The sequence below is a fragment of the Euprymna scolopes genome, chromosome 10 (assembly GCF_053919585.1).
Source record: "Euprymna scolopes isolate OS-2025 chromosome 10, ASM5391958v1, whole genome shotgun sequence".
NCBI classification, from domain to species: domain Eukaryota; kingdom Metazoa; phylum Mollusca; class Cephalopoda; order Sepiida; family Sepiolidae; genus Euprymna; species Euprymna scolopes.
The window spans coordinates 136,775,148-136,919,326 of NC_136491.1; the positions used below are offsets into that span (position 1 = coordinate 136,775,148).

The following is a 144,179-nucleotide window of genomic DNA, read 5'->3' on the forward strand; positions in this document are numbered from 1 at the left end:
GAATTTGTGTTAAATAGAAAAGTAATCAACCATCAACTCTTTTCCTGATCTACATTAATGATCTTCCAAATCACATCCTTACATCATTTGTAGACATTTATGCTGATGACACTACCATTTATGGTAGCACATCTAAGACAGTAAACGACCAAGTTCTCTCCAATTCTTTCTCCTCTGATCTTGAGCACGTGGTACAATGGAGAAAGGAGTGGCTGGTTACTTTTAATGCATCTAAAACCAAACTTCTCTCTTTACATCACCAACGTTCTGATCCCCATCTGGTATTAGTTGAAATGAATGGTTCTTGTCTTGAGGAGGCCTCAAGTTTTGACAAGCTTCTGGGCTTGACCGTTACTCCTGATCTTAAATGGAACTCGTACATCAAATCTGTTGCCAAGGCTGCTGGAAAAATTGGTGGGATCCTTCTATCGATCCAGTAGATATCTCACTGCTGATGCAATTCTCTATCTATATAAGAACCAGATATGTCCAAGGATGGAATACTGTTGCCACATCTGGGCAGGAGCTGCTAGAAAGAACTTGTCCGCCTTGAGAGTTCAAAATAGACTTCGTAGCCTCATAGGAGATGTCCTTTTCTCTTCCCTGCAACCTCTATCTCACAGAAGAGATGTTGCGAGTTTGTCTCTGCTGTATCGTTATTTTCATGGAAAGTGTTTGACTGAGCTTCAATCTATGGTCTCCCCTCGCCAAACTTTCACAAGAAACACTGGTTTAGCTGAAAACGCTATTAATAATTCCCCCCACTCTTTATCTGTGCCTAAACCTACACATAGATTCCATGAACAAAGCTTATTTCTTAGAACTGCATGCCTGTGGAATTGTCTTCCATTTTCCTGCTTTCCAGCTGACTACAATATCTTCAAGTCTAACGTAAACAAGTTCTTGATTAGCCGTTCCACTTGTTAACAAATTTACCGAATTTCCATTTACTAACGATTACTATATTGTCCAATTTCTACTGTACACTCTTTAACCTTTATCCTCGAGTGGCCTCTTGGCCTTGATAAGTGATGATGCCTTAGGTGTGTCAGAAATTTCGTGAAAAATATTGAAGAATTCCACCCCGTCTTTCCAAGCTTATAACTCCTCGAAAAATGTAATTCAAGCCCTAATTATTTTTCAATTAAAGGAGCAAGGACCAAGGTTTCATTAAAAAAATAAAAATAAAAATAAACAATGTTTTTAAAAAAATAAAAAAGGTTTTAAACTTCGTATTTTACAGGTAAATTTCTAAAAAACACTACTTTTTTTGTTTTAAATTTGAGTATATTATTTATTGATCTTTTATCTTCAATTTGTAATATATAAAACTTTGGTGAGTAAATTAATTATTTACTTTTTAATAGATACTTGAAAATGTGGGGGGGGGGCGTGAATTTAAAAAAAAAAAACGTTCGTCTAAAATATTATATTCGGTTTACTGGAAAGGGCATGAAATTTCACATTGAGCCTGAAAATATCGTAAAAATTGAACCAATAGAAAAATTTTGATAGACTTTTAAAGTTTAAAAATTGAAAAATACTGAGCTCGTAAAATTCAATTAATTTCATTAGTTAAAAAAAAAAAAATTCTATTACTTTTAAAACAATTTTAATAGTTTATTTTGGAAGTATAATCCATAAAGAAAATAAACAACCCACTTTTAAAAGAGAAATTACGAGTGTTTTTCGCAGTTTCGTGTTAGGGGTGTCAAAAATCTACGTTTTGGTTTAGACACAGATAACGAGTGGGGGAATTTTTTTTTTCTTCTTTCTTAGAACTGCACGCCTGTGGAATTGTCTTCCGTTTTCCTGCTTTCCAGCTGACTACAATATGGTTGTGTTCAAGTCTAACGTAAACAAGTTCTTGATGAGCCGTTCCACTTGTTAACAAATTTAGCAAATTTCCATTACTAACGATTACTCTATTGTCCAATTTCTACTGGAAACTCTTTAACCTTTATCCTCGAGTGGCCTCTTGGCCTTGATAAGTGGTGATGCCTATGTAAAAAAACAAAAAAGAAAAAAAACACCGAAATCTACAAATAAAATATTTTGTTATATACGAACGTGAGACGGGCTTTAAAGTAAAATAATACCGATTTTTTTTTTCTCGCAATGCAGTCACGCCGTGATTTAGTGACTTTGCTCACAATTCTTTTCATCGCATTTTTACATACGATTTCATTAATTTTATAACCTTTACCAACGATATACTGGTCTCTGGTTGCATCATGTGTTTAGGTTGTCATTAGCAACATGTGAGAAAAGATGGGAGATTTGGTCGTTACCGGAAATCGGTACTGCGCATGCGTTTACCTCCAAGTTCAAAGATGGCTGACGAAGATGATCCGGTGACGCACGAGGTTTGTTAAAATCGTGAATAATTTCTTTCATTTCTAATGTTTTACTCGAAAAAAAAAAAAAGAAGTTATATTTATACACATATATTTTGGTTTTTAAATTTCGGATTGTTCGTTTTTTTTTTTATCAGCAATGTTGTTAACATCTTGTTATTTTTTCCAAAACTGTTTGCTATTTCCGTACTATTCGTTTCTTTCTTTTAATGAAAAGAACATTTAATTTTACAATTGTTATTCAATCGGAATAAAAACACGATTTCTTTTTTCTTAGAATTTTTTTTTTTCCTTTTTGCAAAAAATTCAGATTATTGTCGATTAACTCGTTTAGAGCAGGATTACCGAAACATAAATTTCAAAATGTTTATTTTTCATCCATCGGGTTTCGCTGAGTTTACTTCGATATTATAAACCCTTTATAACCGGTGTATCTGAAATTCCGGGTTTGTATTACTGTACACATAGATTCGAAAAAGTTGTCAAAAAACAAATATAGAACAAATAAATGTTATCGAAGGCAAGATAAGTTACTTTTCTACCTAACTGGATATATTTTTTGTGTTTTTATTCAGTGTAACATGTTTATTCAGCTCGAAAAACATGCAGTGTTTACCGATGTATTGGAAAATTCAAAATGGCGGCCGACTCTCTCTCGGAAAGGGTAAGTTCAGGAAAAGGTATTATAAATAATAAACTAGACAAAATACTGTTAGAAATTCGCTCAATATATGTTACCGTGACGTAAGTTGACATATATTCGGTTGATTTTTAATAGTATTTGGTCTAGTTTATTATTTATAACATCTTTTCCCAAACTTACCGTGTTAAAGAGAGAGTCGGGCGCCATTTTGAATTTTCCAATAAACACTGCATGTTTTTCGTGCTGAATAAACATGTTACACTGAATAAAAACACAAAAAATATATCCAGTTAGGTAGAAAAGTAACTTATCTTGCCTTTGATAACATTTATTTGTTTTATATTTGTTTGGTAATCTCCAAAAATACCGTTAGGGCTTACAACATAGCCGCCAGAAGAGTCACGTGATCCGGTTGATCCAAAACATGAATCGCCGTATTACGAAACCGGAAAACGCAAATTTAAAGCAAACTTTGACAAACAAGCATAATAATTAAGTACAAAAACAGTTTTTCAATATCATAATAATAAATAATTTATTTAGAACGGTCATTTAATTTTTTGTTGAGAAACAATCACAGTTTGTTTGTTTTTTAAAACAGTGTTTATAAAAAATATTTTATTCAGAGTTTTTCATAAAAATGGTATTTAAAACAAGGTGTTCATTTTTTTTAAGATGTAATGTTATAAAAATATGATGTAAATAAAAACAGTTTATATTTAAACGAACGTGCGTAGACATTTTGTAAACATTGTTTTTAAAAAATAAAAAATAATACTTCTATTATGTTTTAAACGACTGTAATAGTTTATTTTGGAAGTATATTTCATAAAGAAAATTGACAACCCACTTTAAAAACAGAAATTACGAGTTTTATATATTTTATTCGCAGTTTTTTGTTGGGGGTGTCAAAAATTCCGCCTAAAATTCTGATACACCTAGTCGACCAGTCGACGACCACTTGTTTGTTCTGAATAAAATACTTTTTATAAACACTGTTTTAACTAAAAACAACCTAAGATTGTTTCTCAAAGTTTGCCTATTTTTATAACAACATTATATCAACAAAAAATTAAATACAAACAAATTGTGATTGTTTGTCAAAGTTTGCCTTCAAGGCTGCGTTTTCCATTTGCACGATTCATGTTTTGGATCAACCGGATCACGTGACTCTTCTGGCGGCCATGTTGTAAGCCCTAACGGTATTTTTGGAGATTACCATTTGTTTTTTGACAACTTTTTCGAATCTATGTGTACAGTAAAACAAACGCGATAAGTTACTCTTCTACCTACCTGATGTCATTGTAAGATTTATTGGCTGGGTTTCTACCAATATTTTGTTTAATTTTCGACTTTTGAACGATTATTGAAATTCCTCAGGTGACGAATGTGCTGGCCATTTTTTTTTTGTTTTCGTTCTAGCTTCTAACTAAATAAAGCACGGACCCTTTTTTTTTTTTTTTTTAAACAATCTTTTCGACTGATTATTGTCAAATACACACTAGTCTACAAGATTATCAAATTTTTATTTGTCAATATTTAAATATTTATAGGGGTGCTCAGTTTCTAATGCAACATTCTAGTAAATCGATCACCCATTTTAGAATGTTGGAAAAAAAAAGTCATATAACTAAGAGTAGCTAACCTGAAGTGAGGTTGCGAAAAAAATACAATCTTCTTCGCGACCTTCTTCTCAGGTCTTGTAACCACAGTAACATAAAAAAAAGGAATAAGTGACTCTTCACAAAGGAGGAAGGTTTTTATAACAATTACCTTACTCTATTAGAATAAATAACCACAAGGCTATTGTTCTTCTTGATTGTTGGAAGACCATCCTCACCTCCGGCAGCTACACTCAGGTAAGCTATGTATTATTCACAAGAACCACTCGACGTTTTTAAGCCAAATGTTGCGAATTTAACCATTTTTAAGCAATTTGGCCCCTTTTTTTTTTTTTAAATTTCGCTTTCTCCAATTGTTTTATATACATATTTATAACATTTGACTTGAAAACGACCAGTTGAGAAGGAGTTCTGTGGTATTGTGTTCCGCAGACGGACGGTTCTAGGAAATAAACCTTGCTCATAGAATTTTTTTAGTTTTAGACACTGATGAATAGTAAGGCAAATTATTGACAGCTGTTGTAGTTAGACGAGTATTCGTTGCGAATGTTTTGCGGGGTGGGGGGCATAAATTGAAGCTCAGTTAAGCACATCATGAAAATAACCATAGATCAGAGATAGACTCGCAATGTCCCTTCTGTGAGAAAGAGGAAGTATGGAGATAAAACGGTCCTGTCCACTAGATTTCGAAGATGATTTTGTATTCTGTCAAGCCAAGAAATTGTATTCTTACTGCACATTGTTTTGTTACTCTGATTTTTAATCAACCCATTGTTGAAGACTGCGAGTGAAATAGGCATGGAGATGATCAGACTTGAGAAATAAAAAAGATTATGCTGAATGGCTGGGAACTTAGTCCAATTGTTAATCGTTAACTAGGAAACACTAAATAGTGTCAAATTCTCCAACACCAAAGATAGTGGATAAATCGAAGTTGGGCCTGGTATAACGGTTGCAAAATTTTCCAAGATCGCGACCCCCCAGCTCTGTTAGGAGTCAAGAAACAAGACTATAAAACAAAATCTGTGCGTCTGAACTCTGGTATTGGTAACAAAATAATGTTCGCTTGAAGTATCCGTCATTCGAACACCCTGCACCAATGGAAGCAATCCCTTAAATAACCAGTAACAGTCATGCATATGCAAACATTTCCATCAGAAGCAGCAGCAGCAGATATAAGTTAGAATTAAAACGTCACTAGGTTTGTACAGTTCAAAACGAACCCGACCCTCCTCCAATCTCCAACCTTCTCAAGTCAAGTGAATTATTTAACTTATTTTTCTCACAATTGTGGTAATTACTGAAGCTTACACTTGATGGAGCAGGTTGTGAGAAAATTAGAAATCAGATTAGCATAGATAAAATGCAGTTTCGTTTTATGCCTGGCCAAAATACATTTCTATATACAAATATATTTATCTTGAGACAAAAGCAAGAGAAGTACCTTAGTAAGATGAAGAACCTGTATTTTGCTTCTGTGAATCTAGAGAAAACTGTTGACAGTGCCAAGAGATGTTGTTTGGTAGACTTTGCTTAAACTATCTATAAATGAGTCGGTATTGAAGGCTGAAAAGTGCTTAAAAAATTGAAAATTGTGTTTGAATTTAAAATAGCACATTTAGTGACTGCATAAAAGTTAAAAGTAGGAGCACATCAGGGTATTATACTGAATCTGTTGCTTTTGTGTTGTAGAAGCACTGTCTACTGAGTTCCAAATGTGTTGTTCAGAAAAGATGCTGATTTAGTACTTGTCTGTTAAACAATGGATGACCTATGTATTAAATTGAACACTTGTATTAAAGAAATGCCATGAAAATTAAAGGTTATAGAGTGAATGCTATCAAGACCTAAGTGATCATCAGTGATTGTAGTGTTGGAAAGCTCCCCAAAATAGGAAAACTCCCTTGCTCAGTTGATGTAAAGGGAGTCTGGTGTAATTGTTTTTTTGTGGTGCTTGTAAGCATTGAGTGCACAAGAAGCGCAGTGGAAGTACTGGTAGGTTGTGTTAGTAGAACAATGAATTTGTGTGCAAGAAGTGTAATGTCGAAAGATAAGAACTCAGATATGAGTAAAAAATGTTTGGATGATAAAACTATTGAGGTTGTCAAACGTTTTGTTGCCTTAATGATACTGTTGGAGCACAGAGTGGAGCAGGTGCTAGTATGATTGCAAGAATTACGAGTGGATGGAGTAAGTTCTGGGAATTTGTGATTATTAACCAGCAGAGTGTTACTGTTGTCGCACAGGAAAAAAGTCTATCAAGCATGTATATTTAGTGTGATGATTTATGGAAATGAAGCCTGGACAGTGAGGGTTGAAGACATATGTTGCATGGATAGAGAAACGATATGAGAATGACATTATGGATGTGTAATGTGAGTCTTAAAAACAAGCTTAGATCTGATGACCCCATGTTGTATAGCAAGGGGTTTCATATTGGGTATCATATATTGGATACATGTAATACAGAGGTAACGATGAGGGAGACAAGACATTTATAAAAGTGAGAGAGATGGGAATTCATTATTAAATGAATGTGCATTACTGTTCTTTTACACAGAGGGGGAGAATCATTACTTATGATGGAGGGACACATTACTTGGAAGGGGTTTTTATACAAAGTTCATATTAAGATGATGATAGACAAAACATATTTACCTTTCAGTTGTTGAATGACGACACGAAGTGAAACAGTTACAAATATCGATGGTGATTCTTTATTTCATTTGACCGGTCGAAATGATGATGACGTCAGGAATTCAAATTCGTATCTACATGGTTAAATGTTCTCCCTTCGCTTCTAAAGGGACCCTCCTCTGATCATGTGTGCCCCCCCACCACCACCACCTTTGGAACCCAAGTGGAAAACCCAGTATTTACAGAAATTTTGGCTTTGTCATCTTAAATACCAGGAGAATTGATGGTTCAACAAATTATGCATGCATTACTGTGAAGTATGCAAACCAATATATGCAAAAATCATTAGAAGTAAATAATTTAAGTACTTTCAACATCTATCAAAGTAGTTTTGGGTTTTGTTCTTTTCCTCATCCGTAATGAAATATGTCCTTCGACTTGATGACGTATTTCATGATTACCTTATTCAATGAAATCCATCCCTTATCATTTCTACCAGACCAGTGAAATTGAGCTGATGGCCCATTGGATGCAGGAATTTACAAATGAAGTCTTGTTCATCCTTATTTATAGCCTCAATGCTAGCCACCAAAACCCATCGAAAATGCAAATGATGAAGTCATTGCATTTGAGAGACTCTAGTGTCTCATTCTGTGATGCTGACATAGCCAGGAAGGAAGAGTCAAAGATTGTTGTGTCGATACTTAATTTCCTTTTATTGTGTATTGGGATGTTGGAACAAAATGACAACTTCTAGTGTCAGGTATGGTATCACCGAGCTGGTAGGCATCAAAATGACCTATCTTCACAGGGCTCTACGGACAAATTTACTTTTAGTTGACCTTTGACAACTAAATATTTTTTGTTTACTTACCAAATAGAAAATTTACAAGTCAAAACTGATGAAAAGTTATTTCACTCTTTTCTGAATAAAGCAATAATTCTAGGTCAAGTTTTGATTTATTTTCAAAGTCTCTGAGATACAGATGAAATTTATGGAAGGAAATTCAGAGATTTCAAGAACAATTACATTCAGTGGTACTCTCACCTGGAAAATATCACTTAGAATAATTCCATCCACTGACAAATGTTTATAAATCTCATCAGTTTCAATATTATGAAACTTGAAACAACAGCCTCAGAAAAACATTACATTTACTTCAACTATTACCTAACAAAGATGTCCCACTCTAACATTTGCTCAATTTGAATTATCAAATCAATAACTTGTTATTCTAAATCTTTTTGTTTTAAAACAGTATTGCTTTGTCCTCACTCTTTTATTGCAGGCAATATTATTTACAATTTTAACTTGTTCCAATCATGTGGCTCGGTGAAAGGAAATGCATGGATTTGGCAATTTCCTCATGTTTTCTATATTTTAATCGCCAGAAATTACCGATTTTACAAAAAGTATGAGCTATTAGTCAAGAATGGCAAAATTTAAGAATTTTTGTTATTTCCACATTATTTTGAACCTAAATACATGAACTATTGGTAGCGATCAAGATTTGAGTATAGTTCCTAAAAAAGCCGCTCTGCAGCATTTCAAGGTCAAAAAATGGACACGCTTGTCCGAAAACATTGATATAATGATATAATTAGGCACTCATATAACACTGATTTGTTGAAATATTGTCAAGTATACAATTTGCTAAGCAGAAAGTTTTTTTTTTGTTTTTTTCCAGATGATTTCGTAAAATGTTTCCGATATGAATTTTTCCTATTTTTTACCATTTGTGGCCAAAAATAGAGTAAAAAAGGCTATTTTAGGTGACAAAAGTTTTCAAGCCCTGATTTAAAACAGTGTTTTCAGATTTTGTGATGCTTTTCAGGCACAATTTGGTCTAAAAAGACAATGAACCCAAGTCAAAACTTAATTACAGGTATTTTATGCTCAGTACAGCGGTATGTGACAAGTGACAAAATGTCCCAGATTTTTGCAATTTTTTCTTATTTTTTTCATTATTACTTGTGAGGTAAAAACATTTTTGCCTTCATGAATTCTCATTCGATGAATAACTATCTCATCATGCAACAAGAAATTATCCAATTTAAAAGTAAATACTTGCCAAGAATTTTTGTCATTTGTGACCTTTTCTGGATTTTCTGAAAAATTATCAAAAATGTCAAAAACAACACTTTTTTTTTGGAAATCCTAAATTAAAAATCAGGCACATACAAAAGTTGCCTATCCATATAAGGAACATCTTCTACGAGTCAGATTTTCAATTTCGGCCTTCAAAAAAATGTTTAGTTTTACGTGGATATTTTTGCCAAAAATTGAGCGCTCCTGTATCTTGGGCTCCTACATATTTCTTTTAATTTTCAGATTTTGCATTGAAATGCACAAATTTAAATTTCCTATTGAATTTTAACTCAGAAAGGTGTATATGTGATATATCATGCCTGTTTAAAATCAACAAATTTTGTTCTGAAGTGTGACCAAGATTTTAAAATGTGTTGTGTGCATATGTGACTGTACCCGAAGACTATTCTTAGTTAAATGTTTTTGGATATTATTTGACAGGAAGTGCATAAGGAAGTCGTTGTAAGTCTCTTCAGCAATAACAAACTGATAAAGAACACCACAAGCAAAGAACAACTTACAAAATTCCAAAATTCTGGCCAGTATAGCTCCACCCTTTGAAAACTCAAACACAACTTGGAATAAAATCGTTATTACATAAATAACTAATATACTACACATGCTTAAATCTGTAATAACAAAATTCAATTGTAAAGTGAGTTCCAAAGAGTTCAAATCCTGTGTTTTTGTTCAACTAAAGGGAATCACACTAGTCTATCACAAATGTCACAATTTTCTTACTTAAATCGAGAAATTTTTTGAAAAATACCAAATTTTCAGGTTTAAATAAGCCAGATTAGTGGTAATGCCAAGTGATATTTTTGATTTTATGAAAGTTTTATCCGATTTTATTCAAAAAATCTAAATTTTATGAGTTTCATCGGATTTTATTTAAAAAAATCTAAATTTTATGAGTTTCATCCGATTTTATTCAAAAAATCTAAATTTTATGAGTTTCATCCGATTTTATTCAAAAAATCTAAATTTTATGAGTTTCATCCGATTTTATTCAAAAAATCTAAATTTTATGAGTTTCATCCGATTTTATTCAAAAAATCTAAATTTTATGAGTTTCATCCGATTTTATTTAAAAAAATCTAAATTTTATGAGTTTCATCCGATTTTATTTAAAAAAATCTAAATTTTATGAGTTTCATCCGATTTTATTTTAAAAAATCTAAATTTTATGAGTTTCATCCGATTTTATTTAAAAAAATCTAAAAGTTGCTACAGGAAAAGCACCAAAGTTATTCTTTTTGTTGTAGGGATGAACAACCACTTAAAAAGTGCCACTGCAGCACATGAATTGTTCAAAACAAGGTCTTTCCTTTAATTTGGTGCCTTTCTAACTACAATTTTTGGATTTCTTACCCTTGAAAACATACTTGGGTGAAATTTAGGTCCAAAAGGATTATTTTTGGCCTCAAAATTGCAAATTTTCTAAAACGTCAGTTCCAAAATAAGGTGTCATAACGCACAGATTTCTTATTTCTGAACCGAAATCAACCCTCTGAAAAAGTGGGCTCCTTTGTTCAAATATAGCTGAAAATGCAGATTTCTCTTAGTTTTTATCTAAATTTTATGAGGTGGTCATAAGAAAAAAAATCTGAGTGGGGGTTGTGGGTCAGGCTGGATGATATGGGCCGGAATGTGCCCAATTTCAGGTTTTAAGAAAATACTTTTATTTCTCATCCTCCCGCCATGCATGACTTCTCATTAGGGCTGTGACGTCACCCACGTCCTTAACATGATAGTCTTCTCTAACATACTCTCTCCTTTTTATAGTTTTTTTTTTCTTTTTTTACCTTGACATCATTTTGCACATGGCTCTGTATTTGCATATAGCTGCCAAACGCGCATCTGCGCACTGTTACAGTATGTAAACATACTATATGATGTCATCTGCCATCCAGGCCCTCTAATGTGGTTTTGTCTAGTATCTGAACGTGTTGGGGCAGTTAATCAGAACCGAACAACATTGTGCCCATTTTTTGTGCCACAAACAATTTGTCTGTTTTATTTGATTTCATTTAAATCAAAATTTTCCATTGTTGGTAGTAATAATAAAATAAATATTTATTGATTTGTAACTACCAGTAAAACTAAAATATATACATCCCTCCCCTACACAAACGTATGTTCACATTTGAGAAAATATCTGCACATTTAACATGTTTTTTTTTATGGCGATAGGGAAAAAATAACTTTATAGTTAAATATTTAGAAATTTCTAAAGAATCGGAATCAGTAATTTAATTGTATCAGATCAGAAATTTAGTAGAGAATCAGTAATTGTATCGGAATTGGAAAAAATATTGAAATCATCCCATCACTACTGAACATTTTAATTATTTCATATTGTAACTTCTTTCTCAGGACAAAGCTTTTCCCAATTGTGAGCTGAAAATAAGCAGCTTCCACTTCAGATAAATGTGGACAGATATTAGTTAATCTCATAATTAATCTGTATGATTAAAAATTTGCAAAAAATTAAACAAAATCATTGCACAATTAAAAATAGATGAAAATCTAAAGAAACATTAAATCATTAATTTGAGTTTAACAACCATTTTACATGCTGGCAGCTGTTGGATGGTTTTAAGAAATTGACTTTGGACTAATTAATCTTTAATTGACCTTTGACAAGTAAATATTTTCGTTTACTAACCATACCCACGTTATTTTTAGAATATGATATTTCCGTGACAAGTATTTACATTATAAAAAGTTTTCTGTATTTTATTTTCAAATAAGTGTAATTCTAAATATGCACTTGGACGTATAAACATTAAAATTTCTTCGGACGTTTTTTTAAGCAGAGTAAAAAGAGTATATTGTTCTATTTTATTATTTAAATAATTCAACTTTGTTCGTTTTATTAAAAAATAAAATAAAAAAAGGTTGAAAAAACATTTCAGTAATGAACTTTGGAAGATTGTTGATAAAAGAAATACCATCACCAAAAGATAAGCGTTTTATTATTTCTAGTCGACACTTGGAAAAATCACTCACAAATGCGACTGTTTCACTTGCAACATAAAGCCCTGCCTTGTAAAATTCTTAACAGCTGCCTGAAGACTTTGCATGTGGCAAATATACATCATCTTATAGTAATGCCAATTCACCCATAGGAATCCATTGCGTTATCTAGGTAAGTGAATTTATTGACTCCTTAAACCTGCAACAATTTCTCTTTGCATGAGTTTGATTTCAACAGGTGCTGCAAATGAAACTAGTTACCTGTGCTACACATAGAACTAGATATATATAAACTAAAATAATATATATATTACTATATATAAACTGCAAATGAAACTAGTTACCCGTGCTACACATAGCACCAGTACGTTAGTGCACCTTTTAATGCATGTGATGATTTTATCCACAAAGCCATCAATCTAGTCTTTCCTTAGGGTTAAGAAAACCAATGCAGAAGCTGAAAACATGACTCAGGACGGAGAAAAAGTCTTGTTCCAGGTTTTGTTTCTCTGTAAACTCAACTCTTCTATCTATTAACCTAAGAACCATTCTTTCAACGTGGCCATATCATTAAAATTTACTCTTTATTATATATTTTCCTATACTATCCAAATTTAATTTTCCTCTGAGGTCATCAGATCTAAGCTTGTTTTTAAGACTCACATTACACATCCATGTCATTCTCACATCGTTTCTCTATCCATGCAACACGTCCTCAACCCTCACTGTCCAGGCTTCATTTTCATAAATCATCACACTAAATATTAGTGATGGGACGATTCCAATACAATTACCAATTCTGTACTAAATTCCTGATTCCAATTCTTTATAAATCTCTAAATATTTAATTATAAAAGTGTTATTTTGTTTCGATTACTGCAAAAACATGCCTTAAATGTGCATATATTTTCTCAAACGTAAAAACACACTTGTGACTGGGTGATCTAGAGATTTTAGTCTTACTGGAAGTTAAAATCAATAAATATTTATTATTACTACAAGCAGTTGAAAATGTTTCTTAAACATAAAATCAAATAAAAAAAGATAAAGGAATCGGTATTGGCATCGGTAAATAGGTTCAAATTTTTCCAATTCCGATATTGATTCTAATACCCCCCCCCCCCAAGACTCTAATTTTTCTGATTCCCAATTAATCGTCCCAACACTACTAAATATACATGCTTGATAGACTTTTTTCCTGAGTGACAATGGTAACATTCTGCTAGTTAATAATGACAAATTCGCTGAACTTACTCCATCTTCTCTCGTAATTGTTGCAATCACACTTGCTCCACTCTGTGCCCCAACAGTATCATTAAGGCAACAAAACGTTTCCGATATGAGTTTTTCCTATTTTTTTATCATTTGTGACCAAAAATAGAGTAAAAAAGGCTATTTTAAGTGACAAAAGTTTTCAAACCCGGATTTAAAACAGTGTTTTCAGATTTATTATTTTGTATTTGTATTATAAAAAAAAGTTTTCGACATTTAAGAAAAAATCGATTGTCTGCCCTTGTTGATTCCATATTTCTGGCAGGTGTCGTTAGTGTCGTTAGCTTTCAAACAAGATGACGTGGAGCAAATCTTTGATAAACTGTGTGATAATATTTGATATTCTTAAATAAAAAAAAAACTACTTGATTGATTTATGTGATTTTTGGAATATGACATCTTCATGCAGTGACAAGTATGTACATTATAAAGATTTTTTTCAGATTTTTCTTGTAAAAAATTTTTTTTCGGCCCATTTATAGACAAGCACCCAAAGTTTTTCTAGCTAATGTGGGGACCCTCGTGACCCCCACATTGGAAAACCCTGAAATAAGATCAGATTTGCTGGTCTGCAAGCTCTCACATAACATTCTGACTCATGTTTTCAACAAAGCTTTCTGTGTTTTTGTTCTCCTTCTCAAGGAGATCACACTAGTCTGTTGCAGATATCACAATTTCTTACTTTAACAGAAACAAATTTTTTGAAAAATACCAAATTTCAGGTTTTAAATACATCAGAATAGAGGTAATGCCAAGAGATATTTTTTGATTTATGAAAGTTTCATCCTATTTTATTTAAAAAATGATAAAGTTGTTTCAGGAAAAGCACCACATATCCTTTTTGTTGCTCTGCTTTGGAGTGCCGAATGACCTCTTAAAATTTGCTGCTGTAGCACATGAATTAGTCAAAACAAGGTCTTTCCTTTCATTTGGCGCCTTTCTAACTATGATTTTTGGCCTCAAAATTGCAAATTTTCTAAAATGTCCAAGTTCCAAAATAGGGTGTCATAATGCACAGATTTCTTAATTCTGAATTGAAACAAATTCTCTGAAAAAGTGGCGTCCTTTATTCAAATATAGCTGAAAATGCAAATTTCTCTTAGTTTTTACCTAAATTTTATGAGGTGTTCATAAGAAAAAAATCTGAGGGTGATTATGTCAGGGCTGGATGATATGGACTGGAATATCCTGTTGAAGTTCTTTCCTGTTTCTTGCTTTTTGTCTCTTTTGCGACTGAACCTACAACGTGTTGGGTCCCAGTTATCTACATATAAAACGTGTGTAAACGTAAACAATGTTACAATACCAAATGAAGCCATATAGTGTCTGGATGCCTAACAAAATTACTGGGGAAAAATTTCCGGTATTCTAATTTGTTGCAATAACCAAAATAAATCACAATAACATAGAAATACGTTCAAATCAATAAGACAAATCAACTATAGATTTTAAACAATTTATAATTGATTTGTCTTGTTGGTTTTAATGTATTTTACATGTATCTTGCATTTTCTTCTTCATTTTTAACTTGATGCTTCATACAGTTTTTTTGTCAAAACTTTCATCTATTTTTTGTATCCTCTAATTATTTTAATTTCCATTTTTCTAGATCGATGTTTACTTATCGAAAAGTTTGGCTGAAAACCTTTATCTTTTGCAGGTGAGTTTTGAAGCTTATCTTACTTTTTGTTGATAATTACCCCCCCCCCTCCCTTTTTTTTGTTTTTACAAAGAAAATGGATTTTTATTTAGGACTAAAAAAAATAGAATAGGTTAAAAACTGTGTTTAACATTTGTCTCTCTATCTGCCTCTCTTTCTGTAGTATTGGGAATCCCAGCTTAAATGCTATCTAGGTAGTTTGGAGAAATAGTAAGTTATGTAAGTATATTTTCGATTCCCATCAGCGAGTTTAGTGGGGTCACAGAAGGTTAGGGTTAATAGGTATCAACCTAGATAGAATGCACCGGAAATTAGGGGTGACACTGAATTGTGGTCGTAGGCTTCTGGTTGATGGACACATGGGAGAGTTGGTTTTGGGCTGCAGAGAATGCAGACAGGGGGATTAGGCTCCCTCCGCGACAACCAGGTTTCGACATATAGGCTTGCCTTTTTATAAAGAATTGAAACTTCAAATTCATCTTGTGTTATCGATGCATCTGCAGCAGTAAGTATCACTCCCCATGAAATGGAGACCAGACGATGTCATCTGCTGGACAAGGCAAGCAGGTATGTATGCATGACATTATTTGCGCATACACGTCGAGACCTTTCAAGGCAAGAACTAAGAGCACACACACACATAAGTAAGAACATATATGTAAGAACACACAGACTTTAAAAGTAAAAGCAAACAGTAAAAGAGAACGATTAGCAAAGTAAATAATTAATAAATAAACAGGATGCAAAAACCATCTTTAACATTTCATGGTTTTCCTCATTCCTCTCCCCCCACCACTCCTTTACTTCTGCCTGGCCCTTTCTTTGTTTTAATATTTGAAAAAAATCCTTCACCTCTCGTTTTTATAATAGACTAACCTGGGTGGCCGGGTGTATGGAGGTGTGTGTTGAACAAAAAAAAAAAAAAGTGGTAGTTGGCAGGCAGGCTCAAACCTGTATTGCGAAAAAGGAAAAGAATGTGAAAAAAAGTGACGTCTTTGCCGTTGCGTCCACTGTAAGTGGCGAAGGTTTAAATTAAGGCTAGTCAATCGAAAAGAGGGGGATGACATTCGAAAATATTGGTGAAAAAAAGTGACCCCTCTTTTGTAGAAAAGTGTCTAGTTTAGGGTGAAGGAATCAATGTTTTTAGCCAATTTTTTTATATTTGTCACCCAAAGGGTCGATCTTCAAAACGATACCAATCTTCTGAAAATCCGTCACCTCTGTCAAAAGTTTTAGGCAAACATACATACATACATTTAAACAGACAGGCGAGATTTATAGATAACAGGGAGTGCTTGGCCTTGCTCTGTTATAAAATACACTTAAATATATTTTAGTTCTTGCAGATTTCGTATTTATTATTACAGAATCAATTCCCTGTTGAATATTTATACATATATCTATAATATAAAGCTGAAGGTCTGTGTGTCTGGTCACGAATAGGCTCCTATATGGTTGACTATTATAGAAAACTGGTTACATCTAATGAAAGAAGATCTATCGAGACACAGGAATGGGTATGTTTGATTTGGCAGAACGGTGGTTCATTAAAATTGTGGGGTCTGTGTTCGTGCTTGGTCCACAAAGTATGGAAATAAAAAATTAAAAAATTAAAAAAAAAACGTTTACAAGTGTTTTTGATATAGATGTACATGAGAATACTTTGATAAGTATGTTTTAACTTAAATAGGGATGGTATAAAATTGTGGGGTCTGTGTTCGCACCTGGCCTCCATAGAATGGAAATAGGCACAAACTTTAATAAAGACTTTTCATATCTGTCTGCATAAGTATAATTTGATAATTATGTTTCAGTTTGAAGAAATATGGTATAATAAAATTATGGAGTGTTCGTTCGCACCTGACCTCCATAGAATGGAAATATGTCACAAAGTTTAACAAGGTTTTTTAATGTAGATCCACAGAATATTGTGATAAGTGTTTCAGTGTGAACAGGTATGGTATAATAAATTATGGGGTTTATCTATTTTATTTTTACTTTAATCAAATTTTGCTTTGGTTTTGATACCCCCGAATTCGAACCTATCTCTTTACAACCCTTCGTTTTCATAACCTATCTTACTTTCATAAATCAGAGTCCATTTTCTGTAGGCTGTTTTTGAACCCAGTCAACAACGGGTACTTTTGCTAGTATGTATATATATATATATATATATATATATATATATATATATATATATATATATATATATAGATTAATGCGTAAGAGGAAGAGAGAGAGAGTTCAATTCCACAAGAGGAGATTTATCTGGATAATGCCAAGTTCAACAGTTATTATTGGAGCTTATACAATACAATAGTATGAAATAAAGTACAAAACTATATATTGGTGGATATAGAATGGATCATTTATTGAATAATGGAATACAAGAAAATTTGGGGGATAGAAGGGACTCTTTATGCCAGGGCATTTCGAAGCCTAATGCTTCTCATCAGAAGAGTAGAGAAGGTGCTAGGTGGCATGTGGAATATACGGCGTCTAGCGTAGGATTTATTAGGGACAAAAAAGATTAAGAGGAATTATAGAATATTGGGGAAAGCTTTATTGAATTCTAAATAAATAAAGGAGAAGCTTGTTATATATAGTATGATATATAAGATCGTATATGGTCTTTAACATAGTGTCGAGTTTAAGGGGTATATGTTTTAGGGTTAAAATTGGGGTTGTATTGTTGGTGCGTGGTAAAATTTTAACGGTTTGTGGTGTGTCTATTATCAACGGAGTGGTATTTTTGACATGTGCAACCTAAACGGCAAACGCTTATAATTTTTTTTGGGGGGGGGTTAATGCAAGGTTGTAATATTGATTAGGTAATATTTGGCAATATTTTTAAGAAACTTAAAAATATTGCCGAATATTACCTAATCAATATTACAACCTTTCATTAACTGCATTAGGCTTCGAAATGCCCTGGCATAAAGTTGCCCTATTAATCCAACTAATTTATGTATTATGCAATTTTTAATTAAATTTAAAAAATTTTATTTACCTCAAATAAGACATATTGCAAAGTACTTCAATGGAATATGCTCTGATGAACATGTTCATGCTCGATGTGTATAGCCATGACAAAACCCGTTTAGCAGAAAATCCCACCTCTCCATTATAAAAGTTCCTAAATACCAGAAAACTTTTTGTTCTAATAGTTTACTTTCTCTCCCTTTTCTCCCGCTTTCTGTGAAATGGTGAAAGAAATACCATTTATTGGAAAGAAACTAGTGCTTCTAAATACAAACATATACAAACCTAAAGTAAAAAAGCATCTAATCCTCTCAAGACATCCAAGTTGTAGTCAGGTGGGAAACAGGCAAACGGAAGAGAGTTCCAGAGGCATGCACTTATATGAAGGAAGCTTTGTTCATGGAATCTACGTTTTGATTTAGGCACAGATAAAGAGTGGGGAAAATTATTGACAGTGGTTTCAGCTAGACGGGTGTTTATTATGAAAGATTGGCGAGGGAGGACCAGAAATTTGAGCTCAGACGAGCACTGCCCATAGAAATAACGATAAAACAAAGACAGGCTTGCAATGTCTCTTCTGTGGGAGAGAGGTTGCAGGGAAGAGAAAAGGGCATCCCCCACTAAACCACAAAGTCTATTTTGTACTCTGTCAAGACAGGATAGGCTGTTTTTAGCAGCTTCTGCCCAGATGTGGCAGCAGTACTCCATCCTTGGATGTACTTGGCTTTTATATAGATAGAGAATTGCATCAGTAGTGAGATATCTTCTGGAGTGGTAGAAGGATCCCACCATTTTTCCAGCAACCTTGGCAACAGACGATGTACATGTTTCATTTCAGATCAGAAGTAACGGTCAAACCCAGAAACTTATCAAAACCTGGAGCTTCCCCAAGACAAGAGCCATCCATTTCAATTGATGCCAGATGGGGATCAGAGCATTGATGATGTAAAGATAGGAGCTTGGTTTTAGGTGCATTAAAAGTAACCAGCCACCTCTTCCCCCACTGTACCACGTGCTCAAGATCAGAAGAAAGAGAATCAGAGAACTTTGTCATTTACGGCCTTTGATGGTTGTGTCATCAGCATAGATGTTAACGAATGATTTAAGTATGTATTTTGGGAGATCATTGATGGAGGTCAAGAAGAGAGTTGGCCTAGGATGGACCCCCTGAAGGACTCCAGCATTAATATTGAGGGCCTCTGATTTTTGCCCATCAACCACTACTCTTATGAGCCTATCAGAGAGAAATGATTTAATAATTGAGAAAACATTTCCAGTTATACCGTAGCTGGAAATCTTGTCATTTTGATGACTATTAATTTTACATGACCAGGAATCTTGAGCCTTTTATTTGAATAGACTGTTATTTTTTTCCTGAACTCATTTTCCGCCAAATCGCACCAAAATATAATTGTTTATTGTCCATGGAAACTTTTAAAAACACAGACATTGTATTGTTTTTCAAAATGGTATAATATTGAGTTTATCCAAATATTATACGCATGTGCGTTGAATTCGAAAGATGAATTTATCTGCTATAAATAGTTAACACGTATAATATCCGGTCAAAAAAATCACTCCACCCCTCCACCAAATATGGTTATCCATGGTACTAGAACTGCTGTGATGCTCGTGGCAAGATAAGTGTTATCCTAATTCATCCTCGTCCTAAAAAATACTTTGTTATTTCTTCTCTTTTAAATTTCTTATTTCATTTTGTAATTTGTAATTATGTGTATTTTAATAATTGCATTATTTTTGCTTCATTCTTAGTTTTAAATCCTCCCCCAGCAAAACACCAACCACGTTCTCTCCCAGCTTAAATAAATGATTAATTCCACGCTCTGAACTAAGCTAGAGATAAGAACTGGGCTAGAGATTAAAATACCATTAGGCAGGATAAATTTTCTGAAATTAGCACAAACGTGGATTTATTTTTTCTACCGTAGAAGTTAGAAGAACTTTATTTAAGTAATATACTTAATGTCTACAATTACCATATGCTCGCTTGTATTAATAAAGAGGTCTTGTTGATATCTGTACCAAACCACTGGACATAGTTTATAATTAACTGTTACTATAATTGTAACCGAAATCTACAGTGATCTTAGCTGTGTCACTAGGACCATTTTCTGTATAGATGCAATGTTTTGTCCCTGACCTTAATGACTGCCTATAAATACGAATTCCGAATCACCATGTAATAATTGTTTCTCTTTACCTCCAACGACTGCCTTTGTCTAACGTGCATGCTAAATAGGGAAAAAGAAGAAAATTTTTTTTTTCTGTTTCCCAAGCTAAAACATTACTTGAAACTCTAAATCTTAATGACACTCTACTGTATTCTGTAAATAACCCCGTTCCTTGAAAGCTAACAATCTGCTCCCCCCCCTCTCTAGCTGCCACTAAAACTACATTACACATGCCTTAGTAGTGGAATCCTTAGCCTCCAGCTCCTAACCTTCACATGCTAACTGCCTAACAGTCATTACTAAACATCTATACATTTCTACCTCTAAGACATGCATTAGAGTTCATTCTTATCCAGTTTGGTACTTACCAGCCAAAGTATGTACTTAGATGCAAAGCGATCTTCATTACATAACAATGTCTCTTCCTAGATCGTTTTGCAACGATTAATACAAAACCAAATCGGATACTCCTTGTTATGCAAAACGCTCAATGACTTTTAAATGAAAGCTGAAATTATCTTCCTTCAATAGTAGAATAGTAGAAACACACTAACACCTACAACTTCTATCTATTCGCATCTACTGAAAACGTGGCCAAATATCTAGTTACTTAATTATACATACGGAATACGCCACGACTTTAAATTCACCTCCAGTTATACCCGTACTGTACTGCACCTACATCTTAACCCTCCTGTAATCTAAAATATACAGTGACTGGGCAAAATTGTTAGCTCAATTTCTAATACATACTCACACTGTAATGTTATCCTGTACCTAAGCTAACATATAAATTAAAAAAATGTAAAAATCTAAAGGTAAAAGTCTTAATCCACACTAACGCCTTTCTAACAAGCCTGCTCACATAGTTGCTTCCACTGCATGAGTTTTTTTTTTTTCTCCTTAGTAACAATGAAATAGCAATGTCCATAAATCACTTTGAGGAGTGTAACTATTCATTAGATATATAACCTCTACAAACTAACCCTGTAACTAACCACGCGGGGTCGCAGAAATACCTGGATTCGGACCCAGGCACGGAGCAAACCCTCTCAGGGCTGATGGACCCAGTAGATCTTCCCAGATCATCCGTCTAGGAGAAGGAAAACTCTGAAACTAAACCTAAGGGGAGGGAGGCCTCTCCAGTCTTGGATGACAACCTTCCTAGAGCTGGTGACTCAAACAAATTACAAACTAAACCTAAACTGCTTAAGGAGTAGATAGGCTCTGTCTATCGCCCGGCTTCTATACTTCTTCTTTGCCTATTAGTCAGGTGCAGAGATGCTATCACAGTGATTCAACAAAACACTCAGTGGTAGATCTTGTTTTTTGTCTAGGGCAATGATCGCCGTTTTCCACACTCCCGACACATCCCACCCCTCAAAACTGGGCACTTGCGAGTGCTTGAGTACCACATATGCATGTGCAATTAGATTGGGTTGACCTTCTTCTGATGGGTTGAGGGTACCAGATTGACAGTTTCTGGCTGCTGTTTCTGACTGGTAGTACAGATGCCCTAACTCTTTAGTAGCGCTTAGAGCGGCTGCTCCATCAACAGTTGTATAATATCAGGATGTTTGTAGTGCCATATCGCGCATGGAAAGAGACCCTGCACTCATCCCCGATGGGTTTTCCTGAGGCCACAGTCCTAGTTGAAGAAAGGTTAGCTGATGGTCTACTTGTGTTGCATGTCTGATACCATGCATAACCTCTTGTTCAGCTCCCCCTTACCCAACTGAAACTTTTTAAAAATATGATGACAGTACAATAAAAAAATAAGCTTAGGCTTAGGGACAAGCAAATCCAACTTACCTCCTCCCTTGAGGCTTGCATTCACGAACATCCGTGGGCTTAGAACTAATTTAGCTGATGTTGAAGCATTTCACCTAACAAATACCCCGGATATCTTAGCACTAAGTGAGACTAACCTACACTCTTCCATCCCCTCTAACTACTTTAACATGCCTGGCTATCTCCCACTCTGCCGTAAGGACTCTGACAGACATATGCATGGACTTGGAGTCTACAGTCGTAACACCCTCCCCTTAACTAGAGAAACAAACCTAGAATTGGACGATCAAGCCTTTATGTGCATTAGACTAAACCTACATAGCATTAGCTACTTTTATTTTCTCTACCACTCTCTCTCGACCCAGGCCCTGTCGGTGGGGCATTAGAATACACCGACTGCCCCCCTGCAGAAGGTAAAAGTCCCTCAATGGGGGTCCTGGATATGACCATAAACTATATCCAGTGGTGAGGCCCCAGCTTGTGGGCTTTGGGGAGTGTGGAGCCACCCTTTAATTACCATTGCTCCCAGGTCCACTCTGACGGAGTGGTAGTACCTGTTAGGGTTCCAACTATGGGTTAAATAGAAACCAACGTGAAAACAACAAATATATTCTATTAAAAAAAATTTTCTTCAAAATCTTTGGATTCGGCATTAAATAATCCGGAAAGGGTTGATATGCCGTAAAACAAAAACAACCAACCCTCGACCGAGGACTGCACCATAATAAACAAAGTCTCTGACAGCATAGACACAGCACTCTCTCTCGACACTAGCGCACAAATACATGTATTTGGTGACTTCAGTGTCCACCACAAAAACTGGCTTGGATTCTCTACTTACGCAGATGCAGCGGGCAGCACAACACATAGCTTCGCTATATCTCACTCCTTATCACAAATGTTTATGTTTCCAACCAGTTTCCCTAACCAGCAAGAATAACACGCATAACTTCTAGATCTGTTTCTGACTACAGTTCCCGAGGATTGTACAACAAATGCTGACAGCCCACTCGGGAACGCTGATCATGCAGTGATAATGGTAGAAATCGCCCTAAATTCTAGACCCAAAACTGAAGAATCAGTGCTCAAAACAACGAGATATTATAAAAAGGCTGACTGGGAAGCCATCAGAGATCTTATCAGGGATGCCCCATGGAGAAATATTTTTTCTCTTCCTGCTGAACAGTGCGCAAATGAGACCACTGAATGGTTCAAAACGGCAATTGAAGCACATGTTCCCATGCGGAAATTTTATAGCAAGCCCCACTCTCCCCAATGGTTTACTTCTACTTGCGCAACTGCCATTGCTCTAAGCCAGCATGCATATCGCAGATTTAACCGACATGAGTCTAGTTCAAACAGACAGAAGTATATAGAAGCTAGAAGTAACATTAAGAAAGAAATAGCGACAGCTAAGAGAGAATTTACTGAAACCACTAAAAAACGCATTGAAGCACAAAAATTTGGAACTCGTGACTTCTGGAAAATCTACAACAGTGGAGTAAATAATGGGCAATCAACAATTCCCCCACTAACCAACAATCACGAGGTTGTTTGCTCAGCAACCGACAATGGTTAATATGCTAGCCAGCCGGTTTGCTTCAAACTCCACACTGGAGCCTTCCAACCACCCCCTGCCTGACTTTCCTTTGCGGACAGACGCCATGCTAGATGATCTAAAAATCACCCCTGCTCAGGTGCATGCTATCATAAAAAACCTTGACACTTCAAAAGCATGTGGACCCGATCTCATCCCAGCTGTGCTAATAAAAAAGTACTCAACCGAAATAGCTCAAGTTCTCTCCAAACTCTACAACAAATGCCTTAATGAATCTTGCTTTCCGGGCTGTTGGAAAACTGCTTCCGTGGTACCAAGAATTCTGGCGAAAGAACTGATCCATCAAATTATCGCTCCATTAGCCTCCTCCCACTTTTTGCCAAAATATTTGAGACCATAATTAACCATGCTCTAGTTCATCACATTACAGATGCTAAATTTTTGACTGACAAACAATATGGATTTAGACAAGCCCGTTCCATAGCAGACATCCTCACTGTAATCTCTGAGCGTATATACATATACACTGGATAAAGCGGGGGAAGGCAGAGCGGTAGCTCTAGATATATCTAAGGCTTTTGAAAGTGTATGGAAAATTAGATCATGCAGTTCACTGGTAAAATACTTAACATAATTAAATCCTTCTTAGATAAGAGAAAAATCCAGGTTGTCCTCAACGGTCGTACATCTAAACAATATGATATAAATGTGGGAGTGCTTCAGGGGTCTATCCTTGGACTTCTATTGTTCCTAATATTCATTAATGACCTCCCCAATAAAATTGTCTCTGAGATGAGTATATATGCTAATGACACCACACTATAACAGGCACGACAGGAAAACAAATGAACACATATCTAAAGAAATGGCAAAAACACTAGAGGATGACCTCCAATCTGTAGTGGAATGGGGACAAAAATGGATGGTCACATTCAATGCTGCCAAGACTAAACTGGTTTCCTTCAATAATTACAAGAAACCTTCTCTACCACCAATAGCAATGGCCAGTGACTCTATCTAAGAGTACATCTTTCAAACTGCTTGGCCTAACGTTCACAGGAAACATGAGTTGGAACAATTGCATTGAAAGCATTGCCAGAACCGCTGCGGAGAAGGTAGGCTCTCTCTACCGTGCTAGAAAACTACTAACAACCGAAAGTATCCTGTACCTCTATAAGGCCACCATTCGCCCATGTATGGAGCATTGCTGTCACATTTTGGCTGGTGCATCTGCTACTAGTCTCTCGCTCCTAGACAAGGTTCAAAAGAGAGAACTGGCATCTAAGCTTCAGCCTCTGTCCCATCGATGAAATGTTGCAGACACTTGTGCCTCCACAACATAGACACCCTTAACAAACCCGACAGGCAGCTAAATCCCACCCCCACACAGTAAAGATCCCTAGATGTAAAAGATCTTTCTGCTCCAGTAGTTTCTTCCCCAGAACCGCTAGACTCTGGAATTCCATTCCAGGTCCCTGCCTTCCCCAACTGTACTGATCTGCAGAAGTTCAAGTGTAATGTGAACCGACATCTTGCTGCCCAAATCCCAACATAGTACCCCAGTAGTTGTTGCCCCTGATAGTAGCCCCCTACACCAAAGGGGCAATGTGCCTTGTTTGGGGTGAAAATGTAATAAAAATAAAAAATAAAGAGTCCCTTCTATCCCCCAAATTTTGCTTGTATTCCATTATTCAATAAATGATCCATTCTGTACTTACCAATATATAGTTTTGTGACTTTATTTCATAATCCTATCATCTTATATATATATATATATATATATATATATATATAGTACTGATTTCAAAAGTTTAAAAAAAAAAAAAAAATGACTTGGATGCCATCAGTTAGAAATCAAAACATTTAGAGCTCCAGCTGTGTTCCCTACCATTTGAGCTATCAACAGATAGATAAGAAAGATTTGAAATCAAACAACTTCAAGCTATGAATTAATTTGCGCAAAAGTAATAGAAATATTTTAACAAGTTTAAATGAACCTTTCAGCTTACCAACATATTTTTGTACGCACTATTCATCCATCCAAACAAAGATTTTACTTTTTGTAACCATCCTTGGTGTATGGTTACTATTTCCTGTTAATTTCAGTGTTACGTGACAAGTAGTGTAACAGTTTATCGGTTAAATATTTTCACACACACATATCTACTGCTTTATTTATATAGATTAATTGAATATTTATTCAAAGCAAAAAAGAAATAGTGAAATAAATAGAAATTTCCAACATTTTGGGTCGTTTATATATGATTTAAATCTGATTAACATCAAGAGGAAATATTCTTTTAGCATGTGTTAGGGTTTAATGCTCCCCTCAGGTCCCATTATAGGAAAATATGGTGCTTGTCCAGAGTTCTACTTATATATAAAAATAAAAATAAAAAACATCTGTATGATGTATGTATGTATGTATGTATGTGATGAAAAGAAAATATTGTACATCAAAAATTATGTACATGGGTCAAGTATTTTTTAAATAAGAAAATCAAATTTTGTGGCTAAATGAACAGCAACGATATTATTAGCTCCCTTATCCTTTTATCACCTCCTTTGTCTCTTTTGCGTTACAGGTTCGAGCCTGGCTACTGCGGCTATTTTCTTTTTTATTTATTTTTTTTTTTTTTTGCGCTCGCATGGGTACTTGCTATTATTTTAATTGAAACAAAAGTTGTTTTGACTTTTTTTTTTATCTGGGGGTTGGTTGCTCAATAGCTTTAGTATACCACCTTTCTCCACCCAGGCAATGCTGGGTATCCCCCACTAGTCTATTATATAAATCTCAGTCGTGTGTATCCGCTAAAAGCTTTGTCATCTGCATTGAACCAGCACGAACATGGTATCGTTAGAAAGAGCAATCTCTCAGACACAAAATATCGAAAAATTAGAAAAAAATCGTCAATTGCTTGATGTACTAATGTTGTTGTTTAGAAGAGGGGGGGTGGTCAGGTAAAAATGTTGGTTTGGCACTTTTTGTAAATTATGCGCATGCGAGTGGTTGTTTTGGATTTTCGTTTTAAAAAGATAAATTTGCAGCGTTATAACATCTGTGTTGTCATCATTCCATCCATAATGTGTTTGCTTACGAACTAATGTTATGCTAGTTCGCGCACAACATGCAGCATTTTAAAAAAAAATATTTTTGTTTACAAAATTTTGCTTTCAGTTTCGCTTCTGGCTGATGGTACCCAAGTACCGTTTAAAAAATTTTTTTTATTTAACCGTATTTTATAACTGGGCAAAATTTATTTAGACACACCAAGATTAAAATTTTATTACGTAATCAACTTAAAATTTGATGTAGAGCAATTTTTTTCTGAATTAAATTTTCTGTATCTTGCTTATTTAAAAAAAATATTGGTAAAGGAGAACACTCTTTGAATGGTAAACTTTACAGAACAACAATGTGCCCATGTTACTTACCATTTCACTTAAAATATGTATTCCATAATGCATAATGGTCAATTCAGATATCCACTAAACCATATTCTCATATCTTTACTTATATATAAAAGGCACTTCGACAGTGCGGGAGTTCACTCTCTATGGACTTTGAAATGGTTGAGCTGATTTTTAAAAATTTTACACAAATGTTTTTTGTGTCTGGGAGTGTTCTTTGATAGGTTTTCTATCAGAATGCCTCCGATAAGTATTGATAATCGAAAAAATCTGATTTAAGAAGAGAACAATCGAATTTTGATCAAAAACATCGCAAGTGCATTTGAGAAGTTTTATCACTGCACAAGCAGAAAAATATAAAATTAACAAAATTATAGGGGCCCAATGTATAAAATCAACACTAGGGTGCTTTCAAAATGAATGTTTTCATTTAGAGTACAATTGTTCCATGATACTTGACTGTTTGGATTTAAACTGTAATTCAAATCGCTGTATATAAAAAAAAATTATGTAAAATCAACAGTAGATTCTCTACAGTGCAATGTAGACTGCAATGTGTTGTGAAGCAAGTCAATGCGAGGAGGCATGTGAAGCTTATTCCCGGTGCATCATGGTCAGTTCCTGACTAGAGCAGACGATCAATTGATTTGATTGGAAAATGGATGATTTCACCAATTTCGATAACAATGAAAGTATTTGAAATATGGAACCTTCATTCGTATATATGAGAGAGAAGAGAGGTGGATACGGAGGGAAGAGTAAAATTGAAACTTGGAAAAGTTGAAATACTTAGATCATAAAATGATAAAAACTGACACTAAATCCAGGATTCTTACCTCTTATCATTGTTTTAAAAAATGTAATAATGAAATAGCTATAATTCATAAGATGGTTTGATTTTATTTTCAGTATTATATATTCCATGAGGTTCTCTTAATAATATTTCTGGTGATCTAACGTCTTATGTAACAATTTCTTGAACTGAAAATCATATTTTACTTTAGATTTTCCTGCTACGTAAAAAGCTATTGAAACTAGTTTAGCAAAAACGGACCTAATAAAATCTAACATTATTAATATTTAATATTGTTGCATTAATGTGGTCGATAATGTACAAAACAAAATATAAAAAATTTATTTAAATGTACTTCTGAACTGCTCAAAACGAATGTGTTAAATGTAATTTCGATATGAAATAAATACATTTTTTGTTATTTTTTTTAACTTTATGATTTTAATATTCCAGAAAATTTCAAGTATTGCCATAGTATTTTGCATATTTGTTAAATAAAAAGACTCTAATTTGCAATTTTTCTTAATATTTATTTTTATTTGTTTATTTATTTATTGCATTTTCATCCCAAACAAGGTACGGTGCCACTTTGATGTAGGGGGCTACTATCTGGGACATGATTGCAAGGATACTATCTAGGGAGTTGAGCAGCAAGATGTCTGTTTACATTACACTTGGACTTCTGCATGTTAGTACAGTTGTAGAAGCAGGAACCTGGAAGGGAATTCCAAAGTCTAACAGTTTTGGGGAGGAAACTATTAGAGTAGAAGGCTTTCTGGCATCTGGGGAGCTCTACTGTGTAGGGGTGGGGTTTTGCTGTTTATTTGGGGTATTTACATCGAGGGGGTACAAGTTTTTGTAGTTTGTCGGAGTACCTACCATTAAAATACTTGTAAAACAAACAGAGGGATGCAACATTTCGGCGATGGGACGGAGGTTGAAGCTTAGTTGACTATTCCTGTATAGTTTTACATTAGACTAATCAATCAACAGTTGTGATCTTTGCTGGAGCATTATCTACTTATATATAAAAGGCACTTTGTGTGAATTATTTACAACTTTGCCTCTCGGGTTCGGGTTCGAACCTCATACTTACCTACCAAAACATTTTTTTTTTAACCCCCGGAGTTTCCACACACACCTCCAAACACCCGGGAAACGCCGGATACCCCTCGCTAGTTAAGAAAGAAAAGTCTAATTTTAACCAAACATCACAAGTGAATTTATGAAGTTTTATCTCTGCACAAGCAGAAGGGCCTGATGTATAAAATCAATAGTAGGTTTTTTGAGAAAACAGGGGTGTGTTTGAAATAAATATTTGTTTAAAGCAAAATTGCACCATGATACTTAACTTTTTCATTTTAACCTTTAATTCAAGCCATCTATATATATAAAAACGAAAATGTGTGTATGTATGTTTGTATGTCTCGCAAAAACTTTCGAAACGGGTCATGGATTTTGGCCAGATCGGTATCATTTTAAAGTTCCAACCTTTGCCCGAAAAATTAGCCCAAATCGTTAATTCCTTCACCCTAAAATCAGCAGTTTTCTACAGGGGGGGGGGGTCAGCAAAAACCGTCCTCTCATGACGAGTTCGCTTCTACGCATGCGTCATACGACCTCGTAACCTGATTTACTTTAAATATTTGAAAAAGCGACACCATTTTGGCGACGTCGTCTTAGCTCAGTTGCTTAGAGCGTGGCCTCATTATCTAAACGTTTTGGGTTCAAATCAGGTGTGAGATATCTTTCTTTTTTTTGATTTTTTTAAATTTTAATATTGAAACAGGGTTATTTAACCCATTTTTCACATGTTTTTTTTTTTTTAGGGGGGGGGTATTTTTCAGATTTTTTAACGTTTGTTTTTCTGTTTCGCGTTTTCTTTTGTTTTTCCCATTTTTACATTTAACATCGTTCGTTTGCCTTACGTTAGCTTTTTTTACTTCGCTTATTCTTATGTTTTGATTAACACCCACCACCCCCGCCTGAGCACACACACCTCCAAACACCCGGGCAACGCCGGGTACCCCCCCGCTAGTCTATATATAAAAGCGAAAATGTGTGTTTGTATGTTTGCTTTTTGTGTATGTCCAAAAAAGGCTTTTTTCAGAGAAGCGCTCCATCAGCTCACAACTTCTTAAAACTTTTTATATCACATATAAATCATAATATCTCCGAGTTAACAACGGATCTCGCCTGTCTACTTAATTTGCTTGACTTTGGGCAGATAAATATTCAACAGTTTTTGCTCGCCTCGTGTATTAGGCTTTTTTCTATAATAAAAGCGACACTAATTCTGGCGGTATTTTTCCGGTTGCCATCGCCAGAAATGTCCGAAAGCAATCAGCTTTGATCAATGTGGAAATTTTTTTTCTTTATATCAGACAATTGCTATTCAAATTGGACAAGGGGAGCTGGTCCCTCTCCCCCATAAAATAAAAACCCCGCAGTCAAAGTTGACCTCATTAAGACATTAAAGCGTGCACCTACAAATTCTAAGTAATTAAATAAATTCAAACGTGTTTCCGTTAGTATGTCGCGGTGGCCCAATGGTTAACGGCGCATTTTTTTTCTTTTTTTTTTCACACTTTAATTTCTAACTTTGCCTCAAGGGTTTGGGTTCGGGTTCGATCCTCATACTCACCTACCAAAACTTTTTATTCTCCCCCCCCCCGGTTTTGATTTACCTCCAAACACCCGGGCAACGCTGGGTACCCCCCGCTAGTTATATATAAAAATCTATGTATATAAAAGGCAAATGCAGCGCGTGCATTTTTGTATGTCTCAAAGTCTTTTTTCACAGACGGTCCCGGGGTCGTTACTATCGCTTAGAAGTGTTTATATACCCCCTAGATAATAATATCTAGGGTTTGGGTATGCGGGTCGCGTCTAGATTTATTTACAGCGACTTTTACAAAATTATTGCTATTTTGGCTTCTCATGTATTGATTCGGCTTTTTCGTATAAAAAGCGAAACCAATTCAACGCTAAGTCGGCTTTCATGCCGAAACGTCCAGAAAGCAATCATCTTTTGATCAGTGTGGAGTTTCTCCTTATATCAGACAATTGCTATTTGACAATTGCTATTCGATTTGGACAATCCCCTTTAAACAGGGAGCTGCAACATTTTTTTATTACTTCGCTTATTCTTTAGTTTACCCCCCCCCCAACACACACACACACACACACACACACACACACACACACACACAGGTTCGATCCGACAGTTTTATTTATGCCATTTTTTTCCGTTTTGGTTTTTCCGATTTTTTTAACATTGTCTTTTTTATAATATTTAAGCAGGGTTATTACACCCCCCCCCCCCATACACACACCAACAAACACCCGGGCAACGCCGGGTACCCCACGCTAGTAATTATATATAATCCACATTAGATTCTCTACAATGCAACATAGACTAAGTCACTGAGGGAAGGCACGTGAAGCTTGCTCCCAGTGCACCGCGATGGGTCCCTGACTAGAACATGCAATCGATTGTATTGAGAAATGGATGATTTCACCAATTTTGATGACAATAAAAGTATTAGAAATGTGAACATTTGTTGATCCTAATTTAATCCCGGGCAACGTCAGAAAGAGTGCGGTTTATTTTTGGATACAGACTCCAAATCTTCATTATAATAATGATAAAACTGCTAATTTATTTAACTTTCATTTATTCAGTTTTATCAAGTACATTTCTGAAAGAGTATTTTAATAATTACTTTTATTAAGTATTGTTTTTGTCTATCCGTATATTCCTCATTGACATAGATCATATGATGAACATTTCAAATTTTTGTTTGCAGTATCTTGTACGACCATCCCATCTCAATTACGATGAAGTAAAACCTCTGAATGTTAAAGTGAAACCAAATCAAAAAGAAGTGAGTAATTGTAATCTTTCAAAATTTCTTTGTTACTGTATTGCGTAGATCATGCATGACGGTCAGTAGTGGCCAAGATAGTTATGGGCAACAGTACCGGAACCAGTGACAAACACTGTAGACCTATGGACCGGAGATAGATTTGATGTCAGCTTTGATGGTGTGTAACCACGTCTTCAGCTGACCTTCCGAGCGTCTTTGCCTATTTTTGTGTGGTTCTGGAAGTTTTATTTTTATTTTTTTATCAGTTTGTTTGAGCTGGGGATGGGGTATCCTACTGGATGCTGAACATCCCTTTAAATGCAATTGTTTTAATCTCTCTTGCACTTGGTTAACTGGGTATATTTGTCACATAGTTTTTAAAATTCTTTTTTATGAGTGCAGTTGCTCCTATAATTACTGGAGTGATAAAGATCTTCCTAAAATTCCAATTTTTTTTTCATGTCATACATAAAACCTTGGTATTTTGTTATCTTTTCCCTTTCAGCCCTGTTTTATCCAGCATGGAGACACTAACTTCTACTAGGGTTGCTTCTTTCTCCTTCTTGTCCCATATCACTATGTAAGGTTTTATAGTTTTTTTGTTTTTTTTCCAGGTATGTAGCTGTAGGGATTGTATAGTCATATTTTGTATGAATTATTTCCAACCGTTCTTTTTGCTATATTTTCTCAGGAATTGATGTTGCATTCGATATTCAACTTTTTAAAGATCGTAAAGTGGAGAAATTTACACACTCTATTGTGCTACATCATATACTAGTCGTCCCCCCCAGCAAAACCTTATAGCTGAATGTCAGGTTGATCACACTCTCTACTTCTGTGTGGCAGAACCTGCACTTGTCATTGCTTAAATCACTCATTTTCTTAAAAGCATTGGTCATCAAGCTTTGATCTTGGGCAGCCATTATAATCCTCTCCTGATCATAGTGGAGCGGTCCTCTTTTTAGCCAGTCTATGGAGCCTTTATCTATATAGTCTTGCATAAATTCACCCATAACATACTTGGAATGCTGTTGATTGGCCCATTCTTACAGTTTTTTTGCAATGGAAGTTCTTGGTGTATTTTTGTCTTTTGGTCTATTTCCATAAGAGACTTATTTTCTGATTTTGTCTCATTTGTAAGACAGTTTTGTCCAAAATTTTTGGTCAGGTTCGTGATGGAGGTTGCTCTGCTGGCCTTTGTTTCGTGATGTTGATGCACAATTTTAAAGTTTGAATTTTGAGAGCTTGTATCAAATATTATCTGGTGCTCATGATTCTAATGGTCAATCTCTGAGAGACCCATACTCCTACAGATATAACATAGGCAGACACTGGTTTCTGCAGTGTCAGCATTTTCAGTGTTTTAGTATCCAGTTTGTTTACATCCAATGTCAAAGCTGTATGTTATCATAGTCATGTCTTGTTGGTTGATATCAATCACCTTATTTTTGTTTGTAAGTTTTACAGATTTTCCTAACATGGCATATATATTCACTGCCAATTTTTTTTCTCATCTTGGCATGTTGAATTGAATCATTTTCTTCTGTGCCAAAGTATTTGTATTTTCTTCTGCTCTTCTAGATCCGTGATATCAGTATTGTATGTTTTCCGTTTGGACTTTCTTTCTAGCTCTGATGGAGCAATAGGCACATTTGTCCAAACCAAACTTCATTCCAATATCTCTGGAGAAGTTATGTTTCAACTACGAACTCTCCTATGTTGCAACAGATGGTGTATCTGAACCAATTAAGTCTCGATCAAGGTGGATGGTCCCGTATCACATCCAGATTTGAAGACAAAATGATGCCATGCGTTTGATATGTGTTATCAGATTAATAACCACTTAAAAAGGTGATTAATGGACGAAATATAACCTTTTAACACATTTATTTAACAACTTGCAGATTAAATAATAATGTAGAAGCTGGTGGGTGTGTTAAGATTAAAGTTTGTGATGGAGATGCATTTTGTTTACCTCCCAAACTGTCATGGTTGATTCTGCTCTACTCAAGGACGATAAGAATTATCGTCCTTCTTCAGTCCAAGGGAAATAACTTCCTTTTTTTATAAAGGAACTTTGGTTCTTTGTTATTGTACCTATTTACAATGCCTCCCCATGGGACAGTTAGACACCAGAGTCGTTTTTAAACGTGGAGAAAAGGTACAAAAATAAAAATTGTCTCAGTCATGAAGGATTTCTCCTCCACTGAAAGAGAACGAGAAATGGAAGTGCTGCATCTAAAGAACAGTTACTACACTTTGATCTTGGCCAAAAGGCCAAGTAAGTAAGTGGTTCTTTGATATTGTAGCAAAATTCTAAAATTATTGAATTTCAAGTGAAATAATACCTACTGAATTGTCGCAGTATTGAAAAAAAAGCTCTGTAAGCTGTATAGCATTTTACATTGAACCTATTATTTAATCCAAAGAAGTAAATTGTTCTTGTCCAATTGGCCATAACAAAGTAGAATTCTGACAGAATTTTTGTATTATATTTTGAGTTAGTATCACCTGTAGTGAAGATTGAACATTTAACATTCAGAAGACTGTCATTTAGAACAGTTTATACTGAGCACTTTATCCGTTACGTTGTGAGAATAGCAGAATCTAAATTGTGAGAATCTAAATTATCAATCCTCATCTAAGAATTTATGAAACGATGATTTCTTGTAGTAAAATAAAAACTGTTTGATTGAAGTTAAGTAAAAAAAAAAAAAAAAACCTATTTGGTTCATTTGTGATGTGAAAAGAATGTTTTTTGTTTGCTTGTATTTTTTATATATTTTTTTTTTTAACAAACCATAGCCATTAGAATTCAAAATATGTGATGCATTTATGAAATGAATGAAAAGAAAATATTGTAGTGTTGTTATTTTGTCAAATCAATCATCTTCAAAAAGTTTTGAAATAAAAATAAAATGTTAATGAATGTATAAATAATTTTGTCTTTTCATTTTTTGTCTTCCATCATGGAATATTATTTCAATAATTGTCATATATATGTATATATCAGAAGTAGTATAATTCGTCTTACATGTGTTTGGGTGAATAGTGGAAATTCACCAAACAATTCATCAGAGACAAATTTATGTTCCAAGGAAAAAAAGACAAAGTTGGACATTTTTTTCTCGTATTAAAAAGGATAAAAAGTTAGTGGAGGAGAAATCTTTCATAACTGATACACTTTTTTTTATTTTTGTTACTAACCAGAGTGCCCATTTTTGGGAAGCTGGTTTCCCTCCACATTGAAAACAGACCTTGTGTCTAACTCTGCTCTCGTGGAGAGACAAGTAAACAAAAAAAAAAGAAAAAATTGGTAGGAGGAAATAAAAATTCTTAAAAATCATAAAGGTAAAGATCTTGCTGTATAATTTGAAAGAAGCCTTCTGGAGTAAAACTCTTTGGAATCCAGGGCCACGTATATATATACATATATATATATATATATATATATATGTATATGTATAAATTGTGACATAATCCTTAAATTGGATTATGTATTTAAAGAAAATTTCAAAATTTAATTTTAGGCTGACGAAAAATGTATCGTTTTTTTTTTTTTTTTTTTTTTTTTTTTTTTTTTTTTTTTTTTTTTGTCGCCGAGGCAAAATGAACATGGAAGAAAAAGAAAGAGAGAAAGAGGGGTGAGAAAGACGTTCAGTGGGTGAATCAGCAAGGTCACCCGGTCAGCGACACGCTTTCTGACCCCTGTTAGTTAATAAGCGAACTAATAAAGAAAGAGGGAGAAAGAGACATTTTGACAGGACACTCCGCTGAGCGGACGTGGAAAAATTCTCATCCAATGACAAAGAACGAACCAATGTTGTCGAAACAGATAATGTTGACCCCCCCCCATTAACAGCGAAAGAAAGGAGATAATGCCGACCATAAAATGGCGAGGAACACGGCGCACCAAAAAATATACAGCGAAGAATAACCAAAGCAGTGGATGAATAATACATAAGGTGTATTGCATGTTACGAATGGTCGTCTGAAGCGAATAAAATGGTGGTTAAACTTCATGTAGAAAAGAAAAGTAAAGATTGTAAGTCCCATCTCTCTACATACCTCTCTCTTGTATATTAAAGTGGCGAGTTCATTTTGCCATTGTTTTGTGTTAATGTATTTTTTTTATATCTATATATTTCTCTTTTTTTATTTTTACTTAATAACCCCCCCCCCCCCCCCGTTTGATTTTTATAATAAAATTAACTTTGAAACGTTATCACTGCGTTTGTGTCTTCATTCTTTCTCGCATTCTGTTGTGTTCAGATCCTCATGTTTCCTTATACTTTTACCCTTCTCACATGTGCGATAAATATTTCTTTTCCTAAATTTCTTTTTATATCACTTTTTTGCCTTTATTTACCCCCACCCCTTTATTGCATGCGTAACAATATATATATATATATATATATATATATATAATTATTTACTATAATAATTATTAAATACCTACAGACATTAATGTTTTATCCTTTCAGGAAACATCAGTGCAGGGTGTCACGATTAACACCAGTAGATAGATTTGAACCCGGCAACAAAAGCCATCCCTGGTTTCATTAGCAAGGACCTAATCCATTCGGCTACCATTAACCATGAGAAATGCTGTTGAATTTAAAGATTTATTTTTTAAATGCTATTTTTAACATCAGTCAGAGTGATCTAATCATTATATATATATATAAAGGTGTGTGTGTATAGTCTGCTTATTGTATTTATTTATTCTTGACTGGAGAGTTGTTCTTGTAATAAATAAAAATGATCCAAAAAAAGGATAACAAAAAAAAATAAATTATTAGAAAAAAGAAAATTATCCAATTGCGAATATACAATGTAGTTGTCCCAAGCAAAAATTGTCAGTTTCAATCCAGTCAGAAGCCTTGAATTGTAAAGAATTCCAGGTAAAAACGTGTAGAACTATTAATCCAGTCAAGATCAGCAAGAGCGTAATTCCCTTCTCATATCAAGATGAAACGCTATGACTGAAGAATTCAAAGAGATTAACTATATTTTTATACAGTGATTCTGGTAATTGATTGGGTTGTTTTTATCACCCCTGGCTATAAATATAATCGTCCAAATCTTTGTGATCATACCCAGTATGCCAAAAATCTTGCAACATTTAGTGTATTCTCATATCTACCTATGATGTTTTTTATTCTCGTACTTGGTAATTGTACTCTAATGTGTAGCATAATTATTTTCTATTCTTTACAGATTCAACTGGAGTTACCTGTTAACACGCGCACACCTAATTATGCATACAGCAAAGGCGAACAAATGGCCCTGATCGTTGATGGTGAATACAAACCAACAGATGAAAATTTTTTTAACAGGTAAAATATACTCTCGACATCTCAGCGTAAGAACATTTAATGACACACAGCTGGCCATTCTTGTACAACACTTGAGCAAATGACATTTTTCCGTTGCTTACCAACATACCTAACATTTTTATGAAATAAAGTCTCAGGTGCTTCTATAGTATTAGTCACAAGTTAAAATCGTATGGGGTATATTAAAGTTTTTATTTGAAAAAGCAAATTTTGAATGTGCTTTTAGCTGTATAAACACTAAAGCGTCTATACCAGCTATTCTCAACCGTTCCTCCATCATAGACCCCTCGGCTTTGTATTTCTCCATTTACCCTCTACTCACGTACAAAACAATTTATAGTTATCATAAAGTGACAGAAAAACAAGGTCAAATAGAAGCTTTTTATTGCTTAGGATTTTAGATTTTATATAAAAATAGTATTATGCATTCGTATCACAAAATAAAAAAAAAATAAAAAAGTTTTTCTTAAATAGAAAATTATGAAATAAATTTGTATTACAAAAAAAAATAATAAACAGAAACACCAGAAGCATTAACAGTGGGAACACTGCTGATTCATTAATAAATCCCATGTAATACTCTAGGACTTTCACTAATGACTAGGGCTGTGACAACAGCATATTCTTTTCATTGTTTTTACTCTTGAGTATATATCCGTTAATATCTTATATGTTTTTATATAGACTGATGTGGTTCTCGGTTGATTGACTATGTCTTACTGTGTCGGATATATACTTGAGAGTTAAAATAATGAAAAGAATATTCTGTTGTCACAGCCCTACAAATAACCTCATCTAAATTTGGTACATAACAATCTAAAAAGAAATAATTATTTTTTAAATTATCAGGTACTTCAATTATTTACCCCTGACTATATAATTTTTTTTACCCACAAGGGGTAAATTTACCTCTGGTTGAAAACTTCTGATCTATACTGCATGATTTAATGTCTTCTGTTCTTAACTGGGAGAGTTGAACACCTTTTTGTCGTATGACAAAAAGCATTCGAAACAATACAAGTTTCTTTGAAGCAAAATTTTACAGCTGGATACTCTTCCTAACGCCAACAATTTTATTTGTGATTGAAATGCATGTTATTAAATCAAGTTAATTTTATCAATAAAATAACTAAAAGAATGTGACTATAATAAGGATGTTCCAATGTTACTCATTTTAACTTTTAGAATATATACTATACTATATAAATTCATAATGATCCGTTCATTAGTTTAGGAAATTATTCACTCATTCTCTCTCTCATATATATTTAATGATAAGTGGTGGCAAAAGATTGATTCCACGCCTGTGGATAGGATTCAATGGCTTTTCTTTTGGGCTATATATGCCTATAAACACTGCAGTTATTAAGTCATTTTATTATGTTATGTTTCTGCAAACTTTAAATATCTCCTTTTATGAGCATTTTTTTTTTTCATTACTAAATCCTTTTTCATTCCAAGAAAAAAGCAAAAACTTTTCAACTATTTTCTGAGGAATATATTTTTTCTTTGTCCAAAACGAAACATGTGTAAAACATACTTCATAAAAAATATGAATGATAATTAAATACATTCTCTGGTTTTGAAATGTTGAACAACTAAAAAAGTTGTTGGAAATTAAAAAAAAAAAAAAAAATTAAACAATCTGGAGGTTTCTATCATTTATCGCCATTAATAAGTAAACATAATTTAATTTTAGACACAGGTTAACTTTCTCACATCATTTTAAACACCACCTTATTTTAATTAATACATATAATCAGTCAATAAATTACATTACAAAAATACACTCATTTCATTTCAGTGACACATCCACATTTGAATTATAACGGCCATATTTGTTTCAAAAAGAATATAGATTACCTCATCTTTTTTAAATATATTAACAGCTATATGACGCTTAAAAAAATCTTATTTTCTTTCACAATGCTATAACTTTTTTTTTTTTTAAATTCTCAACAACTTTTTTGTTCTGTGAGTGTTGGTAGATTACTCGAATCGGGACAAAGAGTTTGCAAAGCCAATTATATTTAATATTCTTTCTTTTCTCTATAAATATCTTCTTCTTTTTTTTTTTTTTTCTTTCGTTATATCTTGCTTTCTTTCCATATATGCATTAAAAAGTGTTAATATTAATGACTGCTAAATAATGCAACATTTTTCTTTTCAGCAATGTTATGGATAAAACGGTTTTAGCATCTGGTCCTTGTACTGCCTCAACTGAACGCTATGCTGTTGGGGTTTATAAAGAGGGTAAGTGGCTTTTTTTCTTTTTTTTTTTTTCTACTAATGAATCACCACTGATCCAGGCTAAAAGCCACTCAAGAATAAAGTTTAATGCGATGGATAGATTGTCAGTTGAATGATGAAGAATATTCTTAGAGATTCAATATATTTTATGAAAGTGATTCTGGTTTCTGATTGGCTGGTAGCAGAGCATGATTCTATCTCATAGGTCGATCGGCTATGTTTATAAAGAGAATCTCCCAATTTTTTGTAATCATACCCCCATTTGTTCGTCTGATGGGGATGTGTCTCCTAGTGGCTTCGGCTGCAGGAAGACAGGGTAGTCGTACTCGTCAAGGATCCGTCCTTGACACTCAGCTTGACAGGTGGTGGGGCTGGGAACCGGCCCAGCACCTGTCGGATTGAGGTACACCGCCTGGGTACTACCTAGGAGGTCCACCCTCCCAGGCCTTGCTACCGGGCTTTCCAGTGGGGCAAGTTAATTGCTTGTCGTCTGAGGCGCCCCTACCAGGGAATGCCGACGGGGGTGCCCAGGCAATTTTTGTTGAGGCAAGAGTGCCCCTTCTTTAGGGGAGCTCACCTGTTCTCCACCTTCCACCCTTGTGCCACATTTTGCTGTGGTGGGCGCAGCAAATAAATAACTACCCGCATAGAAATAGCAAAAATATTACATCAATACTTATCGGTTAAGTGGGGTAACTCTAAGTATGACAGGGTTATTTGCATTTTTATGCTTGGGAATAAAGACTCTGCATGCCTGCAAACTATCCTTATTTAATAGCTCTGCAGTTTTAGTTATACTTTAAAAATTTCCTTCTGGATCAGCACACTAGAATGCAAATTATCTGATTTTCAACAAACTTTGAACAATCATAATTTGGTGGTTTATTGAACTAGCAATTTAAATTTAGTTCATGTTTTGCAAAAATCTATGTGGCCACATTAAAAGTTTTTAGATGTAAAAAAAAAAGTTAAAAAAATTAAATTTTGGGTTACCTGCTATTTGTGTTGATTGAAAGTTTCAGAATATTCTAAGATATTGCCTTAAAAGCAATTTTGGTTCTCAAGAGATTCTAGAATATTATGTAGGAGTCATCACAATGACATCAAAATAAATTAATGATCTTTTTTTTTTTTTTATAGGAGAGCTCCACTTGACTCCCCTGAATGCGATATCACAAATCCGACCATCTTTCTCTTACATGGACAGAGCTGATTCCAAACAAAAAATTCTCAACACTAAACAACCCGAAGGAGGAGGTAAGTACTCATCACCAACTTCCATAACCCAAATAAAAAAAACTTAGTTTATTTTCATAAATATACAATCTATCCAATTTATTAGTTAATGAGTAAATATAGTCCCGGTTTAATTTTTTTCTAGTACTGGAGATTAGTGATAGGATAATACAAAAAATTTTCCCGATTTCAATACAATTACTGATTCTGTATTAAATTCTTGATTCTGATACAATTACTGATTCTGATTTTTTAAAAATCTCTAAATATTTATTTACAGAGTCGTTTTTCTTTAGATTACCATAAAAACCCATGTAATATGTTTTTGTGAATGTAAAAATACATTTTTATGGATAATCTATACATTTTAATTTTGTTTAGAGTTTAAAACCCATACACATTTACCGATTAAACGAAAATAAATAATAAACATTTTACAAAAATCGTTTTCGGCATCAGAAAGTAGGCACAATTTTCTCCGATTATGATACCTTAAAAAGTTCTGATTTTCTCAATTCCGATTCTGATTAATCGTCCCAACACTACTAGAGATCCTTTTCTTGTTTCAATGTGATTTTCTGATAACATACATTAATAATTCTCGACATCCTGTTTGTTGTCCCCAATTCACATTATTCTGTACAAGAGTAATGTTTTCTAGGAATAATCTTTTAATCCTCACTTTAAAATTTAATTTTAAGAGTAATGCCACCCTGTGGTCATGGTGACAAATTTGCTGACTGCAACTTTATGCAGAAGGATTAAAAAAAACCAAAAACTAGGTTGTGGCTAGTGATCCGTGATGCCTTAAAATGGGTTCCTGATGGTGGAGGAGTCTGTGACCTGGTTGCATAAATGATCACTAGGGCTGTGACAACAGAATATTCTTTTCATTCTTTTGACTCTCAAGTATATATCCGACACAGTAAGACACAGTCAATCGACCGAGAACCACATCAGTCTATATAAAAACATAAGATATTAATGGATATATACTCAAAAGTCAAAACAATGAAAAGAATATGCTGTTGTCACAGCCCTAATGATCACATGACTGTAACACTCTACTTTGACTAGATGGGAGGTTGAAGAGGCTCGATCTGATCGGCGGCTTAGTATCTATAAGTTAATCTCCAGTCATATTATTCAGAAAATCAAAACCATATATCTCCATTTTTATGTTCTTTCCAAATAGATACTAGAAAACGTGGTGGCTGAGGGTCAGTCGTGTCGAGAGCAGAAGATTATCACTGCCAAAGAAAAGTGTTCTCTATAGAATTCTATTTGACAGCTTTATTTGGCATTAAAGAACCCAAAGATAATTGATATTCCATAAAGCAAACCAAACTTGGTATGACCACATTAAAAGAATGGATAAGAGTTCTTGGGTTAGTAAATCTAAAAAAAAGTTGAGGTAACAGGTCTCATTTCGTTGGATCATTCTACCACTCCAGTAAATATCTGCCTGCCGATGCAATCCTCTACTTGTATAAGTTAGATCTCCAAAGTTGAGCAACATTGGACCTGGTAAGTAGCAGATAGGTAATTATTTAGGAATACCAAGTGCTGTATGTAGGGGACTGCTTGTGAATTTGATATGATGATGATGAATCAGAATTATGGAATCGTGTATATGTAAGAAAGTATTAGGAGGCTGTGGTGAAAACAATGTATATATTTGTAAAACTTTTATCTCTAGCTGTACTATTATATAAATGGAACTTGTCTGTATGCGTATGAGAGAGTGAGTTCCCTATATAGCAACAGCTGGGCCAATTTTTATGAAATTTCACACAAATGTATCACAAATGTATTTTATGTGTCTGGCAGTGTTCTTAGACAGGTTTTATAAGTATCGATAATTCATAATCGAAATAATGAACTGATGATTTTGACCCAAGTTAACACCTTATACAGCCTAACATCACAAGTGCATTTAAGAAGTTTTATCACCACACAAGCAGAAAGGCCCAGCATATAGAATCAGCAATAGATTCTTTGATATGACAGAAGTTTGAAATGAATGTTTCTGCTTAGAGCACAATTGAACCATGATGCTTGACTTTTGAATTTTAATCTTTAGTTCAAGCTGTTATATATAAAAATAATTTTATAAAATTAACGGTAGGTTCTCTACAGTGCAATGTCACTGAAGGGAGGCATGTAAAGCTTCCTCCCAGTGCATCGCAAGGAGTCCCCAACTAGAGCAGGCAATCGATCGATTTTATTGAAAAAAAAGTCCATTTCACTGATTTCATTGACAATAAAAATAAGGAAGGATGAAACATTCATGATCAGCATTCAATCCTGGGCAACATTGGGTCTTCCTGCTAGTTGTAAATATTCTTTGACATTTATCAGAATAATTTAAAATCATGTCAATTCTTAACATCTCATGACATCCCATTTCACTCAGTTTTTTATTAAAAAAAAATTTTTTATGCAGAATCTTCTCAAGAAGAAGAAGAGGAGGAGGCCAAGCCAGTCCGTCTGAAATTTGCCCGTCATGAAACTGTGGAAGCTAAGGCTCGACGTATGGCTTCTTATGACTATTTGAAAAAGAAACGAGACGAGGAACAATGGATTAACGTCAAGTACCATTCCATTCACGTAATTAAAAAAAAACAATTATCTTTTATTCTTTTTATGAACTAATCTTTGTTAATGTTTTGTTGTACATGATTTATGGGGGAGGAGGGGTGTAACAGAGTGTGTGTGACAGCAGCAGCAGCAGCAGCAACACCCAACAAATGCAAATACGAGTCATGTGCGAGGTGATGTCACGGTGAGGAAGAATGAAAGACAAATGTTATGAAAAAAAAGAAAGACGTGGACCCGTGATGATCGAGAGAAGACAGACAGACATGTTACACTGGTGACCCGAGAATGGCAGAAAAAGACGCATGCTAAACATGACTGGACAAAGACAGAGTACCACATGCTCGACACGGCAGACTCTTGTTAAGCACATTGGAGTGCGAGAGGACTTTTGAACAAGAGACAAGGCATTATTCTGGAAAGTACCTGTAAATAAATGTTTGTTGTTTCACAAAACAAAAAAGAGGGAGTCAAGTTTTCCCTTGTTTTTATTTCCTTGTGACTGTCTGCATACAACGTGCGGGTCCAGAGTGCGGACATGTAATGACTACGATGCGTACATATTAACACTTGTGTGACGTTACAAAAGGTCTGATTGGAACCAGTTGATAATTTAATTAGTTTCTCTAAGCTGATTAATCGATGCAATCACAAGACTATGGAATTGATTATGTTCAGCTCAAATCCTATGTGATTTATAGTGCTTAATACGGTAATAATCTCAGTAAATCTACCTTTAATATTAGTAAAAATGACAACTTGTGTTCAACTAAGCATATACAATTGATTTTGAGATATTGAGTTATGTTTAAAAGAAAAAAAAGATCCATTTAAAGTGTTCTAATTAGCTACAATTTACTAAAGTTACCCATTTCTTAAGTTTCTATCTATTACTCTCACCCTCTCTCACTGTATTTTTATCCCCCTCCCCATTTTTAACACTTTTCCTTGCTCTCTTTTTCTCTGTTAATTAACAGAGGTAATAAAACTGGTATATGAATTCATTCAGTCTTGACAGACCATAGATACTCACTGTAAGGGTGCCTGCATATGTACTTGTGAGGCAAGTGTTGCAGAAGCACCACTTATCATGCTACTGAACTCCTCACTTAAGGGTGTACCCTATAAATCTGGCCCCTAATTCACAGTAGCCTCTTTATGTGTCAGTGAAAATGTGCATTGTTTGGGTGAAAAAAAAAAAACCCTTGCAGAATTGATATTGATCTAAACTCTTCATCTCTTTGACAGGATGATAAAGCTTTGTCGGAGCGGAATTTATTATTTGCTGCAAAAAATCATGAAGTAACAGAATTTAATATCTCGACATGGGAATATCTCGAAAAACTTATGCCTCCAGTTACAGAAAAACATAAGTAAGTTACACGCGTACATCTTTTTTTTTTTTTTTTTTTTTTTTTGATACTTGTACAGTTTAATCAAGATATCCAAAAATGAAAATATCGAAAAAAGGTTATATCTGTTTTGGACTGAAGATCTCTGAAAAAATTTTTTATTCAATTTGATCGAGTAGTTTTTTTTTTTTACAGCAGAAAAACACGTTTTTATGAGAGCGCGTTGAAGCCAGCCATTATGGAAATTTTTAACACGCCACAGGGAGATAACTCAATGTAAAGCGCCAACACTCCCTCCCCATCTTTATTACGAGCTTTTCTTTCTTAAAATCAAACCTTTTGCTCGGTATCATGACAAATTGTTTTTTTTTTTTCGCTGTAAAAAAAAAACTACTTGATGAAATTTTTTTTCCGAGAACTTTGTTCCATAACAGATACGTACAATATAACCTTTTTCTGATATTTTCATTTTTTAATGTCTTGATTAAACTGTACACGAACCTTTTTATTTATTTAAAAAATTTTTGGTCTTCATTAGAGTGAAAATTGAAAATATTGAATTTCAAGTAAAACCAGTGATATCTACTTAATTGTCATGTCGCAGTAATGAAAATAGTAAAAAAATTACGACAAGCAATAAGGTAAAAAATTGATTATTAATGCAGAGAAAAATGTAATTTGCTTAAAGCATTGTGCATAATGTGATAGGAGTTGTGTTTGTAGGAAATATGGTGGACACGGGTTAGTATATAAACAAAATAAGAAGAAAAGCTTCGCCGAACAGTTGTATGTTTTCTCCCTTGAAGAGATACTACTCTCGAAAATTAGGGACATCAATATCTACCATCTTGTACGACACCTTATGTTGGTAAATAAACATAATATAATTAAATTCTTTCTAATGTCATTATTCTTTTATATACAGTGTTTCCTATAAATCGCATTGATATAGCCTTTAAACACAATTCCTTTCAAAATTATTAGTTTTCAAAGAAATTTGCAAGTTTTGCTTACATAAACTGAATAGCATGCATAGTAGCAAGGGAGATAATTAATTTCTGAAAATTAAAAAAAATTTGTTAATTCGGAAGAATGGAGTTTATGTCACATGTTACAGATAAACATGGCAAATTTTTTTTTTTTTTTTTTTTTTTTTTTTTTTTTGTTGAATGGTTGAAGTATTACTTGTTTTATATAATACGAGCGAAGGATGGAGCTTCGATATGATACCGAGTTTGTGAATTTTTGTTGTGTTTGTTGAAAGTTTTTAGCAGACACACAAGCATACACACATACATACATTTTCGCTTTTATATATATAGATTCCGGTAATATTTTAGTAATTGCAACAACACAATTTGGTAGATGATATTGCTCTTATTTGAAATTGACATAAGTAGTTCTTATTGTTTTTTAATGAAAACTCAAGTTTTTGACTGTCGGATTTTGCTATGATAACAAAGAGTTTTCTTTATCATTTGCTGAAAATAATTCTGTCATTGTGAATTTTTAAAAATCATTTTAATTCTGTTTCCATTTTTAATTTAGAGAAAAGCCTGCATTGCCTAATAACATCTTATCTTTGTCGCAACTGCGCACGATGCCTTTGCAAGAGCAAGTGAAAGCGCTGCTCATAAATGGTAAGTTTTTTTTTTTTTGTTGTTTACTTTTCTCATGTAAATTATAGTACTCAAAAAACTTCAACCTGAATTAGCGCCCATACTTACAAAACTGTTTAAACGTTGTCTTAAGGAGAATAGTTTCCCATCTCCCTGGAAAATCTCATCAGTATGCCCTGTATTTAAGAATTCAGGTGATCGCTCATCCCCCTCTCAGTACAGGCCAATAAGTCTCCTGTGCGTCATGAGTAAGTTGCTAGAATCTGTGTTAAATACAGAAGTAATCAAACATCTCAACAAAAATAACCTTCTTAGTGACACTCAATATGGTTTCCGTTCTGCTAGATCTACAGCAGATGTCCTTACAGTTATATCGCATAGGATTAGCAAATCTCTCGACGGTGGCAATCTTTCTAGGGCAATTGCTCTTGACATATCAAAAGCCTTTGATAGGGTATGGCATAAAGGTTTACTTCATAAGATCGCTAGCTATGGTATAGCTGGAAAAGTCTTCTCAATTATTAAATCATTTCTTTCTGATAGGTTCATAAGAGTAGTAGTTGAGGGGCAAAAATCAGAAGCTCACAGTATTAATGCCGGTGTCCCTCAGGGATCCATCCTGGGCCCAACTCTTTTCCTGATCTACATTAATGATCTTCCAAATCATATCCTTACATCATTTGTAGACATTTATGCTGACGACACTACCATTTATGGTACCACATCTAAGACAGTAAACGACCAAGTTCTCTCCAATTCTCTCTCCTCTGATCTTGAGCACGTAGTACAATGGGGAAAGGAGTGGCTGGTTACTTTTAATGCATCTAAAACCAAGCTTCTCTCTTTACATCATTAACATTCTAATCCACATTTGTCATCAATTGAAATGAATGGCTCTCGTCTTCAGGAGGCCTCATGTTTTGACAAGCTTCTGGGCTTGACCATTACTCCTGATCTTAAATGGAACACGTATATCAAATCTGTTGCCAAGGCCGCTGGAAAAATGGTGGGATCTTTCTATCGATCCAGTAGATATCTCACTGCTGATGCTATTCTCTACCTATATAAGAGCCAGGTACGTCCAAGGATGGAATACTGTTGCCACATCTGGGCAGGAGCTGCTAGAAAGGACTTGTCCTGCCTTGATAGAGTTCAAAATAGACTTCGTAGCCTCGTAGGAGATGTCCTTTTCTCCTCCTTGCAACCTCTATCTCACAGAAGAGATGTTGCGAGTTTGTCTCTGATGTATCGTTATTTTCATGGAAAGTGTTCAACTGAGCTTCAATCTTTGGTCCCCCCTCGCCAAACTTTCACAAGAAACACTCGTCTAGCTGTAAACACTATCAATAATTTCCCCCACTCTTTATCTGTGCCTAAACCTAAACGTAGATTCCATGAACAAAGCTTCTTTCTTAGAACTGCACGCCTGTGGAATTGTCTTCCGTTTTCCTGCTTTCCGGCTGACTACAATATGGTTGTGTTCAAGTCTAAAGTAAATAAGTTCTTGATGAGCCGTTCCATATAAGTTATCAAATTTACCAAATTTTCATTACTAATGATTACTATATTGACCAATTTCTACTCTTTAACCCTTATCCTTGAGTGGCCTCTGGGCCTTGATAATGTGGTGATGCCTTTGTAAAAAAAAAAAAAAAAAAAAAAAAAAAATGTTAAAATAGCTGGTAGAGGATTTAGTTTTTGTAAGAGATTTAAAGGTTTTTGTCCAGAATTCCCCTTATATTAAGAAAAAAAAGAAAGAAATTTGTATGATGTACATATCCATGATGAAAGGAAAACATCATATTTCAAAAATCATGTCAATTGATCAAGTAAGTTGTATTTTTATTAAGATCATTTTTAAGCAATTAACGGGAATTCAGAGATAATACAAAATAAATCTCACAATTCTGAATTTTTGAGATGAGGGATGATTGTATTATTTGGATTAATCGGACTAGCATTCTCATCTTGAGTATTATTTCCAAATCGTTGTGCAAATAACATTCAAGATGAGAACATTAGTCCGATTAATACAAATAAATTTGCAAGTTTTGAATTGTTTTCTCCATTGTTTTTGAGATTTTTCTTTTCTAAATGGCGGCAATACTTATAAAATTTTATTTTTTGATAAAAATAAAACTTTGATCACTTTACATAATTTTTGGAATATGATATTTTAATACAGATTTTCCTTTTTTTTTTCTTCTTTCTTTTTTGGTATAAGGGAGATTCTGGAAAAGAGCCTGTTTAAAACAACAGAAAGAAATGGTGCTTATTTTTCTAAAAGTTTTTTATAAAAAACACAAAATCTATTCAGCCACGAAAGTCATATGTTAATGAACAAAATAATAACGGATTAGACAAAGTTTGGTAAAAGCGATCCAAGATGTTTAACATAATAACAAAAATATTGGGTACTTGTTTACATCGCTGATCTTTTTAAACCAACACATTTTTTTTTTTTTTTTTTACATGGGGATCACCACTTATCAAGGCCCGAAGGCCACTCAGGGATAAGGGTTATTGCATGTACAGTAATCAATGAGATAGTATTGTAGTAATCATTAGTATTGGGGGTTTCGATAGAGTGTCTTACTTAAGGGGGCGGTTTGTCAGGAGTTTGTTTATGTTGGACTTGAAGACGTCCAAGTTGTAGTCAGGTGGGAAAGAGGCAAGCGGCAGAGAGTTCCACTGGCGTGCAGTTCTAAGAAAGAAGCTTTGCTCGTGGAATCTACGTTTGGATTTAGGCACAGATAGAGAGTGGGGAAAATTATTGACAGTAGTTTCAGCCAGACTGATGTTTCTCATGAAAGATTGGCGAGGGGAGACGAGGGATTGGAGCTCAGGTGAAAACATTATTACGTGTCTGTGTGTCATGACAAAAATAACATAAATTCCAAAAATTATGAAAAATGATCCAGTAGAAAATAATTACAAGTAAAAATAGAAATTATTGAATTATCGAGTTTTATATGTTTTAATGTAGAAGAGCTGTATAACCAATTCAGTATGACAAACAAGGGAGATAACCATTGGCTTGAATTAAATTAAGGGTCTGCCATGAGTAATTGTGGATGATATTTTGTTAAAAATATATCTAGCACATCTACTGGATCATTTTTTTTTTTATCATTTTTGGAATTTATTCTTCCGTGATACCATACCCCTAACGCCCTCTCTTGGCCGTTGCTAACCTGGTTCACGGGAGCATACTTGTGATGTACTCTTATCCGTGTTCATTGCTCCCGGCTCGCAGGACCATAGATGCAACCCAGCAGAGCTACATTCTTACTTGTCTAGTGGTGGACCTCTCAAGAAGCGTGACCAGACTCTCACTGGTCACTGGAAAATATCTCTCTGCTGCTCAGGGCACGCGAAATGTGCATGACCCTAAGACCATGTGGCAACATTGTTGACTTCGGTCGTCACTCTGGCTTTGTGCTGGCTCCAGTCTATCTTTTTCATCATTTGGTGTCAGGGCATACCTGAAACAAACTGCATCTTCATTCAGGCCGGCAATCGAGAAACAAAGAAAAACCAAAAAAATAATTATTTATAAATTATTTTACACTTGTTTTAAGTCGAGTTCTTTGATCCGAGCTTCGTGATGCAGGTTGTATAACTTAAGTTCCTCTAGTTAATTTCACAGCTAAAAGCAAGAGCTTTTCAACTTAGCTCTTATGAGGGTTTCTGCCTCCACCCCACCCCACCCCACCCCACCCCAGGCGGGGCGAGAGCGATGTGGACATCTCGATGCCAGCCAGTAAAAAGACCCTAATTCTAAAAAGACAATTGTTTTTATGAAACTGGCCTCTTCCTCCCTCTGTCATATTGAAGATTACTTTTCTTTTTTTACCTCTGAACCTCTTTTTTTCTTTATCCCATTATCTTATATTCCTTTTCTTCTCTCGTGAACTTCTTTCCCTATCCCCCCACTCTACATTCCTTTCATTTTCTCTTTTCTTGTGAACTCCATCCCTCTTTCGTGACCATATCTCTCCCCAGGTTCAATTTTATTTATCTATCTGTCCAACCAACTTATCACTGGCTTGGTAGCCTGGTAGTTAAATACAACAGGTGGACCCAAATGACAACATCTCCCAGACACCAAAGCAAACATTTTGAACCCAAGTCATTGTTTCCATAATATTTGAATTGTTCTTTCAAAACTAAACCAGAAAACGATCCTGCATTGTTTTTCTGCCAAACTCAAGAATCTCATTATCATATTTATTTATTTATTTTTTTTCCATTGAAATATTTTATTTCTTACGGACATTTTTGCCTCTTCTTATTGCTACATAAGTACAAAATGGAAATTAAAACCGCTTAAAGAACAATTATTATCTATTATTTTCTTCTTTTCTTGATAAAGTCCTAGGGACAATTTTTTTTTCTTGATCAAATATCACACACCCTCTCCTACCTTCTCTTCCTCTATTTGTAAAGCAAGACCATCTGGTATCGCCTGGGATCTTGCTATACAATGCATAAGTATGTAATGTTTTCACCTGAAATGCGTTGGCTTAAAATATCATCAATGTAAATAACCACCAACAGCTGCTGCAAATTGACACAATATTTCGCATCTCTTCATCTTTAAATCTTGTGTTAATCTGAGTGCTGCTATTTATGAAAAGATCAACATTGCTTGTCTCAGGATAAAATGTAGTATCTGTTTTCTCCTCAGTCAGTCAAGGAGAAATCCTTTTACACTGAAACAAAATTTTTGTCTCACTTCAGAGTATGCCTTTTTTGGGAGCTTAATTTTACCCACGTAAACTGACCTTGTATCTGATGTTTTGCTTGTGGAAAGGCAAGTAAATAGGAACTGCTTGAAGAAATTCATGGAGCTTTGTCCAGACGCCCCCACCCCCCATGAAAAAACAAAAATACAGAAAAATTTATGATGTATGTATTTGTGATATAAAGATAAAAATATCATGTCAATTGATCAAGTAGTTTTTTTTTTTTAAATAAGAAAAAAATTTATGGCTAAACTATGAGTGACGATTTTGGGATGCCATTTTGAAAACAAGCTGAATTTACAAGAGAGATAACTTAAATACTCCTAAAAATGATTTTCTTTATAAAAATAAAATTACTTGATCAATTTACATAATTTTTAGTGTACGATATCTTCTTTCCATTATGAACATGTACATCATACTTTTCTTTATTTTCGCTTTTTTTTTTTCATGGGGAGGAATGTAAGTTCTGTATGTTCAGCAATTTATGTGCAATTTAGATTATTTAAGAATGTATTTTCACTGATCCAAGGGAGATAATTTTGTTCAATTGACTTTTCCATTGCATATTAACCCTTACAATTTATAACTTGAGTGATTTATATTGAACCCCATTTTAGGCAGTGGTTCCTTTCCGATCTCTGATAATATCTCCCTCAATACACTAAATAGGATTAAGATTATAGGTCGATGTCTGATATCCGTACCATTTCCAATTATGAGTATTTGATAATGTGTATTCGCCTCATAACCATTACTTTTCTTTTCAATTTTTAAGTTTTGGTTTGATGTAATTTTATGGTAAATCAAACTAATCCATCTTGTTATTGTTTGGTTTTTGTTGTTGAATATCATTCGTTTCGTATGCATCCGATGATTATTGTTGGCATTCGTTTCACTGGTATCTTTCTCATTAGAATTCTTTCTAGAAAGACATCTGTTACTTACAAAAGGGATCATGTGAAAGTTGCCAACTTCCTTAAGTGAAAGTGTTTCTGTGGAATAAACTGGATTCGAACCTGGCACACCCAGGTTGTCAGACCGTATCGTTAACCACTTAGCCAATGTCACCTCACTGCTGTTATTGTTGGGAGAGGAAGAACCTATGATCTAGTATGGGAGAAGTTCAGTTCGGAGTTGTGTGTAACGTACAGGCCAATTGCTTGTTTTTAGTTTGTTGTCACTCTTACAGAATTTAAAAAGAAAAAGTGTTTTATTAAAATTAAAAAATTGACAATCTTACAGTTTGAATTGCTGGATTGTAGATTAGCTAGAGATATAAAAAGACAGCCTCCAAACCTATTAACAGTGTTTTATCAAATAAGTTTTTTTTATTTGTTTGCTAATCATTAAATTATTAATAATGAAGAACTGTAAGTTAAATTATCAAATAATTTAAACAGTTAACTGCTTGAATTTAGTACATGAAATATGTTTCTCTAATCGATTTCATTTGGAAGGTTACGTTTCGTATTGAATATCGGTAAAAAAAAACCAGTGCTTATTGAGACGTGCACTTATAATAAAAATTAAAAAAGAAAAAATGCACAAGTCTTCATGACGTCACAGAATAAGATGGCATATTCTAAAAATCACATAATTTCATCAAGTAGTACTTTTGTTTAAAAAAAAAAAAAGATTTTAAGATTTGCTTGATACGGGAGAAACCAATTGATTAAATTCAAAATTTATCCCTGGTTACTTCCCCCTTAACAACACCCCCAGAATCAAGGGCTCATCAATTCCTACTAAAGGTACTTAATCATTTGAAATTGTAAAATTTAATTTTCTTAAATAAAATAAAAAAACTACTTAATCAATTTTTATGCTTTTCAACATCTTTATGCTGTGACAAGGAGGTACATCATAAAGATCGTTTTTTATTTTTGTTTTCCAAAATAAATGCAAAAAAAAATTTTGGCTCATATTTTGAAATACCTCAAATATGAAGAGCACACAAGGCTTAATAGATGAGTCACCTGCATTGGACTGTGTAGGTGCAAAACCATTGACCAAGCAACATTAGAACTCCTGCGATTCAGTTGGTACGAGACTTAAAATGGCTATGTTCTCGTACAAGTGAGGACCATGCTTAGTGCTCCAACCTATACAATAGGTTCATGATAGTGCGTTTCCCAACAGACAATTGTATTAGAAAATAACGTTTGAGTTATGTATTTCATTACTAAGACACATCTTTATAATCCTCCTCCTCCCCATCCTGGTGACTATTACCTCTGGTTTTGTTAATTGGTATTCCTCTCTTTTCTTTTCAATTTTGAATTTTAGATTCTTGTATGGTACACAGATAAAAATCACATTCCAAGTAAAAAATATTTTGATATACTTATGTATTGGGCAAAAATAAAGATCCACTCCTTCCAAAAATCTCTCCTTACTAGACGCCTTTGTTGGTTCAGCCACGCCCTTTGACGACACCCAGGTGACTTCGTTCGTCAAGTCATCGATCCAGCTCCACTACCAGGCTGGAAGAAGTGTTGCAGTAATCAATTGAAAATCTCGCTCAGGACAGTGAAGCAGGACGCTGAACTGATTCTAGGTACTCACCTTTACGGGGTCCGTAGCTGGAACCATGAATATTATGAACTCATAATAGAAGCAATCTTGGATCGCCATGCCTGGGCAGCCAGAGACATGGTGAACTTGTTGGAAAGAGCCAGCCTAACTGACCCAAGGTGAATGCCATAACCATGACCAAAAATAAATATCCTTACGTATCAGCAAAAAATACCAAATATTAGGACAAATGATTAAGTAAAACTTTAATTAAAAAAAATCAGTTTTATTGTATTTTGTGGGTCTGCTATTCATTATTACCTGATTAAATGACAGATTGATTTATCGTCCTCTGCTTTACAGGTACTTCTGTGCTTACCAATGGTAAAACAACAAAACTGAATTTTATTTTTAATCAAAATTATACTTGATTATTATTCCTAATTTTTGCCCCTACATAAGTATATCAAACATTTTTCTTAATTTATTTGTAACTGCAATTTTTACCTGTGCCCCATACTGTACAAGCACTGAATTTTATAATAAATGATATTGACATGATAGCAAATTTATTCATTACATCTGACTTTATTCCTTTGTTTCGTTTTATCCCCCCCCCCCTTTTTTTTTCATCTTTTGATAAAGCTGTTCAATTTTGTCGATTGATGTTTAAAAAAGTGACGGTTAATTTCATGAAATCTTTTTAGTGTGAAATACTTCAATAACTCAAATTATTCATTTTCCTTTGTTCGTTTCAGCTAAAGTGATACAATTTCGTCAACTGTTAGCACTACTTCCACGAGGGACTGACCCGACAGCAGTCATTCGATGTCTACAACAGGTGGCAGTTCTTGTACAGGGATGCTGGGTTGTTAAAAGGTTTGATAGAATTCTATTTGTTGTGGAATCGGCTTATAATCTGCTTATTATAAACTGTGATCCAGCTAGCATTCTAATGAAAATTTGGTACTTCTGCAGTTTAAAGCCCATTTTTCTGTGAGTCTCACTTTGGCAACGCCCGGTAGACGACGGAAATGTCTGACTTATACCAAGTTAACGGAAGTCAATAAAAAAAGTGAACAAAATAGAAAGTAAAACAAACAACCTACTGTAATAATTTCATAAATTTTACTGTTTGATTTATTTTTTTATAGAAACTGTTTTTTGAATTAGTGAACAAATATATTTTCTGCTTTGTTTGTTGGTTGGTTGTTTTTGTTTTACGGCATATCAACCCTTTTCAGGTTATTTAATGCCGAATCCAGTTATTTTAAAGAAAATGTTTTTAATAGAACACATTTTTTTTTTTTTTTCAAGTCGGTTTCTATTTAACCCATAGTTGGGACCCTAACAGGTACTACCACTCTGTGTCAGAGTGGACCTGGGAGCAATGGCAATTAAGGGGTGGATGCACCCTCTCCAAAGCCCGTGAGCTGGGGCCTCCCCATCGGATATAGTTTAAGGTCATATTCAGGACCGGTTTTGTTTGTATGGAAAGTTATTTTGGTATTTTTTACGACTTGCCCCAGCGTAGTATAAACGCCCTAACCTCCCTATGTTAAGAACGACTTTCAAACTCCCCCATGTTAAGAATGCCTTTCAGAATGAACACCCCCAATCTCCCCATGTTAAGAACAGCTTTCGGAATAAACACCCCCAATCTCCCTGTGTTACAAACAGCTTTCGGAATAAATACCCCCAACCTTTCCATGTTACAAACGACTTTCGGAATACCCAATCTCTCTATGAATGGCTTTTGGGATAAACTCTCCCAACCTCTCCATGTTAAGAATGGCTTTCGAGATTGGGAGTGTTTATTCCAAAAGCCATTCTTAACATGGGGAGATTGGGTATTTCGAAAGCCATTTGAAACATGGAGAGGTTGGGGGCTGTTTATTCCAAAAGCCATTCTTAACATAGGGAGATTGGGGGTGTTCATTCTGAAAGCCATTCTTAACATGGGGACGTTGGGGGTGTTTATACTATGTTGGGGCAATGATACTCTGCCTTTTCTCTCCCCCCCTTCCTCCAATTTTTACGCCTGCTCGCTCACGTCTCTTTTTGCTCAGTCGGCATAATCTGCCGGTTTCCGTCATTCGCTAATTACATTGCTAAATGAGACTCATGGAAAAACGGGCTTTAAACTACAGAAGTACCGAAAATTTAACTGAAAAAATTTTATTCAATTGTTTTATGTTTTCTGTGGATGTAAACAGCAATTCAAATAATATTTGTGTTTCTTTTTAAAAAGTTGTTTACAAAAAAAAATCTTTTTAGTCATTGTTATATTTGTTGGTCATTGTTGGTCTAAAGCAATAAAAATATTTATCCTACTCTAAACTAGAATCATCTCAGTCACCATAATACCACATTTACACCAGGTGTCTTTCTATTTAAGATATCCCCAAATTTGTTGGATTTTAATTTTTAAAATTATATAGGGTGATCACTACAAAAGCAAAAAATTTGTCAAACAGTGTTTTATTTTTACAAAGAATAACTTTTTCTAAATTTGTATTTAGGATATTCAGACTACTGTTCTCATCTTGAGTTTTATTTTTACAATGTTTCAGTTGATGTAATCTCTGACCTTCAAGTGCTTCTTGTCGAACCAGGAAATCTAGATGGAATTTTGAATGGAACTCTTTATTTATTTCACGAGGGTAGAATGATCTCGGTCTGTTAGCCATGACTGGGTAGAGGTCCTAAGTAATTTGCGATTGTATTTTTCGGTCACCCACTATGAATATTGAATCTTCAACCGTCCGGAAAATATCACTTTTACAATTGATTTTCGTAGTGCTCTAATCACTGTGCCACGGGTCCAAGTTCGACCAGATATACCTGAAGGTCAGAGGTTACATTGACCGGAACGTCGTGAAAATAACACTCAAGATGAGAAGATTGAGAGATTTGGTAAGTCGTAAAATGTGCTTAAATATGATATTTTAATTTTCCAGATTTTATATATGTGATTATAGATTCGTGATTTCAGTAGTAAAAAAAAAAGTATTTGGGTGCCATCAGCTAGAATCAAAACCGAAAGTAAAATTGTATCATTCAAAGCTGGTGACGTTACCACTATACCAACGTGACACACATATGAACTGATTAAAAATAAACTAAGATGAATGTACAAAATGTATGATTTTTTTTTTAGTACGGCACAATCATGTTGAGACACCGGTTCTCGCCAGATCACCGAAGTTAAGCAACGTTGAGCATGATCAGTACTAGATGGGTGACCATTTGGGAAGGCTAGGCGCTGTATGTATCTTCTGGGAAGGTTGGGCGTGAGGCCAGCACCTTCACCCTGTGAAAAGAACTCCTCGCTACAAAAGCATCTACAAAAAGTTGTAGATGGCCTATGCCCCTCCAGGGCTATGGATGGATGATTTTTTTCAATTTTGACTCATTTTTGACCCCATAAAAACTATTTTAACTGTGTAAAGACCCATAAACGAACGGTCTGTAAAAAATCCAATCATTTGAGACGCCTAGCGTTGTTCTGTGATTTTTAATTTTGGAGGAGATAGTCTGAAAATATGGAGACAGACAGACAGACAGACAGAAACATATACCCTGATAGGTTCAAAAGAGTAGTGGTTGATGGGCAGAAATTAGAAGCTCTCAGTATTAATGCTGGAGTGCCTCAGGGGTCGGGCCCTGTCGGTAGGGCATTAGAATACGCCGACTGCCCCCCCCTGCAGAGGGTAAAAGTCCCTCAATGGAGGTCCTGGATATGACCTTAAACTATATCTAGTGGTGGGGCCCCAGCTTGTGGGATTTGGGGAGTGTGGAGCCACCCTTTGATTACCATTGCTCCCAGGTCCACTCTGACCCGGAGTTGTAGTACCTGTTAGGGTCCCAACTATGGGTTGAATAGAAACAGACGTGAAAACAACAAATATATTCTATCAAAAAAACTTTTCTTCCGAATCTTTGGATTCGGCATTAAATAACCCGAAAAGGGTTGATATGCCGTAAAACAAAAACAACCAACCAACCCTCAGGGGTCCATCTTGGGCCCAACTCTCTTCCTGATCTACATTAATGATCTTCCAAATCACATCCTTACATCATCTGTAGACATTTATGCTGATGATACTGCTATCTATGGTAGCACATCTAAGACCATAAACGACCAAGTTTTCTCTGATCTTGAGCAAGTGGTACAATAGGGAAAGAGGTGGCTTGTTACTTTTAATGCATCTAAAACCAAGCTTTTATCTTTACATCATCAACGCTCTGATCCCCATCTGGCATCAATTGAAATGAATGGCTCTCGTCTTTGGGGAGGCCTCATGTTTTGACAAGCTTCTGGGCTTGACCTTTACTCCTAATCTTAAATGGAACACATACATTAAATCCGTTGCCAAGGCCGCTGGAAAAATGGTGGGATCCTTCTATCGATCCAGTAGATATCTCACTGCTGATGCAATTCTCTATCTATATAAGAGCCAGGTACGTCCAAGGATAGAGTACTGTTGCGACATTTGGGCAGGAGCTGCTAGAAAGGACTCATCCTACCTTGATAGAGTTCAAAATAGACTTCGTAGCCTCGTAGGGGATGTCCTTTTCTCTTCCCTGCAACCTCTTTCTCACAGAAGAGATGTTGCGAGTTTGTCTGCTTTATTTTCGTGGCAAGTGCTCGGCTGAGCTCCAATCTATGATTTCCTCTCGCCAAACTTTCACAAGAAACGCCCATCTAGCAGAAAACACTATCACTAATTTCCCCCACTCTTTATCTGTGCCTAAACCTAAACGTAGATTCCATGAGCAAAGCTTCTTTCTTAGAACTGCACGCCTATGGAATCGTCTTCCGTTTTCCTGCTTTCCAGCTGACTACAATATGGTTGTGTTAAAGTCTAACGCAAGCAAGTTTTTTTGAACCGTTCCATATAAGTTAACAAATTTACCGAATTTCCATTACTAACGATTACTATATTGTCCAATTTCTACTGTACACTCTTTAACCCTTATCCTCGAGTGGCCTCTTGGCCTTGATAATTGGTGATGCCTATGTAAAAAAAAAAATCTCCTTTTATTAGATTTTTCTTGGTAAAATACAATTAGGAATCTAATCAGTTAAGTGTTGAAGTAAATGGTTGGATTCAATGCTGCTTTTGCTATAAAAGACATCATTTAACGTTCTTATATTTTGACTTTTGAAAATATCTAAATTAATTGATAAAAACAATTACAGCATTTCGAAGTAAACCAACTAATATATTTTAATACAAAGAAGGAGAAAGGGATTGGTCAAATGCTAATTTATTTTTATACAGGATAACTTTTATAAAGTTTTTTAAAGACTAATATTATAATATATCACAGATGTTCAAGATTCCGTCCATGTAAATCGAAGAAATGAATAAGCCAAGTAATAAAATAAAAATAAAATAACATTTGAATAAAATAAAATTTAAATAAAATAACATTTGAATAAAAATAAAATTTAAATAAAATAACATTTGAATAAAATAAAATTTAAATAAAATAACATTTGAATAATATAAAATTTAAATAAAATGACATTTGAATAAAATTAAAAAAAAATAACATTTGAATAAAATAACATTTGAATAAAATAAAATTCAAATAAAATAACATTTGAATAAAATAAAATTTACGTTAGAATTTAAGGAAAATAGAAAGTGAATCTTGGGTTTTTGTCAGCCTCATAACTCTGGCTTCCCTTATTTTTTTTCTTTAGTCTTCACATTCTACGAATGATATTTCTGACAAAGGAGGAAGAATTGCTATTTCTGGATTGGAATCCACTCATCCTAGACTTTATTGTTGGTTAGTGTTTAACCCTGACGTGATATTATTTTAGCCTCTTACATAAGTGGCTTCATGTCTTGTTTGAAACGATTTCCAAATATAAAGAAAGAATAAAAAAAATATAACTTTGAACATTAAAATTTACAACCTAACTTCAAATATCATACTTTTCTAGCAATCATCAAGTATATTGAGTTTTAATGTTTATGTAACGCAGCCTTCATAAACAAGAAAAAGAAATAAATAAAAATCCTGGTCGGCATTTTTTCTTTTTTACCACTACTTATCCATCCCGACACCACTTAAAGTCTTGCGCTGCCACATGTCCATTTCATCTGGTCGCGTTTCTCTTTTTTCTGACCGCATACTGGCCACACCCAGCCCATTCTCGCCTTCACTTTATATGTCCGTTTTCTTCAGCGTCAACGTTTTTTTCTCCCCGACCACGTGATGTCCTTTTTGTTCCTTTTTCTTCTTGGCCAGCTTGCACACACTTCTTTATTTGCATACACGTTCAAATGCTGCTCCTGCTGCTAATGCAATCACTTGCCATCCATCCTTCAACTCCTGCTGATATTTTCATACGCGCTCATATGCGCTTTGTTAACATTTGTAAAGGACATAAAAATTATGTTTAGAATTTTACCCATTCTGGGACGGATATTCTTGTTATACATAAAAATAAAGTTTTTCAAACTAGTATTGTAGTTCACGAATAGATGATCAAAATTTCGTCCGTGCAAATCGAACAAGTAAATAAGCCAGACAATAAAATTGAAACAATAAAATTTACAATTGTTCCTTTTCGGCAAGTAGCGGCTGCGTTGGGGCCTTTCCATTTCAAAGTTACAACAATGTTATCAAACTGATTTGTAATGATTGAAAAAAAATCAACATTTTGTTTGTTACCAAGTCGAATTTTCATTTAAAAAAGAAAAATAATTTGAAATTCTAAAAAGTTGATTTCTGATGTTTCTGTTTATAATATGATTATCAAAATTGAAAAAGTGAATAAATTTAAACAAAATGTGAACATTAAAATTTGCAACCTTAAATTCTGCGCTTTTCTACTGATCACCGTGTATTTATGTAGAAACATTCATGGGAATAACACTGTAGTAGGGGAAATTTTTTTTTTATATATATATATGTATATAAAATAAAAATTACAATTAAATTTACCAAGATGATCCAAGATGGTAAAAATAAAGTATATTATAAATATTAAAGAATTAATATTTATAAAGTTATCTCAGCCAGATGTAAAAGCTTGATAAAACCAAATATGAGATATAGCTTATAATATGAGCAAAAAGTTAATAAAACATGTTAAAAAACACTTTAAAAAAAGAGTTAAAAACATATTTAATCTGAAAAGGAAACACTTGATAAGTGGATAGTCCTTAACCCGCGGAGTTTCGAAGAAATACTTTCCTTCTCATCAGAGTGTAGGAATTAGCAAAATGCAGGATCGAATTTTGCATACAAAAGTATTTGATGAAACAACAAATAAGTCAAAGATCTTACTTGATAAAAAAGTGAAGCAGAGGCAATATGGTGAAGAAAAAGGTGATTACACATGAATGGTTAGTCTGTTGAAAGATAAATAATCCAATGACGGTAAAATCCAAAAATATAACTTCAAGAAAGTTAATTGAATTTCCATTTGCAGATATATATATATATATATATTCCAAGTTAGAGGTATTCCAGAATAGTAACTAATGAATACAATGAAGTTATTAAGAGTGCTCAATAAAAGAAGAGCAAGATATGTTTTTATTAATATAAACAAATTTACATGGTCACGGCACTAGACATGCTAATGGTTTGGACACCTGGTGGATTAAAGCCACAAGTTCTCGTCAGGCGACTTAAAAATGGTTCATTAGGACTGGTTTCTTCTGTATAAAGTAACCATTTTATAAGGTGCCTGATGAGGACTTAGTGTGTTAATCCACCACATGTACAAAACATTAGCATGTCGAATGCCGTGAACTTATAAATTTGTTTATATTAATATGTGTTCGGATGATTAATCAGAATTGAGAATCAAAACTTTTGGCCTCAGAAAAATTTGTGCTTATTTTCCCATGTCAAAAACGATTCTTTTAATTGTTTTTTTTAAATTATTATTTAAAAAATTTTCTATCGCCGGTACTAATGATAAAATGATAAATGTTCATTGCTTTTAAACTATCAGTAAAACGAAAATCTATAATTCAACCCTACATGAGTGTACTTTTATATTGTGAAAAAACATGCATATTGTACATATGTTTTTACAGTAATCTGAAAATAAAATTAATAGACTAATAAGTAACACTTCTATAGCTAAATATTTAGAGATTTTAAAAAGTCGGAATTGGTATTTGTATCAGAATCAAGAATTTAGAACTGAATCATTAATTGTATCTGAATCATTGGATGAAAAATATTGGGATTGTCCCATCACTGGCACACACACACACACACATATATGTATGTATGTTTCAAATTCAATTATTTTTGGGAGGTTGAGGATGCTTTTATAAGCACCCTCAACCTCCCAAAAATAATTGAATTGTTTCTTTTTTTAATTTATATTTTTGCAGCCTTTACATATCTCCATTTCCTTTTTATCTTTTTTCTTCTCCAAATCCTTTTTGCTTTCATATAAAATACTTTCCAACAGATTTTTGAGGAACATATATCTCTAAGAATTTTTTTTTAATGGTCTTCAACGAAACACATGTAAGACATACATCATAAAATGTTTTTTAGAATGCATGTGAATTAAATACATCTTTTGAAATGATAAGTAATGATAGACATATTTAATCTTAACGAAAAGGCCAAAAATTTGCTATTTGTAAAAAAAAAAAAAAAAATGTGTAGAGGTTTTTATTATTTTTTGTTCTTTTCAGTGAAATTCTTTATCCGAAAGATACAACAAGTCCTCACAGTGGTGTGTCTGCTGAACATCTTTGCCGAGGAAGGGATTATTTGGTTAGTAACATAATTTTTTTTTTTTTTTTTTTTTTTTTTTAAATCACCTCAAACAAAGCATATGGTGGCTACTGAGACATAAGGGTTACTGTGATTAGGGCCAGATTTATAGGTTAACATTGATAAAAACATTGGTTCAAAGGTGCTGATTCCAAATCTTCGGTTTGGCTTTGAGATAAATTGTTTGATTCTGATGCTATAACACACATGCAAACAATTTTGCTTTATATATATATATATATATATGAAATTTATAGAAGGCAATATAATGCAGAGGTGTAATAGATAGATGCAAATTAAGACATAACGGAAAAAGCTATTCTACAATCATTCCCTTTTGGCAAGTAGCAGCTGTTTCAGGACCGTCTCATTTCAAAGTTACAACAATATTATTAAAATGATGCTTTGTAATCATTGAAAACAAAAAATTCAAACAATAAAATTATTTGACTCTGACTCTATAATACATATACAAACAACTTATATATATGAAATTTACAGAAGGCAATACAATGTTGAATTTTTATTTATCTTACAGATGTGGAGATTTTTACATTCAAGTCATGTGACCAGGAAAGAAATTTCTTTTGTTATCAAAGTAAGATCAATGATTTTTTTTTTTTTCAATTTTAAAAATGTTTTTATTTAACAATTTCATATTCCTATTTGAATTTATCTTTTTGTATAAAACAACATGGCTGTAAAAAAAAAAAGTTTAAGGTGTTTTGCTCCTTATCCAGAATTCTTCCTATATAAAAAAAATACAGAAAAATCTCTATAATGTATGTATGTGTGATGAAAAGAAAATATCATAACCAAAAATAAAACCTTGTAAATTGGTCAAGTAGTTTTATTTTTATAAACTAGCATGGGTACCCAACATTGCCCAGGTCAACATGAAGTTCTGTTTGGAACACACCTCCTATTACTAAGAATGTTAATTATTTTCATCATGGGCAACGTCAATATGCCCACAGCAATTTCAAAAATAAAAGAACGGATAAAAATATGTAAACATAATCGCCCCCAAAAAGAAGTACATGATACCAGATATTTCGGCAGAAGGGATACAAAGAGAAGCTATTCTCCAGATATTGAGCACTTTTTGTTGGCCATGCACTGCCCCCCCCCCCAAATAAAATTAAAAAATAACTTTTGTTTTAATAAAAATAGCAGCGAGTGCCTGAGTGCAAAAAAAAAAAAAAAGCCACGTAGGCAGACTCAAACTGAAACATAAAAGAAGGGAAAAGGTAATTTGCAAAACGTTTTTCCCACTGCACCATGTCAACTGATTACATCATAGCCGGAAAAAAAATATTTATAAACATTAACGCGTACGTGACTTTTAAGTGAAGTTTAAGAAAAAAATGGAATTCCTTTCACTGGCTAAAAACACACAAATTAAATTCTTTCAGTTTATTCATGCTTTTTTTTTTTTGTTTGTTTGAATATTAAAAAAAAAACATTTTTCTATCTGCACAAAATTATTTTTTCACGCTAGAAACTTACTAAAGTATTTTGTGAAGAGTTTTTTTGGTTTTTTTTTTATGTTTTGAAGCTTACAGGGGAAATAACTCTACGTTTCTAAAAAAAAAAAAAAATCGATGCTGGAAATAATAATTCCAAATAATATATTATCAATATAATTGTTATTTAAAGTTGATTAAATAACAATATTAAATAGAACACTTAAAACAATGCTCTCATTAACTAATATATTACTATTTAGTAAAATCAATTTTCCTTAAGGAAATATGCAAATGAGGTGACCTCTAAATTGTATATGTTGCAAGAATCATGTTATGTATAGAAATAAATGAAATAATAAAGTAATGGATCTTTTGTATATATTAATCAAATTTTCTATTTAAGCATATTTTAGTTTTTCCAATGCTCCCCCTTCCCTTTTAAGAATAGCTTTCTAAAGCATGAGTTATCTCCCATGTATTGCCAGAATATTTTTCCAACATTGTCTCTTGTTTTCTCCATAAAATTTTTTTTTTTTTTTTTGTTATATACTGGTGTATTTAACAAGCTTATTTAATTGATTATTGTTTTATTTTCCAACATTCCTCTATTCTCTGAATGTTTCCTATTTCGTAACATCTATACTTCTATACAACAACAATGATAATCTCGCTTAGGTGACTTGACGATGCTCATGAGTGTTAATATATAACATCCTTATTTAAAAATAAAACCACTTGATCAATTTACATGATTTTTGATGTATGATATTTTCTTTCTATTAGTAATACACACGGACGAAAAAACGCTTTGGATAATCACAGATTTCAAGGTAGTTCTACTAAAATAGCCATATTTTTTAAACCAAAGCACTTCAAGTCTTCAAATTACTACTGTTTTGTTCGGAAATGAATATACTTTCAAATGAATTAATAAATATGAATGTACATTATATATTTTAAGAGTTTTAAGCAAATAAAGTGATAAAAATGTGAACGTCATAAAATGGCGTTTTCGGTAAGGTTTTGTAATGACCCCCCCTGTTTTCTAAAGGTCCGTACCGTGATTGTATGAAGAATTTCGTCATGAAATTTGGGAACCAATTAGAAGAGGTGTTAATCTTAATACTGTCAAGTGTCCGAAATATTTTTGACCATTTCTTTTTTTGTCGTGTTAAAAATAAGACTTTAATATGACGAGTATTGAACATTTTGAAAAAAAAATTCTTCGGACACCCAGTAGTAAGTAAATCAATCTTTTTACTATCTTTATCAATTAAAAGTATTGTTTTATGTTGAGTAGGACCGCGGTAATTGATAATTTAAAAGGACCTACCCGAAAAAAAAATTGTTTCTAATTATCGAATTTGGTCAAATGAAGTTTAAGCAGCAGCAGCAGCAGCAGCTCCAGCTTGTAGAATCAGCGATAGCACAGTTGTAAACAAACACGCGTTCTTTAATTTTTATTCAAGAACGAATTAAGAAAAACATGAAAATATGAATATAAATGTTCTTATGTTTAATTAGAGCTATTTTGTTATCAGAATAACATTAGTTTAGAACTATTCGGTTTTCAGAATATATAATAACAACAATCCTAACCAATTCAGCATTATAAATCTGTTGCAATTTCTCACAAATCTCGTCAAATTTAAAAACATGGTTAAAAAAACAAAAACTTTTGTAGATATATAGCTTGCATGCACTTTTATTCTTTAAATTAGTTTTGAACAGCGAATTAAAACAATGTTTTACTGCGAACAGCCACAAATGTTTTTTTTTCAAAATCAAAATAAGTATCAAAATCTCGTTTATACATAGATTCGAAAAAGTTGTCAAAAAACAAATATATAACAAATAAATGTTATCAAAGGCAAGATAAGTTACTTTTCTACCAAACTGGATATATTTTTTGTGTTTTTATTCAATGTAACATGTTTATTCAGCTCGAAAAAAATACAGTGTTTACCGTAGAAAATTAAAAATGGCGCCCGGCCCGACTCTCTTTGACACGGTAAGTTTGAGAAAAGGAGTTAAAAATAAAAAAAAACTATACAAAATACTGTTAAAAACTCACCGAATATATGTCAGCCTATGTCACGGTAACATATATTGAGCGAGTTTCTAGCAGTATTTTGTTTACTTTTTTATTTTTAACTCTTTTCCCCAAACTTACCGTTTCAAGAGAGTCGGGCGCCATTTTAAATTTTCCAAAACATCGGTAAACACTGTTTTCAAGCTGAATAAACATGTTACATTAAATAAAAACACTAAAAAATTATCCAGTTAGGTAGAAAAGTAACTTGCTTTTGATAACATTTATTTGTTATATATTTGTTTTTTTGACAACTTTTTTGAATCTATGTGTATAGTAATACAAACCCTCAAAATCTATATCAATATTCTTGAAATTTTAAAAGCAGTTAGAAAACACATCAAACTACAATTAGGAAGCTTTTTATTTCGTTATTTTTTTTCTACTTATTAAGCGAAAGATATTTTTACAACCTGCTCCAGCGTAGTATAAACGGCCTATGGAATTAACACCTTCAACCTCGAAAATAGAAATCAACAAATTTTTGAACGCTCTTTTTGAAAAAAAGCTCTTAACTTCACCTCTAATACAAATTATGTGTGGCAAGTCTCCTCCTAAAACACTCTTTAACCCTAACAATAACACTAAGTTCGAGTGGCAAGCCCCCCCCCAACAAAATACCTCTGTAAGCCACATACAAGCATCTAAAACAAACAAACAAAAAATAGATCCTTCCTTAAAGAAAAATACACATAAAAATAAATTGGTTAACTGTCCTAAAATGCTAGAACGGCCAGGAAACGATGAATTATTTTACATTAAATTTTTGTGAAACTAACCGCTCCCCCCTCTAATATTGTTTTTGTTAGCTTTGTCTCAAGTTTTCAGTATGTTCACACATAATTTTCCTTAGCCCTACAATTAATTCAAAGTCCGAATGGCAACCCTCCCCATATTCTCATTGCATAGAAACCCTCTTAAAACTACACATAATCATCTTAAAAAAAAAAAAAAAAGCATGCATATTTTCCCATAGAAAAAAAAAACAGTTAACTGCCCTAAAATGCTAGAATGACCTGTAATAGGAAATTATTTTACATTCAATTCTAAAATAATTTGTTTATCTTTCATTAAAGTTTTTCATGGCATTTTATACATAATTTCCTAAAAAGGTAGAATCACATTTTGGAGGGGTGGTCAGAAGGAGTTGAGTGGGGTTAAACAGAAGGTGTTAATCTACAATAATACCAAAGAAATATTGCAATATATTCATTTTTAAATGGTCTTATGTTTAGATTTAAGTTTTTTGTACATAAAGCACATTACAATTCAACTTTGAGTTCTCCAACTTCTTTTCTGTTTATGGATACATGGCATTTTTAAGGAATTGCTGCATATTTATGCACATTTACTGCAGATTATTTGGAAACCATAAACTTTGGGAGATTTTCAGTTGCATATTCTGATTCCTTGTACAAAAATACACTTATATGGTAAATTTCATTTCTTAGTCTTGTGTTTTAACAAAGATATGACATTTTTACTGAAAAAGTAGTGTAAAAAATGTGACGAAACGCATATGGTCTTAAAGAGGGAAAAATATCCAAACGTGTGAGGCACAAAAATAGCCATAACTTCCTTAATTTTAATCAGATTTTAAAAATTTAAAAAGATTCTTTCTTAGCTCATCAAGCTCTTTCTATGCATACCAATATTGAAATATTTCAAGCTATTTCAATTTTTTCATGTGTATTGCTATTTCTATCACAGGTAATCATCATCATACGGATTTTTTTTTTAATATAGGGGAATTCTGGAGAAGTACTAGGATTTCAAATTATGAATGATGACTATTAAAGAATAAATTACAAATTTCCAGTTATAATTCATTTAAAATGTATAAAAACCCTGATCGGCTGTAGTATCATTATTATTATTTCTATTTTAATTATTTGATTTGAGTTCTTCAATGAAAGAACACATTTTGTTCTGACTTTACAGTCAATAATTTTGTCACTTTTTTTTTTTTTTTTGTACAAAGGTGTCATCATTTATCAAGGCCCGGAGGCCACTCGAAGATAAGGGTTAATGAGTGTACATTAGTCAATGGGAATGTTGTAGTAATCGTAGTGGAAATTTGATAAATTGGATTTCTTAAGGGGATGGCTCATCAAGAACTTGTTCATGTTGGACTTGAAGACGGCCACATTGTAGTCAGCTAGAAAGCAGAAAAACGGAACTGAGTTCCACAAGCATGCAGTTCTAAGAAAAAAAACTTTGTTTATGGAATCTACGTTTAGGTTTAGGCATAAATAATGAGTGGGGGAAATTATTGATAGTGGTTTCAGTTGATGAGTGTTTTTTGTGAAAGTTAGGCCAGGAGATAGATTGAAGCTCAGATGAGCACTTGCCATGAAAATAACGATAAAGCAGAGATAGGCTTGCAATGTCTTTTCTGTGAGAAAGAGGTCGCAGGAGGTGCAAATTCAGCCCCCCCCCCCCATCTTTATGGTGTACGTGCTTATGATGGAAAGAAAATATCTGTTCTTGTCCAGAATTTTCCTTATTTTAAAAAACGAAAATAATCTCTCTGATGCCTGTACTCGTGATGGAAAGAAAATATTATGTTCCAAAAAATTGCATAATTCCATCAAGCAGTTATATATTTATAAGGAAAATCATTTTGAAGTGATTAATGGGAATTTGTAGGCATTACAACATAAATCTAGTAAGTATGAATTGTTGTTATCTCTATTGTTTTTTTTAAATTGTTTCCCAAAATTGGCAGGCAAGACAGTCACTCTTCGGATACTCATAAAATTTGATTTTCTTACTTAAAAAAAATGTAAAGAAACCGAGACATGTGCATGCGAGTATTGTTTTTTCTAAACAGTTCACTTCTTGTAAGTAAAAAAATACTTGATGAGGCCGAAACAAAAACCTAAAGACAGTGAGTCAAGTACAATAACCATTAGGCCAGCTTGTCACTATCTTTATAAAGTGTTTTCAAACCTGCTTGTTTTTAACACAAGGAAGCTGTCATGTGAATGAGTCGTGCATGTGCAGTCGTGAAACAGTTGACAGATAAAAATCCAATGACCCCCACATACCAATTGTTTAATTCTGATCCCTTAGCAGCCCTTCTTTCCACATATCTGATTACCTATATACCAATTTTCAAGTCTGCAGATTAAAAATTTGTTGAATATATTGGTTGAGAAGTGTCCTCACACACATATTCTCACTTTTTGTAAATACAGATAATATGATTTTATAATAATATATTTTCTTTCTGTCATGAATGTATACATCATACAGATTTTTCTTTATTTTTGTATTTTAATATGATGGGGGGTTCTGAACAAGAATCAAAATATCATATTCCAAAAATCACATGAATTGATCAAGTAGTTTTATTAAAAAGAAAATCAAATGTTTTGGCTAAACGATCGGCAATTTCTAAATCCTACTTTTGCAGGACAAGGGAGATAATCTTCTATCTATATATATAAAAGCGAAAATGTGTGTGTGTTTGTATGTCTCGCAAAAACTTTTGACACAGGCCATGGATTTTCGCCAGATAGGTATCATTTTCAAACTTGAACCTTCGCCCCACAAATATTGAAAAATTGGCCCAAAGCATTAATTCCTTCACCCTCAACCAGACCCATTTTTACCAGAGGGGTCGAAAAAAAAATTGTATCTTCATAACAAGATGGCTTCTATGCATGTGTCGACACGCTCAAGACATGTACTTGAATTTGTTTAACTACTATAAAAACCGGCCAACTTTTGCCCACGCATCTATAGCGCGATGGGTTAAGTGAAAGCGTCGTTATCTTAAGATTTCAGGTTCAATCCCAGTTATCAGATATATTTTTTTTCTTGATTTTTAAACATTTAATATTGAAACAAGGTTATTTATGCCATTTTTTTTTTTGCTGTTTTTTTTTTGGGGGGGGGTTGTTTATCCGATTGTTTTAAGGAAGTTTTACGTCTGTTCGCTGTTTCTTTTTTTTGTTTTCCGAGTTTTTAAAAAAAGTTTAAATATTTATTAATTCGCTTATTCCCCCCCTCCTCCCTACATACACACCTCCAAACACCCGGGCAACGCCGTCCTTTTTTTTTTGTTTTGGTTTTCCGATTTTTTAAAGAAGTTTTACGTTCTTTTGCTGTTTTTGGGTTTTTCTGATTTTTTTAGAAGTTCTTTACCCCCTCCCCCCCTAGACATACATCTACACCCATGTAACGCCGGGTACCCCCGCTAGTCTATATATAAAAGCAAAAATATGTGTTAGTGTGTGTGTGTGTGCATTTTTGTGTATGTCCGCCAAAGGCTTTTTTCGCCAGGCTTCTCGGTCGGCTCACACCTTAAAACTTTTTATATAATATCCAAATCATAATATCTACGAGTTATGACCAGGGGTCACGTCTATTTTTAATTTGCCCAACTTTTACGTGCTATTTTCGAGATTTTTTTTTCCGTCGGCATGGTTTTGTTACACTGTTCAGTATAAAAAAAGTGAAAATTGGCTTGCAGCCGCGTCATGTTTCAAGGTGAAACATCACGCGACTTAATTTTCACGCACCTGTCAATTTCACTTTCGCGTCAAGGCTTCGGGGTTCAAGCCTACCTTCCTACTAAAACTTTTTTTCTTTTACACATCCAAACACCCGACCATGTTTTTTTTTAACAGGGTTGTTTTGATCTATTCCCCCCCCCCCCTCCCACACACACACACACACACACACACTTCCAAACACCCGGGCAACGCCGGGTATTTCCCACTAGTCTATAAACATAAAAGCAAAAATGTATGTATGTGTGTGCACTTTTTCTGTATGTCCGCAAAAAGCTTTTTTCAGGGAAGTGCTCGATCGGCTCACTCGTTCTTAAAACTTTTTATATGCTGTCTAGATGATAATATGTACGACTTAACAACGAAAGTCGCGCGTGTATTTAATTTGCCCGACTTTTAAATGCTATTTTTTCCAGATTTTTAGATCACCGCATGTTTCTTTCACTATTCGGTATAAAAAAAAGCGAAACTGGATTCAAATTGGTCGGGTGGTCTCCAGAAAGCCATGTAAACACTTGGTCAGTGTTGGCTTTTCACCGTCATATCAGACGATTGTTTTCATTTGGACAACACTCCCCTAATAAACGGGGGCGTTCCTTTTCTCCCCAAAGTTGGGTTTTCACCTCATTAAAAACTGTCCCGCAGAAAATATTAACTGCTGAATAGCCATTGCTTACGTCGTCGTAAATTTTAACTTTGCGACTTCTATTTGACCTTATTAAGCAGGCACCTGTCAATTCTACTTAAATAAATTCAAATGTCTTTCATTTACTCTTTCTTGCTGGCCGAGCGGTTAACATCTCACGTTTTTTTTCCAACTTCGTCTCAGGGCTTCGGGTTCACTCCTAACTACCTACCAAAACTTTTTTGATTTAACAGCACACACATCTCCAAACACCCGGGCAATGCCGGGTACCCCCGCTAGTTCTAAATAATTCAAATTTTTGTAAGATTTTAGAAAACCATTCTTAACGTTGGAAAAAGTCAGTCACTTAAAAATGATTTTTTTTATAAAAAAATAAAACTACTAGATCAATTTACATGATTTTTGGTGTATGATGTTTTCTTTCCATGATGGGTATGTGCACCCACCATAAAACTTTTTCTTTATTTTTGTTTTTTTGTGAGGGAATTATGGACAACCACCAGATTTTTTACAATAACGTCGAGATTATACTCGATCGAAATATGTAGGTTTGGAATTGTATCGTTGGTTTTTTCTAAATTTTAGTTAAGCAGAGAAAAAAGACAATTTTCGTTTATGTGACAGACTAACAAGATAACCCGGCCTTGATCAGTCATAAAAAAAATGAAAATGTTTGAAATCTATAACATTTTTATATTAAAATCTCTATTTCTCTACCTCAATCTGTCTTTTTCTCTTCCCTGTTTTTCCACAATCATCTCCCCCCCACTCTTTTTCATTTTTACCCAGCCCATTCCTCTCTCTTGTTTTAATCTATTGAAAATAATAATAATGTGAGTCACATAATAGGTCAAAAGTCGAAAGAAAAGCCATGTAATATTCAAACGTTCTACTGTTTCCTTTGCAGCTTCCTGCTGAAGATGTAAAAGATATTCTTGAACAAATGTCTCGTGTGCGCGCCAGTCATGGATGGGAATTTATTTTTGAATACGACAAAGAATTTTGTAGCAGGTAATAATCAAGTTTGTTTATGGACTATTAATCAGGGGAATTATTTTGGGGAAAATGACTCTTTGGAATCGTTTAACAAAAGAGAAATGATAAAAGGAAAAACAAACTCTGCCGCATTGATTACTAAAGTTCACGAGTGTCGGAATGATGCAACCAGCTAACTAAAATATCATGGTACCAGTCCATTTTGTAGCATAACTTTCTCAAGATATCTTGTGTCTTTGGTCTTTAAAAAAAAAAAAAAGAGATGTGCTTGTACAGTTTAATCAAGACAAAAAAATGAAAATATTGGGTGGAAAAAAAAGTTTAAATTGTCACTTAATTTCATTAAGTAGCGAAAAAACAATTTGTTATGATACCGAGCAAAAGGTTTGGTTTTTAGAAAGAAAAGCTAGTATTAAAGATGGGGAGGGAGTGTCGGCGCTTTAAATTGAGTTATCTCCCCGTGGCATGTTCAAAAAATTCAACGTGCTGTCATAAAAAAACTTTTTTTGAGATCTTTAGTCCAAAACGGATACATACAATGTAACCATTTTTTGGTATTTTCATTTTTTAATGTCTTGATTAAACTGTACAAGTGCCTAAAGAGAAAGTAAATATAATCATCTTTGCAAAATCTGTGAAAGGTGATAAATGGATATGATTTTTGAACATTCGGTCTGTGTAGCGCACAGGCAAATAACATACTTCTCTCTGTTGAAAATAATTTTATCTGTAAATATTTATTTCGCTTTGATAACATTCTTTCTGGCATTCTACTGTTCAAGAAATATAAATAATGATCAGGGTAATAATCGTCCAGCTAACTTGGCGCTGCCCCGGCCAATATTTTAACACTTTGAGCAGAAGGCTTTCTGGCATCTATGAATAGGGGTGGGATTTTGCTGCCGCGGGGATACAAGTGCTTTTAAGTTTTCATTTCTTGAAATAACAAGATCTGTATTTTGGCTCTTTTTATTCTATGTGATAAAATCACAATATTAGTTTAAAAAAAAAAAATCAACATGTAATGTTAATAAAAATAAAGATATTGATCTTTTGATATTTAAAAACTTAATCACAAAATATTAATTATAAAATTTTCAGAATAATTTTGTCAATAAATCTTAAAGGAAATCAATAAAAGTAATTAATTTGATTGTCTACTTATTTAAATAATTAAATTAAACACATTTTACATCTAACCAAAAGTGAAATTCTCTGGAGTAAATTCCATTTAAAAAAAAAAAAAATGGAATTGCTATGTACATTCCAAAATATTCTGTTTGCTTACACACCCTGCATTTTACGTATCCGATGCTACCAGATCAGGTTGTCTGAATATATCCGATTCCTGACCTAAAATGCACCAAACGTTAATGTTATTGTTTTTCTTTTTCCTTTGCAAAACTCAATCATGTTTTGCAAAGTTAAAAACAGAAATTTTCAACTACAAAACAACCAAACCAAACACTGTGAATAAATATTTGAAAAAATAATGAAGCATAAAAGCTTTTGCTAAAACGATTGAATGCAAAAAAGGTTGATATGCCATAATGCAAAACAACCAAGCCAAACTTCATTTTGCATAAGTTTAAAGTAATAGATTCTTCAAGTTTTACATATTTTTTTATACAAACAAAATATCTAAATCAAAAAGAGGAATAACTTTTATTTTATATAAAAAACATGAAGAGTTGTCTCCCTTACAACTAACGTATTTTCTGTATAAATTTTATACAACGTGAAAACAATAGGGGTAAAATTGTCCCCAAATCGTTTCTGTATGTTTGCTCGCAGTTTTCTCAATAACCACGCCTTGGATTTTTTAAAAATTTTGCACAAACATTAGTCATGGTAAAAGTAAATTTTTCACATTTTTTGGTGAGAGGATTGATTAAACTAAAACAAAAAAGACAAAAATAAGTTTAACAAAAAAGAGCTGTTTACAGTTTGAGTTTTTTTTTATCAAGTAAGCATTATTACCTGAGTTTCTTTTAGTTTATTTGATTTGTTATGTGAATGTTTGGTTCTTATCTAAAATTTAGTCTAATTAAAAAAAAAATACAGAAAAACGTTTATGATGTAAACATTTGTTAAAATAAAAATGCCATATTCCAAAAAGTATGTAAATTGATCAAGTAGATTTTTTTTAATATAGAAAATCATTTTTTTATTTTTTTTTTTTATTAACAATTTTTAGCGATTAACAGTAAAGTATGGCCATTACAAAGCTGATTTTCGTCTCTATTTCTAGAGAGGTTGTTAAGAAAGTAACTAATGATAAATTTTAAAGATGGCGGAGCAAGATACACCATCCTCACTTCTTCATAAAATTTGATTTTCTTGGTAAAAAAAAAACACAATTTCCGTGATGTACATCAAAAAGATTTTTTCAGTAATTTTGTTTTTTTAACATAAATGTAATCTGGATGACCACCGAATGTTTTTACTGATTTTGTGCGTTCTAAAATTTTAACAACTCTTGAATAAATATTAACACCAAGAGATATCATTTTATGTTAAACTAACATAGGAGTATAAAAAAATTGAATTTTTTTATCTATTGTGGGGAGAAAAAAAAGAAGAAAGACAAGTTGAATTATATAGCATTTTTTTTATTAAATTTATTTTTTTAACAGTAAATAAATATTTTTGTTCTGCAGATATTCTGAAATTGTCCAACGGCAAAAAGTATTATGGGAGGCTAAATTCCAGACGCTATGCAAACAATTAAAAATAAACCCAAAGGAAGTTGAAAAGAAATGCAAAGGTATTTATTTTATTATTACCTTAATAAGATTTGTGATTATTTTAATCAATCCCAAACAAACAAAAAAACAAATAAATGATTGAATAAAGAAGAAAAAAAAAATGGTTAACAAATTGGAAAATCTACTATACTTGATCGGAAGAAGAAAAATGTACTCATCTTTACTTTTGTACAACATAACCAACAGTGCTTGTTCAGATTGACACTGATAAACAAAAATCAAGAAAAAAAAATTGTTTTGTACCTACTTGTCACGGAATGAAGATTGCATATTCCAAAAATTACAAAAATTGATCAAGTATTTTTTATTTTTGAAAAACAAAACAAATTTCCAGAATTTTACCGACAAGTGACAGATGAGGTCATATTTTTCTAAGGGTAAGTAATTAGTGATTATTTTGACAGTTTCCACATGCATTAGGGTTGTCTGCCCTTGTCCACCAGTTTGTTGATTACAGTTTTTTCACCTTCATCGAAACGGTAAAATTTTATTTTCTTGAATAAAAAAAATAATACTTGATCAAATGACGTGATTTTTGGAAGTTTTCATCTTCGTCGCATGACTGGTACATACATCATACGGACATTTCTGTATTTTCTCTAATTTTAAATGCTGTCATAAGTGCTAATCTGAATAAGCATCAAAACAACAAATGGAATTATGATATTTTATTATTTTTTAATGATTATAGAAACTGAATAAAACATTTTATGAAATTTGCAAAAAGTGACAGCGATTCAAAAGACAGGATAGATACTACACTTTGATCCTAGCTGAAAGACTAAAAAAAGTATATTTCTATTTGAATTTTAGACCAAAGACTAATGGAAAAAAAGTAGTGACCTACAAAAAAATGAATATTAAATTTAATAAAAAGGGTCCATCCATATTTTGCCCATGAAGACTGAAAAAGAATTTATCAGCTTTGTGGGTGTGTCTTGTGAAGTTTCTGACTTTTATCTAAACATGCATACACACAACATTTAAAAAAATAGTGTGTATTTCAATTCTTACTTTATAATACTTTTCTGATATAGTTAAGCTTTTAAGTTAATTAAATTAAACCTTTGTTGGTCCAAGGTATAGTTTAGCACAATTATTTAAATTAAACCTTTGTTAGTTGGTCCAATGTATAATTAGGCTCTTAGTTATTTAAATTAAACCTTTATTGGTCCAATGTATAGTTAAGCTTTTAGTTACTTAAATTAAGCCTTTGTTGATCCAATGCATAGTTAAGCTTTTAGTTACTTAAATTAAGCCTTTGTTGGTCCAATGTATAGTTAAGCTTTTAGTTACTTAAATTAAGCCTTTGTTGATCCAATGCATAGTTAAGCTTTTAGTTACTTAAATTAAGCCTTTGTTGGTCCAATGTATAGTTAAGCTTTTAGTTACTTAAATCAAGCCTTTGTTGGTCCAATGTATAGTTAAGCTTTTAGTTACTTAAATTAAGCCTTTGTTGGTCCAATGTACAGTTAAGCTCAATTTTCTTTTTTTGCAGAACAGCCCTCTCCTGAAAAACCAAAAAAGCCTCGTACTCCTACAAAATCCAGAAAACGTACGTTAAGTGGACGATCCATATCGGATCACAGTGATGTTGAAACAGACAATCCAGACAAAGTGATACACATCAAGGAAGAGTCCGACGACGACGACGGTGGCTGTGAAATTGTTGAAGTCAACCATGAAGGTTCTCATTCCATGTCAAATGGGCCATCTAGCAGAGAAGGCAGTGGCGGCATGTATAACAGTAATGGAAATGCCAGTAAGGAGTTGCTGCACGAGTTGCACTTGTTTGTTCGAGACAAACTCTATTCACGTTATGTGTTGACGTTAAGTGAACTTAAACGGTTGTTTCATTTGAAACTAACTCAGTGCCAATCTGGACATATTCTTGGGACTGGTGTGTCTGACATAATGTTGGAACAGGCTGTGATTGACGTGGGAGGAGTCAAAGTTAATAACCTGGTAAAGTTAAGAAGACGAATAGTCACATTTTATTCTTTTTTAATTGTATATTTTTTTCCTTTTTTTTTTTTGTCCATATTTTTTTTTTTTTTTTTTTTTAATTTTCTTTTGTTTTCTAGTAGAGCTACTCAGCGTTGCCCGGGAACATACAAAACTAAATAGAAGTTGAATAGTGTGTGCAACATCTTGACATTAAAACTTTTATCCGGCAGTCTCTTAATCTTTCTCTTTCCCTCTCCTCCATTTTTACCATCCTTCTCCTTGACATTCTTTCTCCTCTGCTCAATTCATTCCTTACTTTTGTTTTAATGTGTTCAAAAAAATATTTACTGGAGCTATCCCTTTTAAATGTAATACTGTAATCTTATATTTATTGCTCTTGGACAACACCAAATAAAAGAAAATATGACTTTGTTGATGCTGGGTAATTCTATTTCCCCAATAATATGAAAAGAAATTATATTGATAATGAAAATAATCCCAAAAGATTTATATATAATACTGTTTTAACATTTATTACTCCCGGACAACTCCAAGCAGAACAAAATATTCATTTTTTATTGTTCCTTTATTTTATTTTATTTTTTTGTTATATATATATCTTTTTTTTTCATTTGAGTGTATATGTGTGACACCATTGTGGAAAAATGACCTCAAAAATGATAGCATTCACAATTAAGTTCCCGTATATCAGCTAGGACCTGAGATAATTTGTCTTTGTTTGTAAAGGCCATTATTTTTGTCAGCTCACCACTTGCTTATCTACTTTAAGCTGCTCTTGTTCAGTTTTGATTCCATCTGTCTTCAGCTGAACTCTGACTCCTAAATATATTCAGTTTCAACTGGAAATCCTAAGTTCAATAGAAACTGACTACTTCCGTGTTCACCCTCTCAACCATTACCAGTTGACAACGCATTTTGCTTCAAATTGCTTTTATGTGTTTTTGATGAATCATTTCCTCACATTGTTTGGAGGTTTGGTTTGGAGTGGGGTGGTTAGGGAAGAGGACCGTCCATGGTATCATACCGCTTTTTTGTTTTAACTTCCGATTAAATTACGAAACAATGTGATATATACGTGCACTTGTAACTTTGCAGTTTTAGATTTTTTATGAAAGATATGTTTTTATTTAAAAGCGTGTTATTGTTGAATGTTAAACTGAATAATATTAAGTTCATTGAAGTCTTTGCTCTTGGCTGCAACAATAGTTCATTCACTCAGCCAACTAGAATTGTTATAATTTGAATATCTGGAAATACATTTTTTTAATTCTTCTTTTGCCATCACTAAATTACAAAAATTATGAAGCAATGAAATTCACCCCGAAGTTGGATCAGCCGACATTTTTCCATTCCCAATTTCAAACAACTGATGTGAAAATGCCTTTGCCGCTCGATCATTTTGCAGCTGGACATTCATATTTGTAGTTAAGTTTAATGTCTTCACATGTCGCCCAAAAGTAAAGTATTTGAGGCAAGCATTTATTTTATTTACTAGTGCTGATTGAGGAATTACAGGTTATGTTTACCTGAAATCTCCTGCAAGCAATATTACTGCATTTTCAATTATCTGACATTTCTCTACACAAATCTTGCAATGATGCATCAAGAACCTTGAGTGATTTTTTTTGTGCGCCATTGTGCATTCATCCCAAACAATGTTTGCATTTCTGCAATACTTTTTCCATACTGGATGTTTTGGAAATGTTACACATGGGAGTTTCAATAAATTGCATGTCTAATGGGAATTTTTAAAGCAGAATCAGCAGTTCTTCCACCTGGTAGCAATGTTGCAGCTATTTCAAGTGATGCTAAGGTTATGTCATTTTGTGATCGAATGGCTGCCAAAATAAATTAGAAAGGTTTTTACCAGTTCCTCCTAGCGCATCTAAAAAAGTTTTCTCCCACCCTTTTATTGACAATCTGTATTATTAGTAATAGACAAAAGAATCGTTTTGGCATCGGAAAATAGGCATCAATTTTTGCGATACCAATTCCGATACCCCCAAATCTTCCGATTTTGCAATTCCCAATTCTGATTAATCATCGCAACACTAATTATTAGGTTGTAATTGTGTTTTACTCAAGTGTTAGCTTATGCATATTTAATTGTATGTACCAAAAACAATATCACCTGTGTCACAACGCAATTCTCCCTCAAAGTAGCAGCAGATCGATTTGGTGATGTCATTCACGATTGATTAAGAACTTTGTGATTTCTAATCACAAAGTTCTTAAGCATTATCAATACTTCATTATAGATTTCTGCTGTGAAATTCACCTGGAAACAAAAGCAGAGATCTCACTTTATGGTAGATTTATCTTTTTGCTTTAAAAGTTTGAATTGAGTTGTAATGATTTCTGCAGCGAATGTCATTTGGAAGCACGAGTTGTATTTCCGATGCTAAGCAGATAAAAAATGCTTTGATTCAACAGTAAACTTGGCAAAGTTTTTAATGGTTCTTCAAGTTGAATCAGTTTCATTTTTTTTAAATGGTTCTGATCTTCAATTTGAATCAGTTTCATTTTTTTTTAAATGGTTCTGATCTTCAAGTTGAATCAGTTTCATTTTTTTTCGGTGGCACAATACATTCCTTTTGTTTCTCTCAAAAATTTCAGAGCCTTTCAAAAGGACCACACTTCAGCCATAGTACCGATGAGAATATAGTGGCTCAAACTATAATCATCATCAGGGTTGTATATTAATGCAAGGCAAACCCAATCATGTGTTTATTGAGCATGAAGTCATGTTTAATGCTGATCTGCTGTTTCTCATTGTCGTCTTTCAGCAACTTTCAGCCTGCCACGTTTATTCTGCTGAGAATGAAGCGGATTTAAAAATGCAGAATGTGATTGCTGTACCTGCTATTGTGCATCATCGTTTGGCTGCACATCGCTCTGCTGCTTTATTTGTATGCATTTGAATCATTCTTTGAGGAGGGCCACTCTGACCTCCAAAAATGCCTGGATAGCCCCATCGGCATTTCCTAGTAAGGGCGCCTCAATTGATTAGCAATAAACTAACCCTCTTCTCAAAGAGAGAAAGCAAAGCCTGGGAGGGTGGACCTTCTAGAACTGCACTAAACTAAACTCCTACCGCAAAATCAACAAGGACCGAATCATTACAGGAATGGTCTAATCTCTGTTGATTTTGTGAGTAAAGGATAAAAATCCCTACTTGCAAAGAAAAAAACTTTTTTAGGACAAAGTTATTTATTTTGTCTGGTTTCACATGCAAGTTGCTGACACGTATGTACAGCAGAATAGGTTTGCTCTTTATTTCCCTTTCTTGGTCAGATAGTAGCCCTTTTTTTTAGCTGCATTTTTTTAGTCCATTGTTGTGTTGCAGTAATTCTAAGGCTCACAAGTCGGTCAGCTGGCTCGCTTCTGAAGGAGTACGAGCTTTTTTTCTTCTTCTTTTTTCTTTTCTTCCTCCTTTTTCTTTTTTCCTTTTTTCTTTTTCTTTTCTCCTTTTCCATTGATCTTGATGCCTATATATGCATTTCATTCTGTGACGTCACGTTAACACCCACAACTTACATGCTGATTCAACATTAATCCGACATATATATGTGTACGTATCTAAATGACAGTGCTTACAACTGCATTACAATGAGATCCAAGCCTGTCTGTAAGACTCGCATTATACATTCATCATATCATTTCTCCTCATGCAACACATATCCTCAACCCTCACTGTCCAAGTTTCACTTCCATGCATTATCACACTAGTAGATAAAATGATCCAAACAATTCTTTTCAAATAAAATTTCAAATCTTGAACAAAACTGAAGTCATTTTCATAATTGTAAAAGTTTGTTGCATTTTCTTTATTTTTTTCAGTGGCCTCCATCATCCAATATTGATGAACCCGTGTTTACTGTTGTCAAAAATGGTGATTACTTAGATCCTGTGAGTTTCTCCCTTTCATTTAAAGATTTATTTTATTGCGGAGGATGTTGTAGTTTGCTTAAAGCAGTGTATGTAGTATGTGAGAAGTTGTTTGAAGTGTGCTATGACAGTGTAATTTTGTAGAAAAACACTTTCGGATATGAGACAAAGTAAACAAAATGAATGACAATATTGAAAAAAATTAAAATTTTCGATTATTAATTATTTACCAACATAATATCTCTGACTATGACAGTGATGTTATGTTCTTGGAATTTTCGAGGTAAACCTCAGAAAGAAAAAAAATATTTACAACCACTTGGTTGGAGTGTGTTCTTGCCAGGAATGGTAAATTATAGTATGATGTTTATTTATTTTTTTAAATAACAATTTAATTTATTTTTTTTCTAATGTAATTTGTGATATTCTTTTATGGACGTCATGTTGGGCTGGTCTTAACTCTTTGTGACTAAAAGATTACTTGATATGATGGGTTTGTTACAGATATATTTTGGGATTTTCTAATAAAATTTCTCACTCAGGCTGGTGATGAAGAGATCAAGAAATAAGTATTTTTATACCTACAGATATTAGTGTTTCAGGCTTATGCAATCATCAGTGTAGGAAGTGATAATTATTGCTAATTATGAAATTCAAACTCAGTTGCAAAATCCACTTTTGTCTTTGTAGGCTAGTATTCAACCTCAAGGCCACCAGCAATTAACACAAAAATTAGGGAAATTAAGTGTCTAGCCCCCTACTTCAAAGTGGCACTGTGCTTTGTTTGGGGTGAAAATTGAATAGAAAAAAAAATGTTAACTTGGAAGGCACACATAGTAAACAGTCAGAGAGTATTCAACAATTGGAAATCAGAATGTTACATTTGCGCTAAAATTGACTGCTTTTTCTTAATTCCCTAAAGAGGGCTCAACTTTATAAATGTAAATTATTACAAGTATCATTGTTTTAATCATTATGTTGCTTATAGGTTCTTACAACTATTTTTACTTTATTTCTTGATTCAATTTCTTAGGATTCTTCATACAAGTTAATTATTATTAATTTTTATAGATTTTATTTATCTTTTAAAATATATTAATGTTTCATTATTTTAACCTATATTTTATTAGTTTTTATTATCAATGTATTTAAAAAGTTTTTATGTATTTTATTATTCATTCTCCTTCATTTTATATATAAAACACTATATACTATATTATTAGTATCCATACTATACCACCCGTGACCCGTTGGGTCAGTATGTTATATTAGCTATAGAATTCATGTATGAGTGTAACACTTGTGATGTAAAGAAAATAGGTTTTTTTGTGACATAACAGAAACATTTCTATGAAAGTATATTAAAATGAAAAAAGGTTTCTATGAGTCGTTTTGCTACAGTTACTGAATTATAAGTGGTTGGCCATACTTATAGGCACTGAACAGATACCATAATACTTATTATAGTTAAATTCAAATATTGATATATCTGCTTCTTCTTCTTTTTTTTTTTTTTTTTACATCGTTCATTTCTGTATTACGTTTAAGTTATTTTAAACCCCACTCTTCCCACGCATGTGCAAGCGGATGTCGTAAACTGGAAAGTGGGTTACAGCACTCGTTACAAGGTCATTTGAGTTTTATAATCATATAGATTATAAAATATAGCGATATAAAAGGATATAATAAGTTTTATTTACTTATCATACTTAGAGATTTGTATTCTTACACAATACTACATTGTGATATTTTTCTTGCTTGGCTTCCATTTGTTATGTTATAAGGCATTTTGGAATCTTCTAAACTACAGGGTGGCCCGCTTAAAAGTAGCCGAGAAAAAACGTAGTAGAGAAAAGGAACATTCTTTTATTGTTTAAATTACCTGTAGTGTTATAAAATATGCTGGAACACGATAATGTTTGAATGATATGGTTAAGTGGCAGTTTAGTCATTTAGAACTGTTTAAAGCTTCACCACTTACTCATTTTTCAACCAATTTTCAAACAATTATTACAGTTTATAGATCACCTTCTCAGCTATATTGTGAAAAACATTTCAATTTTTGTTCAGTAAAACAGAAGTTATAATAAATTTTCTGATGTTCAAATTCGTAAAAATATGTAAGGAGGTGAGCGACACTTTATGACTGGTTTCCATAGCAACCACATTGCTTCAGCGACTACTGTTGCTACTAATTCACTGCTGTCACGGAAAGAGAAGTAACAAGTGAAACAGCGAATGAAAGGAGATTTTATTGAAAGCAGACGAGGGCTGTACATTGTTATTACAAGTGAATTTATTGGAAGCTTGGAAAAATCATGGATTACAATACAAAAATGCGAGCATGAAAAGTAAAGGACTAGTTGTTAAAACTGGAAAAGAAAAGGACAAGATATTCTAGTAAAAGATATAATAAATTTAAAACTTAAAATATTGCAGCATTAAGAATTTTTTTTTTTAACTCAATTTATAACATTATATAATCAATCCTTAATGCTGCAATATTTTAAGTTATAAATTTATATTTTTTACTAGAATACTAGAATATCTTTTTTACTAGAATATCTTTTCCAGTTTTAACAACTAGTCCTTTACTTTTCCATGTTTAAGCTTAACCATATTACTTTTCATGCTTGCGTTTTTCTATTGTAATATATATAAGTTAAAAGAAAAACAATCAAAAGTTTAGCCAGATCTCATAAATTTATCTCAACCCCATAGAATAGGGCATTTTCAAATGAGAAACATGGTAAAGAAGACTCTTGCCTCAAAAGCTTCTAATTTATAATGAAATTTTGCTAAAGTTTTGGTTGTTTTTTTTTTTTAAATTTTTAATCTTGCTCTGTTGCGCATTGTGCTCTCCTATTTAAGATTTCCCACAGAAATTGCTCCACTTTTTATCAACACAACATTCTTTCACACATACACACATATAATTTTGAATCCTCAGAAACATTCTAAACCTTTTATTTTACTATTATAATTTCTTTTGGGTTTATTATCCCCCCCCTTTTACAGTATCTTGATGTCGAATCTAAATAACATCTAAACGCATGTATCAAACTTTGATTCAAATGAGAAAATTTTCATTTGTTATTGTTGTTATATTGCATTATAACACGCTTTACTACATTTTATTATGAAAAAAATTATCTAGTACCATACGGACAACAAAACATTTTTCAACCCTAACTAATGTTAATATTTAAACATTTTTTAATAATCAATCAAAAAAATATCAAAATTAGCAAGAGAAATAACTCTTATCTTTTATTAAAGAGTATAGAAATTATCCCCCTTTGTAATTAAAATTTTATTTCCTTTTTCTATATAAGTTTTCAAAACATGCAAACGAATAGAAATTTAAAAAAAACTAAAATGACTTCATTAAGTTCCAGGTAATGCCAGGTAGGTATAGCTGTAAATATAGTATATCTATAAAGGTAAGAATGTTTGTGTGTGAAGACACTCCTCAACCTATATATATATATATATATACTCCACAAATTTTTAATCTACAGACTTGAAATTTGGTATATAGGATATTCAGACATGTGGACAACTTTTTAATCAGTTTTCATTTGGGAAGAAAGTACTGCCAAGCTGGCCTAATGGTTATCATACCTGACTCACTGTCTTTAGGTTTTGGTTTCGATCTCAGCTCGTACTTTTTTTTTTATTTACAAGAAATGAACTGTTTAGAAAAAGCATAATATTCCTGTGAACATGTCTCGGTTTCTTTCCGTTTCTTTTTTACTTCATCTTTTAAAAATAATTTAGTGTTACATTAAATAGCTGATGTTTGAAATAAAGAAGAATTCTGCACGAATGAAAATATTATATTTATGTGTAGTTTACGACCAGCAATGTTGGGTGGCCTTATAGTATATATCTTTAAAAGTGAGAATATGTGGGAGAGAACAGTTCTCAACCCATATACTCAACAAATCTTTGATTTACTGGCTTGAAATTTGGTGTATAGAGTATTCAGACATGTGGAAAACTTTTTAATCAGTTTTCATCTGGAAAAAAGGGTTGCTAAGGATCAAAATTGAAAAATTGGTACGTTGATTTTTATTTGTTTGTCAACTGTTTCACAACTGTGTGAATTGTTCATATTATGTTAAGTTTGAAAATAATTTTTAGAGATCATTCACGCTGGCCTACTGGTTATCATACTTGATTCAGTGTATTTAGGTTTTGATCTCAGCTTGAGTATTTTTTTTTTTTTTTTTTACTTACAAAAAGGGAACAATTTAGAAAAAAACATGATACTTGCATGAACATGTCTCAGTTTCTTTCTTTTTTTTTTTTTTTTTTTTTTTTTTTTTTTACTTCATTTTTATAAGGAATTTCACGTTACATTTAATACTGAGTGACGCCGGGTACATTGTCTCGTATATTGATACTTTTGAATTTTCTTGACTGAAGTAATTATGGATTTTTGTCCAGAATTCCTCTTGTATTAAAATGCAAAACTAAAGAAAAATCTGTATTAAATGTGTATCTTATATCTATTCACATGACAATTGGTGTACATCTAAACTATAGAACTACAGTGCAGATAAAGGAAGCATTCATATGAACTGAGAGGACATGAAGGCGGTTAAAAGGACATTTATGAAAGATATGAAAGAGTTAACCTAAACACAACAAATTGAAATCTATTTGAGAAAATTATGGGTTCTTCCTCTTATATTAAAAACACAAATAAAAAAAAATTTGTAGCTTTCTACATCGTCTTTCACAAGATTGTTCTGTGCAAGCAAGATCCAAATAGATTGGAATGAAAAATATCTATTATGACTCTGCAATCATTTAAAATATTGCGTCTAAAATTAACTTCGGAGAATAACTAAAACAAAAATGCTCCAAGAAATTTTTTCAAACCATCTTTGTTTAGTTATAAAACTTTCATTTCATAAAATCATTTTTATTTTTAAATAAGCATAAAAAGATATTTAAAAAAAAAAAAAAAAAAAATGTGTTAAAAACAGATGTCACACGATCGTTCAATGCAAACAAAATCAATATAGATAGGAATGAAAAATATCTCTGAAACCACTAAAAATGTTGTTAAAAATTGACTTAAGAGGAGAATGGCCAAAACAAAATTGCTCAAGAACTTTTAAATGATCTTCGTTTATAATTTCATTTCATTGAACCAATTTTATTTTTAAATATATCATTTAAAAAAAAGAAAAAAATATCATTTGCAAAAAAAAAAAAAAAAGAAAAGAAAATTAAAAAAAAAAATCTGACTGAAAATTTTGTCTTTTTCAGATGAGGGAAGTTCTTATTGATTTGTTTCGGGCATCCTGTCGTGTGAGGTCGAATGTTTTCAAGAAGAAACTAGAAGAAACTATTGGTGATAACGCCACAAATTACACAGACAATGACTACAAAAAACTCTTACGGGTATGTTTCTTTTCTTTCGTGGTTGAAGAGGGAGAGGGATGCACGATTGTTAGAAAATATGATGCCTAGTTAAATCATAGTAGATCTAACCATCACACACAATGCCTTACAGGGATCATATTATAGAATATGATCGCTGTAGTATAATCTAATCTCTCCAATTTAATTAAACAAAGAAAAGGCATCTTTCACATCTCTCAGCACCTATCAAAAATAATTATTGAAAAAAATAATTTAAACGTTGTTTAAATTTTTTTTTAATAATTAATAGTCATATATATATAATGTATATATAATTTATTTACATGAAAATGAATATGCTGATCTTCTCCCCCACCTCTTTATATATATACCCCTAATTAACTAACCTTTTCGTCAACGAACATTTTTTACACTTAAAAAAGCCCACACCAAATGAGTGAAACGACAAGTTTTAGGTCTCTCCACCTATGAAAAAATATCTCTCCACTTCTGCTTTTAATACCGATATGATCACTGTTTTGTAGGTCTTCATGTACAGAATTGTATTTCATTATTTATAGTTTGACTAGGCAAATTCTTCTTGGCAATTTTAGTCCACAGTATTTCAATAATTATACTTTTAAACCTGTAAATTCATGTTGGTAACACTTCAAAAAACTTAAATCTAGACCCCCCCCCCACACACACACACATTGAATTTACAAATAATTCTTATTGTCTAAGTTAATTAAATCTATGCAAAAAAATTATGAGAATCAAATCCACTCAAAAAATATAAGCAAACAATCAATGGGTTGAAATGAAGACAATATAGAAAACTTAGATACTGCCTCTAAATTAGGTCCCCTTTTTGCTATGTTTTCTTTTTTTTTTCTTCTCTTTTTCTTTTTTCTTTTTCTTTTTTTTCTTACAAGGGAATCACCACTTATCAAGGCCCAAAGGCCACTCAAGAATAAGGGTTAATAAATGTACAGTGATTGTTGGGACAATAGCGTAGTAATCATTAGTAGTTAATGAGTTTAGGAAAATTCGGTAATTTTAGCAAAGTATGAAAATTTGGTGATTATTGAATAAATATTGATTGAAAATAAATTTTAGTACCATTCTTGAGGAGGTATAGGTGTGAATACGCCACAAATCTCCTTCCCCTATACACATAAAAAATATTTACTGTATTTTTAAAATAAATAAAATTGATATTCATAGGTGTTTATTCTAAGAACACAGTCCTTGTATTATCTTTTAATCCATCATAATGCATATTGGTTTCTTTGTAAACAAATCAACCAGATTTTGTTTATAGTTGAAAAAAAAAGCAATTACTTTGTGATTGAAATTTGAAAAGAATTTGGAAGTGTTTATTAGTGAGCTTTCAAATAGAAAATCATTTAAACTGGTCCTCTTAAATAATATAGCTCTATCCAAGTTCCATCATTACTGATCAATTTTAGTGTTTTAGTTTTTAATTTAATTTTTCATTGCTGATACCAAAATGATAAAATGATGAATATTTATTGATTTTGAATTTTACCAGTGAAACAAATCTTATAGATACTCCCCACCCCATTCCAAGTGTATTTTTACATTTGTGAAATAGATGCAAATATTACATATATTTTTACAGTAATCGGAAAAAAAAAATTAACTATAATTATAACTAAATATTTAGAGATTTTTTAAAAAAGTGAAATTGGGAATTATATTGGAATCATCTCATCAATATTTATCTATTTCCATATTCTAAAGTGTGTGATTATTAGTTGAAATGCTTAAGAATAAACTTGTGAAAATATTTACAGATTTTTTTTTTAAACTAAAAACTGATGATTTATTTATTATTATTATTATTTTTTTACTTTTGCAGGATTATTGTGTCACAAAAGGTTGTTCATGGTATTTAAAAGGAACATATACTGAAGATTCATGACCAATAGCTGAGTCGTATTGCTATTTGCTGCGAGACAGTTGTCTGCTCTCATTCTGTATCATCATTCACACTTATTCCTGATTTAAACATGACAGGAGAAGCCGATGAGAATCTGCTCTTCCTTCATGGATTCTAATAGGGAATGGACTTGATATTTTCATATTGAAAACCAAATTGCTTTACAATAAATTCTTTTATAAATTAACATTAAAAATTAAGATTTGTTTTTCTTTTACAATTTGATATTCAGATTTTTCTCTTTTTTTTTTTTTTTTTTTTCATGTTCACCCTTACAAAGCATATCGCCACTTAGACATGAGGGGCTACTATTGTGGGCCACGTCTAGGAAAGATTAACAAGATATTTGTTTATGTTACATTTAAACTTCTGCATATCAGTACAGCCAGGGAAACAGGCAGCAGGAAGGGAATTCCAAAGTCTAGCTGTTCGAGGGAAGAAACTATTAGAATAGAAAGCTTTCTGGCATTTAGGGACATCAATAGTGAAAGGGTGAGATCTTATTGCTAAGCAGGTTTGTTGGGAATATGTACGTCGAGGGGGCACAAGTGAAACGAGTTCATCAGAACTGATTTGATTGCTGTAAGAATGGAAAGAATTTTTTAAATGTGTGTCTCTATTCCAGTTTGCATATTCTGTATGCATGAATATATTAGTGTTCCAACATTGTCTTTTGGTTATAGTCAGCTAACGTGCTGCCTAACTTCCAGCGTAGCATTACTGGTAGCAGTGAGAAGGCAAAATCAGTTCCTTCAATTTTATTCTTCAGTATTTCTATTGTGAAGTGATTTATAGAAATAAAATATAAGAAAAGAACATTATTGAAAAAAATACATTAAAAACTAACAAAATTAAAAACAGATAAAAATAACTCAGTTAGTCTTTAATAAATAATTCATTACTTAAAAAGATTTCAAAAAATGTTTTTAATATATCTTTAAAAAAAATAGCGCAGAAATTGTTTTTAATATTTCTTTTAAAAAATTAAAACTAGTTTCAATAATTCTTAAAATAATGCCAGAATTTTTTTTCGATAATTATAAAATAAAAATTTTTTTTTTTAAATATGAGATCAGAAAAACGTAATAAATGAAAAGTATGTATACAGGAGATATAGGCGTGAGAGAAAAAAGTGAATGAACTGGTTTGCCTTGTCACCACTTCCGGTAGCACTACGCTAGAAGTTGGGAAGCACGCTAGCTGATTATAACCTGTGTCTTAAATTAATTTAAAATGTTTAAATGAACCGATATATGTGAATGTTGTCAAATATGGTCGTTATTGACACACATATTTCTTTTTAATGGTATGTTAATTTTTTTGTCGATTCTAACTAATTTACCCTAGAATTTTGTTGTCTTTCGTTTACACATATTATAGACGCTCATTTCCAACAGAAATGAATTTTAAAATGAAAAAGAACAAAAAAAATTCCCACTAGTAGCTTAATTTCCACTTGGGCAACAAACTAATACTTACTTTACATATTTAAAAACAAAAATAAAGAAAAATTTGTATGATCTACATACTCATGACAAAACGAAAATATCATATTCCAAAAAATCACATAAATTGATCATATAGTTTTAGTTTTAAAATAGAAAATGAAGTTTTATATGAGTAACCGAGGAGTGAGTGTCACACGTACATTTTGAAAAAAATCTCAAAACACAAGGAAGATAACTTACCAATAATTTATACTCGATTTATATTGTAATGCCTATGGATTCCCATTAATTACCTGAAAGTACAGTAGATTTGCAACAACAGATACCACAGACAAATTTATTGTCTAGACTATTAGCCACTATCTTACGTAACTTTAGAACGACTTTTTAGACACATTTAGCCGTTATAATAAAATCTTACATTACTTCCTAGGAACAACATTATCACAATCGCAACTAACTTTTAGAGGAAGGAGTTCCTATTTTTCCTTCTAAGTAACAAGTACTCCTACTGCTCTGAGTCATCACCGGGAGGCATTCTGCACTTGGGACAGATATGGGGTTTCATCCTTCGTAACTGGATCATAACATAATCTTTTCCTTTTCTGTTACAAAATAATAAAGTCTCTCCAGATTAATTCCACTCCTTCTCATTGGATGATCTTTGGCCATTCCTATATTCCGGAATAACGGTATTAGCATGCTAAATGAACACTTAGGTACCATTCAAACATGGTGTTGCAATGATACCTACTTTTACCCTATGAGTAAATTGCTTGCTCACTCAATTTGTACCTTTGTTTCAGTCATTAATTATACTTTTTACAAACATAGTTACGTTTTTTTGTTTTTTTTCCAGGCAATTCGTTTATATATACTTTATTTGAACCTGCACGATCTATTGGATTCTCTCGCTCTATATATTCTTCCCAACTCTCGCTCTCTCTCTCTCTCTTCGAAGACATAACAAACATTTATTTCCTATTTCACTCGCTCACTCAATTTACGATTTACGTAAACAAATTTTTTTTAGCTTTTCTTAAAAAAAAAAAATCTTCAGTTCAGCAAAAAAGAAAAAAATCTTGAAAAAAAAATACTGTACTTACAGTTAAAAATAAAACGTTCATCTTTTCTTTAAAAAAAAAAAGAAAAATTGTTAAATAATTTGCAAAAAAAAATTCTTGAAAAAAAATATTCAGTCACTATAAGGTAGGTTTTTGTTATTTTTATTTAGTGTATTTCTATTTTTTTCTAGTTTCTTTGTTTTGAAATTAGTCTACATCTGTTACTGTGCTCAGCTTAATCCGATGATTGCCGGTTGCACCCGATCCATCATTGACGGAATATCCCGAGAATCTGGGTCAAATTCTGCAAGATTACCTGCTTAGATATTTTCCATTTTTTGCTTTCATACCTCAATTGACAGACCTGCGCACGTGTTTGCAAGTTAGGGTCTGGTTTTAGTCACGATTACCGATTGTCTACGCTACAGTTTTAACGTAAATTACACTATATAGGGCATTGAATTCGGTGGAGTATTTTACTTAAATTTCTTTTCCGAACCGATTCTCAAGATTGTGCACACGTTAAGTTTGTTTGTTTGTTTTTTGTTTTTTTTGTGTGTTGGGGTAAATTTGTACATTAGGTCCATCTCTGCAATTTTCTTTAGATTGAGTACTTTTATAGGTTTTCGACTATGTTGATTAAGAAAATCTCATTCAAATTTTGCAAAGACAAGAGATATAAAGACCAGTATTATGCACTGTAATTCACTGGCCACCAAGTTTGTACGCGTGCGTGATAAATATACTTCTCTCCTACCGACACTTCCAACCCACAAATTTTTTTTTCTTTTAGCATTTGCGGCTGACAACGATTATCATGGTTAAATTTGGGGGAATTATTTTTTCACATCCCCTCTCCCTAATAAAAAGGGAGTTGTCCACTCTAAAAGCTGTTGTTTATATGGGGATTTGGGGGATATCTATTCTGAAAGCCGTTCTTAACATGATAATACTCAAAGAAATGAAGTGAAAAAAGATGTAATTGTTTTATTTTACTCATTAAAATAAGACAAAGATATAAAACTGGAATTTACTTTAATACTATTGGCAGAAGGATTGAAAAGAAGAGAAAGACTTGAACGACAAACGGAAACTGTTAGGACTGCTATCACTGATTTTGATCACTTTAAACTGTTCATATAAAGTGAGAATCCCTAACCGTAAAATCTGTTTTTACTTTCCAGTGAACTATTTTTCATACTGATTTGCACATTCCCTTAATTGCTTTTTACTTAATTCAAACAGTACCTGCATATTATCGCCCCAAACCATCACAAATCGCCAGTGAAAGCCAGATTATTTCATTTCGGCCACGGCCATCAGTGTTTGCAGTTGTTTAGGGATGGCAGTGGCCACCAACGACACCCGTAGTTTACTTTTTTGCGAGGGGGCCAACTCCGGTTAACAGGTCCTGCTAGTTTTTTATATTTTCGTTTCATCATGAATACACACATCATACAGATTTTTCATTAATTTTGTTTAATTATGCAAGAGGAATTTTGAACAAGAACCAAAAATCTTAAGTGCCCTAAAAATTCGGATTTTGCCTAAAAAATAGGGGTTCATCTTGTATAAAATAAATGTATCATATGATACTGATTCCCTCACTAAATTTTAAAATAAAACTTTTTTTTGTATTCTTTCTGTCAATTTTTCAGGGGGTGCTTACTCATAATCTCTTATAAAAAAAAAAAAGTAGAATCTCATTTTTTTTTTTAAATTAAGACAAGAGAGTGATTCAGTGGAGTGTGTTACCAAGTTTATTAATTGTAACCAGAAAATAAATTACATTTTTAGTCGCGTGCAAGCGACTCTATAAGTCACTCTGTCGGTCGGTCGGTCTGTCCGTAACACTTTTGTGCTTGGCCTTTTTGGTTAAGATCAAAGATCTGTTATTAATAGATGCTGTTCTTAGCTTTTTAAGCTTTTCTTGCCCTTTTAGCCAAGATCAAAGTGTAGTATCTGATTTGATTTTCAATGTATTTTTAACATGAATAAAGGATTTAATATCTCAAAGTATAGTATCTGTTCCGGCAGACACTGCAAGCAAAGACCATATGTGGGGGCAACCCCACATATAAGACCTTGGTCAATGTAGGGGCAACCCTCCATACCAATTGTCACTATCCAGCTCCCCTACTCATGGTCCCCATTTCACCTTCACTCCATATTAAAAATCGGCCTTGTGCCTAATTTACTCGGTGCGGAAGCAAATAAATACAGCTTTTCTTGGCCTTTTGGCCAAGATCAAAGTGTAGTATCTGTTCTTACTACATGCTGTACTTCTTATGATATAAAGTGGGGGATCACTTTTCTGTATTATTTAATGTAAAAATGATCACCCACTTTACAACCAGTCAGTCTCAAAACCATTCAAGTCATTCACCAGATCATTCAAGTTGTTTTTGAAGGATTCCAGTTATTTTTTAAGCATTCAAGTCATTCTTAAGGTCATTCAATTCATCCTTAAGTTCATTAAAGTCATTCTAAGTTATTTACTTTTTATTTATTTGTCATTTCAGCCCATTTTTCGGTCATTTTAATTTATCTTTAAGAATTTCATGTCAATCCTACATTCACGCATTCATTCATTACACGAGAGCATGTGACTAATGGCTATCGGCCTTGCTTTTTACATACGTAATTTATAGACTTTAGAATTCCCTTTCTGTTTTCCTGACTGTACTAACAAAATAAAAGCCAAGAAAAGAATAGCTTTTAACCATTATAACTCTGGTGAATCACTATGTAAAGGAAGAGAGAAATGAATGAATGCAATCTGAGATCACCACCAGTCCTGGAAAATACCAAAATCACTTGAAACAAATGGCAAAATATGATTGCTCAACAAACTAGTTCTTATTTACTTATATCCCCAAGAAGGCAAAAACTACCCTTAATAAGAGTGACTCTGGACTGGGAATAAAAAAGATTAGAAAATGGACCTAAGAGATAACTAAATAAAGTTCTTATTAGGGTTCTTTGATATAACAGGAGCACGTGTAAAAATCCATGTTCAATTGTTGGTTTAGGAGAACTTGACATTTGACTTTAAACTTTAAGGAGAATAGAAAGTTAATATTGAGTTTATTTTCGGTATCCTCAGAATTCTTACTTTCCTTATGCTGTCCTTTAGTCCTTACATTCTATAAGTGGTGTTTCTCACAAAGGGGGAAGAATTGCCATTTTCTGGACAGGAATCTACTATCAACTAGTTTTTGACCTTGAAGTAGTATCTTCTTTTTTTCTTTTTTTTTTTTTTATAGCTCCTTATATCAAACCGCTTCATACCTTGTCTGGAGTGAATTTTATAAAAATAAAAAACAAAGAAAAACATGTTTACATTCTTATTTTAGTAAAGTAAATTATCATTTTAAGTTTTATTTTTTAATTTAACTTTCATTTTACGTTAATTTTTTTTTTCAATTAAAATACTTTATAAATATGTTAATAAAAAGAATAATCACAAGCAGCTGGAAATTTTCGACTTGAAACGAATGATCAATCGTTAAACATGGTAAATAAATCAATGCGGCAAAGAATAGTCGACGAAATCAAACCCACAAAATTTTGAATAGGCTCAAAACAATTTCAGAACACAAGTTGGAACAAATACATTAAGGATATTGCCAAATCTGCTGCAAAGAATGTGGCTCTTTCTGCCTTACTAAAAAATGACTCACACCAGAGAATATCTTATGTTTTTACAAAGCCACAATTCATTCATGCATGCAGTGTTGTTGTCACAACTGGGCTGTGGAATCTAGCACTAATTTCTCACTCTTAGACATGGTCCAAAAAGGAGTCTCAAATCTAATGGGTCTTGCACTGTTGGCCAAGCTCCAACCTCTGTCCCATCGCCGCAATGTTACATCCTTGTACCAGTTTTTATAAGTACTTTAATGAAATGTGCTCTGAACTCATAACACTTGTGCTCCCTCGATGTACATACTTCTAACTGACCTGACAAGCAGTAAAATCCCACCCCTTCACTGTTCCGTTCCCTAGATGCCGGAAAGCCTTCTACTCTAATAGTTTCTTCCCTTGAAACGTTAGACTTTGGAATTCCCTACCTGTTTCCCTGACGATACTAACCTGCAGAAGTTTAAATCTAATGTGATCAACTACCTTGTTACTCAACTCCCCACATTTCTTTGTTAGACACGATCCCAAATAGTAGCCAATTATGTTCCAAGCAACAATATGCCTTGTTTATGGTGAAAAAAATACAAACTTTCAATAATGCATCGTTTTCACATCAATTACTTAAATGAAGTCAAGAAATGAACTACCAATCGGACACCATCCAAAATCATCATTTTTAATCATTCAACGTAATCTGCAAGGTGTTCATTAATAGATTATTTGCATAATCCCAAATTCTGGAATGTAGCATCAGTTTTGTTAGTGCAGAGGAAGTAAAAAATGGAAAAAGTAAAATTAAAAGCAAAGACTCATGGCGTAATGGATAAAGTAGTAGGTAAATTGAGTTTTAAGTGAAACTCTACTGGAAGTTGAAAGTTCAATCCTCAGTGTGAGTGAGACAAAGAATACAATTACGTTTTACTTAAGAGTTCTACCTGGTCTTGGCTGATGGAATGGGAGCATGCTGCACGTGTGGATTAAATATAGAGTTCCATTCAAAATTCCGTGCAGATTCCTGAGTTCATCAAAAAGATTCACGAGTTTGACAAGAGACACCTGAAGAAGTTCAGCGCTCACATTGCCATCAATGTGACCGCTGACCTTCTTCAGGTGTCTATTGTCAAAAAGCATTGTAAGAATAACAAGATGAGAACTGTAGTTGTAATAATCCAAATCTATTTATGTAACGTAGTCATTACATGTCAACAATCAGGATCCGCATGTTGCATGCGGACAGTTGCAATTAATTACATCACCATGATAAACAAAGTAGAAAGATACTACATAAATGATTGCATTTTCTTGAGGATACTATTTAAGTACATGGTGTAAAGAGCTGACATTTGGATATAGCATTCTACAATATGTATTGATTAGGCATGCAAAATTTCAGATTTTTTACTAGTTTTTGTGATATATGATTTTGAAATTCATGTTTATGACATTTGGTACTTTATTTCTGCCACCAAAATTGAACATACCAGCATTTTTATCGACATAATGAAGTTGCTGCTGGAATTGTTTTAAAAAATAGGCATAATAATCATTATGCATAGAATTTATATTGAATGTTCATATTTACTGTTATTTAATTCAGTTTTATTTGATGATACTTTAAAAATTGTCTATCAGTGCAATTTTTGCTATTATAAATGATGCAATGTTCACTTTTCACACCTCAAAAATGATGGCCAAGATTAAATTAGAACTAATTGTACTTTTACTTCCTATTGTCGTCTTATACAAAGAGTGATGAAAGCATCTTTGGTGACATTTTTACTGGTTATTTTTTTTGTCAGTTGGTTTCACAGTTGCCATGTTGTAATTTACACGTTTGTGTTTCTTCACTCTCAGCAGGGTAATATATACTGCTGATCATCAGTGAAAAGTAGATGACGAATCCAATTCTAAATATGTTTTCTATGCCAATGTTTTACCATCAATATTTGAATCATGGGTCTAGGAAAGTAGACACACACAAGTTTTTATCATTTAGATAGGACTAGCCTGGGTGCCCAGCATTGCCCTAGTTTTTGGAGGTGTGTGTTGAGCAAAAAAAAAAAAAAAAAAAATGGTAGTAGGCAGGCAGGCTCGAACCCGTGATGCGAAGGCAGAAAAGAAAGTGAAAAAAAAATCTGATGTCTTACTGCTACTCCATGACGCGACCGGAACTTTGAAACGGTAAAATCAGGCAAAGTTAATCCAACCGATACGATGACTTGCAAAATGGCTCGCAAATAATCGACCACTTCTTGTAGAAAACTTCCCAGTTGAGGATTTAATGTTTTGGGCCAATTTTTTGATATTTGTCGCCCGAGACATTGAGCTTCAAAATGATACCGATCTTGTGAAAATCTGTCGCCTCTGTCAAAAGTTTTAGGCAGACATACAAACATACATACATACATTTAAACAGACAGGTGAGATTTATATTATAGATGAAAATCTTGTTTCCATTGATAACCTGAATTGTTCAACAATGGCAAGAAGGATTCCACTAAAGTCAGAAATATTAGAATTAGATTGGACAGCTTTTGACAAAAATAACCTCACAGTTAAATTTGTACATATTATCATTGATATGGTTGATGTTCTGTAACTTGCTTCTTTCGTGATTTCTTAAAATGGACTTAGGAACTGGAGATTTTTTTGGAACTTAGAACTTCACGCCTGCGGAACTCTGCTTCGTCTGCCTGCTTCCCACCTGACTACAACCTGGATGTCTTCAAGTCCAACGTAAACAAATTCCTAATGAACCGCCCCCTTAAGTAAACACTTCATTAAATCTCCACACTAACGTACTGTACTTGCAATAACCCTTATCCCTGAGTGGCTTCCGGCCTTGATAAGTGATGACCACCATGTAATATATAATGAATAAATGACAAAATTCTATATTCTAAATTTCATGATGTGGACCATCTGACAATGTATTTCTTTAATTCAGTTGGCACTTACAATTCTTAAATGCAAGAAAAATATAAGGTATTTGCAACTTCTCTTCCAATTTTCGGATTTTTTAATCATGTCCAAACGCATTTTATTTCCTTTTGGTGGATTGATTGTTGCTATTTCTTTTGGTGAGTTAAGAGCGAAATAGATTCACTGATCGATATAATAATTAAATGATTGATTTTGTATTATGAAACAGATACTGTCAAGAAGTCGTCATTTTAAAGGTAAGTAATAAGGTGGAAAGAAAGTAAAAAAAAAAATCTGAAAATCATTTTTAAGCGATCAGCAAGAATTTGCAGGAATTAAATCATAATTCTCACAAGTTTGAATTATTGTGTTATCTCCCTTTGTTTCTTGTTATTTTTTTAGATTGTTTTCAAAATGGCGCAAAAAACAACCTCTTCTTCAGCTACTCATAAAATTTGATTTTCTTATTTAAAAATAAAACTACTTTATCAATTTGCGTGATTTTTGGAATATATTTTTATTTTGTCACGGTTAGGTACAACATGCAGGTTTCTTTTTATTTTTGTTTTTAATATATGGAGAATTCTGGACAAGAACTTATAATTTTTTGGCAAAGCAACTGACCAAAAAATTGTGTAGACATTAAAAATGCTTTCGTTGTTGTTGTTATATGAGTAATCTTGTCGAGTTAAAATCTATTCAGAAATACACATTTTGTATTGAGAAATACACACTTTAAACAAGGAAACATTAACTAAAGAAAACAAGTTATCCAATATAACCGCCTCATAATAATTTAATAATTTTTACACTTTTTTTATTTCGAAATTAATTTATTAAATAATTAAATTATTAATTATGAATAATTCTCTCTCCTCTGATCTTGAGCACGTGGTACTATGGGGGAAGAGGTGGCTGGTCACTTTTAATGCATCTAAAACCAAGCTTCTATCTTTACATCATCAACGCTCTGATCCCCATCTGGCATCAATTGAAATGGATGGCTCTCGTCTTGGAGAGGCTCCATGTTTTGACAAGCTTCTGGGTTTGACCTTTACTCCTGATCCGAAATGAAATACGTACATCAAATCTGTTGCCAGGGACGCTGGGAAAATGGTGGGATTCTTCTACCGTTCCAGAAGATATTTCACTACTGATGCAATTCTCTATCTGTATAAAAGCCAAGTACGTCCAAGGATGGAGTACTGCTTCCACATCTGAGCAGGAGCTGCTAAAACCAACCTATCCTGCTTTGACAGAGTACAAAATAGACTTCGTGGTTTAGTGGGGGATGCCCTTTTCTCTTCCCTGCAACCTCTCTCCCACAGAAGAGACATTGCAAGCCTGTCTTTGTTTTATCGCTATTTCCATGGCAGGTGCTCGTCTGAGCTCCAATCCCTCGTCCCCCCTCACAATCTTTCACGAGAAACACCCGTCTGTCAATAATTTTGCTCACTCTTTATCTGTGTCTAAATCCAAACGTAGATTCCATGAGCAGAGCTTCTTTCTCAGAACTGCACGCCAGTGGAACTCTCTGCCGCTTGCCTGTTTTTTCCCACCTGACTACAACTTGGACGTCTTCAAGTCCAACAGAAACAAACTCCTGACAAACCGCCCCCTTAAGTAAGACACTCTATCAAAACCCCCAATACTAATGATTACTATAATACTATCTCATTGATTACTGTACACGCAATAACCCTTATCCCTTCGGGCCTTGATAAGTGGTGACCCCCATGTAAAAAAAAAAAAAAAAAAATTATGAGCCAAATACAATTGTATTGTTAAATAACAAATTATTATTAACAAATAATGAATTCAGTATGACGTTTCTGAATTTTTGAGACGAGGATTGGTTATTCATATTATTAGGATTCATCGGACGGACGACTGTTCTCATCTTGAGTGTGATTTTCACAACGTTTTGGTCGATGTAACCTCCGACCTTCTTTAGGTGTATCTTGTCGAACTCGGGAATTTGGACGGAATTTTGAGCAGAATCCTTTATTTACATCACGGGGATAGCATGCTCTTGTTCCGTCAGCCATGATTGGATAGAGGTCCTAAGTAATTTGCAATTGTATTTTTCGATTGCCCACACTGAGGATTGAACCTTCAACCTCCAGGAGAATTTCACTTTTTTTTTACAATTGATTTTTCCAAGTACCACTGCGCCATGTACCCGAAGAAGGTCGGAGGTTACATCAACCAAAACGTTGTGAAAATCACACTCAAGATGAGAACAGTAGTGCAATGAATAATCCAAATAATACGAATGAATTCAGTGTTTTTAAAACTTAAACTAAAGCTAAGCGGCATAAAATAATGTCGTTTCATCATCATCATCATCATCATCATCTATTTATTAATTAATTTATTTTTTTAACACCAGATTTGTATTTCCAAGATTTAGCAGCCATTATGAAGTGGATATTTTCTATTTTATCGATTGTATTTTAATCATTTTATCACCCGCCGCCACAAACCGCTAGAATGCGACACCAGGATCTGGATCATTTCAAATATTTCTCTGTGTCTTCGATATGGTCCCAATTAGGAGACTATGGCAATACGCATCAAGAACAAATATACAATTCATAGGTTTAAGGGTATTATTGCAAACAAGAAGGCGTGTCTTATAGCTAAATAAAATATGGCTGTAAAGAAGGCGTGACCTGTAGCTAAATATGGCTGTAAAGAAGGCGTGTCAGTTGTGAATCAAAAGCAAGTCTCTGTGGTTAGAAAGAAAGAATGGGTTCTGATTTTTTGTGACAGCATACGCGTGTAAGATGAGGAGGGTAGAAGTGGGAGGGGGGCTTTCTTTTTGTCGTTGTCAGCTGTCAAATTGTATTCAACAAAAAATAAAAAGCAAATAAAGCCCTATAACATTTTTTATCCATTTTTTTTCTTCTTTTTTTCCTTGTTTTGTTTTGTCCTTTATTTTGCTTTTATTATTTTTTTTTCTTCTGAACGGCAGAATGCGTTATTATTTTCTACTTCAGAAATTCGAAGTGTTTATTTCTTTTCAGAATAGAAAGCAATATTTACAGCTATAAAAATTCAAACAATCGCAGGTGTTTGTGTAGAATAGTGGATTTTTAAACCAACGGATTTTAGGTGAAAACATTATTACGTACTTACGTGACATGTTGAAATAAGTATGAATTCCAAATTAAGAAAATAATCCAATAGAAAAATGATTACCAGTGAAAATAAAATTTATCGCACTTTATTATATGTTTCAATGTTGAAGAGTTCGCAAGATCCAGGGGAGTAATTGAAATCAACCATTTTGATTAAATAATTACAATACGCCATCTTTAACCACAAAATGTTAGAACGTAATTATGACTGATTTTATTGTTAAAACTATATCTAGTACATCTTCTACTGGATCATTTTTCGTAATTTTTGGAATGTATACTAATTTCGACATGACACGTAAGTTCATAACAATGTTTTCTCTTGAATGCATTGTTTTGTTTTTTGTTTTTTGAATTCAATTTTCACCCCAAACAAGACACAGTGTCACTTTGAAGTAGGGGGCTACTATTGGGAACATAAGTTGCGGGGGTGTTATGAAGGGAGATGAGTAGCAAGATGTCTGTTCACATTACTCTTGAACTTCTGCATATCAGTACTGTTGGGAAAGCAGAATCCCGGAAGGGAGTTTTTTTTTTTTTTTTTTTACATGGGGGTCACCACTTATCAAGGCCTGAAGGCCACTCAGGGATAAGGGTTATTGCGTGTACAGTAATCAATGAGATAGTATTATAGTAATCATTAGTATTGGGGGTTTTGATAGAGTGTCTTACTTAAGGGGGCGGTTTGTCAGGAGTTTGTTTCTGTTGGACTTGAAGACGTCCAAGTTGTAGTCAGGTGGGAAACAGGCAAGCGGCAAAGAGTTCCACTGGCGTGCAGTTCTAAGAAAGAAGCTTTGCTCATGGAATCTACGGTTGGATTTAGGCACAGATAGAGAGTGGGGAACACACCTAGGGATCTCTACTGTGAACGGGTGGGATTTAGCTGCTTGGGTTTGTCGGGAGTATTCATGTTGAGGGGCTACAAGTGCTTGTAGTTCGTCAGAGCATTCACCAATAAAGTACTTTGGTTTCAAATATCACTATTCTATACAAGCACCCAATCACAAAATAAGCAAACAAATTCAAAACTTGGACTATCAGCAATTTTACGATAAAATGGGGATATAAAATTATACTGGAATGAATGGGGAAGCACACTTCTTTTAAAAAATCAGATATTTCCGATTTTTTAAAAGAGGAATTACTTAATTACCTAATAAATATAACCGAAAAAAATTTAGCTTCTTTAAAGTATTTAAAAAAAGTTTTTGAAAATTAAAATATTTCAGATTTGCATGAAATTTGATCCATAGTCCTTTGACATAATGAAGCCAGATTTCCTGAATTTCAATTTATTTTTTAAATCAATTCGGCCTAAATTTTTAGACATTTTCTATAATAAAAATTTTGTAGAAGCAAAGTCATTTATTTATTTTCACTTTATTTTTTTTTTTTACATGGTGGTCACCACTTATCAAGGCCCAGAAGCCACTCAGGGAAAAGGGTTATTGCATGTATAGTTAATTGGATTACTTAAGGGGAACGGCTCATCAAGAACTTGTTTACATTGGACTTGAAAACGACCATATTGTAATCAGCCGGGAAGCAGGTAGACGGAGGACAGTTCCACAGGTGTACAGTTCTAAGAAAGAAGTTTTGTTCATGGAATCTACTTTCAGGTTTAGGCACGAATAAAGAGTGTGAGAAATTATTGATACTGTTTTCAGCCAAACGAGTGTTTCTTATGAATGTTTGGTGAGGGAGGGGGATCATAGATTGGAGCTCAGACGAGCACTTGCTATGAAAATAACGATAAAGCAGAGACAGGCTTGCAACGTCTCTTCTGTGAGAAAGAGGTGGCAGGGAAGAGATAAGGGCATCCGTACTGGGCAACGAAGTCTATTTTGAACTCTGTCAAAGTAGGATAGGTCTTTCTAGCAGCTCCTGCCCAGATGTTGCAACAGTACTCCATCCTTGCACGTACCTGGCTTTTATATAGATAGAGAATTGCATCAGCAGTGAGACATCTACTGGATCGATAGAAGGATCCAACCATTTTTCTAGCGACCTTGGCAACGGATTTGACGTACGTCATTTGGTTGGAACAACCAAAACTATGAAATATGAAAATGAAGATAATAGTCTGAAAAAAAACAAAAACTGAATACATAAATTATGAAACCTCGTTTCAAAGGACTCCGAAAAATAAAAATAAAATAATGCATGATAACAAAAATGTTTGTTGATTTTTTTTCTTCGCTTTTTATTGTTTAATCAGGAACACAAAAATACGTTTAGACAAGCTTATATTTTTCTCTCGTAAAGAAGCTAAAAATTTGTCTTCTATTAAGAAAAATGACGACTGTGCAAATAATAAAAACAAAATTACATAAAAAAATTCTATAGTTTATTTCAGGGATCATAAATGGCGGAATTTAAAAGTCGAATATTGAATATCATTTAACAAGGACAACAGTTTCGACTGAAAGAGAAATTCTGAGGAAACAAGTGAAGCATGCATGGTCCCCCGTGAGTGCACAGTGGACGAGACATAAAAAAATGACTAAGTTCAGCATTTGACCCCGCCCCCACCATTTAGCCCCTAAAGTCCCCAGGGGACGTCAAATCCTGGTGAAAATGAACAAACGGTGCAGTTTTAGGCTTTAACATATGTAAATTTGAGTTCTGCACCATGCAAAAAAAGAAATAACTAAGTCCATCCCCCTCTTTTTTTTTTTTTTTACATGGGTGTCACCACTTATCAAGGCCCAGAGGCCACTCGAGGATAAGGGTTAATAGGTATACATTAGTCATTGTGATTTTAGCATAGTAAACGGTGGGAATTTTGTAACTTGGATTACTTAGGGGGGACGATTCAATTAGAACTTGTTCACATTGGACTTTTTCTTTTTTTTTTTTTTTTCATAGGTATCAACACATTATCAAGGCCAAGAGGCCACTCAAGGATAAGGGTTAAAGAGTGTACAGTAGAAATTGGACAATATAATAATCATTAGTAATGAAAATTTGTTAAAATTTGATAACTTATATGGAACGGCTCATCAAGAACTTATTTACTTTAGACTTGAAGACAACCATATTGTAGTCAGCCAGAAAGCAGGAAAACGGAAGACAATTCCACAGGCGTGCAGTTCTAATTTAGCCCCAAAAGTCCCCAAGGCCTTAACATATTTAAATTTGAGTTCAGCATCATGCAAAACTGCTAAATAGACATAAACAGAAAATTTTTGGACAAATATGGTAAAATAGTTCCAAAAATGGAGTGCTTTTATTAACCCTAAAAGAGCCTCTGGGAAACACCCAAGAGTTATTACGAAGTATAGATAAACAAAATTATATAGAAATCAGTTAGTTGCAACTTTACAGAAAGTTTTATAAAAATCAAAGGCATCAATTTTTGTTAATAAGCACAAAAGTGTCAATTTTAGACATTTTAACCCGAAAGGCACCCTTAGGGGGGCAACCGGAGTTTTCCTGGAAAATCCGTTCTGTTACTTTTTTACTCATATCAAGTTTAATGTTTGTGCAAAATTTCAAAAAATTCCAAGACGTTGTTATTGAGAAAAGTGTGGACAGACGCACAGACGAACGGACAAGGATGAATTTACAGGTCTACCCTTCTTTTGTCGGGGGATCAACAAACAAAACAAGTGGAATATCAAAAGAAACCGGACATCTAACGGACATCTAATGGACACCTAAATTATTTGTTATTTTGCAGGGTTTATCTAGAAGACATGTTACCAGAGCAACTGTGGCAGTTACTTGCGGAATGACTTATTGTTTTTTTTTTTTGAACGAACTCATTTTCGTTGTAGTTAGGCCTGACTTAGATATTGGCATACAATTCTTGAAAGCTTCCACACATGCTCGTCACAGAAAATTCCAGAATAAAAGAGAATAATTTCAAGCAAAACAATTGGAGTGAATGAAAAGAGTTGATGAAATGTATTTTCATGTGTAATGGAAAAAGTTATCGGATAGGAATAAAAAAGATAAAGAAGAAAGTACATTTTTACTAAACATATTTGGAATTGATCATTTTAATTAAAACCCTGAAAATGAAATGACGTTGACATTATATTCAGATGATACGGAAATATTCATGACTAGCAGGACCTGTGGAAATTTCACAGGGAACTCATTCATATGTAATTTATTGATGTTAGCATTCTGTAGATGTTCAGTGTAAATAGAGATGCTCTGATATTATTGTAGCTTTTTTGTTAAAACTGCAAAAGTATTTACCTAAGCTAGCAAGAACGTCTGGCATAGTACGATCGTAAAGTACGCTTAAATATGATATTTTAATTCTTACAGATTGCGTATATATTATTATAGAGCTAATGTTCTATCGATTTTTATATATTATAAAATTGCGATTTCAAAAATAAAAAAATATATCCATATGACTTGGGTGCATCAGCTTGAGTCGAAACCGAAAACAAAACTTATAAAAAAAATACATGTACATACACATAACTTGAGTTTCTTCAACTATAATCGAAACTGAAACCAAAACTTATGAAGAATTCTTCATAAAATTATTTATTAAAAAATTGGATTACTGGAGTGCCATCTGCTATAATCGAAACCAAAACCAAAACCAAAACCAAAACCAAAACCAAAACTTAAGAAGACTTCTTGGTAAAATTATTTATTAAAAAATTGGATTACTGTACCATCAGCTATAATCGAAACCAAAATTTAAGAAGATTTCTTGGTAAAATTATTTATTACAAGAAATGGAAGTCCATAACAATCACTCGGATGTAAGCATGACACACAAAATAAATAACACACACTAATATATCCTATTAATATATCCTATTAATATATCCTATTAATATATAGATAAGAACTGCAAATTGCATTGAGTTTTACAAAAAAATTTGCTTGCTATTTTAAAGTTGTGTACGGTTGAACATACCAAATTCCTTCAATTATACAGGGTGCGGCAGAAATCTCTCTCACATTTTTACATGCGCTTTTCCCAATTGTGTTTGTGCGGATGGAACTACATACAAGTGTGTAGAATTCTTATGACTGTTCGATCAGACAATCCCAAGACCAAAGCATGTTTTTGAGATGAACGTGTAGGAGACTGAGTAAGAGAAAGTCTCACAGCTCAAATAATGTCTGAGATTCGAGCGCTCCAAGGCCTTCTAGGTGACTTTCATTTAAGTGCCTAACCTGTAGCCCTGAAATTTGCAACACATAGCTGTATTAATTTTCTATCTGGAACAGCATCATGCCATCCTAATTTGTAATGAACTCGGAAAGCTCTCTTTGTTGCAATTAGATTCACCATTCTTCAAAAATATTTCTACAGTAAAAGCACAATGTACACAAGTTCAGACCATATTGCTTGATGAGAGTACCTGAAAAAAGAAAAATTGCAAGTTATTAGCTAAATGAAAACATCACTGACACTTGTATAAGTTCATTAGCAATATATAGTGCAAAGTTTAACATGTGAGATGTACTTCTGTCGCCCCCTGTATATATATATATATAGGATTGGGTTTTTTGCAATTATGTTTGTTGTTCCTTTGTTATTTATTTTTTCTAAAATCCGATTGCTGCATCGGAAAGGCCAGTTAAAAATACATAATATACTTTGTTATTTTCTTTAATTTAATCCCTTTTTTAGAATTTATTAGACAAAATTTAACTTTTATTTTACCGTGCCAATAAATATGATCATCACTGTATATATATAGATGCATATATATATATATATATATATATATATATATATATATATATATATATATATATATATATATATATATATATATATATATATATATGCATCTATACAGTTTTAATTTATAACATTAATGTTTCATCCATCTTTTTCATCAAAAAGTATATTAATTGTTAGCGCTGATCTTGGAACTTTGCAAAGTCGTTACTCTCGTACAAAATACACTATCTGAATTCAAGGGTAGCACTACAGTGATCTATCTGTTATCCCTAACCCATTGTTAGGGTTGTGGCGCTGCTCCTGACTTCAAATACCCTATTTTGATGACAGTAACGTCTTTGTAAAGCGCCAGGAACAACCTAAACAGTTAAATAACTGTAGTTAAATCGGCGATTGAAAAAAAAAAAATATGAAAACATGAATTTTATGAATAATAGCAATTTAATTTGAATGAAAGCAAAAAAATATGAGTAAATATACATATATATCAACAATTTTATAGAGGCATAAAATATACGGTAAATATAGAGCTATGCTACAACAGAACACCGACCACTCTACTTAGGTTTTTTAGAGATATTCAAGGTCGCTGACAACGAATCTGATAATCAAACCCGTCACAAATTTACCATTTGCATGGTAATAACCCCTGAACCCAGGGACTATTTTCTGCCATTTTACAGCTTCCGTTTATGCTACAGTGTGCGCGTGGTAGCATAAATGTTGGTTGTTAAATGTGCCTTCGCGTAGCAAACTGCCTTCTCATATGGCGCACGAATCTTCCGTGGACAATTTTAAATTATATGAAAAAAAAAATAAAACAAGAAGAAAAAAAAGAAACTGGAATCTTGGGAAGACCATCATTCTAGTAATTATAGGAACAACTGGACTTATTAAAAAGAATTTCAAAACTACCAAGCAAATATACCCGGTGAACCAAGTGCAAGAGAGACTCAAACAATTGCACTCAAACGCTTAAATCCATTTGCATGAAAACAAATTGATTTCTTGTTTCTGCGTGAAGTTATTTATTTCTCCTCCAACCGCAGAAATGATGTGATACAAGGGTCAGAAATGATGTGATACAAGGGTCAGAAAGTGAGATTTGGAAAAGGCATCACTAGGAGAAGCACACTGACCTCCAAAAATTCTCTCTCTTTCTCTCTCCCTCTGTTTGTATATATATATATATATATATATATATATATATATATATATATATATATATATATATATATATATATATATATATTTAAACAAACGAGCACTGTAAAAGCGATGGGTGAATATTTATTTAATGGGCATTTGATGAGATGTTTACGAGCTCTGATCCATAGTCCAGTGCTTAGAACTGCCGTCTATCAACGCGATAGTTGTAGGTTCAGTCTACGGCTAGGGAAAGGTGCTAGTCAAACCACACTGATGAGTTGTGATACAACGAAACATTGCTGAATGTGGATGACTATATATATATATATATATATGCATCTATACAGTGGCGCCAAAAAGAAAGTCCACACTTGTCATTTTTTCAAAAACTGCTAATTTAAGCTAAATTGAATCTAACTGTGTAAGCAACCTATACCTCATTTGAATCGCCTTTTTTTCCTTTATAATTTTACTCGTTCATATTTGACTTTTAATTGACGTATCCTAAATTTAAAACATTAACTTCAAATCGAGAAGGTAAAAAAAAAACTTCACACAATGGAAAATTGTTATTTAAATGTAACCTTAGAACCTTAATACAACACAAATATAACAGGAACACAATGAACTAGTTAATATTTAGTAGCATAGCCCGTCTGCAATTTGACAGCCTGCAATCTTTTGGGCATTCCTTAAATTAATCCGTGGCATCCAACTTCTCTCTAATGTTTGTCCAAATTTCTTCCAGATTTGAAATTTTATCATTGTGTAGCTGTTGCTTGATCTAATGCCATTGTTTTCGATAGGATTGAGGTCTGAAGATTGTGCAGGCCAATCCAAACACGAACCTCTTGACATTGCCAGCCAAAGTAGGGTAGAAAATGCTCAGTCAACATATTAAGGTACTTGGTCGAATTAATTCAACCTTGCAAGCCCCGGACCATTGGCACTAATATTGACCCACACTAAAACTGAACCTTCATCACCTTGGAGCATTGAAACTGCACGTTTAGGATTAAATTATTCATCCTTTCTTCGACGAACGTACTGCCTACCATCACTGCTTAGCCTATTGAATTTACTTTCATTGTTAAAAATCACTTTCAACCAATACGAAGAGTCATAATCTTCATTGCATCTAATGAAGTCCAGATAGTGCTTTCTGTTCTGTACAGAAATCATTGGCTTGCGTCTTGCAACACAGTCTCGCAAATTAAATTTCTTCTATCTGTTCTTAACAGTAGAAAGAGAGCACTTTTTAACAAGATTATACTGTTGTTGGATTTGGGGAGCTGTTTCAAATCTGTTTCTGAGGCTGTGGATCTTGATAGCATTGTCTTCCCTGTAAAAAGTAACTCTAGGACAACTAAATTTAGGGCATGAATACTGCCGATGATTTGGTGCTTTTGTACAGTCATTCATTATGTTTTCTCATTACATTTATATCTGCGACCGATTTCTCCATCGGATAAACCAGAAAAGTAGAGATTAATGACCTCCTGACAATTACTAAGAGAAAGTCGTGGCATATGGACTAAATGTTACGCTGTATAACCTGGAACAAAAACAATTACGATTAGAGATGCTTTATTGCCTAAAAGGTGGATATTTTAAGCTGGTTTTAAGCTCATTTGTTGCTGTGGAGTTTCTTTTCGCCTTCTCGATTTGAAGTTAATTTTTTAAATTGACATTAACACTAGGATACTGTAATTAAAGTCAAATATGAACAGGTAAAGTTATAGAGGAATAAAAAGCGAATCAAATGAGGTATAGCTTGTTTAAATAGTTACATTCAATGTAGCTTAAATTTGCAGTTTTGGAAAAAATGACAAGTGCTGACTTTCTTTTTGGCGTCACTGTATATATTTCCCTAAAACCTCTGGCCTTGATGAAGGGGAGACTCAAACTTGCTGCTATGGTTTTTAATTATCTGAAATAACAGTAAGGGGAAACTTGATTCCAAATATTTCTCATATGTTATATCTCCCCTCTTTTGGAAATAGGGTATGATTAAGAATATCTTCACAATCAAACAATCCTTATACACTGTGCAATTTATTAACTATTATTAAAATATATATATATATATATATATATATATATATATATATATATATATATAATATTTATATAATATATAACATATTGTTGTGGGGGAATCCCCCTCCAAATGGACTGTTCTATCCATTATATAAACCATAGACCTTTTGATCCCAGGTGTGAATTAAACACCAGAGCGACCCTCGCCTGCTCGGTGACGTTTACTACTCTTTTCAGTTGTAACCTTTTCACGTTGTTGTTGTTCCCGTAACACATTGTTTAAACTCTATTCCGTTGTTCTGTTTTCTTTGTGGCTTATTGCAAGCTATAACACATTGGATTCGGAGAACGTACTCATGTTTAAAAACAGTGTTCTAAAAAATTAAACACTGACGACATTGGATTCAAGGAGCATACTGAAATCGAAACCAGTAACGACATTGAAAAAAAGTACTCGCGTTGAAATAGTATTCTAAAAATACTAACGACGTCGGACTCAAATGTTATCAAGCCTAAGGAAGTGTCTAACATGACACTTATAATTGAAAGGTTCACGGTAACTAAAAAAAACAAAAAAAAAAAAACGCAGATCATTACGGGGAAAAAAGAGTTGAAAAGAAAAAAGTTTGTCACGACTTTCAAAGATAGCGCTGTACTTTTGCAAAAAGAAAAAGGTTCGTTGCGACTTAGAAAGGTAAATTTTTATACGTTTGGAAAAAGAATTCGCCACTTGTGGTTTTCACTGCTAAAATCAGGCGTTATTTTTTTTCTCTGGAGAAAAATATACACTTGATTTTTTTTTCTTTAGACAATGAACTTTTTATATATTTATGTTTTTTTTCTGTTCGTTTTATTGTCTTGAGAAAGAAATAAGAAAGAATAAAACGGTTTTGTAAAATTCAGCAAATGTTTTGAAATTGCTAATGCTGACAAAGCAAAATGGACGAATTGAAAGTAGCGTTGGAACATTTGACTAAGTTGCATATCGATGTCGCAAAGCATCAGTCACAATCTGAAAAACACTGGACTGAACGTCAAATATGATTCGAGGAACAGCAAAAGGAATTGCAAAAACAGTTAGCGGAATGTCAAATACGAACCGAGGAACAGCAGAAGGAAGTTCAAAAACAGTTAGCAAAACATCAATTACGAACAGAGGAGTTACTTAAAGAATAATGCGAATGCGGAAAGCAATTCAGCATTTTCTCAGAATACAATATGGACCGCAATAGACGATTTTAAATACAAGGAAGAGGAAAAATCATTCACAGCATATTTTTGGCGTTATGAAGATTTTTTCAATATTAACTGCAGCAACTGGTCTGCTCAAAAGAAAACCAGACTTATATTACGAAAATTGGAAACGGCTGAGCATGATAAATTCATGGATTACATCTTGCCACGGAAAACAGCAGATTTATCATTTAATGAGACGCTAAATTTGTTAACGGAACTTTTCTTGCTGAAAACGTCTCTTTTCCATAAGCGTTGGAGATGTTTAAATTTGGTAAAAGACGATAATGACGATTTTGCCACCTACGCAGCTGTAGTGAACAAACACTGTGATGACTTTAAGTTGTCTGAACTAACAGTAGACAATTTTAAATGTCTTGTGTTTGTGCAAGGGTTAACCTTGGGAAAAGATGCGGAAATCAGGTGCAAAGTCCTTACAAAATTAGAAAATGAACCAAACTTAATACTTCAAAAATTAACTGAGGATTGTCAAAAAGTAGAAATTATAAAAAAAGATGCAAGAAATATCGAAGCAGGCATCGCAAATATAAAAAAGTAACTAAGAAAAAACCGTCGAAATGACACACAGACACTAACCACCGAAACTCAGAAAAACTAAAAGCACAAAAAAATAAAATAAAACAAAAAGATGCCATTTATGCAATAAGATCGGTCATAAAAGTTCGCACTGTAGGAAAACTCAGAATAGAAGCCGTGTACGTCAAACCAGAACTAAGGACGTCGTAGATGAAAATCTATGCAAATATGTAACGGTTAACATTTTCGACAAGGCTATAAAATTCCAATTAGACGGTGGATCAGATCTTTCAATAATAAATCTCAAAACGTGGAAAATATTACGAAAGCCGACTATGTTAAAAACTAACAGAATGGCGACGGCCACTAATGGTACAAAAATTCATTTTGAAGGTGAATTAATTACAAACGTCACTTTACGGGGGAAAACAAACAAAAAAAAAACTAAGATTGTATGTGCTAAAAGATAGTGAGAACCTGTTCGGTTCTGAGAACATGGAGGAGTTTCGTCTCTGGGATCTTCCTATATCCACATTCTGCAAGAAAATAGATACCCGCCCAACAGAAACAGAAAAACTTATAACTTGTTTTAAAAAAGAATTCACAAACGTATTTACTCCTGGCCTGGGGAGATGTACAAAAATAGCCGCAGATTTGAAGTTGAAACGTGGCACACAACCGGTAGTTAAAAAAAAAAACGTAATGTCCCGTTCCCTTCCCTGAACAAAATTAATCAGGAACTAGACAAATTAGAAAGCATCGGTATACTGGCTAAAATTGAATATAGTGAGTGGGCTGCTCCGGCAGTTTACGTAAAGAAAAATGTTCGGGGAAATTTTCGTTTGCGCTGACTTCGCGACCAGCCTCAATGGGTCCTTAGAAGATTTTCACTATCTATTACCTAGTCCAGAAGAAGTGTTCACAAAATTAAATGGCGGCAAGTTTTTTTCTAAGATCAACCTAAGCAACGTTTACCTACAGATTCCAGTAAACGACAAAAGTGCTAACCTCCTCTATATTAACACTCATCGGGGTTTGTACAGATACGAAAGACTCGTGTTTGGTGTCAAGGTGGCACCCGCAATATTCCAGCAAGTAATGGATACTATGCTGCCCGGCTTGGACACCGCAATCGTATATCTTGATGACATTATCATAGTGAGCAAAAGCAGGGAGGAACATGAAATATATATCAGACAAGTATTCAGTCGAATACAAGATTATGGATTTAAGATCAAAGCAGATAAATGTGAGTTCCTTTTACAAACAATTAAATACCTGGGTCAAATAATCGTTAAAGATGGCAGACGCCCAGACCCAGATAGGGCAACCACTATTAAAGAAATGCCGGCACCAGTAAACATAACTTAATTGCAAAGTTTTTTAGGTTTGGCAAATTATTACCAGGGGTTCATCCCAAATATGCACAACTTGAAATAAAAAGAATCCTGACTTCAAAACTATTCCTAGCGGATTTCAACCTGCAGTTGTACATAATAGTAGCTAGCGATGCTAGTCAATATGGCGTCGGGGCGTGCATGCTACATCGAATGCTGGATGGCTCGAAACAGCCTATTGGTTTCACGGACTCTCTTGCCAGCGGAAAAGAATTATTCTCAGATCGCAAAGAGGCCCTAGGAATTATATTTGCAGTTTCAAAATTCCACTGGTTCTTGTATGGAAGACATTTTTTTCTACAAACCGACCATAAGCCGTTGATATCAATTTTTGGATAAAAAAAGGACTTCCAGCATTCACTGCGAACCGACTATTAAGATGGGGAATATTCTGCTGAACTATAATTTTACAATTCAATTTTTCCCCTCAAAACAACTAGCTCATGCAGATGGTCTATCGAGACTGATTCCTGCCAAAATGGAACCTCTTGAAGATTCAGTAATCACGGCACTACATATTAATAGTGATGTAAAAACCATGATAAACAATATTATCTGCGAACTGCCGGTCACACTTCAGGAAATTAAGTCAGAATCCCTAAATGACAATTTCATTCAAACCACGAAGCAGAAATTGGGTGGCACCAGTTCAGACATTTTTTCTAGTTGCGACGAAATACTGTTATACTGTGAAAGGGTTGTCATCATCCAAACCCTTCAAAAAAGAATTCTCATGGATTTTCACATGGGGCATCCAGGAATAAACAGAATGAAAAGCCTAATGAGAAGTTTTGTTTATTGGCCAGCTATGGATCAAGATATTACCGACATGGTGAACAGATGCAAAGGCTGTGCTTTGGCTGGAAACGCACCACCGATAACATATAAACCTTGGTCTAAGGCTGAACAACTATGGTCGAGGATCCACATCGATTATGCGGGACCTGTGGAGGATTTTTACTACCTGATAGTAGTTGACTCTTACTCTAAATGGCCAGAGGTACTAAGATGCAAAAAACCGACCATGGCAACAACGACAAATTTTTTATTGGAATTGTTTGCTCGGTTTGGGGTTATAAACTGTTTGGTTAGCGACAGTGCTACACAGTTCACCTCAACAGAGTTCAGAGAATTCTGCGAGATGTATCAAGTCAAGCATATTACAAATCACCCTCCAAATGGACTGTTCTATCCATTATATAAACCATAGACCTTTTGATCCCAGGTGTGAATTAAACACCAGAGCGACCCTCGCCTGCTCGGTGACGTTTACTACTCTTTTCAGTTATAACCTTTTCACATTGTTGTTCCAGTAATACATTGTTTAAACTCTATTTTGTTATTCTGTTTTCTTTGTGGTTTATTGCAAGCCATAACACACACACACACACACATTATATATATATATATATATATATATATATATATATATATATATTTACTTTTTACTCACGTTCACCCCTAACAAAGTATATCGCCACTTGGACGTAAGGGGTTATTATTCGAGACCCTACCTAGGAAAGATTAACAAGATTTGGTTTGCATTACATTAAAACTTCTGCATATTAGTACAGTCAGGAAAGCAGGTAACAGGAAGGGAATTAATCTAGCTCTTCAAAGGAAGAAACTCTTTCTGGCACTTAGGGACCTCAACAGTCAAAGGGTGAGATTCTCTTGCTAAGCAGGTTTGTCGGGGATATGTATGCCAATGTGGTACAAGTGCACAGAGTTCATCAGAGCACATTCCATTAAAATACTTGTAAAACAGGCACAGAGATGCAACATGGCAGTGGTAGGACAGGGGTTGGAGCTTAATTGACAAAGTGAGACTTATTAGATTGACCCTATCCAAGAGGGAAAGCCTAGATGCTCCAGGCCAGATGTGGCAATAATACTCCATGCATGAACGAATGGTGGCCTTGTAGAGGTACAGGATACTCTGCGGTGTGAGTAGTCTTCTAGCTCGATAGATGGAACCCACCTTCTTTGCAGCAGCCTTTGCAATGTCCACAATGTATTTGTTCCAGTCCATATTGCCCGTGAATGTTAGGCCGAGGAGTTTAAAGGAAAAATTTTTAGATAAGGACTTATTTGCTATGAATATCGGTGGTTGGAGAGACTTCTAGTAATTGTTAAAAGAGAGCAACTTAGTTTTATTATCATTAAATATCACCATCCATCTGCAGTCTCATTCCACTACGGTCTGGAGGTCATTTTCTAACGATTCTGCCATTGTTTTAGATTTATATACATCCGCTTTTCTCTCATGTATGTTATAAAGAATTGAATCATCAGCAAATATACCCATCTCGGACACAATATTATCAGGGAGGTTGTTTATAAATATCAGGAATAATAATGGTCGAAAGATCGATCCCTGAGGCACTCCTGCATTAATGTTATGCTGCTTGGATGTACGTCCATCAATGACAACCTGAATGGTCCTATTGTCTAAGAAAGATCTAATCATATTTAGTATATGTCCAGTTATACCAGCCTTTAGTGTCAGACTTTGTCAAAGGCCTTCGATATATCAAGGACTACAGCCCTGGCTTTGCCCGCCTTATCCAGTACATGGTAAATGCGTTCAGAGATGACTATTAAAATATCTGCAGTAGAATGACATTGCCTAAATCCATACTGTTTGTCAGAGAGAAGATTTGCTTTTGCAAGGTGGTGGACTAGTGTTTGATTAATTAATATCTTAAAAAATTTAGCAAAGATGGGGAGGAGGTTGATAGAAAGATAATTGAGAGAGTCAGTCTTTTCACCAGAATTCTTATACACTAGTGCCACAGAGGCCATCTTCCAGCTATTAGAGAAGCAAGGCTCAGCAAGGCATTTATTGTAAAGCTTGGGAAGTATGGGGGCTAGCTCAGCTGAACATTTCTTAGTTAGTATAGCAGAAATAAGATCAGGAACACATGCCTTGGAGGTGTCTAAATTTATTATGATATCACGGGCTTGAGAAAGGGTGACTTTCACATCATCTAGTCTGCATAGAAGAATTTGGGAGGAAGTCGTTTGTTGGCTCCAAGGTGGAGTTGGAGGTGAATCACTGGGCAAGCAGTTCTACATTCTTGGTTGCTGTGCCTACGACCTTCTGGCTGTTGAATAGTGAGGGAATTACTGATTGCCCTTTATTCACTAGACTATTATAGATTTTCCAGAAATCACAAATTCCTATCTTTTGTGATTCTATGCGTTCCCTGGTTATATCAGCATCTGTTGCTATTTTTTTCTTACAATGATTCCTATCTATGAATTTTTGCCTATTTTTCTTTGACTTATGACATATGAACCAGCGGAATGCATGCTGTCTTTGTGCAATGGCAGCTGCATAATCTGCAGTGAACTATGGGGGTGAATGGGGTTTGCTATAATACTTCCGTGTGGAACGTGTTTCAATGTCCACTATTCAGCTGTCTCATCGGCACACTGTTCAGCATGAAGAGAGAAGATATTGGTCCATGAGACATCTCTGATATGTTCTTTGATGGCTTCCAAGTAGTACCTTGTTGTTTTAAGCAATGGCTCCTCACTTTGGGGTTGCGATTTCAGATATATATGTGTGATGCATCCATTTAGTCTTGAGACAATGGACACCTTGTAAAAGTAGCTGAGCATGCGTAATTGTGAGGCAAGGGTTGTGCAATCCCAACCACACTTCTGAATCGGCACTGCTTGCATCCAGTGGCAAGAATATGTCCCAAGACTAACTGGAAACGGGGTCATAGATATTCCAAAAATTAAGAGTAGTGATAGGCGGAAGTTGATAAGCGGCACTTGGAATTCTCCAATGGTCAATCTTTTAGTACTGACTCAATGTTGCTTAACTTTAGTGATTTGATGGGAATCATTGAGTCATGATTATGGTATATATATATATATATATATATATATATATATATATATATATATATATATATATATATGTATATATAGGCATCATTTTTTCTCTTCATTAAATAAAATAGACGTTTTTTGTTTATTAATTCTATTTTTGATCCTTTCCAACTTCCGAATAACAGCCTTCACTTCTGGTGGGAACTGGCTGATGTAATCACCATATTTATCATAAGTCTGAGTATTTTCCAATCCTTCAGGATTCATCATCAGGGATAAGTTCCTGCCGAAATGAAGACTGTTATTTAGAAATTGGAAAGGATCGAAAATAAAATCATTAGACAAAAAACGTCTATTTTATTTAATGAAATATGTGCTATCTATCTATCTATCTATCTATCTATCTATATATATATATATATATATATATATACATACCTGTATGATGATGGTGATTATAATTTGTTGCATCTTAAAATAATTATCGTCACATCTCGTTTCTCTACCGTCATTCCTCTTGCTTATCCGTAACATTGTAAGTGACCTTTTAGACTAGACTAAATGCGCAGCCCCTTCGTGGACAGCGCTCCTCCATGCCAACCTGCTCCCAGCCACGTCCTCCCATGTCTCAAGGTCCATGTGAAACCGCTTTAAATTTACTTTGATGTTGTCCTTATACCTCATCTTTTGGCCATCCTGGGCACGCTTTCCCTCAACAAGCTGAGAGTAGAAAATCTGTTTTGGGAGGCGGAGATCCGGCATTCGGACAACATGACCAGTCCATCTTAGCTGGCGTTGAGCAACAGTAGCGGTGATAGTAGGAATGTCAGCCTCACTCAGGACGCTGGTGTTGGTGCGTCGGTCCTTCCAACTGATTCTGAGGATTTTTCGGAGGCATCTTTGATGGTACGTCTCCAGGGTTTTTACGTGCCTCCCGTATGTAGTCCAGGTCTCCGATCCATAGAGAAGAGTGGGCAGCAAGACAGCTTTGTATACCATGATTTTGGTCTTTGCCAGAAGGTAACGATTCTCAAATACTCTCTTCCTTAGCCTTGTAATACATGCATACATGCATATAGATATACACATTTATATACACACAAGCATACACAAATATGTATCACAAATATATATTCTCACCTACATATATGAATATGTATATATATATATATAAAATAAAAATATATATATATATGTGTGTGTGTATATATATATATATATATATACACATATATATGCACATATATATGCATATATATATATACATATACATATATATATACATATACATATATATATATACATATATATATATATCCACATACATATATATATATACATACATATATATATGTGTGTGTGTGTGTGTGTGTGTGTGTGTGTGTGTGTGTGTGTTATTTTATTTGTTTTTGCTTTTGCGATACGTTTTGAATGAATTCAATTATTTATACGAAAGTGCATTTTCACCTAAATGTGAGTTGGGAATAATTTTTCCTTTCACCAATTTGGCACCCCCATATGGGGAGCAGCATATATATTGTTTTTAAAATATAATTATCCAGTGGCACGTGTTTCGTCGTCTACAACTCATCAGAGTGGCTGAATCTAGCGAGATTCGAAATGAGGTCCCGATTTTAAATCTCGCTAGATTCAGCCACTCTGATGAGTCATAGACGACGAAACACGTGTCAGTGGATAATTCTATTTTTAAAATAATATATATATATATATATATATATATATACACGCATACATACATGTGTATGTATACACACACATATATATAAAATCTAAGGTATATGTTAAAGAGTTAATATTTATAATAATAATTTAATATTTATAAAGTAATCTCAACCAATGTAAAAGCCCGATAAAACCAAATAGGAAAAAGAGCTTGTAATAAGAACAAGTAGTTAATAAAACATGTTAAAAAACACTTTGAAAAAGAGTTAAAAACATATTTATTTTTGACGAGGAAGCACAAAATAAGTGGATAGTCCTTAAAAAAAAATTGATTAAATTTTTCTTCTTTCTACGCAAAATTTATCTTTCTTTTAATAATATTATTTGAACTCATTCCCTTTTTTCCTTGTTCCTATTTGTGAATTATTCCATGGAATTCTGCCTTTTGGGTTACTTTGAACGATATTCCATTAACGCGATTCCTTTGGATTTTACTTGTGGAAATGGAAATTTAATCAACTTTTTTGGATTTTACCGTTATTGGATATTTTACTCTTCACCAGACCATACATTCACGTGAAATCACCTTTTTCTTCCCCCCTATTCCCTCTGCTTCACTATTTTTTACCGAGTAAGATCTATGACTTACTTGTAGTTTCATTAAATACTTTTGCAAGCAAAATCCGATCCCGCATTTTGCTGATCCCTACCCTCTGATGAGAAGGAAAGTATTTCTTTGAAACTCTGCGGATTAAGGACTATCCACTTATTTTGTACTTCCTTTTTAAAATTAAATATGTTTGTAACCATTTTTCAAAGTGTTTTTTAACATGTTTTATTAACTACTTGTTCTTATATATATATGAATATATATATATAAATGCAAGTTGGGAATACTTTTCCCTTTAACCAACTTGGTACCCCCACATGGGGAGCGGTATATATATTATTTTAAAAATATAATTATCCACTGACATGTGTTTCGTCGTGGGGTCCCGATTTCAAATCTCGCTAGATTCAGCCACTCTGATGAGTCATAGACGACGAAACACGTGTCAGTGGATAATTATATATATATATACACACACACATATATATATGCGTGTATATACAACCACACATGTACATATATATGCCACATTGCCACAGTCATTGATATGTTGGACTTCTTTTGTGACGTATAACCAATATGGAAAAATACAAATTCGGGTAAGAATTTTATGCGCTGCCCCTTAAAATATAAATGGTAGATGTGACACTCTTTTGACAATCTAGATATGCCGACAATCATTATTTACAAAATGTCAAGTTCCTACGTTTGTATAACCTAAAAGTTATTAACACACAAACAACTGACGACAAGTTTTGCAACCCATTTGACTAAAATGTTCAGCAACTTTTGAGGTTTTCTTTTTTTTTGTTTTTTGGTCACTGTTTAGACAAAATAATTTTGACATTTTTTACAATAGCCAACAAAACAAGAAAAAATTGTTAAAAAAGAATGTTACCAAAAGCAAGATAAATTGCTTTTTTAACTTCCTGAAGTTTTTGGTGCATGTTAAGATAGGGTCAACTGATCGATTTTTTTTAATATGCTGTTTTAAAACAACAGTACTTACTTGTCTTGTCGAAAATAGTAATATATTAAAAAATTACGAAAATTAATCGAGTAGAAAATTATTTGTAGTTAAAATTAATTTTTACGGAAAATTTGAGGGAAATGACATTTTCCCTAGGTGTGAACACATTGAAGATTACGAATATGAATAACTGACGTACTGTTTTAGACTATAGCGATAGACTTTTTTTTTTTTTACCACAAACTCAACAGCAGTTGTTCTATTCGATGATTTTTCGTAATTTTTGGATATACTACTATTTTCGGCATGGAAATTAAGTGCATAATATTGTTTTTGATTAAAACCACATATTTAAAAAAAATCGATCTGCACAAGCACCGTTTTATTTTGTTTCTTGTGTGTGTATATGCTGTTGTGTGTTGCTAGCTGCGCTAACTTATTTTAAAATGTTTATTTACTTTGAAATAAAAATAGTGTCAGGTCTGAGTTAGAACGAAAAAATGGTGTTCTTTTTTTTTTTTTTTTTTAACTAGTTGACCCTGAATAATCGCTCAAAAATCGAAAATTAAACAAAATACTGGAAGAACATTACATTGTCGCACGATCCGTGGCATTTTATAGGATATGCTCCCACACTTTTAAAACTTGTAAACATTCTTTGATTTAACTTCTTTTAATGCTTTTTCTTTCATTATTTTGTTCAAAATTACATTCTTTTTTTTTTAGAATTAAGTTAGTAAAATTGTAGAAAACTGGAGCGTAATTTTCATTAAGTGCTTGCAAGTTCAAATAACCTCAATACGAGAATTTAGAGAAGATATATCTTAAAAGCTAAGATCGCTGCGAACAGGATTCGAACCTGTGAGGGCATTGCCCATTGGATTTCGAGTCCAACGCCTTAACCACTCGGCCATCGCAGCATCTGATAATCCGCATAGCAATTTTATGTATATATTATAAATGTCGTTATTTGCTCTCAGTAAGACGTCTTATGTTTACGTAACATCCATTTTTTTATTCCCTTTTTCTCTATTTATCACGGAAATAAATATAATATCCTCCTACCATGATTATTAAAAAAGTAGGTTATATTTTTCTCTCGAAGATTTCTTTCTTCTTTTCTTCCAGTTAATTTAATGAAGTAGGAATGGAATCAGACGAAAACTTACATTTTTAACGAATCCTTTCGCCTTGAAAATACGAACTGAAGAAATAAAATGGGTGGGACCGTATTAACAGCAACAACAACAAAAAAGGCCATAAATAAATTTTCTTTTATTTCTTTAAAACAATTATTAAGAAAGTAATTCTTAACATGGGGAGAGTAGAGTGTTTTGTAACTATTCTGTTTTTTTTTTTTTTTTTTTTTTTTTTTTTTTACCTAATAATTTACTAAAAAAAAAAGAAAAAAGATATTGTAGAACTTGAAAATACTATTTTAAAAATATAGCGCGGTACATAGGCACCTTTTTCTAAAAACAAAAAAAAAAAAACTCTTTTGGTGTGTTTAGTAGCACAAATGAACCGTAATACTGGACTTTATTCTTTAGGCCTTTATTTCGTCTGGAAATGAAAGAAATGCCGTAATTCTCAAAGGATCCCTTATTCAAGAAAAGCTAAGCACCTAAATATACACAAATTAAATAAATACTTATTATTAATACTATTTTGGGGTACATTTTGTCGATTTTTAGCGTTATAACAATAAAAAGAAAAAATAATAAAACAAAAAAGGTACTTCTGTATTTTACGAATCGTGGTGGAATAATAACGTTATTAGTGAGAAAACCATTCTTAACATGTGGATGAGGCTTTCACCTAACGTTTTGATAAACAAAAGATACCGTAAAAAATTGAAGCTAAACATAATACGGTCCTTAAACTAGTGCAGAGAGGTACAAAAAAAAAAAATTAAAATCTGTTTGTTTCGTTGTGAGAAATATTTTCCATTACGCAAACCAGTTTTAACATAATATAATAACTTTAATAATATTGTTTAATAAAACTAGTCTTAGCGCTAAACCATTACAACACTGCGTACACAATAAGTACTACGTAAGTATTAAATAACAATAAGGTATAGGTGATGCGTTGACCTAGTTAAAACTATGGGAGCACAGAATTGATATAAGAATATTATAGCACAGTATCAGCCTCACTATTATTCATAAATTCTACTAAAAGAACAAAATACTCTCAAATTATTTCGTTAATAATTTAAATATTTTCTTTCCTTTTTAGTTTCTGTTAAACATAAATATATATTAAACTTTTGAAAAGATCAAATTAAAAAAACATGACAATAAATTAATCGAAATGATTCTATAATGTAAAAAAAATATTAAAAATATGAATGAATTAATTAATTCTGAATTATTTAATATTCATTAATTATGTTATCTTTATGATTGCTGCTTTCACTTTACTTCCGGTTTATTGATTTTTACGGTATCGGTTGTTTATTAAAATTGATAGGTGAAAGTACTAAATATATAAAAGAGGGCCCTCTCCCCATGTTAAGAAGGTTTTATATATATATATATATATATATATATATATATATATATATATATATATATATATATATATATATATATATATATATATGCTTTGCTTAACATGGAGGGACAACGTTCTAATGACAATACCAAGTACCTAAATAAATAACTGTTATGGCCATCCATAGTTATTTTTCGGGTAAAAAAAAATAAAATTTAAAAAGAACAAAAATCGTAGCGTTTTTCTTTGTTTCATTTTTTGCAAGTTTTTATTTTATTTTTTTGTGTGTGAAACATTTTATTGGTAATAATGGCTTCATTCAAATTCAGTCTGTTATTGTTTGCAAAGGATTTATTTTCGTTTTATGCGGACTGCTCTGCTTCACGTTGAATGCCCTGAAAATGTCACTTCTGATTAATACTCTTTGCTTGTCTCATTTTCGGAGTTCTGTATTGTCTAACTATCGTGATGTTCCTAAGTTTTATGCATTCCCTAATTAGCTTAGTAGCCTCTGTCTATTGCTCAACGGTTATTATGGCGATGGCTTAATAAAGGGGAATAATGTTTACAAGGTAAAACTATTCTTTTATTCTGAAAAAAAAAAAAAAAAAAAAAAAAAAAACAGCTAAGTTCGTTGTTTATTTTAAAACTGGTAAACATTAATCAGAAGGGAATTTTCCAGGGCATTCATTGTGAAGTAGAACAGTCTGCACAAAACAGAAGTAAATTCTTTGTAAACATTGAACAATCACAGACTTGAACAATGCCGTAATAATTCTGAAATTTATTAAATATTATTAGTATTTGGTGTTAACAATTTTAACTCTTAACCGTATTCTAATTGACGCCATGGTGAGAAATGTGATACAAGGGTGGGGGAAGTGAGATTGGAAAGTCAGCGACCCTAAAGAGGAACACTGAACCGCAAAAGATACCTGGGCAGTCCTGTCGGCATCCCTCGTTAGGAGCGTCTCAGGTGATTAACGATAAACACCTTTTCAAAAAGAGAAACAAAGCCTGTGAGTGTGGACCTCCTAGAACTGCACAGGACCAGCATTACACCATTTTGGTGCCGAGAGGAAAAAGTCTGATCCGAGGAAAATGAATGTACAAAAAAAAAAAAAAAAAGTTTGGGTGGAAAAAAAAAAAAAAAAAAAAAAAAAAAAAGGAAAAATACCGGAATTTACCGAATACTAAAAATAGCATTCTATTTATTTTCACTTGTAGGTTTTCTTTAACAATAATCCACCATCAGAGGTACGAAATCCTGGTTAACCGCGGCAATTTAAATTTCTTTTTCTAACCATATTCTCCTTTTCGAGGAGCTGGGTTAGTTATGCACTTATGCAGTAGGTGTATCAGAATTTTTGTAGGAATTTTTGACACCCCTAACACGAAACTGCGAATAAAATATAAAAAACTCGTAATTTCTCCTTTAAAAGTGGGTTGTTTATTTTCTTTAAAGATTATACTTCCAAAATAAACTATTAAAGTTGTTTTAAAAATAATAGAAATATTTTTTTTATTTAAAAAAAAACTGTAATGAAATTAATTGAATTTTACGAGTTCAGTATTTTTCGATTTTTAAACTTTAAAAATCTATCAAAATTTTTCTATTGATTCAATTTTTACGATATTTTCAGGGTCAATGTGAAATTTTATGCTCTTTCCAATAAACCGAATATAATATTTTAGACAAACGGGTTTTTTAATTCACGCCCCCCCCCATTTTCAAGTGTCTATTAAAAAGTAAATAATTAATTTACTCACCAAATTGTTATATATCACAAATTGAAGATAAAAGATCAATAAATAATATATTCAAATTTAAAACAAAAAAGTAGTGTGTTTTTCTTTTTAGAAATTTACCTGTTAAGTCCGAAGTTTAAAACATTTTTTTTAAAACCACGTTGTTTGTTTTTTCTTTTTTTTTTTTTTTTTTTTTAATGAAACCTTGGTCCTTGCTCCTTTAATTGGAAAAAAAAAAAAAAAGGGTTTGAGTTACATTTTTCGAGTAGTTATAAGCTTGGAAAGACAGGGGGTCGAATTAATTCACGCCTCCCATTTTGAAATGTCTATTAAAAAGTAAATAATTAATTTACTCACCAAAGTGTTATATATCACAAATTGAAGATAAAAGATCAATAAATGATATATTCAAATTTAAAACAAAAAAGTAGTGTTTTTATAAATTTACCTGTAAACTGCATAAACTTAGTTAGGTTCTATAAGATAAATAATTAGCTGGGGTACAACTACCCCACTAAACAGTTTACAGACCGTGATATTTTTTTTAGATAGGATTTTCAAGTTAAACTTAATTTTGCGGTATTTTTTTTTAATTGTTAGGTGAAGGTACATAACAGTTAAAAAGCCCCCCCCCTCCTCATCCATGTTAAGAATGCCTTTTTAAACAATAACGTTAAATCCAGTTTTTTACGGTATGTTTTTGTTTTTTATTGAATTGTTAGGTGCAAGTTAAAAACAAACAAACAAACAAACAAACAAAAACCCCGACCCCTCATGTCAAGAATGGTTTCTACATAATAACGTTATTATTTCAGCACAGTCCGTTAACTGTTCAAGTACAAGTACCGGAGCTAGGATACACCTCACATTAAAACCAGCTTTATGCCACACCCAGCTTTCGTAGGGAGTCGGTAAATAGAACAACGACTCAGACAAGATGACAAAGAAATGATCATCATCCGCTGTGCGTTGATAGAGAAGAAGAAGAAGAAGAAGAAGAAGAAGAAGAAGAAGAAGAAACAGTATATGCTCCTTTGCGTAATCTGTAATATTGTAGAATAAATAATGTTCTATGGGTCATGGGGGAAGAGTCGGTGTTACCCAATTCATAATAAGGATCTATTAATTTTTAAAACCGAGGTTGTAAGTGCAGGAATATCTAGAAATCGAAAGTAGTAGAGTATCCACGTGACCGTTAAAAGTAAATTTTACCTAATCTCCGATTTGCAACAGGCTTCCACCAAACCACATCCTCACACATATAAAATAACAAAATTTGTGAATAGCTTCGGAAAAACGACAAAACTTGACAAAGAACTCGAGATCAATGTATTGAAATGAAATAATATTTATTTACGTGTTTAAGAAACATTGATTCAAATCGTTCCAACGTTAAGGTTTTTTGCAACAAGTGTTCATTAGCTAAATGAGTGTCTTGTGAAAAGGGCCTGAAGTTTAAGATTACTGATTTTCATGAACACGTGGAACACACGTGGTTATTTTTTCAGGGGAAAAGAAAGTCATTAAACTATGTAAGCGTCATGTGTGTGTGTGTGTGTGTGTGTGTGTGTGTGTGTGTGTGTGTGTGTGTGTTTATCACATAAGAAAACAGTAGTTTGAAATAGCATTGTTGAAAAGAAGAAATAATTCTCGTTCGCTGTGGTAATTTTCCATGATGAGAATTAAGGTGCATTTGCTTGGCACGCAAATTCAAGACAAGAAATTTTAACGCATTCCAAGGCGGAGTTACTTAGGCTTCAGTCTCGAAGGAAACAAGAGAAGAAACTTGGGTGAAATTAAACTCCTCAACTGATTTGATTTTCACAAGCGAAACCTTATATACGGGTGTTCTGGAACATTCCAGTCTGTTTGCTGTATCACTGCGCATGGAGCACAACATAGTTTCTTTATCGCATGTGTGCGGATGGGCAAATTACAACATTGTAATCCTGTTCTGATATCTCGTGTAAGCGTTCTGATATCCCGTGTAAGCGTTCTGATATCCGTGGGCATTGAAACAGTGATTGCTATGAAAATGTCTAAGGAGTTACCACTTATCAAGGCCCGGAGGCCACTCGAGGATAAGGGTTAATGAGTATACATAAGTAGTGCCAAAGATGTGTTTTGCCCACATGTAGCAGTCGTTACAGTTCCTTCATACAACAACGGTGCATCAATAATAATGTCTGGCACTTGTCCAGAATTCGTGTCCCATACGGCAAAAACAAAAAATTAAAAAAAAATCGGTATGATGTACATATGCGAGATGAAAAGTTGATCAAGTAGTTTTAACTGTATAAACATACATTTATCTTTGTTTTCTATATTTTTAAACCAGGTGATTGCTTCGGTAGTATTTTCCCACTGGTTTAGTTCTAGGTCTTGTTTGATTTGTTTGTTTACTCTAGAAAGTATAGTTTTGCTAATTCTACCTCATTCTACTAAAAGACCACAAATGGAACTTTAATAATAATCCCAGCACCCGCCTGATAAACCCAACTAAACCAGAAATAGCATATATATATATATATTTTGTTCGATAAAATGCATGCACATTGGCTGATAGGAAGGGGCGCGGTGGATACTAGAAAGCTTATTGGCTAACTAAAATCCTCATATATATATATATATATATATAGTAATATTTATAAAATATATATGGCGATTAAGCTACACTGAATATTCGGCATTTCATCCACTTTAAGATTCGTCAGGCTTATGCGCGAATTCTGTAGTTGTTTCTCGTTTTTATATGGTCCTCTTCTGTTGAGGATTTTAGTTAGTCAATAAGCTTTCTAGTATCCACCGTGCCCCTTCCTATCAGCCAATGTGCATGCATTTTATCGAACAAAATATATATATATATATGCTATTTCTGGTTTAGTTGGGTTTATCAGGCGGGTGCTGGGATTATTATTAAAGTTCCATTTGTGGTCTTTTAGTAGAATGAGGTAGAATTAGCAAAACTATACTTTCTAGAGTAAACAAACAAATCAAACAAGACCTAGAACTAAACCAGTGGGAAAATACTACCGAAGCAATCACCTGGTTTAAAAATATAGAAAACAAAGATAAATGTATGTTTATACAGTTTAACATCATAGACTTTTATCCCTCGATATCCGAAGAACTTTTTAACATTGCCCTAGAATTTGCCGAGGCATACACTGATATATCCTCGGAAGAAATCAACATCATTAAAAAATGTAGACAATAAGTTCTAATAAATAACAATAACCAATGGATAAAAACTAAAATGAAAAATTCGTTTGATTTGGTGATGGGTGCCAGAGATTCTGCAGAGGCATCAGATCTTGCGGGATTATTTATTCTATATACCCTCACAAGCATATTCGATACTATGGATATAGGCCTCTATAGAGATGACGGACTAGCTATAATAAAAAACTCCAACAAAGTCAAGGGAGAAAACTTTGAGAAAATCATACACAAGGAAATGAAAAAATTAGGCCTAAAAGCAGACATATCAGCTAACATAAAAATAACAAACTTCCTGGACGTCACGTTAAACTTAGATAAAAACACATATGAACTATACTTAAAGATAATGCTACTCCAATTTACGTAAACCCTAAGTCCAATCACCCACCATCAATTATAAAACACATTCCTAACTCGATCGTAAGTAGACTCAGTAATAACTCAAGCGATGAAAATGCATTTAACAGGTCAACCAATATCTACGAAACAGCCCTAAAAAATAGGGGATACAAAAATATCGATATCAAATATAAGCAACAAAACACCAACAACTATAATAAAATTAAAAATAGAAGAAAAAGAACTATAATTTGGTATAACACCAACACTATGATGAAAAGAACCTATCGTCGGAAATTCATGGGTTAAAGATTTTTACACGGTGGATTGATAAAATTGTCTCCCTAGAAAAGACAACACGATTCCATTTCCATTTGATTAAAATGGGGTTTCTTTTTCTGTTGCAGACCATCAACTAGTTGGCCAGTTGTGTACAAATCCCAATAGCGATAGAACCTTTCTATCATGTCTGAAAGTGACACAATATTCAACGAATAAGATCAGAGATGCGCCATTGTACAACTCATACTCTCTACCGATCCAAGTTATGACACAGGATCATTACCAGCACCCTCAGAATGCAAATCCAGACAATTATCCCTTTGTAAATCTCCCTTTGCTGTTATTTCAGATAATTTGAAACCATAGCAGCAAGTTTTAGTCTCCCCTCCATTAAGATCAGAGGTTTTGGGGAAAGATCAGATATTTTGTAATTCATATGCAAAACTAGGAAAACATGATTGAAACATTTTATGGCTGTAAAAAAGTGCCAAATATAGGCTCTAGGTGATGGACGATCTCCTTAATGTGTGACCTTAATGGTAAATGTCATAGAGCCCACTACACAATTCAGGTTATTACCTTTCCAACAAGCTTTCATTTGTTAAATTCTGATCAATGGTCGCTGAGATTTGGAACTTATAAAATTGCCAAAAAAGGTGATATATCTATCTATCTATCTATCTATCTATCTATCTATATATATATATATATATATATATATATATATATATATATATAAATATATATATATATGTAGCAGAAACAAATGAAACTTTTTCTTTTAACGAACCAATGCCTCTCCCCTGTGCTATTTGGCCACATATTGACCAACCAGGGGTACGGCGCATTGATCCTTCCTATCCCCTAAGGAATTCGGCCAGCATCCGGTTTGAGGAATAAGAACTCGTCCTTACTGAGAGAGACACCAAACGGAACGGACCCTCTTTTCTTCGCTCTCTCTCCACCTCGGTGTTATTTCTAACAGTATCGACGATTCCACTGGAATAACTACCGCGATAGCACCAGGTGGCCGGAGTCCAGCTTTTGACAAGGAACATATCACATTCTCCTTAATAAACCTGTTCTGTGTTACATTTTATGAAATTGTTGCGTTCGTCATTTCAGAAGCTTGTATGGAATTATTTATTTTATTAGGGTGTGCCCTAAAAGCATTTAAAACCCTAAATATATTAGCGTAAAGAAAGACTAGCAACATCTCTTCTGTGAGAAAGAGGTAGCAGGGAGGAGAAGAAGACATCACTAACTAGATTACAAAGATGATTTTGTATCCTGCCAAGGCAGGACAGGATGCTACAAGCAGCACATATCCCCACATATGGTTACAGTACATATTTCTTTCTTTTATGGCAATCGCTTCAGACAAGGCATGAAGCCACTTGATGTAAGGAGCTTAAAAAAATACTATAACAAGGTCAAAAAGTAACCAGTAATGTTACATAAATAGATTCCAACCTAGAAAAAAGAAATTCTTCTCCCTTTGTCAGAAAAATCGCTCTTGGAATGTAAGAACAAAATAAGGGTAGTGAGAGTTACGAGGCTAACGAAAGAAATCCTAAGATCGACTTTCTACTCTCTTTGACTCTTATACAAGTAGAGTGTTCTGTCAGGAGTGAGATACCTTCTGGAGCAGTAGAATGATCCAACCACTTTTTCAGCTGAAAAAAACTAAAAAAAACTAAAAAAAAACAAACAAACAAAAAAAAAATCAAACATATAAATTGTTTTTATACATTCTGTACACACGGGTTCCGTAAAAAATTTCATTCTAATATGTTTTATATAATTTATATATTCTTTTTGTTTTTTACAATTTCTTGTGTGTTAACTATTATGTGCTTTTACCTGTTTTCCATTTTTAAAGTACCTATTTACTATGCCTCCCCACGGGACAGAGTTAGACACCAGGGTCGTTTTTTAACGTGGAGAAAAGGTACAAAACTAAAAATTGTCTCAGTCGTGGAGGATTTCTCCTCCACCGAAAGAGGACAAGAAATGGAAGTGCAGCATCAAAGTAATTCAATCCAGAATTTCTCTTATCTGCAACTAAAAAGGTTTCAACATCCATTTGTTTTATAATTTCTTGTCCAGAATTCCCCATATTAGAAAATAAAAATGAAGAAAAATCTCTAGGAAGTATGTACTTGTGACAAAACAAAAATATCATATTCCAAAATTCACATAAATTGCTCGATTAGTTTTATTTTTATAAAGAAAATAATTTTTAAGCGAATAATGAGAATTCATAAATCTCACAAGTTTGGATTATTGAGTTATCTCCCTTAGGTTGTTTAAAAAATGGCGGACAAGACAGCTGCTCTTCTGTAACTCATAAAATTTTATTTCTTTATAAAACTAAAAATAAATGATCAGTTTATGTGATTTTTGCAACATTTTTGTTTTGTCGTGCATCAATTTAATATAGGGGAAATTGTGGATAGGAACCGTTTTGTATTCTTAACTCATTAGGAGTTCTCACACGAGTTGATATTAGTGGCAACACCAGTCAGTGGTCTCTAGAGTCTGAGTGAGCAAGTCTTTCCAGATTTCTAGTACCCTCTACTTCTTTCGATAACCATTGCAAATCATTTTGCGTTTTTTGCAACAGCTGTTGGTTTGATTTTTCTTTGATAATGGCCGTTCGTTTTCTTTAGAATTTGAATGGCACTAAATCTCTCTAGGTTTACAGTAGTCTCTGTACCCTTCCAGTAGGGGTTTGGTTGTGAGTTTCACATCTTCTCTTCTCTCTGACAATGTCTTCTTTTTAATAAAAGTTATTATAAACGTTATTAATGAAGAGACATTGACAAATGCAATTGGGTTTCAAAAATTTCTTTTCAGTTTTATTATTTCTTCATAGTATACATGTATACACATCATCCCTTCCCTCTGGTGCTACCAGATCAGGCTGTCTAAAGATATCGGTTTTCTAACTTAGATGCACTAGACATTAATGTTTTTTTTTTCTTTCCCTTTGCAAAATTCAATCATGTTATGCAAAGCCCAAAACTAAAACAACAATTTTTCTCTATAAGACTGATCATACACAATTTTCACCACAAATAATTACTATGCAACTGTCCTAATGATTACAACACACACGTTAACTCTTGTCCTCGAATAGCCCCCGGACCTTGATAAGTGGTGACTCCTTTGTAAAAAAAAAAAATTGATATAAAAAACATTCAAAGATATAAAGAACTTAAGGGATAAAATTTTTTATCAAAATGATTAAACCCAAAAGGACTGACATGCCATAAAACAAAACACCCAAACCAAACACCATGAATAAATATTTGAAGGTATAACCAACTTCAATCATAAAAACTTTTTTTCCAAAATTACTAGATTCGATATTAAATAACCTGAAAAGGGTTGATATGCCATAAAGCAAAGCAACCAAAACTAACCCAACCCAACCCAACCACCTCTCTAATATAAGGGAACAACAGCTATTCAAATGTAGTGCTTTTTCTTTCCAGGTTAAGTCGCAAAAGAAAGATTTTCTCTACCCATTTGCCACGACAACTTAGAGGTTTCCTGTACTCGTGACGTCACTGCTGAGATAGGTAACCTTATTTGAATTCTAATCGGAAAATTTCACTCTTTTTAACCTGACATGGAAATTTACTGTTTTAATCTTCTTTTTACATACGTGCATCTTACCTTGCTACACATGAAGGTTCATGTAAGTTGATATGTTTTGGAAATGGATATATTTGTTTGGAGTTGTTGAGTGGTCTTGGCTACAATGATTGCGTAATACCATCGAGTAAGTTGCCGTAATGAACGCTGGTTCATTGTCATAGCTAGTAATTTGCTTAAGCTTTAGACTTCCAGATTATCTCTCAACCTCTCTTCCAGCCTGCTTTATGCATCTGTATTTATGGCTTATATCAGCCAATTGTGGAGGAACCCAGATGTATCCATATTTATTGCATAATAAGCATTTGTCAAGGCTTAAATGTGATCATGTGATGAGGAAACTCAATTTCTTTGAAATTAAATGTTTTAGAACTTTCTTTGGAGTAACTTTATGAGACAGACAAAGAAATGAAAGCACAAGAAAGAGTTTTAGTATCAATAGATCCATGAACACTTTTATTCGAAAAAAAAAAAAAGGCTCTATGTCAAAAAATTCTTATATGATTTCATTTAATAAATATTAAGAAAGAAATTATAGGTACGGTTGGTATGCAACTCTGGCAGCTGTAAGACTATCCAGAAACCTTAATAAGTTGCAGGATTTTGGATCACCACACTCTTCAGCACATCCAGGTACACTTTGGTGTTGACTTTCAAGTCAACTTTGAAGATGTGGAGGTGGCATGATGTGGCCCTCACTTAAAACCACACAAAAGACCATAACCCTGGCCAGAAAGGCTCGCCCAATGCATTAAGCTGTGCCCTCAAGCATTGAACTGTCCGGATTTGCGTTCTGAGGGTGCTGGTAATGGTCCTGTGTCATAACTTAGATTGGTAGAGAACATGAGTTGTACAATGCCACATCTCTGATCTTACTCGTTGAACATTGTGTCACTTTCCGACATGATAGAAGGGTCCTATCGCTATTGGGATTTGTACACAACTGGCCAACTGAAAAAGAAACCCCATTTTCATCAAATGGAAATGGAATCGTATTGTCTTTTCTAGGGAGACAATTTTATCAATCCACCCTGTAAAAATCTTTAACCCATGAATTTCCGACAATTGGTTCTTTTCATCATAGTGTAGTGCAAATATTTTAATTTATTCAATTTTTAGCCTTTGAAATTCCCTCCCTGTCTCCTGCTTCTCTGTCTGTGTTAACTTGCAGAAATTTGAATGTAATGTGAAGAGGCATCTTGTTGCTCAACTCTCTATATAGTGCTTTTTTTTTTTTTAGACATAATCCCAAATAATAGCCTCTTACGTCCAAATGGCAATGTGCCCTGCCCTGTTTAGGATTAAATAAGAATTTAAAAAAAAACAAAAAAAAAAAACAGTTATGTAAGGCAAAACTGCTAACCTATGAAAATTACTGTTTGAAAGAACTGCAGTGCTTGACTGATATAAATTTGTAGGGAGCTTTTCTGAGATCCAAAAATGACACATTAGTTCCTTGTGATTGTCATTCACTAAGGTTTTTGGTCCTGGATATGACCTTAAATTATATCCAATGGTGAGGCCCCAGCTTGCATGCTTTGGCGAGTGTGGAGCCACCCCTTAATTGCCATTGCTCCCAGGTCCACTCTGTTAGGGTCCCAACTATGGGTTGAATAAAAACTGATTTGAAAAAACAAAAACAAATATATCCTATTAAAATATTTTTCCTCAAAACCACTGGATTTGGTATTAAATAAGCTAAAAAGGGTTGATATGTCGTAAAACAAAAACCAAGCAACCAACAACTCAAAGGTTTTCTGCACCCCCGTCCCGTTTTACCAATGAAGGACTCAACAAATACATTTAACTTCTAATAGCTGAGTACCAGCTGACCCTTGTGCTTGTACTCTTACACGTGGCGCAACGGATAAAGTGCTGAGTGATAATGAGTTGTAAATGACAGTCTTTTGGTGTGTAAACCAAAATGAAAAAGTATTAGAGTGAAAGATTTATTTTCCTGTTCTTTTTTTAATTCCTACAAAGCTGTAACGAGTCAGAATGTCGCAAATACATAGGGATATTTGAAATTTTAAAAAATCAAATAATGTTAAAAAATATTTTATTAAATAAGTAAAACATCTTCCCCCCCCCCAACACTTCCTGTGCAATAAACTTAAAAAAAATTTTTTTTTATTACATTTTCACCCCAAACAAGGCACATTGCCACTTTGTTGTAGGGGGCTACTATCAGGGACATAGGCATCAGGAGTACTGTGTAGGGAGTTGGGCAGCAAGCTGTTGGTTCACGTTACACTGGAACTTCTACCTGTTAGTACAGTTGGGGAAGCAGGGACCCGAAAGGGAATTCCAGAGTCTAGTTGTCCTGGGGAAGAAACTACTGGAGTAGAAAGCTCTCTTACATCTAGGGATCTCTACTGTGTAGGGGTGGGATTTAGCTGCTTGTCGGGTTTATCGGGGGTATATACGTCGAGGGGGCATAAGTGCTTGCAATTCGTCAGTTTTTTTTTAAAAGACTGTTGGTTTTATGTTTTTTATTTTCTTCATTTCGCTGGTGGCATTAATTCCCGAGGGGTCAGCCTCTCGTGGAAAAAAAAAAAAAAAAAAAGAATACATCCGGTGTTATTGATGGCCATTGTCAGTTTGAAATAGATTTGTGTGTTCACATGATGGTGTGAATTTTAAATAGAAGGAATTTAGTCACATTTTTGAAAACGTTATTTTGTCAGGTTACTTTGAAATTTTAGAAAACCAAATAACGTTTAAAATGTAATATATAAAAAGCTATATGTCTGTCTGTCTCCAAATTTTCAAACTCTATCTCTTCCTAAACTAAAAGTCACAGAGTGGTGCTAGGGGCCTCAAACGATTGGATTGTTTATGACCCGTTCTTACATGGGTCTTTAGCCGGTTAAAATAGTTTTTAAAGGGTCAAAAATGGGTCAACATTGAAAAATAAAATTGTTATATATTTTGTACATTCATCTTAGTTTATTTTTAATCAGTTCATATGCGTGTCACGTGAGTACCGTGGTAACGTCACCACCTTTGAATGCTGCAGTTTTGCTTTCGGTTTCGATTCTAGCTGATGGCACCCAAATACTTTTTTTTTTTAATTTTGAAATCACGACTCTATAATAATATATATGAAATCTGGACATATCTTATTTAAGCATATTTTACAACTAGGCAAAGCCGGGCGACCCCCACCCCACTAGTATTTTATTAAAGGAATAAATTTTTTTTTTATTTTGAGACTTTCGTGTAATACACCTTTTTCAAAGAGGACACTCCATGAATGGCTGACCTCTCGGTGTTAATTCCACCAGCAAAATAAAGAGAAAACGAAACATATAATCAACGATCACTTAAGCTTGAAATGACATTTTTATGCACCATTTTTCAAAGGAAATGAATGCTGAAAATTATACGCGTGTTTCAAACTATGTTATATATAAAATATATTACTAAGGTTCTAGGTGGAAAGAGGAAGCTGAAAAAAAAAGTTTTAGGCAATTACATAGTATGGATTGTGAAAAATTAAAATTTGATAATATTTACCGGTCAGAACTAGAATTTGGGATGTGCGTTTATTTTTCACCTACAGGGAATGGCCACGATGAAGTGACGTTTAGTAAAGTTTCAAATTCATTTATTTCAATTAGCCTAGTTCATATAAAAAGTAATCCTTTTTAAATATATGCACACATAGACATTACAGACATATATAGTTAGCGAAATACCAAACGCAACAAAATCTGGGTCTAATGCATGGTGGAAAGGGTTTTGTAGATAAAGTTCTGCCCTCTTCTAAATAAATTAGCATGTAAACTTTTAGAGATTTCCCTCTTACTACAGATAGAAGTGATATCATCGTTTAAGCATGGTGAAAGGCCTATTCCGTTGTTTTAAAATAAGTGAAGAAAATATGGTTAAAATATGCCTGATCTGTCATGCTTAAGTTTAAAATAGCATATTTTGGTATCTACACTTAAGTTTGAAATTATTTTGTTGGTCTGTTACATATAAGTTTTGAATAGCAGTTTTCGTGGTCTGTCATTCTTAAGTTGAAATAGCAAAAGTCCTTAATCGCTGTCAAATTTCGGACATATATTCCTCAAGCCTGTTGTCACAATTGACTTGCCAGTTTTTCAGTAAGTCTCAACTTTTCCATGCATAGCCCTTGAGCCCCTAGAGAGACATAGGCCATCCACAACTTTTATAGATGCTTTTGTAGCGAGGAGTTCTTTTTTCGGGGTGAGTGTGCTGGTCTCGCGCCCAACCTTCCCAGAAGGTACATACAGCACCTAGAATTCCCAAATGATCACCCATCTGGTACTAGTCAGGCTGAACGTTGCTTAACTTTGGTGATTTGGCGAGAACCAGTGTGTCAGCATGATTGTGCTGTACTTCTCAACTTTTAACACTATTAAAATATAGTGAAAAAAAAACACTATAAAATATAGTGAAAAAAAAACACTATTAAAATATAGTGAAAAAAAACACTATAAAATATAGTGAAAAAAAAACACTATTAAAATATAGTGAAAAAAAAACACTATAAAATATAGTGAAAAAAAAACACTATTAAAATATAGTGAAAAAAAAACACTATAAAATATAGTGAAAAAAAAACACTATTAAAATATAGTGAAAAAAAAAACACTATAAAATATAGTGAAAAAAAAACACTATTAAAATATAGTGAAAAAAAAACACTATTAAAATATAGTGAAAAAAAACCACTATTAAAATATAGTGAAAAAAAAAAACACTATTAAAATATAGTGAAAAAAAAAACACTATTAAAATATAGTGAAAAAAAAACACTATTAAAATATAGTGAAAAAAAAACACTATAAAATGTAGTGAAAAAAAAACACTATTAAAATATAGTGAAAAAAAAACACTATAAAATATAGTGAAAAAAAAAACACTATTAAAATATAGTGAAAAAAAAAACACTATTAAAATATAGTGAAAAAAAAAACACTATTAAAATATAGTGAAAAAAAACACTATTAAAATATAGTGAAAAAAAAACACTATTAAAATATAGTGAAAAAAAAACACTATTAAAATATAGTGAAAAAAAAAACACTATAAAATATAGTGAAAAAAAAACACTATTAAAATATAGTGAAAAAAAAAACACTATTAAAATATAGTGAAAAAAAACACTATTAAAATATAGTGAAAAAAAAACACTATTAAAATATAGTGAAAAAAAAACACTTTTAAAATATAGTGAAAAAAAAACACTATTAAAATATAGTGAAAAGAAAACACTATTAAAATATAGTGAAAAAAAACACTATAAAATATAGTGAAAAAAAACACTATTAAAATATAGTGAAAAAAAAAACACTATTAAAATATAGTGAAAAAAAAAACACTATTAAAATATAGTGAAAAAAATCACTATTGAAATATAGTGAAAAAAAAACACTATAAAATATAGTGAAAAAAACACTATTAAAATATAGTGAAAAAAAAACACTATTAAAATATAGTGAAAAAAACACTATTAAAATATAGTGAAAAAAAAAACACTATTAAAATATAGTGAAAAAAAACACTTAAAATATAGTGAAAAAAATCACTATTAAAATATAGTGAAAAAAAAACACTATAAAATATAGTGAACAAACAAAACAAAACAAAAAACAATAGACAAGAAACTTGAGCGTGACAGCTAGAAGCAAAGTGTAGTATCTGTCTGATATGACATTTCGTCGTTTCTGTTTTTGGTCAGTGAAAGCAAATTTTAATTTTTGTCTCAGTCCAGAGAGTCTCTTTTTAGGGAATCTGTATTTTTCCTATTTTTCCCATTTTTCTAATTCTGCCCTTATGAGGAGGAAATCAAATAGGGATTTTCTGATTGACAGGGAAAAGGGACGTTCGTACAGAATGCAAGAACGTCCCTAAAAGATAAGAAATTTTGATGCTTGTCCAGAATTTTCTCTCTATTAAAAAATAAAAATAAACAAACACACCATGAGCACGAGTTTGTGTAGTAAAAGCATAATGAAAATATTGAAGAGACTTCAATATTTTTCAGTTGTTCATTCATTCAAGTGGTGTCGTGTCTGGTACAGGCATTAACGGTGATGGCCCTCCATCTATCTCTCTCCCTTGAAGCATTCATGAATTCATTGTTGCTCATCATTTTTGATAATGCCCGATGTTCAGACTATCAACATGTGTTTATTGCTGTCGTCCTCTGCTTCTTTGACCCACGATCTTTCCTGTTATTCTTTGTTGGTTGTTGGAGAGTAGTTTGATGACAATCAGGCGCCACTTATCTATCATGGTAATCCTTACCGAGCAACGTGTTCTGATTCAGAGCCCTAATCATGTAGTTTCTTGTATAAAGCTTTCTTTGCAGTTGTACAGACAGTAAGTTGCAGTTTCTTTCTGTCTGAGCAGTGCCCATACTGGGCGATTGTCCTGACCATTGTATCCAAAGGTATCTTCTGCTCAGCACAACAGGATACGAAACCATGAACAGAATTATTGCTGTTTGCTTCCATATTACATTAGTCATCTGCTTTCCATGACCTCACCTTACCCTGATTGGGGGTCTAAAGCGTGTTGCGGACCAGGATATAAATACCCTAACTCGCTACAAGAAAAAATAATGAAACGAATTGAATGAAGGAAACAAAGAACTCAAATGCTGGAATAAAATAAACATGTCGTTTATTTTCTGTTGAGAAATGAAAGTCTTGGGTGTACACGTGTTCATTCTGCCGTTGACGACTACGCGCGTGGAAGGAAAGGGGAATGCAATAGAGAAACACGAAGTGGCAAGCCGGCCTGTAGAAAAAGAGGGTTAGCTCAGTAGAGAGTCGCGCACATGTCTGTGTTGATGGATCAAGACGAAAGGGAGATAGAGTGAGAATGTCAATCCAGTTCATGGAGAGAGAATGAGAAAAAGTTAATCCAGTTCATGGAGAGAGAAAGTGTATAAAGTGTACGTACCGTCTGTTGGCTTTTTGTCCCACATAGTAGTAAGTGGTGTGAGGTACGCACGTGCGCGCCTGCCGAAACGGCAGTGGCTGGTGCGCCGACCAACCACCTCAGAAGGCAGGTTGGAAAAGGAAGAAGTTGCTTATTGCTCTTTCTTTTATAGGTGTTTCCGGTGGTCTTTTGCACATGTGTGGATTTCCTTTGAAAGGGGAACTGACGTTATCCGTGTGTGCTTACGTGTGCGCGTATGTGAGTACATGTGTGTACGTTAGCGTGTGTGTATATACACGTGAATGTGAGTGTATGTATGCGAACGTGAATATATGTACGTGTGTGGACGTGGGCGCGTATGTTTGTGTGCGCGTATGTATATGACAAGTAATATAGCTTGAAATGTGAACGTGTGCTTTTGTGTGAGACTAGAAAAGACTCGCGCAAGCGAGACTCGATCATAGCCGAGGGTCTCTCACAGACTAGCGGAGAGAAAGATGTGTCTAACTTTTCCTTTAATAGTAGGCTCTCCTGCTATTCAGTTATAATTAATCTATTTATCAATATGTGTCGTACAACATAGAATTTCCCCAAATTTTCAAGAATATATGTCTTCATCAGGGGAGAAAAAGAAGTGTGTCCAGATGGGGTTTCCATTTTGTTTAAGTTGGTTGCCGGAAGTCGGAGCTAGGTGCCAGTTATGCAATCGAGCTGGCTTGCACATTAGTTAAATGAATTTCTGCAGTATACGTTATGATAGGTCTTAGGTATTGTTCTAAATCATTATAAAGAAAATATTATATTCCAAAAATCACTAGATTGATCAAGTAGTTTTCTTTTTAAATAAGAAAATCAAATTTTGAGGCCAAATGAACAGCGGCGATATTGCGACGCCATCTTGAAAACAATGGAAATAACTCCAAATAATTCAAATTTGCGAGATTTTAGAAAACCATTTTTACCATGGGAGACACTGAAAAAAACAAAACAAAAAAACAAAACAAAAAAAAAACGCAAATTCACTTAAAAATGATTTTCTTTATAAAAATAGAACTACAAGATCAATCTACGTGATTTTTGAAATATGATATTTTCTTTCGGTCACGGGTATGTACATCATACAGATTTTTTTCTTTATTTTTGATTTTCGATATAGAGGGAATTCTGGCTGGACACGCACACGCACCGACATTCTTTGTCAAAAATCTTAGTATAAAAATGTTTTTGTTTTTAACTTTCCTTGGTTTTCCTCCAGAGTTTATTTCAAGTTCAGCTGTTTATGTTATAGTTGTTCTTTCTTTGTTAAGGGAACACTTGAATAATAGGCACATACGCGTGAGCGTGTGTGTGTGTGTGTGTGTGTGTGTGTGTGTGTGTGTGTGAAAACCTCAAAACAGACCAACAATATTTGTAGTAACTTCCATTTAAAAGCGTATCTACTCTATCGACTAGCACAAAAGAAGTTACAAGAGGCCAGGTGTTTGTGAAGAAAGAGAAGGAAAAGACAAAGCACGTGTGAGAAGGTGTGAGTGGGGCACCAGGAAAGAAGAAAAAGAAACAGAGTTTGTCACTTTGCCTTGTGGAGGTGTGTCCTTCAGAAAAAAAAAAAGGCGTGATCATAGATATTGAATAGAAGCACCCGGGTCTTGTTTTTGTTAACGTGTTTTTTTTTTTTTTTTTTTTAGTTTTTAATATTTTTGTCAAATTCAAGTTGCGACTCAAAGTAGATGCCCCCAAAATGTCATTGAGTGATGAATCTTGTTCAGAACAAATAAGTTCTTTGGTACGACAAAGGCACTTTCGAAAATCCGCGTTTTCTTTCTTTTGGTTTAGCGAAACAAATGAACCATGATACTTGACATTTTTCCCTTTTAAAATTTCTTCAAACCGTAAATTATTTTCTAATAACAGCTTTAAGGCTTCAAAATCACTTTCAAATTCCGAACAGTCACGAAGTAAGTAGATGGCAATCATTTTCTTAAATTCCTTACTAACTAGCAGGATTGTCTGGACTTGTGGGGATGTACCCAGGCGAGGGTGGTAGTGTTGTGATCCTGCCTCATGGGACCAATTAATGTAACTAGGCCGTCTCCAGTCCTTGAATGCAGGGCCTAACCCTAAGTCCTTGTGGCTACACTTTTATCTTCATCTATTGATGGACCCTTCAAATTGTAATCAGACACTTACTTGTCACTGGAACTAATGCTTTGATACTCAGAGTGCACAACCCTAAGTCTATGTGGCAATACAGTTGGTTAGTTGGCCGTTCGTCATCAGACGCTGTGGTTGAGTTGTTCTTGTAGGTGTTGCAGGTATATTACTTCTCTCCATACAGTCTGGGCTGCTTGTAGTGTCGGTGCTGTAAATAACTGTGTTTTCAAACCAAAGCAATAATCGATGATACGTTGTGCCTTCAATAAGTTTTCAGACATTTTTGTACAGGCATTTAAAATTGTTGTAGACTCTTTAAAATTCAGTATGTTGTTGTTATATATCTTATGAGATGACTGATAAATTGTTATGATTTCAAGTTCAAATGAACAGCTACAGCAGAAATTGAAATACATTCTTCTAAAGCCTGATTGTCACAGCTGGTGAATTTTAAAAAATGCGATCCGGATGTGAGGACAATTTAGAATAACAATATGCAATAAACTTCTATTTTAAATTTGAAAAAAAAAAAAAAAAAAAAAAAAATGCCACAGAAACGTATGGAATGCTTCAGACTGCTTTTGGACCATCTTGCATGAATTAAGCATCAGTTTTTGAGTGGCATAAGAGATTCAAGGAGGTATGTGGGGGATGATGAGAGGTGTGGGAAGAATAAGGAAATCAGAACACCAGAGTTGATTGGCCAAATAAAGAATTTCATGGATAATAATCGTCTTGTATATATAGAGACAATAAGTACACAGTTTGATGTCAGTGTGGGAACTGTACACACAATCACATGGAACTGAAGATACAAAAGATGTGCGCAAAGTTTGTCCCAAGGATGCTCCATTTTTGTCACAGACTATTTAACCAAGATGGACATCAAGATAGTTCCCCACCCTCCTTAGGCTGTCGTTATGAGAATCGAGGAGATGAAAGAGGCTGTGACGAGGGTCATTGACACGCTTACACAAGAGGACTTCCACGGAGCCTTCCAGAAGTTATTGGAATGGTACAACAAGTGCATTACAGCTGGAGGAGATTACTTTGAAGGGGACTAGTTTCATAAAAATGCGCATACAAAAAAAGTCTGGAAACTTATTGAAGGCACCTTGTAACTCAGAGATCATTTTCTTATGAGCAAAAATAATTATTCATAAGATATTTCAGAGTACACTTCGGGCAAAGGAGAGTTAAATTCTTCAGGTTCTTAACGATTTCAAGATGCAGGATTTTTTTCAACTTAGATTCGTTCAGACAGCTTCTCAGTCAGAGGGAGAAGAGCTTTTCTACTTAGCTCTTTTGGGAAAATATCCAGCTTTTAGGCTAAAGCCCCAAAACCCGGCGTGTACTCTTCGACGGGCAGCAAGCAAGCCCTTTATTTCCCCAAAACGCATGGTTTTATCAATTTGTGATTTCTCCCTCTCTCTAGGCCAGATTACCATTTCTTTATCTGTCGTTTGGAGATTAATTTTTCTCTTCTATTCACTTTCTTTTCCTTTTCTCTCTTAAATCCCGTTCTCTCTCTCTTTTTCTCTCTCTCTTAATCCATATATCTCTTTAATTCTCCTTCCCTCTCTCTGTCTCTCCTTTGTTCAAGTTATTTCTTATCATAGCAAATCTTCCTATGAGGTGGGCTAGATATACAAGCCACATGGTCTACCATGACACCTTCATGGGTTTCAAGCCAGACTCCATGGCACCAAATATTCACTTTACTTTGTTGAGAATTTACTTTTTTTCCACATCATCACCATAAAAACATATTCTATCATTTTTCTGAAATCTAGCTTTCTTATACCTTGTGTCAAACACTCCACCTAACCCTTATTGCAACAGCAAGGTAATTTGGTACTGCCCAGTGCATGCAATATCTTATGCATAGTAAGGACTAAAGAGAATCTATCTAATGTGGATAACCTTGACCTATAATATATTTCGATGTAAGACCTCTTTATCAAATGATAGGCATTTTAAATGTCCTGAGACTTGCAGAGATTTTAACACAAGTAACATCATGGACTTAAGCATTGATAATATTCTTCAAAACAATAGTACTAGAGCTTAAAAGTACATGCAAGTTTAAAGAGGTTTGAAACAGCCATATTTGATAAAGAGATCTTACCTCAAAATATATTATGGAACACTGTTACACACATTAGATCATTGTGTAAAAGTTGAGTTTAAATCAAATTAAACTTACTACAAGAAAAGAAAGAATTAACTTCGTTTTTGTTCTCCTTTTCAACATTAGAATATTTCCATTTCTTACATTGTAGTAATCTTCTATGACTCCTCTCTATACATATTAAAAAAAATGCTTCATGAAAACATTAGAATTTATAGGTTTTGTGCCTTTTTAGTCTTAGCAGATAGACTAAAAATGAAAGCGATGATGGTATATCTCCTGAGCAGCCTGCAAATATCACAAGTTGGTGCTGAGATCAAAACTCTTCAAAAGGTAAATTATGGTTGATTATGTTGTAAGCCAGAATCAGATCTCAATCCTCTGCTGCTCATGCGAGAAGAGATTTGGTTTTCGAAGCCGTACTATGGAGATTCTTGAATTAATAGCAAACCAATTTATCACTGACGTTTAACTACGATGAACAGTAACTTAACGTCTTCAAATTCCACTGGAATAGTTCAAATTTAAAGAAATTGTATGCAACAGTTCTACAGAAACAAATCGGAACACTGTCATCGCAACAAGGCTCATGTTGACAAGAGTGGATTTTACAAAACAAATGTCACAGACGGACAAATTCCATATCCTTACTACTTAACATTTTCGTCAGTTGACAAAAATAATTCTCTCTCTCCCTCTCTCTCTCCCTCTCTCTCTCACACACACACACACACACACACACACACACACACACAAATCATTCTTTTATTTAGATGAACGTTTTTTGGTTTTCTATCAAAACTAATCCAGATAAAGGATATTTGTAGCAGCAGGAGTAGCTTATATTCTTGACTGGAGATTTTGAATCTTTTTGGTTTATAAAATCATTGCTGATTTGTTGTAGCAGGCAACTTCGTTTCTGGCTTGTCCAATCAGAGACCAGCTCTCAGGCGATTTGACCACATGACAAAGTCTATAAAAAAGTTAAACCCGCGCCAATTTTTTCTCTTTCTTCCCAGATCAGTTCTCATGTAGTTGTTGTCTCCCTGTTTCTACTTTCACTTTTTCTCACTCACATGCCTCTATTCCAAATTCATAGCAGTGGGCCGACATCAGTGGACCCTTTTTGTACCAAAACGGTCAAAAAATTATTCTAGCAAATTATCAGGTTGACAAGAAAGTTCTTGCGGTTTTTAACTTTTAAATTCAGATTGCTTGAACAATCAACACATTTTTGCCAACGCAAAACAAGTGTATTTATGCCAGTAACATAAAAATCTTGTGTTCTGGTGGTGATGAAGTTGCTGAAGACGTTTTTGATATCGCTTAGGTTTTTGAAGCATTTCTCACGCAGAAAGTTGCTGAGACGCTTAAAAAAGTGGTAGTCAGTCGGGTTAGAGGTCTGGAGAGTATGGCAGATGAAGCAGAATTTTGTAACCCTATTCATTCAACTTCTGCAAGGTCGGTTTAGCAACGTACGGTCGGGCATTGCTGTGATGAAGAACTAGGCCTTTTCTGTTGACTAATGCTGGAATTGTCTTCCGTTTTCCTGCTTTCCAGCTGACTACAATATGGTTGTCTTCAAGTCTAACGTAAACAAGTTCTTGATGAGCCGTTCCATTTGTTAACAAATTTACTGAATTTCCATTACTAACGATTACTACATTGTCCAATTTCTACTGTACACTCTTTAACCCTTATCCTCGGGAGGCCTCTTGGCCTTGATAAGTGGTGATGCCTATGTAAAAAAAAAAAAAAGTAACGCGCCGACATTTACCGTTTAGTGTTTACATTGGGGAGGGGAAGCATAATAAAAAAGAAAAACAATTTAAGCTGTGGTAATGTTAACTGGTGCTCTGTCTCTGTCTGTCTGTCTCTTTCTC

The 144,179-nt window shown here is 33.5% G+C and overlaps 1 protein-coding gene, 1 non-coding gene and 1 pseudogene across 2 annotated transcripts; 2 read left to right on the top strand and 1 right to left on the bottom strand.

Moving 5' to 3' along the window:
• Positions 1-1,806: 1,806 nt before the first annotated feature.
• LOC145286295 (DNA-directed RNA polymerase III subunit RPC5-like) lies at positions 1,807-88,177 on the top strand. The gene is made up of 18 exons (XM_080135154.1): positions 1,807-2,366; positions 15,209-15,259; positions 31,796-31,873; positions 37,076-37,194; positions 39,365-39,447; positions 40,585-40,701; positions 43,127-43,290; positions 44,527-44,651; positions 46,179-46,270; positions 54,273-54,393; positions 62,208-62,289; positions 62,828-62,887; positions 71,924-72,027; positions 74,673-74,779; positions 76,279-76,745; positions 80,589-80,657; positions 85,920-86,054; positions 87,901-88,177. The coding sequence occupies exons 1-18, from the start codon at positions 2,310-2,312 to the stop codon at positions 87,961-87,963; spliced, it is 2,094 nt and encodes a 697-aa protein (XP_079991280.1). The 5' UTR covers positions 1,807-2,309; the 3' UTR covers positions 87,964-88,177.
• Positions 88,178-92,714: 4,537 nt separating this feature from the next.
• Positions 92,715-92,840, top strand: LOC145286653 (U2 spliceosomal RNA; annotated as a pseudogene).
• Positions 92,841-120,177: 27,337 nt separating this feature from the next.
• Positions 120,178-120,259, bottom strand: Trnas-cga (transfer RNA serine (anticodon CGA)). The gene has a single exon. It is a non-coding gene; the product is annotated as a tRNA-Ser (tRNA).
• Positions 120,260-144,179: the final 23,920 nt, after the last annotated feature.

Bases quoted from the DNA above. Each gene is read 5' to 3' on its own strand.
- LOC145286295 (XM_080135154.1), top strand. From the start codon at position 2,310: ATGCGTTTACCTCCAAGTTCAAAGATGGCTGACGAAGATGATCCGGTG. The intron at 54,394-62,207 runs GTTTGATAGAAT...TGTTCTTTTCAG, and splicing joins GGATGCTGGGTTGTTAAAAG to TGAAATTCTTTATCCGAAAG. The intron at 80,658-85,919 runs GTGAGTTTCTCC...TGTCTTTTTCAG, and splicing joins ATGGTGATTACTTAGATCCT to ATGAGGGAAGTTCTTATTGA.